The 113,517-nt window shown below is 42.6% G+C and overlaps 3 protein-coding genes across 6 annotated transcripts; 2 read left to right on the forward strand and 1 right to left on the reverse strand.

Moving 5' to 3' along the window:
* The first annotated feature begins 611 nt into the window (after positions 1-611).
* Positions 612-34,716, forward strand: SLTM (SAFB like transcription modulator). The gene is made up of 20 exons (XM_033167606.1): positions 612-860; positions 6,527-6,614; positions 11,789-11,853; positions 12,268-12,438; positions 13,374-13,398; positions 14,738-15,206; positions 15,777-15,826; positions 17,539-17,651; positions 21,363-21,512; positions 22,174-22,283; positions 22,982-23,139; positions 24,342-24,433; positions 24,996-25,159; positions 25,856-26,036; positions 26,921-27,045; positions 27,178-27,345; positions 28,606-28,920; positions 29,794-29,914; positions 32,556-32,713; positions 34,102-34,716. Exons 1-20 carry the CDS (start codon positions 627-629, stop codon positions 34,208-34,210), a joined length of 3,066 nt encoding a protein of 1,021 aa, XP_033023497.1. The 5' UTR covers positions 612-626; the 3' UTR covers positions 34,211-34,716.
* Positions 34,717-40,491: 5,775 nt separating this feature from the next.
* Positions 40,492-57,795, reverse strand: MINDY2 (MINDY lysine 48 deubiquitinase 2). Of its 4 annotated transcripts, XR_004427716.1 has the most exons (10): positions 56,823-57,794; positions 52,513-52,570; positions 49,171-49,262; positions 48,209-48,367; positions 47,526-47,628; positions 46,114-46,256; positions 45,076-45,249; positions 44,103-44,300; positions 42,972-43,087; positions 41,723-41,805 (listed from the first exon to the last, which is right to left on the reverse strand). XR_004427716.1 is itself a non-coding variant. In XM_033166393.1 (9 exons), the coding sequence occupies exons 1-9, from the start codon at positions 57,648-57,650 to the stop codon at positions 41,686-41,688; spliced, it is 1,875 nt and encodes a 624-aa protein (XP_033022284.1). In that variant the 5' UTR covers positions 57,651-57,794; the 3' UTR covers positions 40,492-41,685. The 4 variants fall into 4 exon arrangements, 3 of the variants coding, with proteins under 3 accessions (XP_033022284.1, XP_033022286.1, XP_033022287.1); XM_033166393.1 differs by lacking the exon at positions 42,972-43,087 and having other exon boundaries at positions 40,492-41,805; XM_033166395.1 differs by lacking the exon at positions 42,972-43,087 and having other exon boundaries at positions 40,492-41,805; positions 49,198-49,262; positions 56,823-57,793.
* A 6,957-nt stretch (positions 57,796-64,752) lies between these two features.
* ADAM10 (ADAM metallopeptidase domain 10) lies at positions 64,753-110,462 on the forward strand. The gene is made up of 16 exons (XM_033167457.1): positions 64,753-65,116; positions 77,270-77,420; positions 79,081-79,199; positions 81,139-81,297; positions 87,677-87,780; positions 88,939-89,088; positions 89,945-90,037; positions 91,400-91,583; positions 94,084-94,247; positions 95,828-96,011; positions 97,148-97,298; positions 100,733-100,916; positions 101,307-101,415; positions 102,415-102,635; positions 106,842-106,968; positions 108,116-110,462. Exons 1-16 carry the CDS (start codon positions 65,062-65,064, stop codon positions 108,208-108,210), a joined length of 2,250 nt encoding a protein of 749 aa, XP_033023348.1. The 5' UTR covers positions 64,753-65,061; the 3' UTR covers positions 108,211-110,462.
* Positions 110,463-113,517: the final 3,055 nt, after the last annotated feature.

Genomic DNA, 113,517 nt, shown 5'->3' on the forward strand with positions numbered 1-113,517 from the left:
TGAAAAGCCTTCTTAGGCGATCAGCCTTCTTTATGGTCCAGCTCTCACTTCCATACATTACTACTGGTAGGTAGCCGTGCAAAACAAAATAAAAAATAAATAAATTCCTTCCAGTAGCACCTTAGAGACCAACTAAGTTTGTTCTTGGTATGAGCTTTCGTGTGATACACGTTCTGAAGAAGTGTGAATGCACACGAAAGCTCATGCCAAGAACAAACTTAGTTGGTCTCTAAGGTGCTACTGGAAGGAATATATTTATTTTTTATTTGGTCTTCCAATAAAGTTCAAGTTCCTGCCTTCCGGCAATCCAACTAACTAATCCGCCTGCTTGGAAAACGAAAAAGAGGAGGATCCGAGCGCCACTCGCGGCGTGCGCAGCGGAAGACAATGCTCCATCCAGTTACACGCATGCGCTCAGACTCGTGCACGGCTCGCCCGCCCCGCATGTCCGCCCGCTACGCAGCCTCGGTGTCTCAGAGCCTCCTCTTGCATCCGGGTCCTTCCTGACCGCTACTCTCCAATCGGCGAGGAGGCGTGCGCGTGCGCGCTCGAGGGCCGGCCTGGCAGGTTCTTGAGGCTGAGGGGGAGGGGCGCTGCATTGTGCGAGCTGCAGAAGCGGCAGCAAAATGGCCGCTGCGCCGTCTGGGGCCGCCGCCGCCTCTTTTGCCTCCCCCTCCTCTACTGCTGCTGCTTCTTCCTCGTCCTCCTCTTCGGCCAGCAGCGCCCCGGGCGCCAACCAGACGCCGACAGAAAGCAAGAAAATAACGGAGCTGCGTGTTATCGACCTCAAGTCCGAGCTGAAGCGCCGCAACCTGGACGTGGCCGGCGTCAAGACCGTCCTCATCGCCCGCCTCAAGCAGGTGAGGAGGAGGAGCGGGGTAGGCCGCGGGCCCTGGAGCCAAGCGCCGACCCGGCCTCTGGAGGGAGCGGGAAGGACGCCGGGCCTCCGTGAGCTTCCCGGCTCGCCTTCCCTCCCCGGCCTCTCCCTCTCTTCGCCGCTCGGCGTCCTTCCGATCCCTCTTAACCGCCTTCCAACGAAGCAGGGCGGCGGGCGGCGGGCGGCGGGCTTTCCTGCGTCCGGTGAAGGCCTCTCTTCATTTGCCCTCGCATTTGCAGGCTGGTAGCGCATTTCTCGCTTTGGAGACGCCGTAGGGTTTGATAGGGCTTAAAAATATATATATTTCGAGAGCACTCTTTGTACGCGGTTCTGTGGCAATGGCTGTTCTGTACGCTTCTTTGAGATCTGTTATAGGGCAGCTGATAAAAAATGTACCTAATAAAACAAATAGGCGAGATTGAAAGTGAGGGAAGGAGGCGGGAAACCCTCAACAGTCAGCGAAGGAGGGCATGTGTGGAGTTGAGCTTGTGCTCAGCTAAGTCACGGTGTATCTTCGTTTTTATTCTTTCCTCCAAGGAGCTCCGCGTGGTCTGCATAGTGATTTTCTTTCTAACCACCCCCCCAAAAAATTGCTCCGCACAACAACCCTGTGAGGTGAATCAGACCAGCTCAAGCTCTTCCAGTGAACTTAATGGTTAAGTGAGGATTTGAACCTGGCTAGTCTGACTTGTCAAACCATTATTATATTTTGTCTCTTGAGAATAATTGCATATGGCTGTGCATTTATCATTCAGTAAATGTTTAGGCTTTGTGAAGTTGTCTTGGATCTCGGCTTCTAGAGGCCGGGGTTGTTCATACTACACTTATTTTGAAAGTTCTGCATTGGCTGCCTTATCACTTCTGGGTTTAGTTTAAGGTGTACATGGCATTTAACGTTTAAAACTTTAAAAGATCTGGGACGCAAATTCATGAAGCAGCACCTTTCCCCATACCAGCCTACCCATATCTTAAGATATTCTGAAGAGGCCTGCTCCAAGTTCCTGCTTTCATAGAGATACACTATATTTCTCTATGGCCAAACTGCGGGAGGCAGTGAAAGATAGGCGAGCGCAGTCCATGGGGTCACGAAGAGTGGGACACGACTGAACATGTTTCTACAAATGAGATTCACAAAGGAGAGTGACGTTTTCTCTGGTGGATTTGTAATGCTCAGATTTGTAATGCCCAGATTTGTAATACTTTTCCTATGGTGCCAACGTTACAAGTTTTAGACAGCATATGAAAACATTTCTGTATGCTCGGGCATTTTAGATTAGATTAGATTTTTTAAAAATCATGTACAGGTCTGTTTTGGGGTATTTTGTTTTGTTTTATTGGATATTATTAGGTTTGCTTTTGGTTTTAAAATGGATTTTTATATTGAATGAAATTTATTTACTTTTTCTACACCACTATGGAATCTTTGAACGAAGGGTTGTTAAATATTTGAAATAAAGTAAAATCTTGTTTGTTAGGTTTTCAAAGGTCTATTGTAGTTTAATGTTTCTACAGCACTTATAAATGTTGGGGGCTTCCTAAATAATCAGGTTATATCTGTAATCCTTGACATATTTTTTTTTAAAAAACACAGGTTTGTGCTGAGATCCATGAAAGTTATCCTGCTACAAGTTGTTTCTTGTACCTGGAGACATATGTAGTGAAAGTTCTGTTAATCACTAATTGCTGTTAATGTGTTCTTGACAGACTTTTAATTTGCAAACTGTTGAATCCTGTACTGCTGCACCCCCATTTCTTCATAGTTGTTACCCTATCTGCAGATGTCATAATTCCCAAGTCTCAGTTCTTTTGCCCAAAGCACAGAACAAGGGCAGCACTTCTAAATGTGGCCCGTGGACGGTCTGGGAATCAGCGTGTTTTTACATGAGTAGAATGTGTGCTTTTATTTAAAATGCATCTCTGGGTTATTTGTGGGGCATAGGAATTCGTTCATATATATTTTTTCAAAATATAGTCTGCCCCCCCCCTAAGGTCTGAGGGACAGTGGATTGGCCCCCTGCTGAAAAAGTTTGCTGACCCCTGGGCTTAGACTGTACCTGGGTCTCATATCCATGCATAACAAACTCTCAGAACAATTATATTAGGTAGTCGTCTGCTCTGTCTTCATGTTCATTCTTAAAGTCTCACTTCTAAGCAGTGATGTGGGTGGAACATTTTCTCAAAGGAGTAATTTCCAGAGCTATACTTTCCCACGGAATTTTTTTAAAATAAGTTTTTTGGTAACAATGAATGGTTGCCATTTGCAAATAAATTTTAGGCAACCTTGGCAATTCCAAAGTTTTTCGTTTGAGTACAAAATGCAAGTGAAATATCCAAATACAGGTATTACCTGGTGGGGGGGGAGACTGTGACCTTCGTTCTTGATGATTGGCGATGCAGAATGGGGCTTTAAGGGGAAACATACTGTGCTTGTATTATTTAATTACCATAATTATTGTCATTCTGTGCTACTTTTCCTCTCATATGAGGAAGCACGGTATAGGGTAGTTTACAGCATAATAAAATTTGATCTTAAGAAATCATGTTAAATATTAAAGCTACATATCTAAACAAAAAACCCTAACTCATCCCAGAGACATTTAAATTTCTTGTGATGATGCTGGTATGATCCTGTTTGATAAAATTTCTGTGGCAGTCAATCCATGAGGTCTCTCAATTATCCCTTTATATATTTTCATTGGAATGAAATCCAAGGATACTTTGCAGGAGAAACTGGAGAAGGAGAGAAACCTGCACATGGTTAGGCTACTTAAGTCACATTGAACTCAGTGACAAATGTGTACCTAGGGTCGTTTGCACCCTTGCCAAGGAGTAAAATCTGCACACACACCCCCCCCAAAAAATAATGTCTCCCGTGTTTGATCTCACCACTTATTGAACATACATTTAAGCTGTAATTATCACTGGCAGTTGAAGGGAATCCAAGGGTTGTTTAGTCCAACCCCCTGCAATGCAGGATTTTTTTATTTTTGTAGCTCATTGCCATTCAACTCCCATCTTAAAATTTCTCCTTTGTATGCCTGTTGGAGGGGTGTGAGATGATGGTGAATATTTCCACCAATACCGTCTGAAAATGTGATATTCAAAAGTAAGGACAACAGGGTTGAGGTTTTATACTCTTAATTTTAAAAAAGGTCACTCCACGTCAGTTCAACGCGGTCATGCCATCCACCATCTCAGATTTTGATGAAACTTGGTGTACACCCTTCCCTTATGGTTGAAAGAAACCCCCTTAATTTTCCCCCTCTATCTCAAACGGTTTTAATTTTATAGCGCTTCAAGTTTTCGTGAAATCTGTGTTTCTGTTCCTCTTGAGATCCTCAGCCCTGTGTGTATTTTATTTTTTCTGTCCATAACCAGTGATCAGATTTCTTTGAAATTTTACACAGAGGTCAATAACATGATGAGAATTTCAGGAAAAAATACACCAGCACTCAAAAGATTTTATAAATGCCTTTTGTTGTTCAGTCGTTCAGTCGTGTCCAACTCTTCGTGACCCCATGGACCAGAGCACGCCAGGCACGCCTATCCTCCACTGCCTTCCGCAGTTTGGCCAAACTCATGATAGTTGCTTCAAGAACACTGTACAACCATCTCATCCTCTGTCGTCCCCTTCTCCTTGTGCCCTCCATCTTTCCTAACATCAGGGTCTTTTCTAGGGAGTCTTCTCTTCTCATGAGGTGGCCAAAATACCTTAAAAATGTATAAATGTAGCTTTTTAGGTGGAAAAACTACCGGTAGGTTTAGAAAACCTACATTTTCAGCGTTGGGGCATGATGAAATCAAAAGTTTTTGATGGTGAAAATTATTGCAAAGACATGCTCTTTCTCAACAAAGAAAAAAATTATGGGTCTTATGTATAATCTTAATATTTACAGTAATGAAGGTTTCATTTTTTGAATAATAAATTTTCAGAGTAGTTTTCACAGTTTTATCAAAAATTACTGATTTGGTTATACTATTAGAAATACATACAGATAATTATGCAATTATGGTGAGGTTTAATAAGTTAATTGTTTACATTTGGACAACTGCTGTACTTTATTTGAAGGAGAAAAATAATAATTTCCTTAATAACCATTTAAACAATTTATTTAATTAAAACAAGAACATTATAGCATATGTATCCATGTTTGTTAACTGATGTGGTTAAAAATAAAAAACCCCACCTTAGACTGAGTTTTAGCACACATGAAAAACGTAAAGTGAATCCTTATTTTCTGATGAATAGTCTTTGGACTATAATGTAACTTAAATAGAAGACTATACAGTGGTACCTCGACTTACGACGATAATGCATTCCGAACGCGCCCTCGCAGGTCGAAATATTCGTAAGTCGAAAGGCGCTATCTCCGAAGGGGGAAAAAATCGTGAGTAGAGAAAACTGCATTAAAAACTCGTACATCGAGGTATCACACCACCGCTTTCCCTTCGTAAGTCGAAAAATTCGGAAGCGGCGGCCATTTTTTTCTTCCGGAACTCATTCGGAAGTCGAAAACATTGTAAGTCGAGGAGCTCGTAAGTTGAGGTACCACTGTATTTAGAAAGATTTTTCCTCCAAAAGCTTTTTTTTTTTTTAAATCCAATTTAAATAAAAAAAATCTGATAATAAAAAAAACTGTTTTAAAATAATAAAAAACCATTCATTTTTAACCACCCTGCTTTACTGTTAGATAGGGCTGGGCCATGTCAGCTTTTCAACATTGCGATGTATCACCAGCCAAACATCGCGATATGGCAATACATCACAGTGTTGAGATGGAGGGGATGCAACGCAACACACACACACACACCCCAAGTTAGGAGAGGGGAGGGATGAGACCACCTTCCTGCTTTGCGTTGCTTGCTAGCCTCCCCATCACCACAATCCCTTCCCTTAGGATAGCTGCTTTCCCAAGATTTGGGTTCCAATGTGCTCCTGCCTGATTTCACAGCACACCCAGTTCTCTGTGCTCTGTCACCCATCCACCCCCACCCTCTGATTTCAAGCACCCTTCACCACACTCCTGATTCTCCGTGCCCCACAGAGGCCTAGGAAGAGGATGCCCCCCAGCCTTAGTGGCCCATTGGAGACTGGCCAAACGTGAGGCCAGTACCTTACCTTAGGTATTGCTGGGCAAGAAAGGCCAGAGCAGTGCTTGCCTGTGTGTCCGGCTTCCTACTTGTCTGTTCATTCCCAACAGCAAGGGCCGGTGGACTGGCTGGCTAGGTAGGCTCCCTCACCCACTCGTTTGCTTACTCCGAGGCTGCCTCTGTTGCTGGCAGTCAGCACCCACTGGCCAGCCCCAGAGGCACCATTCGCCTGCGGAGCTTGTAGCCAGGAATGCTACAACAAACAGCTACACAAGCCTTTGGGAGGCAGAGAGATGAGAGGGCATCAGAGGGAAGGAAAGGGACTGAGGCTGGTGTTGTTCGCAGCACCCCTGACCATCATTCAAGGCACCCCAGGGGTGCCTTCTCATTATTATAACGTGTTATTAGGATCTTCCTCAAGCACCTCACCAGAACTATGCAATATGAATTACACTTTGTCCTTTGCAAAATGCCCTTAACTTGAAGTTTATTGTATCAGTGCAAAAACTTCATGAGTAAAATGTTTGTATAACCCAGTCCTGTGTTTCATTTTGTTAGGCTATTGAAGAAGAAGGAGGGGACCCAGATAATATTGAAATAGCTGTCTCATCTGATACTCCAAACAAGAAACCAACCAAAGGAAAAGGTCAGAACTTCTGTGAAAGTAAACTTTATGAAAATGGTTGTGTTAGTTAAAGAATCTGCTACTGAATTTTAAAATGCTTTTCTGCAAGTAGAAGGTATCCTGGTATTTATTGAGATACTAATTTACTGATATCCTTGTCTTGATCACACCAGTTTGTTTGAAGCCTGCGACTACACTGCCCTTTGTACCTTTATAGTCCAAATGGCTAATTTGCTAATCTCCAGAAGTTACCAGATTCCAACTCCAGTTTTTGCAATCCTGGCCGCAATTGGGGCTTCCGGGAGTTGTAGTCCAGCAACATATGGTAGCCACTCTTGCTTTCTTGGTTCAGTCAACATTTAAAATTTATGCCTTGTTTTTCTTAACTTAAAAAGCACAGCTATCAGTATAGTTTGTGGTTCAGCTGAAAATTTTGACTGAAATTATATTTCTAAATGCATTTGATTCATCATCATAAGTTTATTGTTCTAGCCAAAGGCCATGACAAACTTGTAAAATCATACAGAACATAAACCTATAACATAAGAGAGAAAAGATACCAGAGGCACCAACAAGCATAAATCTAACTTAATTTCAGATTACACCTCTGAATCACCAAAACAACTTACAGCAATTTTATCTAAAACACATTTCTCCTGAACTTTTTTGCTGCCAGTGTGTAGAGGGCCCCTCCATGATTGTCATTCGAAAGAAGCTCTGCCAGGGTGTAACTGCTTGCTAGTGAGAACAAAAGTTTCCGAAAGTGATCTCCTGGATCTCTATATAAAGAGCAGTCTAACAGATAATGAGTGATGTCTTCCACCACAAAGTATTTCTGCATACAGGACCTTGTTATAGTAGTGGCCATCCCAAGGTTGCAGTTGGCATCACTTGGAAACACAACTCAATAAAAGCATTTCTTAAGAAACTGGTGAGAGTTTGGTCAGATAACTAGCTCTGAAATGCTTTGTTGTCAGGAGTGCGTACTAAGGAGGAAATATGGTGTTCCTAATTAGCTACAAGTCCCTTCCGGATTCTAGCCAGAAGAGCCAATCTCTTAACTGACACCAGTGTTCGAAATTAAACAGTCACATGTCTGAAGACAACCCTCCCAATACCACAGATAGCAAAAAGAACCATTTTTTTTTACAAAAATAAACAGAAAGTGCTGTTGCATTGGGGGTTGGGAAATGGTGACTAACAATTCTGTTTTTGTGCCTACAACCCAGGTTCCAGGAGACATTTGGTGAATAGTTTTTGTATCTCCTTTTCTAACACTGACAGTTATTCAAGGTCAATGCAGAGCTCAGTTCTGGAAAATAATAATAGTCTAAAACATCTTGACAGAGTTGGTTATCACCCAGTTCCATATAGCACAGCACAGGAAAACACTCAATTGGCATAGTAGTGATTCTTTTAATAAATTTTAACTGGGTGCAGTCTGCTCTTGCCTCACAGATTGACCATCTGGATTCTATATATGGATATTGTGCACATTTCCAAAAACTTTAATGGAGTTCAAACAGACCCACAAATTTCAATGACATAGGGCATTTGAGTAAGCACTGCTATCAAATATCTTTAGGGCAGGTTCAGTCAGCTTCCCTCCCTTATTGTAATACAACATTTATCAATGCCCCTATGGTTTTCTAGGCTTGGACTTTTCACTAAAGAGTACACCCAAGTATCTAAATGAGGCAGTTTGTTCTATAGCTTACTTCTCTAAACACCATTTATACCAAGGTCTGTCTTTGCCAAAATCATAATCCTGGTCTTATAGTAATTAATAGATAGGCTTTCCTATTTACAGTATTTAGTGAGCACCTCCAGGAGATTTTTGAATTCCAGCCAGAAAAGTGAGAGGAGCACTAAATCATCTATTTACCTCAAGATTGAGATCATTCTGTTCCTAATTACCAGAAAGTTAAAAGGCATGGGAGCCAGTATGCAACCTTGCTTTCACTCCTCATGACATTTTAAAGGCATCAGTCATACTACCATTTAAACCTACTATGACCCTCATTTTTGTGTTTCTGCATAGTTCTTGAATCAATAGCAGAAGTCTATAGTCAATGTTTGCATTTTGAAATTTCTTGCAGTCTATTGCAGTTAATAGAATTGAATGTACAGTAGTAGTCAGATCAATAAAGGTTGCATAGATTATTCTTAATGTTCTTAGTATATTTCTTTATAATACGGTTCCGAGTAAAACATTGATCAATGGTACTGTGTCCTCTGAACCCTGCTTATTCTTCATGAATAATGTTGTTACTTTACAGCCAGATTGATAACAACCTAATTGGCTGGGCCCACCCATGCATAAGTGAAGTGCATGTATGTGGAGAACACCCTGGAGAGTCCTCATGGCTCCTGAAGAGACCTTTCTCAGAGCCCAAAGAGGACTTTCTCTTCACGAGTCATGAGGACTTTGGAGCCAGAACCCAAAGAGGAAGTCCTCTTTGGGCTCTATGGTTTCCTTGCGAACCAGAGGGGCAGCAGGGCTTTGTTGAGACTGCTCCGCCTCCCACCTAACAGCTGATGTGCAGGGTAGTACAGCAGCAGCTGCTTCCCTACACATCAGCAGAGCAGCTCAAGAAAGTTCCACTGGGCCTCCAGCTCATGAGGATACCCTCCCCAGAGCCCAAAGAGGGCATTGGGGAGTTGCCTGTATTTAAAGAGTGAAAAAAAAGTATGTTCCCTTATTTCCAGGAAGTTGTACCATAAATTATGCAAAATTTTAGCTTTTCCCATCACAGGTTCTGTAACAATGAAAGTTTAAATATAATTTAACATAAAGAGCATGCTGTCATACAAGTAGTTTATGTTGTGCAGTAAAGATAAAACTTTGCTCAGTAAATTTATTGAAGATTTTGTTTTGTAGTATTTGAGGGGGAAACTAAAAAGGTTTTGTTTTTTTAATGAACTTTGCTCAGTTGAAAAATTACAGGCCAATCTATGAAGTTGTGGAAGCACAACTGCTGAAAAATAAATCACCCATTGCTAAATCAAATTGAGTGATGTGATTCTCTGCTCAACTGAGCTAAATAAAGATATTCAACACTGTTTTTTGCACAAATTGAGTGCTTTTCGAGGTGGGCATCTTGAGTTCCAAGGAATAGTGTTCAACGAAGTGGCTTTTCTGGAAAAATCTGAAACTGCCACGTTTCCTTAATATTGTGCTGGCATGTAGGAGCCATCCATTCATTGTTACTAATTCACTTATGAAGTAAAAAAAATCCCATAGAAAAATTAAGCATTGGGATTTTTTCAGTTTTGGAAACATTTGTTCCAATCATCGTTAGTAGTATGGGTGCTCTAACCCCACAGGAACAGTGAACAGTGACTAGTGGGTCATGTGAATACTACCTGTTCTTAGTTTTTAGTGGTGTACATTAAATTTACAAACACCTTAGAATATTTGGCTGTGGTAGTAGTTTGGTTAGTAAAGAAATGAAAAGCATTAAGTTGGCTGAGATGCATTTATTTTAAAGGGTTATTCCATATCATGTCAACCAATTTTCTTAATATTTTGTACACTTGTTGAATGACCAGAACTAAGTTTAAATCTAAAATGTTTATTTTTATATCATCCTGTTTTTTACTTATGAAAGTTTGAAGTTTTTTTTTAAAGGCAATTTTGGCCTTGCCAGACTACACAAAAACATTAAAAGCTCAGCTCAGAATTGAGCTATTTCAAAACTCAAAATACCAACCTATTCAGAACTTCATGGGCTTTACTATGATGTGTCATATGATGGGCTTACTTTAAATTTTAAAGTACTTCATTTCATGAACATTACAACAAAACACATATCAAACAAAATTATGACACCTCTTTAACTGGTGCCAAAATTTGGATCACTTGATATGGAATGACCCAGTGTCAATTTATTATTATTACATTTATATTCCACCTTCCTTCCCAGGAACTCAGTGTCAGTACATGATTCCTCCACTCTCTACATAATCCTCTAGATTAGGCTGAGAGTTGGTGACTGGCCCAAGGTGAGATTCATGCCCAAGTGGGCATTTGGACCCTGGTTTCCTAGGTCCTAGTCCAGCTAACCCAGGCGTCAGCAAGGTTTACCGGCCATGGGCCGGATCAATCCAACGGAGATAATCCGTTGGCCAGACTGGTGCAGCGTGATGCCAGAAATCACGCCTGCGTATGTCTGTGGCACTGGAAATTGCGCCTGCGCAGAAGCGGTTTTCGATGTCTGGGCATGCGCGGATGCCATTTCCGGTATCTGCGTGTGTGCAGATGCCATTTCCAGCACCACTTGGCGATTCCCCGCCCCATGCACGGGGGACTTGCCGAGCGGGCGGCTCGTGGGCCAGTAAAACGGTCTTCGTGTGCCGCATCCGGCCCATGGGCCAGAGGTTGCCAACCTCTGAGCTAACTGCTGCACCATGCTGGCTCTCAGACAGATATGGTTATGTTGATGTTGATGATAAAATGATATTATTGTTAAACCCCATCCATCTGGCTGGGTTTCCCCAGCCACTCTGGGTGGCACTCACATGGCACTCAAATAACTATTGAGGGACATGAATGCTCTACTCATGTGGAAGCCTTAACCTGAGGCAGCAAATGTACCCCTCATCTGTTGTGAACTCTTAACTCCTTTGGAAGATTTATTTGGCTAACAAGGAGAATTGCATAGATACGCAAGTGACAATGTGATATGAGAATATAAGTTCAAGCCATGTGTTTCTTGCAAGAAGGAGGTATTCTGTAATTCCTGTGGAGCAGTGCCAAGTAGCACTGCGTGATCCTAGGGCCAGTAATGCAGCCACACTAGGCAATAGAATAACACAGGAAGGGGATTTTAATGATGAATTTCCATAACTGAGAGGCAGAGATGCTCACCAATTCAAATCTTTTACTTGATAGCAGGCAATTGCAGAAGACTATCCATCTAGATTGTCACGGTAAAGATTTAGATTAAGTTGATTAAGTTCTGTCTGCACCACAACCTCTCCCCCAAAATGTAATGTGAATAAGGCTTCCTACAGCATTCAGTGTGTTATGTTTCTACGTGGTGTAAAAGGCTAGGTGATTGGTTGTATGTTTTTTGGTTAGATTGTTTTTCTGGAATGCCTTATAAGTTGAGGGCTTTCCTGAGTCTTGTGATGAGAGAGACACTTGAAATGGAGCAGATACAAGCTTGTCATTGGCATATCATGTCTTTTAGGTAAAAAGCAGGAAACTGATGAATTAAGTGGTGATGCTTCAGTGGAAGATGATTCCATGGTCAAGGTAATTCTGCTATGAAAAATAAAACTGGGATCCAGTCCTAAGTTTTGCCAATTCATTCTCACTTCTAAACAATTTTGACTGTAAACCATCTTTGATACTGAATTTGCAGTTTATTGTTATTCAGACTAAGTTAGATGCTCTTGGTTCCCTTTGATTTCAGTGGGAGTTAAGTCATCACTAACACGTCCCATTGAGCTTGGCTTCCTTCATCTGTATACAGTTCTATGAGACCTTGCATATCAACTGTAATAAAGTATTGTTACGCAAGTTATCTGTCAAGGAAGCATGAACGGTTTGTAATTTGATGAAGAGACCTTATGTTTAGTTAGAATCCTAGGTTTTAAGGCTATTGAATTCAAGATACAAGAAATTTTCTTCAGATATATTAAGTTTAGGTGTTGTTCATATTGAAAGGAGAGTGAACTGGAAGCTCAAGATGCAAGTGACCAGGATGGAAATGATGATTTGAAGGAGTCGGAAGAATCCGCAGAAAACGGAGAGGAATCCTTGAATTCTAAAGCGGTGCCTCATGTAGACAAGAAGAAAACTCATTCAAAGCAGCCAGAGAAGGACTTGGAAACCCAGGTATACTGAAATATAAGCAAATTATTAGGATGGCGCCTACAACTTTCCTTTCAAAATTTGTCCCATTAATTTAAAAAAAAATTGTCCCATTAAGATCCCATAAATCCCCATGCTTCCTTGCCCATGGTGATTGCCTGTCCTGTCTTGGGTCAGTGCCCCTTCTTCCACAGCAACATCCATCTCCTTGCTGCCTCATACAAAAGTCAGGCCAAGAGATAGAAATTGTACCTCTTTTCCTCCATGAACAAAGCAAGAGAAGGAAAAGGGGTGCATATTCCCTCAGGAGGGAGTAATGATGGAAGCAACAGAAATAAGTGCTTTGTTTTCATTTGTGTATGTGCTAATCCGTTACCTCCTCTCATCCTCTTTGCAATGTGAATGTTTAAACCAACGGAGCTCTTATGCACCAGCCTGAACCCTCCTCTGCAGCTATGCTGGCCTGGTCCAAAACTGGGCATATAATTCTAGCTTGCAAAGTAGAGCCTTTGGAAGACAAGTATGAAGTGCAGTCTGGCAGTTGGTCTGTGATTGCTAGTTTTATTTTCAGTGAATTGGCAGATTTACAGGAGGTAGACAAGTGCTGGGAGGATTGCATCCAAGGATGGGTGGGTAAATTGGTTTAACCCTTGCCTTGCTTCTCCCTTCTACTATGCAGTCCTAATTATCCCCACCTTAGTCCCAAATGCACTCTTCAGAGAGAGAAAACAAAGGCAACATCCACTAGTACTAGCTTAGAATCTTACTGCAAGAGTAAAGAAAAATGAATAAATGTAAAGCTTAAAAGATTTCAACTGGGCAGATATCTGTTAATTGAGTCTTTGCATTATTAGAACAGACACCTCGATTTGTTCCTCTGGATTGCCATTAGTTTACTGGCTCTGTTTAAATTGAATCCCAATCTGGAATGCTTATTTGATTTTTATTTTATTTTACAGGATGGAGATGAAGAGAATGAGAGAGGTATGTTAGAAGTTCAGTAGAGTTTTGAGTGTTCTAATAGGCTTCAAGTTGACTTTTGTAAATGGCAGTTGCATCAGTTGGTTCTCTATCAGGCATTTCGGCTATATCTGTGCCTTTGCAATGAAGAGTGGTTGGATCCATGCTCTCTGTTGGCTTTTCTGCTTTTAAATTGCGCATGTGCCTATCAGTTACTTCCGTGGATGTTGTTACATGCATATGACCACCACATGCCTTTAATGGAACAAAGATTCCAGACTCCGTGGATCTGAATCTTTTTTTCTCCTTTTGGGGGAGTGGGGGGTACGGTAAGTCTTTATGTCTATACATTCTCTTGCACTGCAGTAACAGATATGTGCCAGTTGAATTCTGCAGTTTGTATTCTGCAGTTTGCAAGCCATTTGAACTACGGGCCACATTCTGCTTCCACACATTGGCAATTGCCACATCATGCTTTACAGCCTAACATGAAATTTTGGAACAAGTAACAATGGAACCATCCAATCAGCATTGCTTTTAAAAGCTACAGAGACCCACCCTGGCTTCACATTCTTGCTAAAGAAGACTTCTAGAGAGCATGCTAAGGACCTTGCATGTTGTGGACTAAACAACATGGAATCATTGTGACTCAAGCATAACAGTGGAAATCTTGAAAGGGCACTCATGGGTGTAAGCCACAGACTTGGTGTTTGGAAGGGATCCGAAGGCAGAAGCTTTTGTGGAAAGTAAGAATGCTGATGGAAACGCTATTAACAGAACTGAGAGTATTGACCCCATGGACACAGGATGAAGACTCCGCATCCTTTCTGAACTTTGGCCTAAGTTGGTGCATGAACAAGAACAGCTGACATCTACGACTTCACCATGGCTGACCGCAAGAGTTGGAACGCAGAGGACAGCGGTTATGCAGCTATGAAGGATTTGTCTATTGAACTATGAGCCATTAGAAGGATATTGGAAGTCAAAAAGACTTGTCAGTCGAAGTGTAGCTATACTGACATGTAGTCACTATTTGGTCATGAAGAAAAACTTCTTTGCACATTAATGCCAACATTGGAAGCCAGATACTTGTACTGAAGAACAGGTATCTGCTGGATGGAACCTTTGTCTAACTCCTGTTCTATTTTGGTATTTATGTCTAGAGAATTTGTTTGCCATGAAGAATGAGTGATCCTGGGTAAAGGATTGGTTTATATGTTAATGCCCCTTATGCTTCCCCCCCAACCTTCCATCAGTTCTAATAACTGGCTTTGTATTTTCTAGGTCCTCTCTTCTAGCTTATACATATGCAAATGTTTAAACTTCTTGTTTTGCCATATTTATTCCTGTTAAATCCTCTTAGATAAAGCAGGTTCTGGTGATGGTACACAAGAAGTATCTAAGCCTCTTCCTTCAGAAAAGAGCCTAGCTGAGGCTGATCACTCTGCTCAGGAAGAGATGGAAGCTAACGTGTCAGTGAAAGAAGCTGAGGATGATAACATATCGGTTACAGTCCAGGCCGAAGATGCCATCACTCTGGATTTTGATGGGGATGACCTTCTAGAAACAGGTAAAAATCTGAAAATTACAGATTCAGAAGCAAATAAGCCAAAAGACGGGCAAGATGCCAGTGCACCGAACCTGGAGAAGGAAAGCAAGGATTATGAGATGACAGAGAACCATAAAGATGGTAAGAAGGAAGACTGCGTGAAGGGGGATCCTGTCAAGAAGGAAGCCCGAGAAAGCTCGAAGAAAGCAGAATCTGGAGACAAAGACAAGGATACTTCGAAGAAAGGTCTCTCGTCTACTGGGGCCTCAGGTCAAGCAAAGAGGTTTGTCTTTCTATGTCAGTTCTTTAAGATACTGCCAGCATTCGATAAGATCACTCTGCATTAAGGGGGTAGCAGCAAGAAACTTATAATTAGTATCTTATGCTCCTGCCTGTAAAATGTTTTGAAGGCCATAAGTTACCTGTGTGTTCCTTAAAAAAAAAATCAGGATCTTCGTATATGCTTTGTCCTGCTGGCTGCATTGGCGAATTGACAGCATTTTATTTTTTATTTTTTCAAATAGTCAAGTTTTATGTATCCTTGTGATGATGGTAATGAACAACTCTCAGTTCTGAGAAACACCAGTATGAAGTCAAGTCCCAGTCCTGAAATGTGGAGAAGATTACCATATCCACTGAATAAAATTGTCAGAAAATCTAGATCTTCGGGCATCTTGGGGAAAATCAGTGCAAGAAAACCATGATGAGGGGAAATCACTTTTCCTCAAATAACAGTCCAGCCCTCCTTTTTTGTTTTTGTTTTGGTTTTTTGAAATGACTTGCTTAATAATGTAAGATTCTGGACAAGCAAATTCTGCATGTTCAATTTTCTTTGATTTGTTCCTCCTTTTAGCTCTACTAAGGAATCTAAAGAAAGCAAGGCTTCATCAAAGGATGAAAAAGGTAATGTGTCCTTTGTGATATGTTGCTATCTTGGATCTGGTAGCAAGGCCATGAGACTAGAAAGCTTCAGGGAAGTTTCTGCCTGTCCCGGAGTGGGCGATGCTTATGCCCTCCTCACCTTCAGGTTTTTCCTTTCCGCTATACAGCTTGGCTTCAATTAGCTGATTTGAAAGTCTGTTTTTTTACACAGCAGGCTACTTCTAAGTGGGGTGGTATGACTGTACTGTAGTTACTTTAGATGACCAGGTGTCAGTCATGTTCCACTGCTACTTTTTATGCTATTGAGTGAGTGGGGAAACTGTAGAAGCAAAAGTGTTCCTTCCATTACTATTAACTTGTGCTTGTGTCTTAACAAACGTTTTCCCAAACATCTTTGTCCATGGAGTAGGAGCATCCTACTGAATATCCCCTTAGTTGTATTCCAAATATTGTTTGTCACTCAAAAAATGTGTCATGCATCCAGTTGATGATTACATTGCTCTGTTGTATTCTCATCCTAGAGAGAATCTGTAGATTGTTCATGCTAGGTAGTAAAGTTAATTGTAAATGAAATTTTAAATAGAAGACATCTTCATTTGAGACTATGGTCTCCTTACAATATGGCATCTGAATGGGGTGAGAAATCCTAGGCTTGGGCGTTTGACTGGTCAGGTACAGTCAGCAAATAAGTTAACTTCTTTAAATTTAGTGGATTACTATAACTTAACAGTTTTTGGTAAGGTTTTTGTAACTGAACAATTTCACTGGGCAATGTCTTTAGTTTCCCCCCTGGAATGCTTAGGGCAGCCTATCATTATACTTTTAAAAAAATGAAATTCAAATAAGTAAAGCAAAATAACAGCACAATTTTTTTTTAAAAAAATCAGTTGTGCTAAGAGAGCCAATTCTTCAAGCATGAGCTTCATTATGAAGGAGATGCTGCCTGGTTTCTGGAGTAAGCAGAATTGAGACATGGGCCATCCTGGGCAGGGGCATATGCCACTAGCTGCTTACGGTATATTCCTCTCTGGAGGAGCCTGCAGTTACTGCAGCCGGTCCATAGAAACAGCTTTACACTGCTCCTGTGTTTGCCCCTGACTATTGCAAGGCTTGGCTGCAAGCTGCCTTTTCTGCCTCCCTTGCTAACAAATGGCACCATCATGAAATAAATGCAACATAGTGGCATTCTGAGTTGCATGGAATATTTGACACGTCTGCTGACTATCCCGCAAACCTAATAGATCTTTGCTTGAAATATGTCCTCAGCCAACATAACTTGATGCAACTAATGGGTATTAAAAAACAAACCATGAAGTTTGTAAGGTAATTAAAAAAAAAATGGAGCCACATACCTGTCATTGTCTTCTCAAAGGTAGAATAGTCTGCTTGTTGGGACCATAGAATAGTAGAGTGTTGACTACTCTGAGCTGTGGCAGTTCTCTAGGAGCTCTGAGAGAAGGGTCTTTCTAGTCACCTGCTATCTGAGTGGTTTCTGGATGTGCGTACTATAGAAAATCTTTAAAAGCCCATTGTAAGTGTCTTTGCTGCTGTAAAATTGGTGGCACAGATTGCATACCCTCCAAATCTCCCCTCTTGCTCTCTGATCTTGGTCTGTGCACTGTTTGCTTATTTTAAAAAATTGTTCATTGAAGTCATCTTCCAAAACTGCACTTTATCACTTGAATGCTAGTTTTTAATATTGACACTGAAACGTTCTGTGAAATTTGTTTTAGGAAGTGCAAGCAGTGGGAGCAGCAGCAGCTCTACTAAGAACTTATGGGTTAGTGGCTTGTCTTCTAACACAAAAGCTGCTGACTTGAAAAATCTCTTCGGCAAATATGGGAAGGTATGGTTCCACTTAACAGTATCAGTTAATACATATGATGTTGACTGGGGTTGCAAACAGTGTTCACACACTTGGGAGTGGTATGGCTTTACAAACAAACAAACAGTAGTTTCACTTAAAATAGCCTAGATTTGAATGTATCACTTAAAGTCTACACTCATCTCTCAGAACTGAATCCAGATCCTTGACTGTTGAGCTAAAGCCTGCTTTTCTATATAAAAGAACAAGCCAGAAGCAAAAAATTAAAGACATTAAGATCAGACTTCTTACAATAACCTATTATGTGCAAACTGTGAGTACTTGCACATTCAGCCAAAGGGTGTGCAGACCTAATTTTCCATCTTATGGATAGAAATGCTGTTTTGTCCAGCTACCAGTCTTTTCTTCTGGAATTTATTTGGCACTTACTGTTCAAGAAACTGATCTTATGTAGTGCCCTTGCATGTGAACAGGAAGCCAGGCCAAAATCTTTTAATTTAAAATTGTTCCCCAACGCAGTTATAAACTGTGTAGTAGGCACCAAAGGTTTGTGGGTTACACAGGGTGTAGCAGACTCATCCCACTAACTGCCCCCAATTAAATATAGCAGGCCCACTGCACAGTACGCCAATGAATTTCTACCATTTACCACAGGCTATCTTGTGGGGGTCTTGTGTGAGGGGAACTTTGTTTCAAGGAGTCTCAGGCAGGAGTTGATCAAACAAGGAAAGTTTTAGTTACAAAAAGAGATAGGTGAAACAAAGCTGGGTTAGGAAGAAGGTAACTTTTACTTAAACTAAATATAAAGATGCCACAGGCTGAAACACAGTAGTATATGCACATCTTTTCTTAAACTTCAGTTGCTAAAAATCGGTTGCTACACTTCAGGTAGATGTTTCAGTTTCTAGAACAGGTGGTTAACTCAGTTTCTCTTGTTCCTTTACTTAGTTATGACAGGTGTTAACAGTTAAATACTTTGAACACAGCACAGCTTCCTTCACAGCTTAATGCTCTGTTTTGTGAGCGAGGGGCCCTTTTCGTCATTTACCCCCTCTCTTAGCATTCCCACTCCTGAGGTATAAGACCTTGGAATCCCCTCCTAACTGACTTGGGAGTCTTCTTTTCCTAGAAGAGCTCTCCCTGCCTGATGGCAAGGAGACGCGGGGGGGGGGGTCTGTAGTCCCACAGCTTCTCCCTCCCCTGGCTCAGACTCAGCCCTCCAGGGGTCTCCTCCTGTCTCCTCACATGGTCCTCCTCTCTTCAGTACGAGGCTCCTTCCTCTAGCTATAGATATTCTCAGAGCGGATGCTAAACTCACATTTGAACCCACGCTCTCGGACAAACCCATTCCTAATCCCTTTCCATCTCAAACCAAACTAAACTCTTGTCTCGCTCCAGCTCTTTCCCTTCTCTATCTGTATCTCAAGGCTCCCTCAGAAGCTTCTCCTTTTATGCCCCCCATTCTGCTCCTCCCCCCTCTGTGGTCAGCTGACTTTGTAGCCAATCAGAGAGAGGCTCCAACCCTCTGGTGGAACTCTGAGGGACTGCATCACTAGGGCTCTGCTGTCCGTCACATAGGGGCCAACCAAAAGCCTATATGGGAAACCTGCAAGCAGAATCTGAGTGCAACTGTGTTCGCCTCAATTATGCTTGCCAGCAACTGATACAGTGGATTGCATCCAGTTAAATTCTACTCAGAGTAGACCTATTGAAATGGACATACCCAAGTTAGTTATGCCCCTTAATTTCATTTAGTCTACTTGGTGTATGACTAACATTGGATGCAACTTGCTGCCTCCAATATGCTCCCGGGGAGTAGTTGCAGGTGGATCTTTAATTTTGTAAGAGTAACAGGTAAGTGTGCATGCTTGTCTTGTTCAGGAAATACAGAAATCAGTTGGGAGTCCATCACTGTCTGGAGGCCCACCAGTTCCCCATCCTTACTTTAATACTACCTCGGGGAATGTTACTAGCTAAGAAGCATATTTTTTCCCTTCCTTGTAAAAAACTGTTGTCCCATGTTCTTCCATGTACACTCACCTTCAGTTGAAGAGACTGGCAGGCCAGGTTAGCAAAAACTTGAGTTCTAAGCCTGGCTCCTAATGGTTGAAAGTAAAGCAGATGCCACACTAAGTGATGGCAGCAATTGATGCTAAAGTAAATTTTTATAGCCAGCAAAAGGCTAACCTGTTGAAGTTTCAGGGAAGGAGACAGAGAGATGCCAGTGCCCTTTTCTTCTCTACCCACTTTCCAGTAAGGGGCATAAACAACTATTCATGCCCAGGCTTTTCAGGTTTTGACAGTCAAAAATAGCAAGCTATCATAACACTAGATACAGGAGGGAGAGGACATGGGTTTGTATGTTTGAACAAAGATGGTACATCTTGATGTAAACAAGCAGCAGTTAAGCAAAGGGATGAAAATAATGACCTCTTTAATATAGTAATGCAAGAGGATCTCACTGTTGTCAAAGTGTATCTCGCCATTTATCTAGAAGACAATTTATAAACTGCCAAGTCATCTAAAATATAATTGCATTGTACAATATTATAATTAATACAGAAGATCAATATTTACAGAGCAAATAGCCAATTCTGCATTCAATTAATTTCTAAAAATGCTTGGCAAAACAGACAGTTTCAGCAGACAACAGAATATCACAATCCTCAGGTTTCAGTAGAAAGTGTTCCAAAGTCCTGGAGCCACTTTGCTTTTTTTTTTTTTAATAGTATTGGTTCACAAAAATAAACAAGTGATAACTGTGAGACAGCCGGTAGGGCTTCTCCAGATGATGGCAGTGTATAAGGGACAATTTGGTCCTTCAAGTAACCTGGTGCTACACAAACAGTAGTATAGGCATCAACCAACTTAATGTGTGTCTAAAAAAGCTTGAGGTTGTGCACACGTGCACAGTGCTGAACCCAGAAGTGACCCAAAAAATCACTCAGCATGTCACAGAAAGGGCAGGGTGGGCTTATACATGCATAGGAGCTGGGAATGGAACCTCTGTGCAAAATGCTTGTCTACTGTACTTTGAATGTAGCTACTGGAAACCAGTGCAGAGCTTTCACCACTGGTGTAATGCAGCTGATGTGTAGCCAGAAGCCACACCCAACATTAGCTGCAATTTCTGAGCCAGCCTCAGGGGTAGCCCCACATAGGGCATATTACAGTAGTCCTATCTAGAGGTTACCAAAGCCCACATCACTGTGACCTTTGTATCCCTGTCTGGGAATGGTCATAACTTAGTCTGAGGAAAAGCACTTGCCCACCAAGGACATGGTTTTTGCTATACAAACTGCCTAAAATGGGCTCATAAGAAAGGTACATTTTAGCAGTGCTGTTCTCCTACCAGCATCATGCCCAAGCTTGCATGCACCATTCACACATTCTGATCACCTTAATAGATTTTGGTGCAACAGTAATGTTTGCTTGTGTTTCTTTGCAAGAAGACAGGTGTCATCCTCATCCCCCTCCCCCTACTAAAAAGCTTTCCCCCTGGCCAGCAAACCTGATGTTGAGGCATATGAATTGCCATGTCTAATGTGGTATCAGTTCATAATGACATAACTGTTGTCTGTGAATTTTTCTCTGGCTGTCTCAGTGCATGAGATGTATGCAAGCTAGTTGTTTACCGATATTTAGCTTGGTATTGCCTCTCTGGATGTAGAGCAGCAAATGATGAAGATGTCAGTTTAAAACCATGACTGTTTCCATTTCTGTTTCTTACAGGTTCTTGCTGCAAAAGTGGTCACCAGTGCCCGAAGCCCTGGAGCCAAGTGCTATGGCATTGTGACCATGTCATCAAGCACAGAAGTGGCAAGGTGTATAAGCCATCTTCACCGTACAGAGCTGCATGGGCAACAAATTTCTGTTGAGAAAGTAGGTGTGACATGTGCTTTCTTAACAGACAGGGGCAATATCTGTGGAGGGGAAGATGCGTCTCTTCAAGAAACTGGGAGGGAAGAACTTATCCCTTCAGAAGAGGGGTGCTGCCACCTCCTTGACTCTGCTCAGCAGGCCTTGCTGACCTGTTCCAACCTTGAGGAAATGGGCTGGGTTTAAAGTAGATGCTGTTGGAAGTGAACTGAGTCTGAAACTAAGCCAGGCTGCACATTTTGTATCTAGACCAACAAACAGTTGGTCTGGAGTTGATTTGGGAAGGGAAATGCTTTAGCAGTTAGGCCGGCCTCCTACTGAATTATAACAGTGTTAAATAATTTGGAGCAAGTTCTTAACGTGACTCTCCTCCTACAATGTATGTATGGGATGGGCTTCCAAAAATTAAAAAGGAGGAGCTGTATTGGAATTTGTTATCCGTGGTTTCTCCAGGGTGCTGTCCTGTGATCTTCTGTTTCCTCCTCCCCCTCTTACTCTTGAGTAGCAGTTGGCTGGATATATAACAGAAAGTGAGAGCAAGATGACTGATGGCAAAAAGGAATGCATCCCTTTTAAAGTTTAGTCCATTGAGAAATGGCTTATGCTACACATCCTGGTTGGTAGTCGATGTATAATGTACTTACTTTTAAAAAATGAATTGCAGGTAAAAGGTGATCCTTCCAAGAAAGAACTGAAGAAAGACAGTGATGAGAAATCCAGCTCTGGTAGGAATCCTGGAGAAAAGAAGATGACTTCAAGCGACAAAGCCAGCAAGTAAGAGCCTGATCCTGCAACTTTTGTGTAATCAGAATTTGTTTGAAAAAAACATGAGCCCAGGTGCTGCTTCCTAGCATGGCTGTGCGTTCCCTGTGATTCCTCTTTAAAACAAAAATAAAAATGGTTCATTAGCAAAACTGGATTCTGCAACCTATGTAAGTATGCAGACTGAGGAGATATGCATAATGCTGCTCTTGTTAGACAAGAAAAGGGGCAAGGAGCTGTGTAGCATGCCAAATACTCCCACCTACTAAAAAACTTGCTTAGTCACCTCTGGTTTGAGATTTCAACCTGTGTTACCCATGTGCATTCAAGCATATTCGATGACTATCAATAGTCCATCAGGACCAGAAACTTTTTTTCTTCAAATGATACTTATACAGGGAACCCCCAATTTGCTCAAGGGTTGTGTTCTTGGTCCCCACGCACATTAGCAGCACACATAATCCTGCCCTGTTCCACTTCCATTCTGCCCTCTTTGACCCACATGCCAGTCGGTCGCCTGTATCTAAAACATACAGTACCAAAGTTACTGTGAATTTTACATTGCTCAGTAACTCAGTCCATAACTCATAAATTCAGTCCATTTAATTTGGTAACACTAATGGCTATCCAAAGTCCTCCCCACTACTAAACAAAAATGTAGTTTCTCAGAAAGTGAATTCTATACCACCCCTGTTTTTTACCTTTTTAAGGACCCTCTCCAAAAAGGAAGATAAGAAATCTGACAAATCTGAGAAGAAAGAAAGCAAGGATGGGAAGAAACCTGAAGGCAAAGATGAGAAGAGTGACTATGGATCAGGTTGTCCTGCTCAAGAACCTATGAAAACGGCAGAAGAAAAAAAGCGAATTAGTATGCATTGCAGCTACTCTCCTTACAAACAAATATCGAACCATGTACTTGGGTTCCTCCTGTATTATGCTATTGCTTTTTATGCTAATGCTTTGAAAAGGATTAGGCTGTATAGTCATACTTTTTGAGGCAGTGAGCTGGCATTTTAACAGGTATCACCTAGAGTTTCTCTTAATGTTAACAATTCTGCTTTGAATATTTTAGAGTGGAGTGTAGTGTTAGGCTCACTTGACACAAAATGGTGGTGCAGGGGCAGCGCCAGTCAGAAAATGGCGGCATATGAAGGCAGAATTTGGCAGTCAGTTGAAAATTACTGATGTCACTTTCTACTGATATCTTATACACCTTTGGAAATTGCTAAATTCTTTGTTGCAGTGTTTTCCTTGTAGCAAGGAGTTCTGTGGTTCAGCTTTCCTCAAGCTAAGGACAGACATTTGCACTGGAGGTATTGTGATTTAGCCTCCCCCTTTTCAGAAGAATTTGCTGACCCAGAAGTTCTAAGTGGGGAAGGCCTTTTCTTTTACGCTCTTTCTTTTCCACCCTCACATGCTCTTCAAAGTGTTTTTACCCATCTCCTGTAATTTCTTCTCCCATTCCCCTTTCTCTTGTACTTTATCCATATGCATACTGTAGTGCCAGTTTCTTTCATCCCAAATTCCTGATTTTTTACTTTCACTTCTTCCTTCTATAGCAGCTTCCCTATCATGCCCTCTTCCTTTCTTATTCCCAGTTTGTTTGTTGTTATTTAATAGCAAACTTTTTTCTCACTTTCTAATTTCCTTCAACACTTCCTCTGGCTCTTCCCTCTTCTTCCTGCTCCTCTCCCCGCCCCAAACACTTCTGTCTCTTGGCCACTTTTGCTCAGCATGCAAAGAGTTGCTGGTACTGTCCTTGTTCCAGCCAAAAAGCTGTGGCAGGACTGGGAGGCAGGAGAGGCAAATGAAGAGGCTTTGGGCAGGCTGTGGCCCTTAGGGCCCACCTGAAGATATTCCAAGGCCCACTGTTTAAGAAACATAGATCTAGAACCATTAGCATGGCTTCTTGTAAAATTCAAATCCAAATTAGTTGGCCTTTACTTCGGAAAAATTATCTTTAAAATCTTTTCTTTTTTTACATGTTCCTGGAACATGTAAAGACAGCAAAATGGCTTTTGTGTTTTTTTCTTATGTGAATAATTAAGCATGTAATTTTATCTTCCAAAGGTGTAAAGAGTCCAAGTCACATGGTAGTTCTAGACCAAACAAAAGGAGACCAAGTTCACACCAGGACAATAAGAAGGGGACGGTTTGAAAAAGTAAGTATTGCTCAAAACATTAGTCTGTTTAGGCACTGATTTGGTTTATGCGAGAGTTGGTTTTAGCTGAGACAGAGGAGTGATGGGGTGCTGTGTCACAAAGGAGACTAGCTAACCACAATTTGACTTCTTTCTGAAGCCTAGGCAACTATAAGGCAGCTCTAATGGCAGAGTTTGGAAGTTCACTTGCAAACAGTGAATTTTTGCAAAAGTGTTGATTAAATGCTGCAGTCAAGATTGCTATGCAAGCATCACTCCTACCTCCTATGAGATTGGCTCTTCTGGAAAAAGATTTGATGGGGGTCTGGAGTAGCAGGCACTTCCCACTTTCCCTTAGAACCAGTCTTTCTCTTGCTGCCTCTGTAAGCAAACTTCCGTTTCACCTAAGACCCTGTGATAAACCGTTCTTAGTGGGAGTTTGTTCTTTATTTTACAGAGAAAGGGAGCTTTTGGGCATTGGGACCCTTCATAGTCCACAAGAAGCCAGATGACTCTTGGCATGCTGTAAACATGTAAAAGTGTCCCTAATTCTCATATTTATATAAAAAAAACTTGTCTCCAGCCACCTATGTTAAGGAACAAAGAGCGTTTTCTTCAAGACAAAATGAAGTTCAGAGACTACCGGGGCAGAAAGGACATACTGCCTTTTGAGAAGATGAAGGAGCAGAGAATGAGGGAGCACATTGTTCGGCTAGAGCGAATACGCCGTGCTGTAGAGTTGCGAAGGTAGGAGGGATGCTCGACACTCTGTTGCCATCAAGCTTCTCAGGTGCTTGGGAAAAACAACACCTTGAGGCCAAAACTAGACTCTGGCAGTTGGACTCCTGTTTCCAGGCATCTCATTGGCACTGAGAGGCAGGGATGATCCGCAGTATGGAAGGGGAGGAGGGGTGCTTAACCTTTTGGTCCTCCCAAGTTCTAGACAGGAGAATTCATGGCAAGCGTGTAGTTCTATGTAGCTCCACCCTGATATGATGGTTGCTAGTGGAAGAGGAGAAGAACAAAAGGTGACACCAATGAAGTGCAAGATGCTTCAGAAATCATTACTCACAATGATGTGGGAGAGAAGAGAGAAATTGCAGAGTGCTAAACTGTTTTCTGCACAAGTGCAGTTACTCCCGCCCCAAATTGCACACTCTGGAGGAACCCGATGCCCAGTTATAGCAAACCCCAGAACATCTCTCAGAGCAGGCTAATGTTATTGCCATTGTCTGTAGAGAGTTCTCCGCCCATCTTGCTCACCAAAGCACAGGAATCTGGCAAGTGTATTCTGCAGTAACTTTTTCAGCATTGCCGTAACCATCAGTCGTGTGACTAACGAAGGAAGTCGAGTCCCAAAGGAGCACCTTGTTCACTTGTTGACCTTGGGCCTAAAAAGGCTGCCTGCAGCTGCCCCACCTTTGAAGCTCCCGCTTTTTGCAGGCGAAGAGAAATTGCTGAGCGAGAGAGAAGAGAGAGGGAGCGCGTGAGACTCCTCCGTGAGCGTGAAGAGCGTGAGCGTTTGCAGAGGGAGAGGGAGAGGCTTGAAATTGAGCGGCAGAAGCTGGAAAGGGAACGGATGGAACGAGAGCGCTTGGAGAGGGAGCGTATCCGTATTGAGCAGGTGGGTTTCCCTCTCTTATTTTCCGTTGCTTGCAATCCGTCCAGCTTCTTTGAAGGGTGTTAGCACTAGTTTCCTGGTAACAGAGCCTCCCCTGTCATGTAGAACCCAGGAACTTGTGTGCTTCTTTACATAGTTGAACTTTCTGGGATACGTTTTGGTACTAAGGTCCAGTTTCTTTCATTGCAACAAAGTATGCAAATTGAGCCAACTCTGCCTAGTCTTAATTAGCACAATTTGGTCCATCAGTAATGGCATGATGGGAGGCAGCAGGGGACCATGAAGAAGGATATGAGTGCAGCTGGGTACTTTTTAGTCTTGGATTGTTAAGGTTATGTGGTTTCTGAGGAGGGCTGGTAACATCAGCATTGCACTTTTGTGTTGAAACCCTTTCAAAACACCAGGCACATCCACTTTGCTGCCTTTGGTTGTAACCGTGGTTGTATATGTGCTTAAATTAGTAGCTTCTGAGACTACCTGCATAGTCAAATGGTGCGTTTTGTACGTATGGCAGCCTCCTTTTTTGTAATTAGAGTTTTATTCTGTGAACAAGCCTCAAGTATTAGGCACTCGCATCTCGGCCCCCATCCAGCCAGGTGCCCCTTTGGAACACTTTGGGCTCTTGTACAGTGGTCAGTGCTAATTCTGCTACTTCCCCAATTGTAGCTGAAGCTCTGTGGCAGGGATGGGGCACCTGTGTTTCTCCAGATGCTGCTGTACTACAGCTCCCATCAGCCTCTGCCAGTATGGCCAATGGTCAAGGATGATGGGAGTTGCAGTCCAACTTCTGGAGGGCCACAGATGTTCCCCATCCGAGTCCTCTGGCCTTCCCAATGGGTTAACTTCTTCCAGTGCTCTTTAGAGATTCTTTCTCTTCTCCTGGCTAGGAGCGTCGCAAGGAAGCAGAGCGGATTGCTCGCGAAAGAGAAGAGCTTCGGCGCCAGCAGCAGCAGCTTCGTTACGAGCAGGAGAAGAGGAATTCCCTGAAACGGCCTCGGGATGTTGATCACAGGTAGTGCTTTTTTCCTTTTCAGGCTGGATGCCTGCTCCTCTGTCCCATCAGCCCTGACAAAGCACAAAACATATAAATGTGTGTGGCAGCTTAGAATCCTAACAGCAGTGTGTCTCTTCCCCACCCCATTAGGAGAGAGGAGCCCTACTGGAATGAAAGCAAAAAGATTTCCTTGGACACAGATGCACGTTTTAGCCATGGGTCTGATTACAGCCGGCAGCAGAACCGGTTTAGTGATTTTGACCACCGAGACAGAGGGCGATACCCAGAGGGTTCTGCAGTGCAGACTTCCTTTGACAGGTATGCTTGGGGATGATGGTCACAAAAGTATATTCTGATGTTGTCGTGATTCAGTAATGGAAGGGTGGCCTCAAGTGGAGCAGACTTCCTCAGGAAGTTGTGGACTTTCCTTCATTGGAGGTTTCTAAGCAGAGATTGGATAGCTATCTGCCATGGATGCTTTAGTTGCGATTCCTGCATTGCAGGGGGTTGGACTATATAACCCTTCTATCTCTATGATTTTAAGTGCCCCACAATCATTTTCATCCTGGGATACAGTTTTCACCATTCAAAGGTGTGTTCCTTTAGTAAGAGAGGACAGGGTATTCTGATTCTTGAAGTGTGATCTCAGAAATAAGTTACTATTACAGCTGAGAAGTTGCCGTTTGTTACACTAGTGTGTTCTTGGGTAATGGGAAGTGTAGTCCAACAATATCTATAGCAGAGATGGGGAATCTGGTGCCTCCCAGCATTGCTGGATACCAGTTCCCATCAGCCCCAGCTAGCCTGGCCAGTGCTCAAAGAGGATGGGAGGTGTGCTCCAACAGCATATGAAGGGCACCAGATTCCCCATCCCTGATGTTGGATGAGAAATAGAAATCAATATGCTCTGAATAAAACATAGTGACTGCCTTGGAATCTTTTCCCTGTATTTCTGCTGTCTTTTGCTTTCAAAACTGTTCTTGTGGGTCTTTCGACCATAATAAAGAATGTGAGTGTGATCTTGGGGGCACCATATTGGCTACCCATGCTAGGCTCTGATTTTCAAGTTGATAAGTTTGCAGTGTGATTTGAAGCATGTTTACTCAGGTGGCAGTGGGATTTACTCTGGGACAGATGAGAGCATCTGGTAGATTTCTGCATGGATTGGCGAAAGTGACTCTCAACACAAAAGCTCCCCCCTTCTAAATTGGCTTAGTTCTGCTAGTATCAATTCTATGATTCTGTGATACTGAAAACAAATTTCTGGGCTGAGCATCTGCTTACATTGCTCCTAAATACTAGCTCTTAAACACCCACCCCCCTGAGCCCTGGTTGGTGGATTTCCGCTTGCAGGATCAATTTTGTGCTTTACTAGACGCCCTAGAAGTCTGCCCACCCTCAGACTACTCAGGTTACTTGCAGCTGTATCCCTAATATCCTCATAATGCAGTCCTCATAATGATAAATTAACTTTAAGCAGCAAAGCACCTTGGGGTATGGCAGGCAGATGCTGTGCAGGACAGAGAACCAGTTTAGGGAGTGACCCTTAATCTGAAAAACCCTTGCCTTTCTGAACAGGCGGGAACGATTTGTCAACCAAAGTGATGGGAAAAAAGCTCGGCCAACCACAAGAAGGGAGGAGCCTGGGTTTGAAAGATACCCAAAAGGCTTCAGTGAATCCAGAAGAAATGAGCCCCCTCAGCCCCGAAACGAACTCCGTGACACTGACCGGCGTGAAGTGAGAGGAGACCGCGATGAGAGGAGGACTGTGATAATCCAAGACAGGCCTGAGATCCCTCATGGCCGTCACCCACGAGAGGCTGGGACCAATTCATCCCGGCAGAGTTCTTGGAAGGGTGAAGGAGGCATCAACCCTGACAAGCGAGATGCCAGGTGATTCTTCAGCCTGGGTTAATAGCTGGGATGTGCAGGTTCATTCCTGCCCAAAATTTGGGGTGGGGATACGTATATGTGGCTGTGATTCACCAGGACAGAACAGGTATGGCTCTGTTGCCCTTTCTTCAAGTGGAAATTCTTCAGAGTGTGGGATGTGCTGGGTAGAGAGGGAAGATCTTGCTACTTTGCCCTGGCCCATTTACAGCCTGTCACTTGTGCATCAACATGGCTGTGTAAGAATCGGAGTGCTTTTCCTCAATATGTTGGGTCTGTGCCTGTTCCGTAAGAGGCCTTCAGGCTCATTATATTTTGATCCTTGATATCCTCCAATACATTAATACTTAGATTTCTTTTAACACACTTCTTTGAGTGCCATTCTTGGCAGTGAACAGCATGACTTGCATGTGCCTAACCTGAGCAGATGCCATGTTAAATGACAGGGCTTCCATGCCATCTTCTATTTTGCATACTGGTGAGCAAATGGACAATACAGGCCCTTCAAGTCACAGTTAGAAAGAACCCTCTTCAGTGAGGTGATGCTTGCCAGGTCTTCAGATTTCCTTGCCAAGCAGGGGTGATTTTCTAAACCTAGTTGGGACATGCCAAGAGAGCTCTAGAGTTACTTCCATTCCCCAGTCAGCAGGAGGCAAACTAGATTGCTTTATATTTTTGGCACATTTAGACTGCAGCCAGTCAGGGATTGGCTGGAAGTGCAGATAGTAGAAGAGAATTGTTTGCACTTCCACAATTTGAGGAAGGCAACTTCAGCCCTTTATTCTAAGGTGTTAAGAGCGATGAGTAAAACGGAGCCCCCCAATTCAAGGTGTGAATTATTACTTCCTGTACAATGTCAACTCTTTCCTTCTGCAGAGAGAGGCCAGAAAGATCAGGCCGAGAAGTCTCTGGACATTCTGGGAGTCGTACTAGCACATCTGGCTACGGAAGCCGGGAAGCAGAGCGCAGTGTGATGGAGCGTGGAAGTGGGGGGCAGGTAAATGGAAGCTCACTTGGTGAAACGTGGCAGGGGGCCATAATCAACATGCATATTCTGATTAGGAATGTGGTGAGTCTTAAAGCAACGATTGGTGTTCGTTGCATTTTCTGTAAGGTCACATGCGCAGAGGGAAAGGCAAGGTAGTTTTTATCTGCTAATTTGGGTTCTATTTTCACTTCATTTGTATACCACATTCTGGACAAAATATTTGACCCTTTAGGCAACTGATACTATATTGTTACTACGTTCTTTAAAAACCCATCGAAATAATGAAAATGATGAATCACTAAGAGAAGCAGAAAACTGTTCACTTAGTAGCGTGACAAAAAACAGAAGTGTCAAAGCAAAGCAGTGAGGTAGCCAAGTGGGCTGATGATACCAAGTGGTTCAAGATAGCTGAAATAAAAAGGGATTGTGAGGCGTTCAGAAAGGCTCTCTCTAAACTGGCTGAATGGACAGTAAATGGTTAGCACAATTCAGCATAATCAAGTGTAAATTGACAGGCAGTGGGGCAAAAAAAAAAAAAAAAAACTTAACTCCATTAATTCAATGGAGACTCTTTACCGGTAGGAATGAATCTCTGGGATTGTAGTGGACAGCTTGATGAAAATGTCAACACTGTGTGGCAACTGGAAAAAGTGGATTTCCTGCTAGGAATCATTAGGGAAAGAATTAAAAATAAAACTGCCAATAACATATCTGGTGTGACCACATATGGAGTACTGTGTACGGTTCTGATCACCTCACTTCAAAAAGCATATTGTAGAGTTGCAAAAGTTTCAGAAAAGAGCAACCAAAATGATTGCGAGGATGGAGCAACTCCTTTATGAGTAAAGGTTACAACAGACAAAAGAAAGTACTTCATATAGTGCATGTTGTAGTGATGGACACCAATTTGGATGGCTTTAAAAAAGAGACGTAGACAAATTATTTTTGTGTTCTGCCTCCCCTGTCAAAGCAGTATGATTCTAAATGCCAGTTGCTGAGAATCGTAAGTTGTGAGAGCACTGCTGCACTGAGGTTCTGCTTGCTTAAGGCCGCTATGAGAACAGGGGGCTGGACTAGATGGCAGACTTCGTAGGGAAGGACATTGAGAGGATGGACCACCAGTGAGGGAGCCCTGCTTGGTGCAGCCACAAGGACAGCCTCTAAAAGCTGTTTTGACTCAGAGTCTCCTGGGGTGGCCCCCACAAATGGGGAAGTCATTTTATGGAAAAGGCTTTTCCAACTTGCTATGCCCCCAGATTCTTTAGGCCTGAAAAGGCAAGAAGCAGCATTGCAAAGTGTGTCTGGCAACCAGTACAGAACGCACCGTTTTTAGCAGCCAAGCTGCTGCCTTTTGACAGGCTGATGCATTGGGGTGGTCACTGAGCCCAAGTTGGTGACTACTGTATCGTATGATTGATCGATTGCATTTATATCCTACCTGCTTCTCCAAGGTTTGCTCCCACCTTAATCCCCCCACAAAAACCATGTGAGGTAGGTTACGGCTGAGAGGCAGGTCACCCAGGGAGCTTCATGGCCTAAGTGGGGATTTGAACCCTGGTCTCCAAGGTGCAGGTCTGACATTCTAACAGCTACATCACACTAGCTCTTATTTTATTGTGAGTAAAACCTTGCCTCGGTCCAGTATACATGAAGGAGTGTCTCCACCCCCATCGTTCTGCCCGGACACTGACGTCCAGTGCCAAGGGCCTTCTGGCGGTTCCCTCACTACGAGAAGCCAAGTTACAGGAAACCAGGCAGAGGGCCTTCTCAGTAGTGGCACCCGCCCCGTGGAACACCCTCCCACCAGATGTCAAAGAGAAAAACAACTATCAGATTATTAGAAGACATCTGAAGGCGACCCTGTTTAGCGAGGCTTTTATTGTTTAATAGATTATTGCATTTTAATGTTCTGTTGGAAGCCGCCCAAAGTGGCTGGGGAAACCGAGCCAGATGGGCAGGGTGTAAATAATAAATTTTATTTATGCATGCATGCATGGCAGGCTGATGTTCTCTGCTCTGTGCTTCCTGCCTTCACTTGATTTTGGGAAGAGTGATTATTGTACAGTAGAGTCAGAGCAGATGGAGTGGAATGCTTCACCTGTTCCCTAGAGAGCCACGTTAGGCATCACACTCTGAGGAGAAATCCTCAACATTAGCGGTTGCTTAATATGGAAGGATGGGTGTCCAGTTGAACAGAAGCCCTCTTTTCCCATCTCCCCACCCACCATAGTCCAAATGTGCATTCCTCCTAATGGGCTGTGCAAAGTATTTTGCATGCTAACTTCTCGTTATATCCAAATTTGAGATTTTCTCAGTGCAACATCCAAGACACAATGCATGCAAACTCTGAATATTGGTGCAAAAAGTACCTATGTGGGTGTTGTCCTTCATAGTCCAAGGGCTGAACTTGAGACAAATTGAAACTTCCTGATGTAGAACATGATTTCCTGATGTAGAACATTTCCTGCTTTTGTTGGCACTGCTCCTCTGAAGTTCTTCCGAAAAAGCTGCAAACCTTCCCAGGATGCACATCTAGAGAAGGCTGTCCTGGAGCCAAGTGTGTGCAGCTGTTCTTCCTTTGGGTCCGTTTAGGAAACACAAGTCAAAAGGTGTTGGCACTAGCAGAGTAACCTCCCGTGTCCCTTTCTAGCATTATAATGAAGATCGCCATGTGGTTGAGCGGCATAGCCGTGACGCTGGACCAAGGAAAGAATGGCATGGGCCCAGTTCACAGGGCAGCAGCTATCACGACACAAGGCGGATGGGAGATGGCCGAGCAGGAGGTGGCATGATGTCTCCCCACTCAAGGTACCTGTGATGCTTCTTGCTTCCCCACACCCTAAAATATTACACTTCTGAGGTTGCTTCTAAAACTCAGCTTTACATATAGGACTGGAAAAGGTCATATTCAGATTCAAGGAGCACCCACTTGGTGTGCTGGGGTGCCAAAGTTTCCATTAGGATTGTGTATGCCACCCCCTCCCCCACAACTGATTCAGAGCCCACTGAATTGGCCTTGAGCTCTGGATTTCAGTCTAAAAAAGCAAAGCTTCAGGAACCCCAGCAACTTGCATTGGGACACCAAAATCGCCATTTTCTTTACATGGGTGTGAGGAATTTGGAGACATGGTAGTCCCTATAAGAGGGGTTTAACTCTGCCACATTTCAGGCAGGTGGTTTACTTTTTTTACTCTGAATCACCTTGGATCTCTAAGGCAATGCAGGGTTGGGTCCTCTGCCCCCGCTGCTGGCACAAAGCTGAGTTGCCTTGATTGAGGATGGGATTCAGCACAGACTCTGGAACTCTGTTCCTAGAGAAGTAGAACTGGTTCCCTCCTTGTCCTTCTGTCAGTGGGTGAATACATTTTTATTCCAGCAGATCTTTAGGAACTGGCTGTGGAAGGAAGGGTTGGTGCTGTGATGTTTTTAATGTTGTTATCATTTGTGTTTTTAATAGTTTTTAATATAGGGTTTTTTCTATTTGTGTTCAATTACTGTTAAATGAATATCTTTCCTGTGTTTTTAGCTTTTTATATTTAAGCCACTTGAGTCCCAGTCTAGGAAAAAGATGGGAATAGAAATAAACATAATAATAGTAATTCCTATGACTCAGTGGAAGCTTGGCAGTACAGTTGAGTAAGCTTTGTAGAGAGTTTCATGACCGCATACAATATTGTCTGATCTAGTTAGGCTTTGGAAACACATGAAAAACTTAGCCACTCATATTGTTAGTTTGTAACCATGATGTGCTCTGGATAAGGAAAAATCCCCTTGGGCCTGAGCAGATTTCCAGTGAGGAAAATTGGACAGAGGCCCTGGGCCTGGGACCTTCTCCTGTGCGTGTGAGGCCGACTCAGACTTTTCTTGGGCAGCATCTGAATAGGTCACAGTATAAGATCCAGGAGTTCAGTTGGGCATCTTTTTAAAGCTCTCTCCACCGGAACATGATAATGCTGAATGTTGTCCAGAAAGTGCTGGTCCAGCATGGGTTGCTGGCTCCCTGATGCCTACTAGGGAGTGTTCTGTCCCCAGTCTCACAGCATGGTTTGAGTGGGAGCACCTCCATGTGTCGGCCTTTACACCTGTAACACAATCGGGTTGTGAGAACTTTGCCTTGCTCAGCACTCTGGATAGTGAGACTTTAATTCCCCTGAAACCTCTTTTTAAATTTGCTTCTTTTTCAACTTTTATTCCAGTAATTCTTCACCCATTAACAGAGTTGTACAGATTGCGGGCAATTCCATGCAGAGGGGAAGTGGTTCAGGATTTAAACCGTTTAAGAGTGGACCACCACGAAGATTCTAAGCTTGCTGACCTGCTTGCCCCCCTTGGTTTCAAGATAACTTATTGGAAATCTTTTATGAACGAAGAAGCCTTGGCTAAGAGAACTTGTCTTTTTTAATTTTACCATAATTACTTTTTCCTCTTTTTTGGAGGCATTTTAAATAAGTTAGGCTGTTTGGATTTTGGATAGTTCATTGTACTTTTTTGATGAGCATTTCCCCCTGTAACACTAGGAGCTCTGAAATTAATTGGAACCAAACATGTGAACCGCTGTACAAAGAGATCATTTGTTTTGCACCCAGTAGTTTAATTTACAATTTAGCTCTGTGATGTCAGGCTTGAAAATTAGGTACTTATCACAAAACACACAGATAACCCAATTGTACATTAGAATGGGTAGAGAATAAGGGTTGGGTTGGTTGTTTGATTTCTGGGTATTATGTAACCTATTTTTGGAGAGTTGTTAAACTGAGTGGATCTGTATCCTGGCCACTGTATCCTTTTGAAATAAAGCTTCATAATCTGTATTGCCACTTGTACAGTCTGGTTTGTTTGTTTGTTTGTTTGGGAAGCTGAAATAGGTTGCTCCTACGCAGTAAATCATTCTAGGAGTAACTCCTTTCTCTATTCCTGTCACTGAGGTAAGATCACAGTAAAAACAGACACATTTAATTAAGCAATGCTGTAATGACACCTGAAAACTTTGTGTGAAAAGTCTTCCTCTTACTTGGCCCCTGCCTCGTTTCCCTTCCAGCAGCCACCCACTCATGGCCTGCAGTAATGGAAATGGCCAGACGCAGATGACATGGCTAAAAAAATTAAGACTCCATTTGCAGCAGAGCATAGTGGCCTTAAGATTTGGCTGTGTTCTGCTCTTGGCCTTCAGCAGCCAAGCTGGGGAAGTGGCTGTTCACATATGCCCTCTTGAAATCTGCCTCATTCTTAAGCTACATCCCATTTTATCTGAAAGATTTACTTGGGTGAGATACAGAAAAGTACCCATAATCTACATTTTTCAGTATTCAGTGCTGCAGTGTCCATTGTCAAGGAAAGCTGGATTCTCTACCCTGTGTAAATTACGCATATTGGCACTTTTGTCCAATTTTCCATTTGTTTTTACTCTTTTGCATAAAAGCAGAGTGATTCTGGAGGAGGAGAACAAGGAACGCAACGAGACAATGAAGCACCATTGCTGACTTCTGGTCTAGAGTGTTCAGGCATTTATTTAATTTCAACATTTTATATACTGCCAATAACAAGAGCTCTTTGGGCAGCTTAGAATTAAAAAAAAAGTACAATCAAAGCATAAAAATAGAAATACAGCATCAAATTTAAGTTATATAGTATAACAGCAAAGGCATTGTTCAAACTTTTGAACAAATTTTAACCATGAACACTAGAAACTTGAGCTTAAAGTGAAATGAAAACTAGCTCTCAGGAATGTGAACTATCTAATCAGTATCCTGTTCTCTCATTTGTCTGTCCTTCTTTGATACCATGACATGTACAGCCTTACCCTGATTGCCATTTTTTCATAAATTAAAAAATATATATTGCGTGTTTCCATTGGATGACATTCAAGCAGGCTATCAACAATAAAACAACCTAAGCAACAGCAAAATAGTGCTAACAGAGTCAATACAAACAGCAATTTAATTTCACCGTCTCTCATTCCTTTAAAGTGCTGGGTTCTTGCTGTTTGTGTGTTTAAAACTAGTGAACACTAGTAGGCGCTATTGTAAAAATCAGAACCTGTCTTGTGTTCCACTTCTGCAGCCATCTGGATTTTATATGGGAAATGATGTAGGTGGGCCACTTTGTGTGGAAGGAGGTGGTTTTTAAAGAGCTCCTCCTTGCAAATGTTTAGGGCCTAATTATGTTACAGAAAAAGCAATCCACCTGTTTTCATTCAGGCCCAAGTTCTTGCATACCAGTATGCTGCTTGTAAACAGTGTAAAATACCTATGTAACATCTGGGGGGTTATTCTATACACTTGGCCATTTTCATTCTTAAATGCCAATAGGGTAGCCCTTAGACAGCTGCAATAAAAAGTGTCCTGTGATATAGACATCAGCCCACATCAGAGGTAGGTCAGGTTTGTGTCCATTTATTCTTAAAAATTATTCCATGAACCAAGTGTGTTCTAACTTTCAAATAACCCCACATTTGGCATGTTTAGCTGTGGCCTCTGCCCTGTACAAAAACCAGCAAACACTGTGTTAACCATATCTTCTTCAGTTGCACAATAAAGGGGCTATCAAACTTAAGGCAAGTAATATGATAGCTGTTGAAGTGCTTATGTATTTAAAATAAAATAAAATTCATCGACTCCAGCATCTTTCTCATAGTGGCAAACTCACAGGCAGGCAGTGGCCCTTTCCAGTAGCTGAAACATTGCCTCTGCCCCTGAACCTTTGTTGTTTCTCTCAACATGAAAGGTGGAATGTAAGTATTTGATAAAATATGTCCTTTATGAATTGGTTTGGATAAATTTTTAAACGCTTCTAAGATGACAGACATTACCACACACATCTTGTGGCAGCCAACACCATAAAGCGGCCTTCCCCAATAATTATAGACACCACCACCTACATTCTGATGGGAATTGTAGTCTGAAAGGAGAGCACCAGGTTGGTGGTCTCTGTAATTACGTTATTGAGGCATTAAGGGAAGGTTAAACTTTCTGCTAAGTGATCAAGTTTCAACATAATATATACTGTATGTATACACACATCCCTACTGCTTTCTGTACCTCATCCATAATTTTATAAACCTGTTAGGAGCCTTATTTACTCTTTTCTCAACCACGGTTTTGGTAAAGGTAAAGGAGCCCTAGGCAGTTAAGTCCAGTCAAAGGTGGCTATGGGGTGCGTCACTCATCTTGCTTTCAGGCCAAGGGAGCTGGCGTTTGTCCACAGACAGCTTTCCAGGTCATGTGACCAGCAGGACTAAACCGCTTCTGGCACAATGGAACACCATGGAATCACCGTTTACCTTTCCACTGCAGCAGTACCTATTTATCTTGCTTGTACTGGTGTGCTTTTGAACTGCTAGGTTGGCAGGAGCTGGGACAGAGCAACAGGAGCTCACTCCATCGCAGGGATTCGAACCACCGACCTTCCAATCAAGCAAACCCAAGAGGCTCAGTGGTTTAGACCACAGCGCCACCCGCATCCCACTAGTTAGTTTTTTTAAAAAACAACACACCATCTAGTGATGGAAAACACAGTGGCTCTGCAATTGTTGGATTCTCTTATCCACAGGAATCAATGCCAGTGGCCAGGGATGAGTAGAGGCATAGCTTGCTCAACCCTGCTCTAATAATTTTGGCTGGTATCTTTGCCTACTTCAGTTTTCTGTCTTTTGGCATGTCTCTGTCCTTTCAGTGGAATGTGTATCAAGGAAAGCCTACTGATAACTGAACACAGCATTCAGCACCCTGCAAATTACAGCTTTGCCTTTTCAGAAAAATATTAAGGCTCTTGCCAGACTTTGGGCCAGCAAGGGAAAGTGCTTTCAAGGAATGTTTATACATGCTGTAGATGTAGATTTCCAGCCCAAGATCCCTCCCTCTGCTCTGTAACACGTGGCTATAATTGGGAAATTAATCCTGGAGGCAGCCCTGTATCGGGATGTTTTTGATATTTGACTTTCCCCCCCTTTTTTGCTGGAAGCCTTCTGGAGTGGCTGGGGAAACCCAGCCACATGGGCGGGGTATAAACAATAAAATTATTATCCTGCACCTGCTGGCAGCTACCTAAAACTAGAGCTGGATTGCATGATGGGCAAGTTGTTTATGGCTGCAAAGTGCTCGTTACAAATTGCCTGTAAGGGAAGCTTGATTGCTTTTGAAGCTACAGCACCTACCCCTTGAAGCTACCTTTTAGATCATAGGATTGACAGGTTTCTCTGACCTTGTTTGTGTAGGTTCTCTTTGGTTTTTAACAGTTCCATTGAGGAGGATGTAGGCTGAAGCAATAAAGCACACAATTAGCAGGATGCTACAGAACAAGTTCAGTGAGGGCAAACCAGACTGTCCCTCTGGGTTTTGTTCTTTGCTTAAATACTCCATGAGTCATTTCAGCACTTGAATCAATTTTTATTACATGAGGAAGTCACTTTTAAGACTATTAAAATTATAAATATATATATTTAAAAATTAGAAAGAAAACAGTGAGAATGCCAACAGTTGTCAGCTCAATACATCAAAGTAAGTTGACAAGATCCAACAGAAAACAGCTAGCTGCTGATCACAGTGTAAATCCATGCAAAGTATCTGATCAACTAGAAGCCAGCCTGTGGCTGAGATATGTGGCCTGGAATCTAAAGATGGACAGAAGCCAGGAAGTGCTGCAGTATTTGCTGCCTGAAGGTTGCAAATGTGTATTTGTGTGTTTGCGGAGTAAGACAGGTACCGCCCCCCGCAACACACTAACTGAGCAAGCCATATGGGAAACCAGCTTTCAGTGGTTCTGCCCCACGCAGTGGGAGCTTGTGTTTCTGAATACTGCCATTGCAGGCAGAGCTGAACTTGTGTGTTATTTCCCAGCCAGTAATAAAGAGAAAAATCCATACGATTGGCCCCAGCCACAATGGTTGCACAACATTCACTCCCGCTCTACAGCCATAAGCCAAAAACTAAAAGAAACAGCTGCAGTGAAAGAGAACTAAGACATTCTAATTGCCATTTAGGACAACTGTCATGATTTTTTTTTCAAAAGCAACATCTTACACATAAGTGCCTTTTACAAAATTATAAAAGTATTTGGCAGTGCTTTAAGTGGTGACATTATTGATGAATCTCTGCATTTATAACATCAATTACATAGCCACAGCAAAAAAGAAAAGATCCTACACTCCTGCTCTACATTATTAAGCTTTGATAAGGCAAAAGCCTGTCTTCATTAAGGGCCTTAAGTCTTTCCACACCCTTCACTCTACATAATAAAGTCTTCTGGAAGTGATGTGATGTTTTGTTTTTAAGAGACAGCAGAAGGGAAATGCATGAAAAGCATGTGTTTTTGTGTTAAACTTGATTTTGCTTGCAAGTTAAAAGCCTAGGCTAAGTCTCTGCAAGAATGATCAGGAATCCCATCAATGGCAGCAACCTTATGGAGAGGTATGCAGCCTTGAGCACCAACAACACAGACCTGGGGCTAAAAATTGAGCTGTTATGGCTGGGAGACATAAATACTCCATCTTTCCTCTCACCAGTATCAAAGAGGCTACTATGAGGCTCTGAGAACATCACCACCAACCACACAAGTCTGCCAAAAACCTAAATGGTAAGGTCATGCTGTTAGGGCAAATCCACATCTTTAAAAGGTTTTGCATGCTGCACCAAAGTATGAGATTGTCAACATAAGGCAAGGCATGACCTCAGAGCTAGCCCTCCTCAAAACTACCTCTTGCCTAATGGGATGAAGTCATAGCTCATTGCACACAGCAGGCCCTCCATCTGCTGGAGCTTTCTGACTCCACAACACCAGCCACATCATAGAAATCTAACTTCCTTGATATTCAGATAAAAGCAAGAGAGCCACACCCTACTGTAAACGAAGAGAGAACAATGAATAGGAGCATCAGGCATTTCTTTCACTATGACTGACTATTGCAATTGCCAATGTAAAAACAGACTGGAAATGGTACAAACGTACACTTAATGTAAACACCTTAGCATTTTTTCTGCAAAAAGAAAAGCCTTGATACAGCTTTGTGCTAACATATGTGTTAAAATTTCAACAATAATGTAAGATGGCACTATTGTCTAACAGAGGGTCAGGGTAATGTGCATATGTGAAATAAGATACTTTGAAGTAGTACAAGAAGAGATACTCTTTACATTTAAAATGTTATGCAATACAAGGGTAAATTCAGTTCTGAATAAAGCCATTCTGTTTGTTCCATGTTTGTTCACAAATTTGCCAGAAATGTTTACCTTTCAGACCAATGGTTGAAGGCCAATATTTTAGACTTAATTTAAAGGGGACAAATACACACACCCTGTCAAGCAGTAGGCATCTCTCATAGAAATGGCTTTGGCTAGAACCAACTTCAGGGCATGGCCTCCTCCTCTGAGACTTAAGGTATTTTGGTGCTGCTGCAAAATGGAAGTTAGAAACAGGGTATCTAACTATTAGACTGGACTCTCTGCTCCTAGAGGAACTTCAGGGGGGAAAGCATCCAACCCTCCCATTTCAATGGTACCTTGTTACCAACCACCTCAGTAGAAAAGATTGCCACACTGAATGTTAGGCAGGGATGAGGTTTGTCTACAGATGCAATTATCCAGGCTTTGTGATTGTAGCAAGTAGCCTCTATGGAATGAAATATAAAGTTATCAAAAGGATGAAGGCCAATGCCTTCCTGGTGAGGATGGCCTGGAATTTCCTCCCTCTGACAGTAACATTCAATACCCCTATCAGCAACTTATCAGTACTATGAGAAGTAGCATGTTCATTTGTATGCTGTCCTCTATAAAATGTGATTCCCCAAAGTTCTACTTTAAGTGTTTACAGCCAAGTATCTTTTCCAAATATTCAAAGCTCCTTCCCTCCATAACTGCCTTGTAAGTCCCACCAAAATCCAGGAGATTTGTTCTCATATGCAGTTAGGACCACAGCCCCAGGGCGCAGTGGAACAATTTTCATACTCTGTGGAAGTGTGCTTTAGAGCTGCATGGACATGATACAGATTATCTACCTACAGTACACTTGATAAGGCATATAATCACACGCATCCTCATATTACTCATCCCAGGTACTTTGGGTGAGGGGGGTGAGGCAAGTATCAAGCAATTTTAATTCCACAGATCACAGCACATCAGGTTTTCCTTCCAGTCACCTACTCCTGCATAGAGGAGATCAATAAATAATAGAACAGCTCTGGTCTCACTCATCTGTATTGAAAAGGGCCAAGTACAATGGTGAGCTTGACTCAAATATGGGACAAGCCTCCATTTCTCTTGCCATTTCTGAGTAATCTTAACCAATACTATTCAGACCCAAGTCTCACCTAGGTAGAAGACAGCTCAGGGGACACCTGCCCATAAGCCAATAAAACAGGTGAGCTACAGGCTGCAAGATGCCCAGAAGCCTGAAAGATTGCTTTCACACCATAAATAGTCCTCTTGTGGCAATTGATGTACAGACCTCTGGCAGAAGCCCAATATGAGAACCACTTAACTCCTTTCATCACAGAGACAAGCAGATTTACTAACAAATATTTTGAGTTAGTTATGTTCCAACAGGACAAAACCTGTGGCAGTGTGGACTCCCCCTCCACAAAGGTGGTTATTTTCTCACAATGCATTGAAAGCAGAGGCAGCCTCATTCAAATCCCTCTGAAAGAGAGCATGCATGACTTCAATGGTCTTGGGGGCACCATCCTCTGTGGGGCTATCAGGCACAGGCGGCATGTGGAGCTTGGAGTCCTTAGAATTCCTTGTTTGTGTTTCAAGGATATGTGCTTGGGTCCAGGTAGAGTCCCCCTCCTGTTATAGAATGGCACAACTGTTCTTCTCTTTCTCTCGCTCTTTCTCCCGAGGTTCTTTTCTTTTCCGCTCACTACTCCCAGATTGTCTTCCAGTTGATGGAGATGCAGCTCCTTGCACTTGCTATCAATAGGAAAGGGGAGGGGGAAAGGCAGCTTATTTATTTGAAGTATTTTCATCCACTGCTCAGGCAAAGAAAGGCTCAGAGCAGATCAGCCAGGCATCATTTATGCTTAGAAACACTCATTAAAGCCAACTAAGAGATACTGTCCACATTGGGCCAAGCACTGCTAAACATCAAATGGTGACCAGCCAGCCAAGTTCATCATTGGAGAGGGGCCAAGGGAGTGTAGTATACTGTCCCCAACTACTCACCACCCCATTAGGTATTTTCACATTTCCTTTTCTGGAAGATGGAGGCCCACCACTCACTTCAGAATTCACTCCGTGTGAACTTGTTGCAAAGAAAGTGATTCTTGTGCCACCATAAAGACAAAGAAAGACAGCCTAACAACTTTGTGTTCCATTCCTAGGAAAGGTGGCTTGTCAGCTTCAGGCAGGCCTTCATGAAGCAGATTATCTAGATCCATTTCATTAAGTTGCCTGTACTCTTTTGCCTGTTGCCTTACATCTTTGTTCGCAGCACCAATGCCACACCTGTGAGCTATTTGCCAAGTTTCTGTGGGGTACCGGTAAATGGCCCGTAGTAGTTTGTATGGAGCTGGACAAGTGAGCTTTGTTGTTTTTGTGCTGCTTTGTAATTCACAAATGTAATCTTAACTGTATTTTCTAATTGTATTTTCACAGTATGCAGGTTTGATTTTATGCTATTATTTTTAATTACTTTAATAAATCTACCTTTTCAACCCTGATGTAGCTTTTTTGGAAGCCTTATTACTGAATCCAGTTTTCATAGCTACTGAACCATTTTTGTGGACCAGAGGTACAAGAACAGACAGTCTGGTTTTTTGCTCTTGTCCCAGTGTATTTCATGCGATATCTGGTAATGTTCTGGGAGTTTCCTGGTCCAGCCTAGTTGGACCAGTGTCATGGTGGCAGCTGTACTACCTTGCAGGGTTGGTTTTTCAACTGTGGTTGCTTGGCACCTGCTAAACCAACAAGGGCTGGTCCCAGGGTTTTAGGAGTCCAGTGCTTGACACCAACTATAAAAAATAGTACCTTAATCCCTCAAGATGGTAGCAAAAACCCCATGTTAAAGTCCATGTCATTGAAAGAAAATACGCCAATATATGAAAAGGGAGGGGAAGCATTAGTTTACATCAGGTTACCTCAATAGATATGTGATCAGTGTCAGCAGGCTAAATTAGGAATATATTGGTGTATAACATGCAGAAGACAGACCAATCCTCAGCCTCTAAGAAACAATTTCATCCATAAGTGAAATCTAAAAAATAAAAATTTCCCTCGCATTATTTACAGATTTAGCACTGTGTGTTCTGCATTTGTTCAGTAATCATGTATGTTTTCCAGGGTGTGAAAGCTATAGCTACCAACTGAATTTTACATATTGTCAATTATTTTTGATGTAATTAAGGATTTATTTATTTTTATTAAAAACTACTCATTGCCAGCAGCAAACATGGCTGATTATTTTACCAGGGTCACAGGCTATTCACCATAGCTACCACCCCTTCAGGCCTATGCAGGCATGCCAGGCTCCCCCAACATTGTGGAAGCCCGGAACGTGTGATGTCACACCGTGGGAGGAGGCCTGACGTGCCCAACAGGGCTTGCCGTGGCTGCAATGCACTCTGTTGGGCCTTCCCACCACTGCAATGGGCTCCAGTGGAGCCTGCCGCTGCAGTGAGAGGGCCCAACAGAGACTGTCGCAGCTGCGGCACATCCCATTGGGCCTTTCGGAGGGCGCAACAGGCCCCATTTACTCCTAAGGGAGAAAACAACCCCTGAGTGTCCACTAATTTGTGATGTGTGCATTTGCTGGAGAAAATTGCAAATGGGCCTTGGGGATACAGGCTCTAGCAACTCACTTTTATGCCAAACAATGGCAGGCAGGCCTGGTCCCTGAAGTCCTCAGGAAGGCCTCTCAAAGGCCTCCTATGTTCTAAGGACTTCTGCCCCAGATGGAGCCATACCTCACATCAGCTGTCCAGCTACAGAATTCTTTGGATAAATTTATACCTCGCCTTTCAGCATTACACAGTTAACAGTTAAAGTCAGATCACTGGTCCAGTGAACTCAGTATTGTCTACAACAACTGGCAGGGGCTCTCCAGGGTTTCAGACAGAAGTCTTTCCCAGCACTACTTTCCCAGCTCTGATGCTGAGCTACAGCCCCAACCAACTCAACAGGAAATGCTTCCATGCAAGCATGCAGAAGACAGGACTATGAGAAAAGTTGCTGGCAGAATACAAGGGCTACCAGGAGCCAAATTTCCATACCTGAACCTGAGCAGCAGTGGCAGCAGCAGTGGCAGCGGCAGCTTGCTCCTGCTCCTGATAGTACTGAGAAGCCCGTCTGTCCTCCTCTTCCTGAAGTTTCTTGGCAAGTTCAAGGTCACTGATTCCTTCTGGTATCTGTTCCCAATTAATGTCTTGGCTTTGCTGCTCTTGTTGCAAGGACAATGCCATCAGATAATCCTATTATGTAAATCCATGGTGAACACTGCTTTAGTTGGCACAATACAATCAACCAGTGAGATTGTATCCACCATCCAAATTTTCAGCTTTCTTCCATACACAAAAGAAATATCACTTTCAGCAGCTGCATGAAAGCTGATGTGTGAAGCCTCCTTCCACAATGAACTGGGTAAGAAATTGCTGGGCACCATGCAGCCCTGACTTGGTTACAAGTTGTAATTGCTGGATCACTGCAGCACCTTTTAGCGTACAAAATCTAGCAGGCTTTTTGTCCATCCTAAACTCATGCTTCCAGATATCATGGACAAAAGGCTGCCCTCAATATCTCAAGGATGGAGAATGATATTTCGAATAATCCAATGTCCTTATAGATGTCTTTAAAAGGGCATTAGACAAAGTCATGGATAGGACTATCAATGGCTAAATGTTACTGCATGCCTCTGAGTACCACCAAATGTTGGAAGACAGCAGTGCAGAGGGCTGTTGCACTCTTCATGGGCTTCCCAGGGGCATCGGGTTCGCTGTTGTGGGGAACAGGATACTGCAATAGGCAGGGCTTTCTGTCTGATTCAGCATGACTCTACTGAGGTTCTTAAGAAACGTAATGTTATGCTACCTGACTACATAATTGAAGCAGACATTAAGTTCTGCCTAGTTTATTCTGCTTTCAGAGAATCAGGAGGGAAAAGGAGGCTGACACAAGGCACGATTTACATACAGCGCTAGTGGGGAAATTGCATCCATTCCAAGTACTGAAAAGGCAAAGCAAATCTACCTGGTCTATCTGATCTTGCTGTCCTCTGTATACTGTTTCTGGATCAGATGGAGGTCGTAGATGGAATTCAGAATCACAGAAGTTTCCATCCCCATCTACATTGTGTAAGCTTTCCCAAACAACTTTGTCTTCTGTAAGGAAACCCTGATCTGTCACCAGGAGATAAAGCTGGCCCTAAATGAAAAGGAAATTCTTTTACACGTGTTGTTGGAAACTAATTTGGATGGGGGAGGGAGCACTGATTCCTGCTAATACCATGTCCATTGTTTGGTATGAAGTTAGTGACCATCTCCTGAGTATTTTTAGCTTTAGGAGCCATACGTGTGGAGTATGCAACCTTGCTGCACAGTTATGCAACTTTCCATAGTCAATCATCAGTTTATAGCTATCAGCTAAAATTTCACATCTGCGACTATTTCATGCATTATTATACCTCCTCCAGAAGCACAGCTTGCCATAAGTTGTTGGATTCCAACTCCCATCAGCATGGCCAATGGCCAGGGGTGATGGGAGTTGTATAGTCTAACAACTGGAGGGCTGCAGGTTCCCCACACTATAGTTTCTGAATGCACCCAGCAGATGTTCAAGGAGACATGACACTATCTAATGGCATAACAGTGTGCAGATGTGGGAATCAACTTAATTCATTGGCTGTACATTTTGATACGTAAGATTCTAGCAAAAGAAGGCTGATCATCCTGTCACAGCTACAACCCTAGAGAGAAGCATTAAAACTGAACTACTTGAGCATACATGTATGTGGAGTTTGAAAATATGCCAAAGGAAACACATTTAGAAGCCAACAGGCATTCCTCAATAGGAAAATATCTGGGATGCCAGCATAGTCAATGACATGGGAAAATAGGACTAGTAGTTAACATCTTGAAGGCCACAGGTTCCTTATCCCTGTTCTCGGGCAAAGCAGCTACATGACACTTTAGAGGCAAATGGACATCAACTAGGAGCAGGCCACACACTCATGAGCTTCATTAGTTAACAAGCTCAGATAAAATACAGAAAATGTTCACAGCCATATACCTTATGTTTGGTCATGGTGCTAAAGTGGTTGTTTCTAAAGAACACACATAGTTCTCCTTCTTGAACAGTGGAAGTCAACTCACATAACCCATGGTAGGTCAACTGAGTGGCTGTGTTGTTTAGGAACTGTTCTGCTATGGAACCTGCGAAGAAAGGTGGGTTACTGCAATTTAAAAATACAATATTAAAATCAGTTTAAAACAATGACAGTCCAGAAAATAGGGTAGGTCCACACACACACACACACACACACACATTGTCAAAAGGCCTGTGTAAAAAAGGTGCTTCTTCAGCATATGGCTAAAACTATACAATGCCAGAGACACCTCTTATAAACTGCCACAGAAAAGACCCTCTCCCAGGACACACACACCCAAAAATTATGAAGAGTAGTGGAAATACCAAGAGGAACCCCTCTGTTTATCTTCAGTACAGACTATTGGGTATTAAAGAAGCATATTTCAGATATTTGGGGCCTAAACCTGCTGTACTGTAGTACCCAGCTAAGCATGACATTTATCTGAAAATTGGGAGTGTGTCAGCTTAGAACTGCATGGAGGACAAGACAATTCCAGTGTAAGACAGCTCAGTTAAGGATGGTTTGCTGATAAAAGAAAAAGGAATTAAATCACTACAAAGCCTGTTAGACTCAAATGAGATGAAGAGGTTGATTGTGAAGCAGAGTTAGAGGCTTGCTTCTAGGTTAAGTGGCCACTGGATTGCGGTCACAGACTATTCAATGCTAGTCCGACTCAGAGCACACCCATTTAAGTTACTGGACATTACTAACTTAGGTTCATTAATCTCAGTGGGTCTACTCTGAGCAGGATTTAGTTGAATTCTACTCAATAGGTCTATCCCAGGCATAGGGAACCTTCGGCTCTCCAGATGTTTTGGCCTACAACTCCCATGATCCCTAGCTAACAGGACCAGTGGTCAGGGATGATGGGAATTGTAGTCCAAAACATCTGGAGAGCCGAAGGTTGCCTATGCCTGGTCTATCCTTAAAATCAGTGATTTCCCCCCAATACTCCTCATTCATGCATGTGACCAAGACGGCATTATAATTGTGGAAGCTGCAAAACAACCGGGTGGGGCCATTGCCTTCATGCTCTGCTTGTGGGCCTCCCAGAGACATTCAGTTAGTTACTATGGGAAACAGGATGCTTGGTTGGGTGGGCCTTTAGTCTGCCCCAGCAGGGTCCTTAAGTTCTTATGGATTCTATTCATGTCAGCTACATGGAATTTCCTTATTCAGAGGAGGTAAATGCCTCCAAGTACCAGTTGCTGAAGAATGACAGCATTGTCTTAATGCTTCTGACTGATCAGTGTTTGAAAAAGGATGTTGGATTAGTTGGACATTTGATATGATCAAATAGTGTTTTTCTGACATTCTTAAGCAATTCACCCACCTTCATCAACTAGCTTAGTGTTGTCTGACTGCTTACAACAAATTATTTTCTCCACCAGCTGATTGTAGCTGCAGTTACCAACTGCTTTCACAATTTCAGCAGTCTGTGGGGGAGAGAAAAGGTACACCAAGCTTGACTGATATTTTGTGTCTATTATGAGAAAGACAAGTTAATGCTACTACTAGTTTAAACTACAAGTGAACACTACCTTTTTAAAAAGACCTATACACAACTCTAAGCACAGACACTACTGTGGTGGCACACACAGGTGGAATGATATAACATTGTATTTTCCAGTACACAATGATGACTAAAACAAAATGCAACTGCCCATCCACCAATATCATTCTTTGCATAATTCTTTCTTAGGAAAGGAGCTGGGTGACTACTGGAAAGGTTTTTGCTGTGGTGGCACCCACACTCTGCAATTCCTCAAAGCCACATTTTGGACCTTCCATGCTATTTCTTAGGTACAAGAAGGCAGCTGTACTGATGCACTTTTAGTGGTGTTTAGGATCTGTAATAAATTTAGTTACTATATTTATCTTTGTGTTTATCTGTTGTAGCTTTTAAATGTTTACTTAAGTTTTTATATGGACTTGTTTTGCAGGCCACCTTCTGAGCTGGGGACAAATTCCATAAACCACACCCACAGGATTAACACATCCCCTCTACTTGCTTACCTGGGGATCTACTAGCCATCCATGGTATAACGGAATATCAAGAAGGTCAAACACTATGCATTCAGGTGTGTACTCAAACACTCGTACACCAGTGAACCTCACATTCACATCAAGACCTGTCTGAAGCTTATGCAAGATTGCCATTGCATCACTCATATTCTGCCAAAAAAAGGAAAACTTAACTGTTTGCATCAGTCAACACACAGTACCAGTATTAGTAACAGTATTTTAAAAGCAGATTACAGAAAAAATCTGAAGCTGTTGTGTTCTTAATGCTGTATGAAGACAGTGGAAAGTATAAAAATATCATTTACAGTAGGATGAGACTTGACCAATAATAAGATTATAACTTCATTTACCAATATGTTAAAACATTACCAAAGGACATTAAGTGTCCAATTCTTATAACCATGTTTCTGAGAGCAACAATATTCAGGAGCTTTTAACAAATAAATAACATTTAACCCAATTTGCTGATTCATAATGAAATCTACCAAGGGTTAGCAAATGCCCATCATTAAGAATTAACTGCTTCAGGTTTTTCAGGAGAATCAGGAATTTCTCAACTCACTGCAAAATTCTTATTGGCAATTTACTCCCTTCAAGTTTTTTATTACTTAAAAACTCTATGAAAGTAATGGAAAACAAGCTTACTACAGAGAAAAATTAAGCCATCCTATCATTTGTTAAACTAGACTTCAGCAGAAAGAGGAACTGTAGGTTAATTCACTAAAGAATTTCATCTCACAAACAAGATAAGAGTTACAGGTGGGTAAAGATAAAGATAAAGAGTGTAGCTCATGTTGCTACTTGTAATGCATAATTCTTTTTTTAATGTAGCAGTCTGTCTTCCACTGATTTACTCTTGCTTCTAATATGATTAAACAGAAGCTTTAACTTTACAATATGAATGGGGGGGGGAGATTAAGTGGTTTAATTCACTACTAGAAAATGCCACTTACTCTTAAGAAGAGCTTGTTATTTATTACCTGCTCATAGTTTAAGCGCTGAATTTCAGATATTTCTTTTGGTTTTGCATCAAGGATATAGTCCCCTATAAGAAAACAAAAGATTCTAATTTGAAAGCTGGAACTTTATAATCAAAAGCAGTCCAATCTTGTTAAAGCTTTATTGGTTATTTCACAGGGGGGAAACTATCAATTAGAGGAGGAGGAGGAGGAGGAGGAGGAGGAGGAGGAGGAGGAGGAGAGTTGTGAGAGACTGTAAAGATGCAAGCAAATACCCAAAATTAGAGAGCTGCTACATACAAGCATGAGTCAGTTTCCTTTCAGGTATGCCCTGAAAGACAAAGCTGGAATTTATGACACAAATCAAGGAGTGTATTTATATGCTGAGTAATCAGTTGCAATAAAATTAGTTTTTCTAAAAACCTGTACTTTGACCTGCCAATTTCAACTTTTGTTTCATTCTGGTAACTGGAATGTTCAGCCTTTTGTTATTAAATGGTGTGGTTAGATACAAGAAGAGTTTCCAATACTAGTCCTCCAAAGGTGTGCAAAAGTGATTATTTCTGCCTTGATCAGATCACACCTGGAGTACTGTGTCCAGTTCTGGGCAACACAATTTAAGAAGGATATTGACAAGCTGGAATGAATGCAGAGGAGGGTGACCAATATGATAAAGGGTCTGGAAACCAAACCTTCTGAGGAATACTGCAGGGAACTGCGTAAGAGGAGACTGAGGGGAGCGAATTTAGCCACCTTCAAATATCTTAAAGGCGGCCAGAACCAATGGCTTCAAGTTACAAGAAAAGAGATTCCAATTAAACATCAGGAATACCTTTCTGACAATTAGAGCTGTTATGACAGTGGAACAGACTCCCTCAGAAGGTGGCACTCTCATTCAGTGGAGACTTTTAAAGCAAAGGTTGGGTGGCCATCTGTCATGGATTCTCTAATTCAGGCATCCCCAACCTGCGGCCCTCCAGATGTTTTGGCCTACAATTCCCATGATCCCTAGCTAACAGGACCAGTGGTCAGGGATGATGGGAATTGTAGTCCAAAACATCTGGAGGACTGAAGGTTGGGGGTGCCTGCTCTAGTTGATATTCCTGCATTCCAGGGGGTTGGACTAGGTGATCCTCAGGGCACCTTCCAACTCTACAGTTCTATGGTTCTGTGATTAACTTAAACAGAGAGAGAGAAATGAACTGGGGGGAAACATTAAGATTTAAGCTAACCTTCATTAGCCTGGGGCCCTCTAGATGTTTTGCACTGTAAGTCCCATCAGCCCCACCCAACCTCAACATGGCTACTATGCTGGCTGCAGCTGATGAGAGTTGCCCTCCAGATGTTTGGGACTACACCAGGTTGGTGAAGCCTGGATTAAGCTTTGGCAAGAGAGTCATTCTCCGTTAATCATGCTTGCCTGAGCTTTACATTCCCCACTCAACTTTGAGTGGCTTCTTCTTGTTTATATCAGCTTTAACATCTATTTTAACACTTCAACTGTTGTATTCTTCAGTAACATAAAATGTTTAAAATTGTGCATTCAAGATTTTGCTTCCCGCGTATCAACCTTTTATCACCAATTAGCAACCACAAAAACAAATACTACCTAAAGAGCAACCAATAGATTACTTCTTCTGTAACAAGTGTGGAGAGCTGCCAAAATATCTGGCCCATGGTGCATTCCCTTCCAGCTTTTAGTCTCTCCTCCTCAGACCCGACCCCCCCCCCCAAAAAAAAACCCTGCTGTGCTGCCTTGCAGGACAGCAAAGAAGACACCTCTCTTCCTCCTCCAATACAGAAATAAGTGAGCTACTTGAAAGAAGTGGCTGATCTTCCCCTTTTCTGGCAGCTCACTTCTTCCTTCCACTTCTTTTCCTCCACATTCACCACATAAGCCAGGAGAGAATGGGTGGCCTCGCTTTCTTTTGGCTCTGGACCAGCCCATGGCTAGTATGCAACCCAAAAGGAATTCCCACCCCCATCCCATTAGAGAGCAGAAAAGGTTCCCTGCCCCTTGCTATAATATTCCTATAGCATATATCAATCAGTGTATCCTATATTACTGAGTAAAGGTAAAGGGACCCCTGACCGTTAGGTCCAGTCGCGGATGACTCTGGGGTTGCGGCACTCATCTCGCATTATTGGCCGAGGGAGCCATCGTACAGCTTCTGGGTCATGTGGCCAGCATGACTAAGCCGCTTCTGGCGAACCAGAGCAGCACACGGAAACGCCGTTTACCTTCCCTCCGGAGTGGTACCTATATATCAACTTGCACTTTGACGTGCATTCGAACTGCTAGGTTGGCAGGAGATATTACTGAGTAGCATCCCTCAATTTTTAGCTGTTAAATTATTCCCTGGAGAGACGACCAAACAAGTCTATAGTATTCTGAAGTAACATACTAATCTTATTTAAAGGCAGAATGAGTCATGGCCCCTGCAAATCCATTCTATGAAATTAAAGAGGAGCCGCTGAACTCCCTCTGCAGAATGAACCAATACATTTCAATACTGCTGGACTGTGGATGCTGCTTCCAGCCTACCCAGTGCCATTTTAACTGAAGAAAAATCTGATTTCCCATAGAAATCATGCCAATTGTAGCAAGTGTTGGAGATATTTCCCTTTTCAAATTTAAAGAGACAAAACACCTGCAATAACAGAAATAACATTTGCAGCCAGTGTGGTGTAGTAGTTAAGAGCGGTAGACTTGTAATCTGGTGAACCAGGTTCGCATCTCCGCTCCTCCACATGCAGCTGCTGGGTGACCTTGGGCTAGTCACCCTTTTTTGAAGTCTCTCAGCCCCACTCACCTCACAGAGTGAGTGTTGTGGGGGAGGAAGGGAAAGAAAAATGTTAGCCGCTTTGAGACTCCTTAGGGTAGTGATAAAGTGGGGTATCTTCTTCTTCTACATCACCCAAACTAACCAAATCAGTGAGAAGGGTAGGGTACAAATTCCCAGGCCCTTGTTCCCCAACCATGTGCCAAGATCTAAAGTGAAGGGCCAGTGGGAGGGGAGAGAAATAATAGTCCTTAGTAGGCAAAGGTGAGCTACTTAGGGCCCAAGTAATTAGAAGCTATGCATAGTTTCTAGAGGAGTCCCTCAGTGTCCAAGGATCATCTCACTCTAGCATGGCCAGGCTTCTCCAACCCACAAGCAGACTACACCCATGATATTTTAAAGTTAACAACAGGCTCAAGGCTAATTTAAATGTTCAACTACTGCCAAGCAGGCTATCCTGCCAGATTCTAAGCAATCCTTGCTTAGGAAGCTGACCCACAATTAACCATTTTTTCTCAATACAAATCACACATGCAGTGTTATTAGTACTAACCTAAGTATTCCATCAACTGCTCAGCAGTTATGATTTCCATCATTGGTGGTAGTTTCACCTGTGAGAGAAGAGAATTTAAGCTCAATTGTTTTTCTACAGTAATTAAATACAATAAAAGTTTGAAAGAGTTAAATATCCAAATTTGCCCTGTAGATGTACAAGAGCCACAGATATTTTTGGAACATGTAAAATAAGCCTGCCTATCAACTATTAAGAACCATATTAAAAATCACCAAGAGGTATAAAGGTCAACTTCCCAAGTAATAGAGACACATTTCTCTGCTGCTTCCAAATTCCTACATCTAGGAAAAGCTGCAGAAGAGATTATTCTTCTTTTGGTGACTTCTCTTTCGATGGATTGTGTTTTTACTACCACAACTTAAGAGTTCTATATACCTCAGAAAAGCAGTATTAGTATTTAGTTGTCCTTTATATTGAAACACCTCACAAGTTTAGGCTCCAAAATAAGTCCCTTGATGTTTATGTTTCAGTCAACAAAGGTTACTCATTTATATATAACTATATAAGCATACTGCAGGTGGTGAGCAGCATTAGCAATGCATACCTGTTGGGTTTTTTATGTGATTGCAAAGAAACATAAATGTCTCCTCAAATGCAGAAGCTACCAAAATCATTCTGATGTGCAACTTTCAGCAATTTATATAAAGTCTGCATCAACACCTGGTATACAATGAAACCTAAAGAGCCTTACCAGACTAGAATAGTGTGTGTGGCTAGGTCACTGTGCAAGTGATATTATGGCACCATATGCATAGGACTGCCTTTCAGGAAGACTTGAATTTCAGTGGGTCTCTTGGTGGAAACAAATCCCTGGGTCACTTAAGATTCTGAATGCTGGGCTACAGATGAAAATTATCTGAGCTGCTGAACTGCTATGCTTCTCAGAGCTGTTAATGTAGCTTTGAACTACTGCACTGTTCAAAGCTACATTAACAACACTGAGAAGCATAGCGAGGACAGAGATTACAAATGGAATGTTTTAGGCAGCAGTAAGGTTAAAGAAGATGCGTTAGTTGACAAAGTAATTCTCTATTCCATGGAAACTTTCAAAATGGAGAAGTTAATGTTCAACATAAAAGGATGCCATATGTTTACATTCATTTATATAGAGACCATAATTATTTCCATTTCTGTAAGATGCTGCATGCATTTCCAGAATGAGATTTGTTTGGCAAATAACTTGGTTTCCAAGATGGAACATATCACATTTTGCACTAGCCAGGGAACTAAGTCAGTAGGTTCCGTGGGTTTGGTATGTGTTTTCCTACTATACTACATCTGCAACATTTTGTGCAACACTACCCCTAACTTGGCAGGTAATAATAATAGTAATAGTAATAATAATAATAATTTATTATTTCTACCCCGCCCATCTGGCTGGGCTTCCCCAGCCACCCTGGGCAGCTTCCAACAAATGTTAAAATACATTAACATACATTAAAATGCATTATTCTTGGAAGCAATATCCCAAAAAGAAGCCAATGTTCAATAGTTCATGTTTTACTTAATGAGAAAGTGTAGATGCAAAGAAACTATTTGCGTGAGGCTTGTAACAGCACAAAAATTTAATTTCTCCCTGCTGGAATTCTACTGCCAAATCCCCAGCAAAACATGTGATTTTTACCACTAGGAAAATAAACCCTTTTCAGATCAACACAAGTTAATCTAATAGTAGTTGATCAAATTGGAGATAACATGAAAAAAATCCTTCCCAAATGAAGAGCTTATCATTTGCTCCCTGTTTACCACTCCTTTCAGCATCTTTGACTAAAGGCAATCACAGTCCTTCTCAAAATTAGCTTCTCTCTTGTCCTCAAAATAGTCATACTAGATTACTTTATTTTGAGAACACTTTGTAAGCTACTGTACTTGTAAAGCCTCTTGGGACTAAAAAGCAGGATATAAAATAAATGTTAGCTTCCTTCTGTACCTAGTCAGCCACCTAGCAAGAATAATACTGTTAGCGTATTCTAACTGGTTATCAGTGTCTTGGGTATTAAGGAAACAGACAAAATTATTTTAATGGGAGGTCAACCTGGAACCTTCTGTAATCACAGCATGGAATCAAAAGCTGAGCTATGGCTTCTGAAACAGAAGGAGAGGTGAGAAAACAGTAATGGTGTCACTTCACACCTCCCAGCACCAGATTTAGGGTGATGCAAGTGGTTCCCCGCCAAAGAGCACCAAGCCAAGGGAACACAAAAATGAGGAAATCCATAATTGAGATCCATTTGGGGTGCCAAATGTTGGCCTTGCATAGGGTGCCACATTATGAAAGATTACCAAAATCCATCCCTGTGACTCCACAGACCTTAGAGCACATTGCTTGCCTTAGATCGAGTCAACCTGTTGGACCACTACCTGCTATTAGCTCCTCCAAATGGCAGCAACATTCAGAGTCATCGTGTGAGGGGCTGGCTACAATTCTGTTTCAGAACATATACATACATGCTCTTCTGCTTTTAGCTGCAGGGGCCATAGTTTATAGATCTCTATCAGATGAAATTGCCTAGGACTATAGATGGATAACGGGTCTGACTGAGCCTAAGGCTACTTGCTTCATATGTTCTTTTTATGGCTTTTTGTCAGTCAGGACTCACAGAAACTCAGTTCTGGCACCTCAGGAACTCAGGTATCTCTCAGGTGGGTGCCATTGCTATTATTAGAGAAGGGAGGTGTTCATGGTGAGTTCCGGCACCTCTTTTTCTAGAAAAATAGCACTGGTTCTTTTCAACATACTGTATGGGGGGGGGACACCTCACCTCAACAGCAAATACAGCTTTGCAAACAAAAGGCCCCACTTTCAGCTTCCTACACCACAGGTTTAAAAGGATCGGATAGTGGAAATAAACCTTCTTCCATGTCTGAGAAGCTGGAGCAGGCATAGGCAAACTCTGGCCCTCCAGATGTTTGGGACTACAATTCCCATCATCCCTAGCTAACAGGACCAGTGGTCATTGATGATGGAAATTGTAGTCCCAAACATTTGAAGGGCCGGAGTTTGCCTATGCCTGGGCTCGAGGGTAGCTACCAGTCACTGCAAACCATACTGGGCTAGATGCTATAGAATGCATTCACGTGTAATGCTATGGCTTAGGATGAATGTGTGGGCTCCCATGGAGATCACAGCTGCCTTGCTCCCCCTTCCAGTCTTCAGCTCAGTGAGGTGCATGTCACACCTAAGCTAATGTTTGGCCTAACACATTGTCCAAACCCAGACTCAGGGTGATGTTTTCTTGCTACAACTTTGAGGTTAAGAAGACAGCTTAACTGTGAGCCTGGGTTTAGATGACACGACAAGCCAAACCTTGGCTTAGCAGCCCACTGCACTGAACTAAGAGAACCAGGGAGAAGCAAAGTGGGCCTGAGCTCCTTTCTGACAGCACACTTGTGCAGTCTCAGTAAACCATAGCTTGGTTAACCATGTGCAAACTAGATCCTATTTAGTATGAGACTGAACCTAGGACTCTCTACCTTCCCAAGACGAACTGTGGAGCTGTAGAAAACTTCCAAAGGAGAGGCACCCTGCCAGGGCTTGCTGCCTGAGGCAAAGGGAAAGACCCCTTCTATGTACGGAAACAACTAACAAGACTGAAGTAAGTTGCACCTTACTTCAATTCTGGCAATGAGGCAGTGTTATTCCAGGAGCTGCATCGCAGGGCAGGTCCCAGGTTGTGCATCCAACCTCACAGCATCAGCCTCCTGTGGCTATCTCACTTGCATTCTGTCCATACCCAGAGAGAAATTCACCTAGGCAGTTGTGCAAAATCCAGGAGGCCCACTCAGTATTTGTGGGCAGGGTGCCCTGCCCATTGAATGTTGAGGGGGCATTCGCACTAGCCCATCTCTTTAATGATTGCTGACAATTTCAAAGGAACATGCCAAAGTGATGTCACGCATGCACAACCCCCACCCTCCAAAAAATGTTGGGTGCAACTGCACATCTGCACCTAAGGTGATCAGTCCCTGGGCATGGCACACAAGGGAAGACATCCACACATGTAACAGAGGAAGCAGCCTTACAAGAGGGATCACACACATCCTCTAGCCCAATAGTTCTCCCAGGATGCCACTGCGAAAGTGCTACCTGGAGGTACCTGGGATTGAATCAACGATCTTATTGAATGCAAAATGCAGGTGCTCTGCTCCTGCCAGTGGGCCCTTCCCCTGAAAGGGTAAGGAAAGATTACAGCCTTCCTGGCCAATTTATCTAGGAAGCTGCCTGTCCCTCGGGAGGATAGCAAGGCGTGCAGTGGGCCTCGTCCTTCTCCCCCAGCCCCGCCACGCACCTTCCAGGCCAGGAGCAGTACGTTCATGATGGCCAGGAGCGGGCAGGGCCCGTTCTCGTTCTGGGTGATAATGGGCGTGTTCTCCTCCTTCCAGCGCACCCACTTGATGTGGTACACCGACTGACCCGGGAAGCGCTCCTTGGCGCCCGGCGGGAGGAGCAGGAGCGGCGATGGCGAGGCGGAGGATGACGACGAAGAAGCGGCGGCGGCAGTAGTTCCTGCCGCAGCCCCCTTGCTAGGGCTGACTCCATCCTCGTCGTCTTCACCGCCGGCGACGGGGGCACTCCTGGGCGCAGCCGCCGCCGCCTCCTCGGAGTCGTCGTCGTCCTCGCCGCCGTTGAGGTCGGAGATGCTGGCCCCGTCGCAGGACGGCAGGTTGGAGAAGGAGCCGAGCGAGTCGACCAGGCTCGCGGACTCCTCGCCGCCCGCCGGGCTCAGCGAGCCGGCCCCCGAGACCACGCTGCCGCCGCCGCTGCCTGGGAACGGAGCCACGGTCGCCTCAGCCCGGGAGGGGCTTTCAGGCGTCGTCGCATCTCGGTCGCTCTCGGCCACCGGCGGCGGCTCTTCCAGGCGGGAAGCGAGAGACGCGGCCGCCTCTGAGAGGACCGTCGAAGAGCTTCCCGCCCCTCGTTTCTCCTCCTCTTCCCGCGTCTCCTCAGATGCCGCCGCTGCCGCCGCCTCGTCAGGCTCTGAGGCGATTCCCGCCTCTTCCTGAGGGGAGACGCGACTCGCCTCAGGGGCGCCGCCGCCCCGCTCGAGCGCGCCCAGGGGGGCGGGAGGAAGCAAAGCTGGCGGCGGCGGGGGCGGAAGCTCCGCCAAACCCTCCATTGCCCTCGGCGGACAGCTCCCCTCCCTCTGTCAGCGAGGCGTTTCCGCTACAGGCGGCGGCAGCATGAGCAGCGCCGCCGCCGCCGCGATCGAGACGGCTGCTTCTGGCCCAAGCGGCCTTCGGACGCCATGACAGGCAGAGGCCACGCCCCTTCCCGCCCTGCCCGGGGGAGGGGCTAATTGTGCGGGGCGCATGCGCGTGACGCGTGCGAAAAAGGGCGCGGTTTGTTGAGGAGTCTTCTGTCAAGTGGGCTGACTGTTAGACACGGGGGGCCGTTTTTTGGGGGGGGGAACAGACAGACACCCCCACATATATATACACACACACAAGGCCGCAGCTTCAGCCCCCTCTGTTAGAGAGTTCCCTGATCTGGACCTTGTGCAGAGCAGAATAGTAATTAATTTGCTCTCCGCCTCAATAATGCTTGTCACCTACTCTTAAGGTAGTTACAAATAAAAATTGCAAAAACACAGAGCAACGCATTGGTTTTTAAGCAAACTAGCGATCCTGTCCAAGTCTTCTTTGTACAGTAATCCTTAATGCAGTTCAAAAAGCTTTCCTCTCTCTGGTCCCAGATCCTAAGCAACTTGCTTGTTAAAATTGTTAACTTCTACTCCTGCTGTTGGCTCCATCCACTGCTTGAGACGCTGAGTTCTTAGGGTCCATCTTCGTTCTGTGAGAGATCTCTGCTAGACTTTCCAGTAATGAGTCATCAATTAGCATAAATCCTCAAATGGAAACATCTACCCCCTTGTGCTGCATTAGCTAGAGACAAACATGCCTAATGCAAACTTCTCTTTTCATAGAATCATAGAGTTGGGACCATGGGTATTTGGGGGTCATCTAGTCCAACCCCTGCAATGCAGGAATCTTTTCTCCCATGCAGGGTTTGAAACCAAGACCCTGAAGTTAAGAGTCTGATGCAAACACAACACATACAAGCATAGCATTCTATGCACAATAAGTTTATACGCCCCATGCCTGCCCCACATTATAACTGCTTCCTCCCATTCTGCTCGCTCCATCTGCACTCTTACATAGATTATAATTCCCTGTTATCCACTGGGTTTCTTATACAAGCAATACTAACTACCTAAAGTAAAGTAAGTATCTGAAGAAGTGTGCATGCACACGAAAGCTCATACCAAGAACAAACTTGGTTGGTCTCTAAGCTGCTACTGGAAGGAATTTCTTTATTTTTTATTTTGTTTTACCTAAAGTAATGTACTGCATACAGAGGACCAGGACACCTATCTGCACTGGATGTATCCAGGGCTTTTTTCAGCCAGAACTTAGTTCCAGCTCCTTTCAGGTGGGTGCCATTGCCATTATAAGAGAACAAGGGAGGAGTTCATGGTGAATTCTGTCACCTCTTTATCTAGACAAAAAGCACTGGGTGTAACAATGCCTCTTGGGAAAGCCTGGTGGCATCTCACAGAGAAAGCTCAGACACCTTGCCATGTCCAAGGCGAGCCAAGTTATTTTGGCACTTGAGGCAAATTCCCAAAGGTGCCTCTTCCTGGGAGAAAATATGCACAAATAACTGAAATAGCACAATTTTCAGCCTTTCAATGACACCCAAAGCCAGGTGCTGTAGACAGTGCTGTAGACAGCCCCCTCACTCAAGGCCATATAAAATCTCTGTAACAGTATGGGCTAGTGTGGTGCTGTTAGTGTACCAGGCTAGGACCTGGGAGAACCAGGTTCAAATTCCCCCACTTGGCCCTGAAACCCATCACTCCCAGCCTAACCTTCCTCACAGTATTGTCCTGAAGATGAAAAGGGGCTCCTTGGAGGGAAGGTGGAATATAAATGAAATATGGTACATACATAAAACCTTGAGTAGGATTCCTTTCAGGGAGGAAGAATCCAAATATCATCCCTGGATAAATACCTTTTTTCCCCTTCCCCTCCTCTCTCATTGTCCTCCCTCATGGTAAAACTGTTGATGTAAGCTCCTTGGGGCAGGGACTTCTACTTGGATTAATCTGCACCAAGACCTACCGGTAAAAGGCAGTGGTGGGGTGGTAAATTCTGAAGTGCAGGTGTCCGCATAACAGCCGCCACAAGCCTTCTAATTGTCAGCTTGGCTTTTTACAATGCATGCTAACGTCATTTATCACCCCCTCTGCTTAGCTTATTTTGTGGGTTTCTCTATGGGGGAATTAAACTTTATATTTTACATACAGAATATTTGCAAAAAGTGCCTCAGGGGGTGACAGGCATGCCCCTCTTGTGAAATATAAGGCAGGGTTTCCTGCTCCACCCCACACCTCTTTGTAAAAGAATAAAAATACATCAAGGGAATATACTCATCACAGAGGGCTAGATGAGACAAACCACAGATGCATGGCACTATGGGGCAGCAAAGCCAGAAACTGCCTTTTGTTTTCAACTTCATCTGTGTTCTCTGGAAACAGCTGTTTCCTGTGTGCAGTCAAAAAGGACGCAATTGTGGAGAGGAGGCCTTCTGTGTCAACAATGCAGTGCTTCTCACATCACTCTGTTCAAAATAAAGCCTTTTAAGCAGTGTAATTTGCTTTCAATAACACCCATTAGTTATTCCCCCCCCAAGTGCCAATCATATTCCAACAAACATGCCTACACACAGCAAAGCATTTCCAACTTTTAAAATGTTATGCAGCCCTTGAGTGAACTCCAAAGTCACATACACCATTGGTTTGGTCTGTTGTCCATCCAGCACTGATAGCAACTGAATAAAACCCATGCAGCTGCAACAGATCAAAGGCCCATCAAGCCAAACATCCTGTTTTTACCAGTGGCCAACCAATATCTAGCTCTGACACTCCGACTCTTGGACAGGAGACAACTGTACATTATTGCTAGTGCCAGAGGAACCTGACTCATATGGTACAAATATTTTCATACCACAGTGTTCTAAGACACACATTCTATTGACATTTATGGTTGTATTTATATTCCACCTTTCCTCTAAGGAGGTCAGGTGGTTGCCCGATTTTCCTTGCTCCCCTTTTTACCTCTATGAGGTAGGCTGAATGAGAGCAACTGGCTCCAGCTCACCCAGTGGGCTTCATGGGTAAGTGGGGATTTGAACCCAGGTCTCCCAGACCCTAGTCCAACAGATGTGTGCAGTGCAGTGCTTGGGGTTGTAATCTTCCACCCCCAAAAGAAGAATTCCATTGTCTACTATATGCTGCATGAAGCAATACTTCCTGAAGTCTGCCCTGAACGGAGGTGTACCTAAGCTCCCTTGTGCTCTTGACAAGGAGCTGTATTGGTGCCCCCATCTCTTGGGCCTTTAGCAAGGAGATGTATTGGAGACCAGGCCAGCAACCGAATTCCTCTGCCGAGATGCCCAGAGGAGCCTGTGCACCTCACCCAGTTGCCCAGAACAGTGGAGGAGTGGCCTTGGGAGTGTGTGAATGGGGGCAGGCAGGCTCCTAGCCACTCCAAGTCAGTGTGGAGAGGCACAATACCTGACTGAGCCCTATACATGCCCCTGGTCCTGAATCTTCCAGCATTCAGCTTCATTGGGTGCTCCAAATTCTAATGTTTGGGAATCCACTTTCTTTATACCATGCACATAACATTATAACTGTCTACCATGACACCTCTGACTTGCTTTTTCTCTCAACTAAAAAGTCCCAAATGTTGGAACTTTTCCACATAGCTTACTAGATCCATGCTTGGGTGGCCTCAAGGTCAGACTGTTACATTGTGCTCCACATGGGGACTGAAGACAGTATGGAAGCTGCATCTAGTGCAGAATGCAGTGATCAGAGTGCGGATGAACTTCACCAGTTGCCAATCCACATCTGAGCCCAATTTAAGATGACATGGAAAGCCCTACAATGACTGGAGACCCAAATATCTGAAGAAGGGCATCTTTCCATATCAACCTCCCCATTGATATGTGGATCAGTGGTGGAGGAAGAGGAGCGCGGAGGGAACGCACCACCCCCGGCAGCACATTGCGGCTGCCCCCCACCTGTGCTGGACGCCATGCCCCCACAGGTGGCGTGCCACGCCCCCAAGCAGTGTGCCACGCTCCTGCAGGCGGCATGCCACACCCCTAGGACACACGCCGGCCCTGCCCCCGCCTGCTCTCCGCCCCTCGATGTCGGAGCATGAAGATCTGCCATTGATGTGGATGGGTCTTCTCTGTGGTGGCTCCCTGCCTCTTGAGTGACCTCCCACCCACATTAATATGAGTGAACCATGGCTGGGAACCATTTGCACTTTCTGCAGCCTGGGAGGCTGTTAACATACCTACAGCTGGGGCTTCATACTTTGTTCCTGTTTGGATGAAGCAGCACACAAGGTTTTGGTTTATGTGCACTGCCACATATATTGCAGGAGTGGCCCACAGCTGAGGAGCTGTCCTTAGGAACTGCAGACCGCACATAACTCTTTGCCTCCTGGAGCACTGTGTGCCTTTGCTTGTTATTTTGAGTGTATACAGCAGGGGTCAGCAAACTTTTTCAGCAGGGGGCCAGTCCACAGTCCCTCAGACCTTGTGTGGGCCTGGACTATATTTTGAAAAAATAATAATAATAAATGAATGAATTCCTATGCCTCACAAATAACCCAGATATGCATTTTAAATAAAAGCACACATTCTACTCATGTAAAAACACCAGGCAGGCCCCACAAATAACCCAGAGATGCATTTTAAATAAAAGGACACATTCTACTCATGTAAAAACATGCTGATTCCTGGACCATCTGTGGGCCGCATTTAGAAGGCGATTGGGCCTTAGTTTGGGTGCCCCTGGTATACAGGCATTGTAAGTTGTAAGGGCTTGAGATCTGCAAATGTTTATTGCTTGAAAAGGTGTGAGACCAGAATGCTCAGTAGGTTTATTTTTTAAGTTGAAAGCAATTTTGTCTCTTATCATCACATCCTCTAAGGCTCCAAACTCACAGCCCTGAGCTTTGTGATAGAGTAGCAATGCCTTCTGTTTCATTTAATTTTAGCTATCCAAACCGATAGCATTCAAACTCTCTAGTGTCACAATGTTATTTAAAGGCTGGTGATACCTTCTTGATGGTGATTGGGAAGACTCCTCTATATAAACCAGGGGTCGGCAAAGTTTTTTTGTGTGGCTTGGGCCGGTTCATGGAGCTTCCTGCAGCCAATGGGAAGCTGGCCAGTGTCGCGGAAGGCAGTGCATGGGAGCCGACCGAGCAGGCGGCGGGGGTCCATGGGCCGGTTAAACGACCCCCATGGGCCAGCCTTAGGTTGCCGACCCCTGATATAAACCCCTAACTTTACAGTAATGGTATTGAAAAACACTTCTGCCAAGGTTTTCTTGGTTGGATCTGTATGTTACATGTTATTGTGTAGTCCTATGGTGCCTTGTTACCAATGTAATACAAAAGAACTGCAATTTTATGATATTCGGTTATCCCTCAGAGCAATAGAACTAGATATAAAAAGTTTGTTTCTGGTCATCAAGCACAAGGGTCACATTGATCGAGAAATATATATATAATATTTTTATGTAATTGTATTTTGTATAAATTATAAAAATTATAATTTTGTTTGTTCTGTTTACAAACAAAACATTTAGATAGCTACCTTTCTACCGGTAGGACAGGGTGCCACAGGAAGGAAACAAGGTTGGAAGGGGGCCACAATTGGGAAACGGTTGAGAAACATTGGACTATATGATTCTCAGGGTCCCTTCTAATTCTACAGTTCTGGTTCTATGAAAAGCTCTTATGGTTTATTGAAGGTGAAGGCCTACTTTGACCCCCTGTGGTTTGGGAAGCGTACTTTGTGACTAAAACTTGCAACGGATTGCCCTAATATCAAGAAGCTGGAGTCAGGAAAGCTTCAATACTAGTACATTATTTCTTCATAAACAACAGATTTAGTTGGTCTCTAAGGTGCTACAGGAGAGGGACATGGGTGGTGCTGTGGGTTTAAAAACCACTGAGCCTAGGGCTTGCTGATCAGAAGGTCGGCGGTTTGAATCCCCGCCATGGGGTATGCTCCCGTTGCTCAGTCCCAGGTCCTGCCACCTAGCAGTTCGAAAGCACGTCAAAAGTGCAAGTAGATAAATAGGTACCGCTCCGGTGGGAAGGTAAACGGTGTTTCCGTGCGCTGCTGTGGTTCGCCAGAAGTGGCTTTGTCATGCTGGCCACATGACCCGGAAGCTGTACACCGGCTCCTTCAGCCAGTAACTCAAGATGAGCACCGCAACCCCAGAGTCGGACACGACTGGACCTAATAGTCAGGGGTCCCTTGATCTTTTTTTAAGGTGCTCTGGAAGGATTTTTAAAATTTTGTTGCAACAGACTAACAATTCAACATAGCAGCTAAGGTTTGCTACATGGGCAAGACTAAGGTTCCAACACCTTTTCAGTTGGGTTACTATTGCATGCCTAAACAAAAACAGGCCACACACATTATAGTGGGGGAAATGCCTCTGAAAGCTTAGAGGTGATCCACTTGCAAAACCTTTGTGAGTTTCTGTAGAAAAGATAACGGAATAGACAAGATCCTCCCATGCAGTTTTTCGGTCTGGTTCAGTTTTTATTTTATTTTTGTGTGTGTGTAGATGCTAGAAAGTTTTTCTCCCCAAAAGGCCAAATAGCAAGAAAAAAAATGCACTGCGAAAGGATTTGCAAATACTGTACAGCGGGTTAGATTCGCTGCACGCCGTTGCCCCAGCCATGACCCAGCCGCCACCTTCCCCTTTAAGGAAACAATGATGGCAGGAAAAAACAACGCCCCTCACTCCTGCCCCAGGGGAGGGGCTCACTGCGCACGCGCCAGCCGGCTCCGGCCAAGGCCTTTAAGTTAACAATAACAACCCGGGACCACGTGATAGACAGAAGGCGGGCTTTTGGCTTGTGCCGGGCGGGAAAGAAAGGAAGAAAACACGAGACTAGAAGGGGCGTGGCCCCAAGCAACGACCGCCGGAGGGCGAATAGGCGGGCCTAACACAGCCACGCCTCCTTTCACCTCCCCGGCGATCTCCCAGCGCTTGCGTGCTCGGCGCCGCTAACCTCCGTCGCCCCTGAGTGGCTGAGCGGAGGCGGCCGGGCGCGCGCGCGCACGGAGAGGAAGAAAGAGGGTAGCAGCGGCGGCGGCGGCAGGGAGGGGGAAGAAAGAAAGACTGAGGGAGGGTGGGGGGGAAGTGCGCGGGTGCGCGCGCCGGGCGCTGACTGGACTCTGAGGCGACCGAGGGATCTTGTTCCGAGGCACTTTCGGTGGGCGCCTGAGGCGAGGCCGACGGGAAGCGGAGAAGGGGAAGGAGAACAGCCCCAGCAGCGGCGCCGCTCGGCTCCTCCTCCCCCTCCTCCCCCTCCGGCCGGGGCGGATGCTTTGTGGGTAGGAGGAAGAGGAGGAGAGGCGGCCGCCTGGCTGGCTGGCTGGCAGGCGGCGGGCGGCGGCGGCGGCGGGGCCTTGCGGAGAAGATGGTGCTGCTGAGGGTGCTCGTCGTGCTTTGCTCCTGGGCGGCCGGAGCCGGAGGTGAGGCGAGGCGAGGCTAGGCCGCGTCGGAGGAGGGCGAGTGGTTTCCCCGCTTCTTCCTTCCTTTCCCCCCCCCTCCTTCCCTCGCCCCGGGAAGCAGCCAGTTAATCAGGCGAGGTTCCTTCCTGCCCCCCGGGGCAGTTTCCCTCACGGCTCTTGCTCCACTCCGGTTCTGGTTGCCCCGTCGCTCTTTCCTTTCCCTGCCCCGATAGCGGCTTCATTTCTTTTTCGGTGTGTTTTAATTGTTGGATTGGGCCCATTTTGAAAAGGGAGGGTGGCGGGGAGTCTCCTCCACACTCTCTTTTCTCTTCCTTTCACTCATACTCCTATCTGCCGCCGCTACACTATTTATTTCGACCCCTCTCCTGCTTTTCTATTTAAAAGGACAGCTCCGGTCTCTACGTAAAAGAAGAAACTGTAATTATGAAAAGTATAACTACACACACACGCAAAGGTGGCAGTTTGACTCATAAAGGGAAAACCAACAAATAAAACTCCCCGGTGGGGTAATCATTTTACTAGAACCAGCCAAAAATGTCACTACTGTGTAGCAGTCGTTTGAGTTCTCTAGAACTCTTTATTAGACAACATGTTCTACAAAGCCCAGGTGAAACGAGGCAAAATACTGTAATAAAAATAATGGGGGAAAGTGCAAAGCTTGCAGCCATGAGGTCAGCTTAGAGACTCCAAGATGGAGCTTGCAGGCTGGTTTGTTTGTTTTGTTTGTTTGTTTATTATTTTCATAAAATTTATATACCACTTAATTGAAAAAACGCACTCCCTAAAAGCAGTTTACAAGTAAGGCGCTTTTACAGTGACACTTGGAGGGGACTATTTCTCCACTTAGTCTTATGTGCATACAGTAATTGCTTTGGGGTAGCACACTCCCCCCAGTAACTGAAACATTAGAAAAATATTGCAGTCTATACATGCCTTCATGTCTTTCCTGCCTTTTCTCTACACCCCCCCCAATTATCTGACTCCACCCCCCCCCCGAGATTTCCTCTCCTCTCTGCTGCCTCAAATGAATGGAGGGGGGGTTGTGTGAAAAAGGGGAACAAGGCAGGTAGGTAGTAAATATGCCGTTTGCACTCACACCTAGTATGGGGTAGTTTCCAGGGAGTTTTCTGACTTCCTGTTGTGCCATCCCTCTTTCTCACCAATGTCATAGGCCTGGAGCCGAATCTGATCAAGTTGGGCATCAAGTTAAGAGCTAGAAGACTTTCAGGAGGGAGTGGGCCTTCTGAAAGTTGTGTATTGTATCTGATACCTGGAAGGAATGATACATTAAATGACTTTCTAATGCAGGGTGAGGTATTTCTGAAAAGAGGAAGTGCTATACTATTGAGATTTGCTAAAAGGTTAGTTGTAATTTATGACAGATCTGCTTCTTCTACGTTATCTTTTGCTAGCATTCTGTATGGTTCACTTCATATTTTGAGTAAGTTGAATAATTTTGCTTAGTTAAATCAGAAAGCAGTTATTGGGGTGAGAACTTCCAATTTTGATCCACACCATTGCAACTTACTGTGAGTGCTCAAGAAGCGGTTTGGGATTGTGGCTGTGTCTTTATGCATAACATCGCTAAAGTGTCACAAAGCTCCTAGCACATTTTTTGTGTCATTTTTTGTGGAACTGTACCTGATGAAGACATACAGTGCAGTCCTAACAATGAATACTCAGCAGTAAATCCTATTAAATTCAATAGCTTATATGACCAGCTAAACAAGATTAGGATTGCAGCCTAATCTATTAGTTCAGTGGTTCCCAATTAGCTAACTACTGTGGCTTTTCAAAGCCCAAGTCATAAACTCACTACTTTTGAAAATTTTGATGATAGTTTTAGTTATGCGGGTGGGTTGCGCAGACCACCAACTGGGAACCACTGTATTAGTCTTTAAGATACTTGGGGACTTTTTTTTGCTCTGTGCTGTAGTGGCAGCTACTCTAAATTTTGATATTATGGAAAGCAGAATAAATACATTTATCTTATAGTTTGCTGCCACTGAGGGATGTTTTGGTTTTACTTGCTCTTTGATGCAGGTTGGAATCAGAATAATTTTGTCTGAATGGTGACAAATTCCTCAGTTGGTTACCAATTCCAGACATGCAGCTCTGCTAGCAAACCCCCCCAAAAAATAAGTCTTTTAAAATACATTTATTGTGGTGCAAACTTTTGTTGACAAGAGCTGTGAGGTGGGCTCTAATTCACCAAAGGTATGTCACAAATGAGGCACCACTCTCTCTCTCTCTCTCTCTCTCTCTCTCTCTCTCTCCCTCTCCCTCTCCCTCTCTCTCCCCCCCTCCCCACATAAGTGGCAAAACATGTCTTTTTTGGAAGGGCACAAGGTGTGGTCCTGATGATGTCATGGAACTTGGTTATGAGCAACTCTTATCAGGAAGCGCAGTAGGGCGTGTTAGTTAATAAGATTAACTAACATTTCAGCATAACCTGTGTAGTATGGTTTCAGTTAAGATCCTGACTCTTGGAAAGGCTCTGTTTAAAAGTAAACCACTTTTACATTTCACTAACTAAGTTCATGGAGAAGCTTTTGTGAGTTAAATAGGTAGGTGTTTTTTTTCTACTTAAGGCAGTGGTTCTCAAAGGGTGTGGCATGCCACACTAGTCTAGTGGGAAAGGATGGCAAGTCTCTCTTTTTTTCCTCTATGCCTGAGAAAGAGTGGCAGCTTTTTTATGCTGGAACTAACTACAGTTTCATATTACATTACATCTGAATTGGGAAGCTGAGAATTAAACAAAGTTAGTTTAAACAAACACCGGATCAAAACACCTCAGTTCAGATTTCAGCTCTGCCATAAATTTGCTATGTGGCCTTTGACAAGCTGCTCTTTCAGACACAGCTTCTGTATCTGCAATATGTGTGATGATAATAATGCTCAGTTACTTTATAGGGTTGTTGTAAGTATTACAACTAGATAATGCATGTGAAGTGTATTTGTATGGTGCTTTAAAATATTCAAAGTGATGTGAAAGGGCTATACAAAAAGTATTACAGTATTGTCAAACTGGTTTCAGATGTTGGTTTAACTAACTTTAATTTGAACACACTGAGCTCTCCCAAGTTTAGATGTTATGGAAGTGTAGGGACACGGGTGGCACTGTGGGTTAAACCACAGAACCTAGGGCTTGCTGATCAGAAGGCCAGCGGTGCGAATCCCTGCGGTGGGGTGAGCTCCCGTTGCTCGGTCCCAGCTCCTGCCCACCTAGCAGTTCAAAAGCACGTCAAAAGTGCAAGTAGATAAATAGGTACCGCTCCGGCAGGAAGGTAAACGGTGTTTCCATGCGCTGCTCTGGTTCGCCAGAAGCGGCTTTGCCATGCTGGCCACATGACCCAGAAGCTGTACGCCGGCTCCCTTGGCCAGTAACGCAAAATGAGCACCGCAACCACAGAGTCGGACACGACTGGACCTAATGGTCAGGGGTCACTTTACCTTTACCTTTAACATGGAACTCTAACTGTTCCAAAGTGAAAGCAGAAGCATTAATTCTCTTCCTCTTGCACATACCGGTAAATTAGTACTAAATAAGGTGAAGAGGCAGCATAAGTCTGAGGCTTGTTGCCCCTTATTTCCAGTCACTGAAACAATAGATGATAATCTCAACACGGCTCCTATTTCATACACTGTATCTGTATTGACTGATTGTAGTGTCAAGCTTCGTGTTTACTGCTATAAGAAAGTAAGGTTTAATGCCTGGAATCTAAAACTTTCAAGATAAGGTCATTCTTTGGCGCATTTCCTCAGTTTGAGCTGAGAATGGAAACCCATTAACTTTCATCCAAGCAGTCAGCAAAATGATCCAACAGTTTGCATATTCTTTCAACTACTCAAATAATTGCTGATAGTTGCAGGCTGGGAGGTAAGCTGTGCTCCTGGTCCTAAATTCTAGTGTTTATTAACATGGTATGTTGATGAAAGTGAAATGTGTACAGTAGGTGCTCTTGCAGATTACATGAATCTAGGAGTACTTATGTACTTGAGGCTAGTATTTGCAAGGCATTTAAATGTTCCTGTTCATTTTGGCTAGTCTGGTTTTCTTTGGCTATTCTCATTTATGTTAAAAGGAAAGGCAAGTGTTTTGCTTGTATGGTGGAGTTGCCAGGCACCATTTTGATATCTTGGAAAATTTCAGCTTCACAGTATTCTTTATTTTTGTTTCCTATCATATGCAACTTACTGTTGGCCAAAGTTATGAAGTTTATGACAGTTTTCTTACCTTAATTGTTTCTGAATTAAAACAGATTTTGTATTTATTTGCTTGTTGGACTTACAGGGCTATCTAAAAAATACTTGCAAAAATATTATTCTGCACCCAAAAATACAGAACTATTGCCAGTTTATATGAAGCGTTTTAACTTGTTCTTTCTGAAAATCCCTATTTAACAACTTTTGTGGAACCTGGTATATAAAGAATAAGCTATTTTGGAGCTGCTTAATGAAAATTCAGATTTTTGTGGAAAAATGGAAGTCTTTTTCAAAACATTTAAAGAAATATTGTCATATGATGAATTCGTGAGCAGGATTTGAACTATGAGCAATAGAAGGAATTAGAGATTGTTGTATGATGGTTATGATATAAGGGAGAAAAGATAAGGTGCAGCAAGGGAAGAAATTAAAAACACCATGGAAGACAGGAGGGGAAGTTCAAAAAAACATTTTTTGAATGCTTTGTATATGTGAATTTTTTTTAGTTTTGAATTTTAATAAAATATAATTTATATATTATTATGCTGCTCATTTATTCCTCTGAATACTGGTTGCTGGGAATCATGAGTGGAAGAGTGCACTCTTGTCCTTGTTGTGGGATTCTCATACCCATCTACCGGTAATTAGGAGTCTTAGAAACTGGGATAGAAAAGGTATTTGCCACATGGCTCCCTGGAACCTGGGTTATGAATGCAAAAACCGAATGGCTACTTAACACCCCCCCCCCCCATGTAGCAGCACTTTGTTTATTTTTCCCTAGAGAATTTATTTGGTATATTTTGGAATTTGTGGTATTGGGAGGGTTTTACCAGCCATAGCAAAGCAGGTCATACAGAGAGCACAGTGGGGCTTAAAATTAGGCGTGTATAGGTCAGTAACACCCAGTGAACTTCATAGGGATTAGCAGGGGTCAGCAAACTTTCAGCAGGGGGCTGGTCCACTGTCCCTCAGACCTTGTGGGGGGGTGGACTATATTTTTGGGGGGGAAATAATGAACGAATTCCTATGCCCCACAAATAACCCAGAAATGCATTTTAAATAAAAGGACGCATTCTACTCATGTAAAAACACGCTGATTCCTGGACCATCTGCGGGCCGGATTTAGAAGGCAATTGGGCCGGATCCGGACCCCAGGCCTTAGTTTGCCTACCCATGATTTAGAGTGTCTAGCCATACAGTCAGTCCTACACCACACTGCTTCTCAATAGGGAGAACCTTTTTCTTTCAGTTTGCGAAGTCACAGCTTCTGTGATAGGTAGAGCTGCCAGTGAGGGACCTTGTCTCATTCTGTACAGTCATGCCCACATAACGTGATTTTCAAAGTTCTAATGTTTTTATTTCTGAAAAGGAAAGCACTTCCCTGTAAATGGTACAGGAATACTCATGCAAATATTTAAAAAGTAGGATGATACTCCACCAGTTATTTTAAAAATAATAATCCAGCATTATGATATTCTTTAAGAGACATGGTGATGAGAATTGCACACAGTATTCCAAGTGCAGGTGCACCACAGACTTGTATGCCATTATGATATCAGGACACCGGTGGCACTGTGGTCTAAACCACAGAGCTTTTTGTGCTTGCAGATCAGAAGGTTGGAGGTTCAAATCTCTGCGACAGGGTGAGCTCCCATTGCTCTGTCCCAGCGCCTGCCAACCAGCAGTTCGAAAGCATGCCAGTGCAAGTAGATAAATAGGTACTTATGTGGCAGGAGGGTAAACGGCGTTTCCGTGCACTCTAGTTTCCGTCATGGTGTTCCGTTGCAACAGAAGCTATTTAGTCATGCTGACCACATGACCAGGAAAGCTGTCTGTGGACAAACACTGTCTCCCTTGGCCTGAAAGCAAGATGAGTGCCACGACTCCATAGTCACCTTTGGCTGGACCTACCAGTAACCGTCCAGGGGTCCTTTACCTTTTTTTTACCTATTATGATATTTCCAGTTTGTTTTCAATCCTTCTGCTAATGATCCCTAAAATATATTTCCCCTTTTTACTGCTGCCAAAACCCGGGTCAGCTTCGTAATTGAGCTATCCACTATGACCCTAAGTTATTGGTCAATCACCAACTCAGACCTCACTAGCATATATGTAATATTAGGATTCCCCCCCCCCCCAGCGTGCATCACTTTGCACTTATTAACACTCAATCAGATTTATCATGTTAATGCTCCTTCAGCCAGTTTGGAGAGATCCTTTTGGAGTGCCTCACAGCCTCTTTTAGTTAAAAGCTACTCCAAACAACTTTGTATCATCAGCAGACTTTGCTAACTCATCTCCAGGATAGGTTAGAAATGCTGCAGACTTGGGTTCACAAAGCAGAAAACCCACATCCAGTAAATTCACTCACTGTCACAAATGGGCAAGACTGGAACAAGGAACTAGACCTGAATGTGTTTCTTATCTATTTCAAGTGATAAGAATGCTCACTCGACTTACACACCTCCCTCCATACCAAATACACCATCAGTTACACAAAATCAAATTTCAAAATGGGATACACAGGAAGGAAACCGCCCCCCACAAAACCCTCCTTTTTGTCATAATTTCTCAACTTGGCCACTAGGTGATGCTCCTGAGTACCAAAACTGGCGATAGAGGAATTTCAAACGCTGTGCCTGGACCAGCGGCATAGCATTGTTTGCTGGTGCCCGGGGTGGGAGTGTGCGTGCTGGGCAGGGGCTAGGTGTGGAGGGTGAACGAAACCTGCCACACCAGCCTAGCGGACGCCACCAGGCAGATGCAGAGTGTGAACGGAACCCGCCATGCCAGCTCAGCTCTTGCCACCACTACGCCCCTGACATGTCCACCCCCTGAGGATCATTAGATTTTGACTGTTTTTACACACTAATACCACATCCTGTAGAATTCTATCAGTTACATTTTATCTGTACAATCAAAATGGATTTAAAGATTCCTAATGCTTTTTTGTGCAGCTTGAGCAGGAGCAGTGATCAACGTTATAGTTAATTGTTGTAGCTTGTCTTTGCTTACCCTACCCTTCTGCCCTCCTCACAGTTGTGAAGAGTATTATTACGTTATGAATGGTCTGTGTCACCATTAAGAAAAAGAGGTAGGATATAGGCCAATAAATATGAGGATATCTTGACAGGATATTGTTCAATTCTCAAAGTTTTTAACCTAGCTCAAGGTTGTTATCAGAACTAGCCAGATGTTTAAATCACAGTCAAAACAAAAAAACAAAAAAATCCTTCCAGTAGCACCTTAGAGACCAACTAAGTTTGTTCTTGGTATGAGCTTTCGTGTGAAGAAGTGTGCATGCACACGAAAGCTCATACCAAGAACAAACTTGGTTGGTCTCTAAGGTGCTACTGGAAGGAATTTTTTTATTTTTTATTTTGTTTTGACTATGGCAGACCAACATGGCTACCTACCTGCGACTCAAACACAGTCAGTTCATCATTTGAAAAATCAGACTTTAGAGCTGCCTTGCCCCAAAATGGCAACTAGACATTCTGTTTTGGTGACTCTAACCTTGGTTTTAGGAGCCATTTGGTGTATAGCTTATATACCTGAGTTTCTAACACTGCTTTAAAGCCCTACAGCCTTGGCCCTGTGTAGCTGAAGGAGGGTAGAAAGGAAATTTCACTTTCATCTGTTTGCACTTCCGGGCTCTGTGATCTCCAGGTTACAACAACTGCAAGGAGGGACAAGCACTGCTGCCACCTTCGTATCCTGCATGTGGCCACCCCATAATGGGCATCTGATTGCCCACTGTGAGAACATGATGCTGAACTAGATGGGTCCCCTTTGGGCAGATCCAGCTGCAGCCGGGCTCTTTTGATGTTCTTATGTCCCCAGGGGGAGGGGGATATGCCCCCCCATGATAAGCTCAAGGGGCCTGAATTTCAGTAGGCTCGGTTCAGCCGAGACACTGAGTTCCAGCTCCGAGGGCCTTCTGACAGTTTCCTCACTGCGAGAAATGGAGTTATAGAGAACCAGGCGGAGGGACTTCTCCATAGTGGCGTGCACCCTATGGAATGCCCTCTTGTCAGATGCCAAACAGTTAAAAAACTATGTGACTTTTAGAAGACACCAGAAGGAATCCCTGTTTAGAGAAGTTTTCAATGTTTGATGTTTTATTGTGTTTTTAATATCCTGTTGGAAGTTGCCCAGAGTGTCTGGGGAGGCTAATAATAATTAATAATTATTTATTATTTTATTGACCACCTTTGGCACATTACGGAAAGGTAGGGTAAAATGCTTTCTTTAATTTTATTGAAACTATTACAAAAATATCCAGATTTAGATGGAGCTGCCTGCAGCTTGAGCTGGTAACCGGGGGGAGGGGGGTTTAAAAATAAAACAAAAGCGAAAATCTGACAACATTTTGGTAGACAAAAGTGATGGTTACATAATTTGGGCATAACAAAAATAGCATGTACAGCCCAAATTTTATGTAGAAACAAAAACCACAATTTTCAGAGAAAAAAGTTGAGAAGAGAAAAGAATAACCATAGGATTAGTTCTTTATTTTTAATGCTGGTCAGTGATAATTTATTAGGTGCCCCATAAACCTTCTGTTCATATCAGTTGGAATATTATTTTCCCCACCCCACCCATAGGTTTAGCATCACTAGTTCAACAAATGGTTTGGTTAACTTGAAAAATGCTAGAGTGATTTTGCAGCTCTGTCTGTATTTAAGAGCCAAGAGATACAAAAGTGATCATTTTTCTAGATTGGAAGAAAGTGAGGAAGAGATCAGGAAAGAGGGTTGCTAAACCTTTTTAAAAAGCTTGTTAGCCATGTCCACTTATTACTATTTAGATCAGTTCCATATCAGTGTGTGCTTGAAGCTCACTATTAGACCAGGTCTTGGATGACTATGCTGTTGCTGTTGGTGGGTGGGTTGGGGGATGGAGGAGAGTTGCAATTCCACAAAGCAAAATGGTGTATCATGATAAAGCCATTGTTGGTAAGAGTGCTGTCTGAAATGCTGTTCACCCTAAAAACTGGTGCTGGCTTAACCATTGAATTGCCTCCTTTAAAAAAACAAAACAACAAAACTAAAAAAGTGTATAAAACTAAAATGTACAGTGGTACCTTGATTTTCAAATGTCTTGGAAGTCGAACGTTTCGGTTTTCAAACTCTGCAAACCCAGAAGTAAATGCTTCCATTTTCAAACGCGCCTCAGATGTTAAACGGCTTCTGCTGAGGTCCCCCCCCCCCATTTTCTCTATTGAATTTGCAGGCCGCCCTTTGCACCTTGGTTTTCGAACGTTTTGGAACTCGAATGGTCTTCCGGAACAGATTACATTCGAACACCGAGGTACCACTATATTTGCTAAATACAGTGGAACCCTGGGTTACGCATGTGATCTGTTCCGGGTCGCCGTGCGTAACACGGGCGTGCGTATCCCGGACGCACGAAAAACCCCTGAAAACCCGGAAGTGCGTGATTTGAGCGCTTCTGCACATGCGTGAAGTGCGCCAGTGAAGCGTACAACTGCCACCAAAGCAGAGACTGTTAACAACCGAAAAGGCTCCCAGAGCAGTTTCCCAAAATCAGTAAGTCAGGTTTGCAAATTAAGAGACACAAAACAAAAAGAAAAGGGCTTGGGAGACAGGCAGGGGAAATGCAAACTTGGGCATTTGTTCTTAGTCATGAAGTTCTTACTACAATCACTTGGATTGGAAGCAGTTCAAGGAGAAGAGGTGCCAAACATTGCTGGTCTCTCAGATAAGCTGATAAATTGGCTGTACTGTACTTATCATCTCTCCCTTGGATGCTGCCTAACGGAATGGCTGCTTCTGGATGACAGTTTTGGGGAGACAAATGTCCAGTGGGGTTGGCTTCATTTGGGCAGGAGAAAAATAGTGTTCTAGCACCTTGACCACCAGTATATGAACATAGGAAGCTGCCTTTGGTCCATCTAGCTCAGTACTTCTAGGATTTCAAGCTGGGGACCTGGAGGTGCTGAGGATAGAACCTGAAACTTGTGTATGCAAAACAGATGCTCAACTACTGATCTACAGCCCTTTGTTATATGGCTGCACAAATACTTGGACAAGTTTTGTTTCTTTTATAAAACTCCCTGTGTTTGGTTCAAAACTTGTTAGATGGAAAATGCACACTTGAATTTGAACTTTGTTTCAATTCCATATGATGCCTACTCATTTCACAATTGGTGTTCTCCTTAAGCTCAATTCTCCCATGAAAAATATCCTCAGTTCTTTTGACTCTTTAACGGTCTCTCTTGTTTTCTGTCATAATCCTTCTTACTATATTGGCTCCATTTTCTTCTGTCATCTATCCCTGGTTAGATTTTTCATTTTTTTCAGTTTTATTGTGCAGTTGTTTTTAATTAGCGGGTTAACTCTTTTAGTAGATACAGTAGTCTATTCAAACTGAGAAGTACAAGCATAATCTAGTTCTCAATATTTTTAGGAAAAAATAATCTTAGAAAGCTGTTTTATAGCAGGCGAGATTATAATTTATCTGTACCAATATCTACTACTGTTAAGTGGTAGTGGCCTTCCAGACTCCGAAGCAAATATATTTCCCATCACTTGATACTGATTTATTTATTTTTAATGGATATGCCAGGTAAGGCTGGTGATACCTGGTTTTCAAAAGTTTGATATATCACTAGCTAATCATCGCAATATACTGATAGATCACAATGTCTGGATTAAGGATGGAGCTCTGTAGAGGCAATGGCTGGCATCATGGTTTTCCCCACATTGTGATTTTTCAATAGCACAAACCATGATTCATGATATATTGCCAGGACAAAAATTATGAAACCAATATAACATTATGGACTTCAAACCAGTTTTGGGTGATATATTGCTTAGCCCCAAGACTAGGAATTTAATTTAGTAATTTCTACATGCAAAGCATGTCTTCTGGGTCACTGAGCTGTTGCCCCTCCCCACTTAGAAATATAATTTCATTAAAGTGTCTAGCCCCTCAGAGGTTAGGCTGATGGAAAGAGATTTGTCCGTGACTCTCCTACAGTCATACCTCAGGTTGTGAACGCTGTGGGTTACGCGTTTCTGGGTTTCTGCGCTGAACCTGGAAGTACTGGAACGGGTTACTTCCGGGTTTTGGCGTTTGCGCATGCGCAGAAATGCTAAATCACACTTTGGGCATGCACAGAAGCACCGAATCGCGACCTACGTGTGTGCAGATGCGGCGCTGCGGGTTGCGGACGCGCCTCCCGCACGGATCGCGTTTGCAACCCGAGCGTCCACTGTATTAGCTTCAGGTATGGGTGAGTATCTGTACCTTTGTCTTCTGCATCCACTTCTAAAACCTGCTCACTCTCCAAAGAAAGTCTGTTGGCTTTGTTCTGCCAAAAACAGAGCACAGCTCAAAATGCTAATATTTATCAGTGTAATAATAAATTTACTAGTTCTTCACCAGCAGATCCAGGGAAGGTTACAACAATTCAAAATTCAGAATTAAAAACATTTAAAATAGTACAGTCTCAGGCCAGGGTAAAGAGGTAGCCCAATGTGTTTCAGTCTAAAGGCTTTCTTCAGAAAGAGAAGTTAGTGTCCCTGTTTCTTTTTCTCTTTCTTTTGGTGATTGGCTTGATGGGTGCTTCCTAGTGTGTATTTTTATAGTTCTGAGAAGGACAAGTTATCCTGACCGTCTGTTGAAAATATTTGATATTTCCTAATCTGAAGTAATAGTGTTTGGAATAAAAAATATAAGTTATAAGCAACATCTCAAATGTATTTCAACATGCTTTGGAATTACAACTGGTACATGCAAGAATATCGCTACCATTTGACGTTGAGTTTGTATTAACAAATCTCAATTTACTTTTCTAAGCAAAAGGTTTAGAAAATTAAAGGAGAATGAAAATAGAAATAGTTTGGGAAAAGAGCTTTTCCCTTATTTCTGAAATGTGCCTGGACTGACTGACTTATCAATCCACTGTTTTGTTCACAGGTCAATACGGAAATCCTCTAAATAAACACATAAGACATTATGAAGGCCTGTCATATGATGTGGATTCATTACACCAAAAACACCAGCGTGCCAAAAGAGCAGTATCGCATGAAGACCAATTTTTACGCTTAGATTTCCATGCTCATGGAAGGTAATTATTACATCAAGCTTATTACTTTATATCCCTTAAATTTCATCAAATATAAAAGAATGATAAAGAATTATCTTAATATTAACATTGCATTGTGCTTAAAGTTGTGGTTCTTGGCTATTGAATTCCTTCAAGGTTTTCATTCAACGTGTAAAGGCACTTAGCACTTTGCAACTTTTTCCTGCAACCTGTTGGCTTCAAGACTTACATTTTCAGGAACTGGACAGACTTTGACTAATCTGGTTTACAGTCTGAGGCACAATGAAATCTCCTTCTTTGTATATACATAGCTGGTTTTTCATCTGTTAATGTTCAAGGCTGAGGTGCTGAAGGAATGAAAAAGAAATTGCTCCTTGCTGCATACATTTATAAGCCGATGTAGGTACACTGTTTTTTTTAAAAAAACAGACAGCTGAAAAAATAACACATGTTTGTTCTCTTTTCCTTTACTCTTGCTTTGCACACCACTAGCTCTGTTCTACTCGCATTTACCAAAACTAAATTACAGATGTGTATCTTATAAAATTCAAGTGAATGTAATTTTAGTGGATAGTTGTCTGGGTAGAAACAGGGTGTATTTCCATCTATCTCTTAAAAAAACCAGTCAGTTGTGTATTTATAGTGTTTAGAAATTGGTAGTTTATTCCCATAGTACTAAACCAGGGATAGGGGACATCTGACCTACAGAACAAACTTGATCCACAAGGCAGTCTTCCTGTGACAGGTGGACTGGACAATCTGACATCAATATTAAAATGAAAAGTGAAATTCATTCTGGGAAAGCCTTTACTCTCTTACGTGGTTCCAACTGTGAATTTCCTCTCCATGTTATGGTCTGGGCCTGCTTGTCTGTTAGCTTAGTTTCTTTTAGTTGGAATTACTAACGAGCAGAAGTAGATGTAGGCCCAGCTGGTTAATAGAACAGATTACTGCAAAAGAGCTTTATCCTGTACTTGGCTTCTTGCCGGAAATGAAAGAGCAAAGAGAAATTGCCCCGCTTTAACTGACTAATAAAAATTTATGGGTTTCTCCAAGATTTCTGGGTTTTGGAGTGAGAGAAAACTCACTGCAAATTGTCTTGCTTAGACTTGACTCCCCACCCCCAGAATTTTGTCCCCTGCTTATAAGATTTTGCCAAGTGGTACTGTCTCTTCCAGCTTTAATCAGAGCAGTATTCCTAATATATACTTCTAGGCAGGTGTCAGATGTTTTCCTATAAGTGGTTGAAATAGGAAACCTAAAGATTATAATAAAGGAAACTGGAAATGCATGGCTGCAGTACCTGATGGTATTTTGGGATATTTGGGCTACATTGATGGCCTATGAATATCAAAGAAGGAAAGTATTTAACAAGATTCAGGATGTTCATTCTCACTCACACTCTTAACAGCTCATGTTCTTGAGGTATTTTTGTAATTGAAGAGCTATATAGCCTGTAGCTTAGTGGTAGAGTACCTTGTTTGTATGCAGAAGGTCCCAGATTCAACACCTGGCATCTTCAGGTAGGGCTAGAAGAGAATGCCATCTGCAACTTTGGGAGAACCCCTGCTGCCCAGTGTAGTCAATATTGAGCTGGATGGACCCAGTTGTCTGACTTTGTAGAAGTCAGCTTTGTATGTTCCTTTGTTTACATTTAAGTTCTGTTGTCTTCCCTTTACAGACAATTTAACCTTCGAATGAAGAGAGATATGTCTCTCTTTAGTGATGACTTCAAGCTAGAGATATCAGATAAAGTACTTGATTACGATACCTCCCACATATATACTGGGCACATTTATGGTAAGTTCACTCATTTTGTATTTAAATAGTTGTTGTTTTCTTAAGTTAGTGATAAATCTGTTTTAAGTCTAATAGTGAACAATAGATCAGTTCTCAATAATTGAAATATTTTTGGAAAGTCCACCTAAAAACTAAAAAGTTGCAAGTTATGTGGATTTAAGCTGAAGTGCTTTCTTTCCATTGGTTTTGTCAAATCGCATAAGCTACAGCTACTTACCTCAGGCAAGCCTCACATCTGGCCTACTGCCGTTAACTGAACATGCACTATGTGTGCATCCTGCCTGCATGTAGCAACCCCCCTCACTGTTTTGACTGCACCCACTACTGGAGGACAACCTTCAGAAGATTGGCTCTGAAGGAAGGTGGGCCTTGGGCTCAAAAATATTCCCAACTTCTGCATGAGACCTTTGCACCAATGGAGAAAAGGTGTAAGTCAGAGGTGTAAGTCATCTTTCAAATTAAAGCCACTTCAGCAATATTTAGATGGCCAAGGGTTTCTAAACTACAGCTGTCATTATCCCTGGCAATTGGCCATGCTTGCTGGGGTTGATGGGAGTTGTAGTTCAGCAACAAAAGGAGGGCCAAATGTTTCTCAAATCTGGATTAAATAATTTATTTGTATGAATTTATATGAATTACCTTTGTTACATGTGTTAAAATCCAAGCATGGATCCCTGTTATGCCTTTGAATTGAATAAAGCCACACAAATAAATGCATATAGCACATGCTGCACTCACACACATGCACATACTTTGCATGTGTTTTTCAACCCTAGTTGTCGAAGGGGAAATGATCTTCATGGAGATACACCTAGGGAGGATTAAGTGATCAATTGTTATCATGCATAGATGGAATCAGGGCAAAGGTGTTATTTTATATAAAAAAATATTAGGATCACACTACATGTATTAATTGACCTACCAATGCTAGGATGTTTTCTTTTACAAAAAAAAAGTTTATTGGCCATTGTCTATGTAGCTGTCACCTTCTGTACTTTTCGGCATTTTATTTATTTCTGATTTCACTGCTTACAATTCTACCATCACTACCAGCCATGTGTTTATTTTCCTATAACACTTGGAGGCATCTGAAAGCTTATGTCATAGTAAATATGTCAGTCCTTAAGATGTCCCACGATTTGTTGTTTAGCTATAGCAGACTAACATGACCTATTGGCCTAACCTTTTGGAAATTATTAGAAAGGAAGACTTTGCCATTCCTTCATAGCACAAAAAGCCAGCAAATCAGTAAGTGGCTTGGTGGTATCAGAAATATTGCAGGACATCTTGTTTGCTAAAACTCATTTTTTGTGTATTGACAAATAATGTTCACAAAGGTAATGTTAGGAGTCTTTTTTATGGATAGTTGAGACATGTGGTTTTTAAAAAAACTTTTGGAATAAGTTTAGTCAACATCTATCAAAAAAGACATCCTTTTCATTTTTCTGTGACTTTAAGGAAAAGGCTTGTTAAAAGAGTGGGAATTTAAACATTAAAGAACTGACCATGCTAATGATGTTTTCACTGTTTATTAAAACAGTTATATGCAGAATGGTGTATTACTTTTTTGACTGTTTGCCACCTGCTGAAAAGTGGTAAACAATTTCAGCAAGATTGGCCAAATGAACTATTATTTTCAGAGGTTAAATTTGTGACAAAACCTCATGGTAGAGGTTTTATAATAAACTGGTTACGCATTCATATAAGGGTCACATGGTATTTAACACAATAATTTTGAAGCAACTGGGATAGCTCTGCAACTTTCCTGCTTTGAACAGAGCATGTTAATGGTGGTTAAAGGAGAAGGCGACTGGCAGGGGAGGGAATCGGTTGTTTGCAAGCATAGTTTAAGAAGCTTAATTATTGGTGGTTGATGCCTGAGTATGAAAACTGCCAGTGCATTTTTTTCCTTTAATCTTTTATTTCCCCCCCCCCAAAGGTGAGCAGGGAAGCTTTAGCCATGGATCTGTTGTTGATGGAAGATTTGAAGGATTCATTAAGACTCACACTGGGACCTTCTATATTGAACCAGCAGAAAGATATATTAAGGACAGAGCCCTGCCTTTTCATTCAGTCATGTATCACGAAGATGATATTAGTAAGTATTTCAGTTTATCATGTACAATGAAAATACTTAGTACAGCACAAATATCCTAAAATGGTGTGACACTTGATTTTTTATTAAAGCAAGCCGAGTGAAAGGTGTTCTCATACTCATGTAGGCATTCACTGTTGTGCTACTGTGTAAATATATGGTAAAAACCATAAATCTCTTTGATTGTGAGTGCGGGGATGACAGATGCTTAAGGGCTAACTTACGGTGGGGTACCAACAACAACAACAACAACACATGGGAAGTGATACTTAACATGTATCCTTGGTCTGGGATACCAAAGTATTAGGAAATGCATGTAACTGAAGAGTGACATCACAGCTATAAATTGCCATAGGTATGTTGCCTTGGAATGTTATATCAAATGTATTTCTTAAGCAATAACTATTAGTATTATACAAGGTAAAGGGTGGGCAAGACCTGCACATACTTTGTAGGTTTGTCCTGGTAGAAGCAATGTGAGGAGTTAATTTCCCTTAGTATTTTAATTTATTAGTTATGTTGCACTGGCTGTCAGTCTCTGAAATTAAATGTGTAGCTTAGCAGTTCTAGTGATTGTCCATGTCTTGAGGATAGCATTGGGGAATCCTGGAAGGACTTCTGCCAGCAATAAAGCTTTCCTTTGTTGTGTTCTGTTCTCTGTTCCTTTCCATGACCCCTTTGTTTTAAAAAAGGACCAGCCTAGTCTCTTCCTTAGGGAGGACAAATTGGTGCTAGTGTATACTGGGGCCATTGCTCTGGCTCCTGCTAACTTTGGTTAAAAAGCTATCTTGTTCAGGAAATGTGTCAAGAACTTCTGTGTTCAAATGAAAGGAATGGCTAGTACATTTCTTGAGATCATATTATGGAAAATCAGTAGCCCAAGTTGATAAGGATAATTAAGAAGATATAGCCAAACATCATTCAAATCAGCTCCTATCTCCCACCTTCATCAACTTCTTTGTTGCCTCTGCTTTTTTTTTTTAAAGCTTCCTTGAGCTTCCTGTTTATCTTCAGTTATCTCTTCTTCTGGGATCCCTACCCATTCACCTCCTTACCTCAAATTCCTTCCCAGTTCACAGCCTTCTTTGCAAGGCTACTGCCCTTAAAGTCTGTATTAGGTTCTAATCTCAGGCATTTTCACCTCTCCTGGAAAGTGCATGACCAACATTCCATCAGCTTTGAGCTTTAAAATGTTTATGAACAGCCCTTGCCATCACAGCAGCTTAGTTAATGCTGTTAGTCTTCACTCATGAGCTCAGATACATAATCCAACCAATGCCCAAAATTCTCATTGCACTGTTCTTATTTTGCAGCTGGCAACGGACCTTTTGAGACTGGTTGGAGATTTCCAGCAGCCACCTTTGTGCCCATCATCTCCAGCTGCCTGTCTGGTGGGCACCACGGCAGCAAAAGACCTGGCTCTTTTGCTGCCACTCTGCCCCGCAAAACACCTGATTCACTGAGCAGAGCAGCAGCAAAAGTCTCTCGCCTCCCAAAAGGGCTGGGTGGGCTCTTCGCAGCTGCTGAGCTGGCCGGTTCCATAAGTTTGAGCTGGGAGGAAATAGGGCACTATCCCCGCTGGTTTACTTCAGCAGCGTGGAAGGATAAAGGAAAGGTGTCCAAGAGGAGCTTTATTTCTCTCTCTGTTGGAGATTTTCTTCTCAGCATGCTGTGGGATAAACCTTGGCATAGGCCAGGTTTCCTCAACCTCGGCCCTCCAGATGTTTTGAGACTACAACTCCCGTCATCCCTGCCCACTGGTCCTGCTAGCTAGGGATCATGGGAGTTGTAGGCCAAAAACATCTGGAGGGCCGAGGTTGAGGAATCCTGGCATAGGCATTGGGCCCAAAGCAAAATGCGAGTTTATGCAGCTGGACCCTCTCCAATTTGCTGAAGGGAGCTTTTGACACTTGGACAGACTCTCCTCATGACCCCTCTTACCCTGTTACCGCCACCTCCCTTCCTTGCCTTTTCCCTTCCTGATCACAGCAGCACATTGGAGATGTGGGGGGCTTTGGACAGGGAAGTGAGCACTCATTTTCTCTCTGAAGAGCTCAGCAGCTACTCTTGGGACAGCAGTGCCTTGAAAAGCCGGAGCCTTTGAGGGGAGAGAGAGCCAGGAGCAGCCACTTTGCCTTGAGATCTCTCTTCAGTACAGGCAAAGAGGGTGATTTTTTCTCAGCTGCAGAACCTCCCCCACCTTTACATCTAACCCAACTACACCTATTCTGCTATTAGTTTAGCAGCTGGATTGGAAGCAAAGTATGGAATTGGCAAGGCTTCAAAGGATGCGGGTGACGCTGTGGTCTAAACCACAGAGCCTAGGGCTTGCCGATCAGAAAGTCGGCGGTTCAAATCCCCATGATGGGGTGAGCTCCCATTGCTCAGTCCCAGCTCCTGCCCACCTAGCAGTTCGAAAGCACGTCAAAGTGCAAGTAGATAAATAGGTACTGCTCCGGCAGGAAGGTAAACGGTGTTTCCGTGCACTGCTCTGGCTCGCCAGAAGCGTCTTAGTCATGCTGGCTTAGTCATGCTGTCTGCGGAAAAACGCTGACTCTCTCTGCCTATAGAGCGAGATGAGCGCCGCAACCCCAGAGTCGTCCGAGGCTGGGCCTAACAGTCAGGGGTACATTTACCTCTACCTTTACCTTTACAAAGGAGAGGTAGAGATAGAAGATACTACTGCAGACCCAAATATATGGGAGCAAAACAGTTTGATGTTCCTGTTTGTCGGTGTCCATCATTTTGTGTGAGGTTTATAAGATCAAAATCAAATTCAGCTGACAGAGAATAAAGTGAATTTAGTGAGTGTTGACTGTGAGAAGTCTTGTCTCCTGTGCTTTGAGGCACTCTACACTATGGGAAGGTAACAAGACCGGCATCAGCTGAGAAGAATGCTTGAGCTAGACAGAATCTGGTTGCGGATCTTTCAGTTTTTGGCAGGAATATCCTTTTAGCAGCTTTTCAGGCACAACAATGCAACATATGTTTAGCATCACAATGAAGTCTTATTCAGAGTTTAAACAAAAGCCTATTCTGCAAGTGAGGATCTTCTTGTTCACTTTCTACAAAGCCCTTTGTTCATGTTGCAGTGAAATTGGTGGCCAGCAAAAGGCGACCTTTCTATTCTAATTTCAAAATATGGTGAACTATTTTAGATTCTCACTCTTGATCTTGATTCATACTTTTTATGTGAGTGATGTTAAATATGTAAGTGATAAGGGTTTTTGCTTTTTAAAAAATCCTTTCTATTCTATTTTGAAACGAATTGTCTTCATTAACTAGTACTCTTTCTTTGCCACTGGGGTGCATTGAATGATGCTCAGGGGTGCCAAGCGCAGTTTTCCTTATCTCCCTCCTCTAATGCCCTCTCGCATGTCTGCCACCCAAGATAAGGTACTGTGCTTGTGTTCACCTTTGGCCATTCTCTCTTGGGCCACTAAAGCTGGGGGCATCCTCCGCCTAAGCCTCTGTGGGGTAGCAGGAGCAGGCACCTCTTTGGGGGGGCAGCTCAGAGACCGGGGTGGCAGCAGCGGCTGCCCAGAGGACTCCCGTGGAGAGAGGAGAGGAAAGGAGGCTGAGGGAGGTTGTTCAAAAAAGGGTAAGAGGCTGTCAACTCTGCAGGCAAGGGGTGGTATAACTGGGCTCCTGAGCACCACAGGGGTACTGCAAAAAAAAAAAAAAAAGATAGTTGGTCAAGGGAGTTGTGGACTCAAAAAGGTTGAAAACTGCTGTAAAGCTATGTTACAAAATGCAGAAATCACTGAAAATTTGCTCGTAGAGCAAGATTTGCGGTTTAATCATGGCTTTTTAATATACTATTGGTACTAAATAAATGGGTGGTAGGAAATGGGACTGCTATGGGGCTTGTTGGCACATTTGATTATACCCCCTTTTCTTTCATATGTTCAGATCAGAATTAAAAGCTGATATTAGAATCAGAATTGTAGAGTTGGAAGGGACCCTGCGGATCATCTACTCCAACCCCCTGCAATGCAGAAATATACAGCTGTCCCTTAAGGGAATCGAACCTGCAACCTTGGCACTATCAGCACCATGCTGTAACTGAGCTATCCAGCTGAAGAAAGTTTAAAGAGAAAAGAAACTATCTAGCAGTAGATCTAGATCAGCGCCCATTTGAAGCTGTGATATTATGAAGAAAATATTGATTAATTGGCCAAATTGCAAATGCAAAAGCTGGTATATATCTAATTTTAGCATTAAGTAGTACTTTGTTAAATATTTTCTAAAAATAGCTTGACTGAATCCTTCCCCCACCAAGTGCCTTGGATTTGCTTTATATAGGAATGCTTGTTTTGTTTGTTATGTCATAGTGTTAATACATACTAGGAAAATGAAATGATAGTCATAATACAGTGAACAGCATTCTTGTGAAATGATATTTTTCATGAGAGAATATTTGAATACTGGAGCTTTCAAATTCTATTTTTACTACTTTAACTGTATTTCACCTTATTGTAGAGGATTGCAGTTGGGAAAATAGCCACCCGGAAGATTGTGCTAGTTGAGACTAGATTTGGTCTCGTGACATTAAATCATGGCTGAGATCTACAACCATGTTTCAAGACAGAAAAGCTCCCACTGAAATATGGGCATTTTGCATAAAAATTCAATTTCCGCTGAGCTTCAGGATCCAAGGTTAGGGGCAGGAATGCATTGAATAAGGTGAAGTGTGTCCTGCTGAACTCTGTGCAAGTGTGACCAAACTGTTTCTTGCATCATCGTATAGAGTAGTAATTGTGACACAAGTAACATCCAGCCCTAGAAGTCATAGATGACGTGTATATTTTGTATTATAGCATCATTTATTTGATTGGGATGAAAAAAATAAACCCCAAATTAATATTTAATGCTTCTCCTTCTTTGACCGCAAATTAATATTTAATGCTTCTCCTTCTTTGACCGAGTTCAAGTCCAAACAAACAATGAGTAATGCCAGTGTTCTTCTAGAGCATGAGTTATGCATCTGACTGAAGGGCTGGCTAACCTTGCAGGCGTTGCTGGACTACAACTCCTATAATGCCTGGCTGTATTTTTTAAATTTATTATTAAATTATTATTTTTATTGGCCATGCTGCTTCTTTTCCTCAGGAATGCTACCAAATTACCTGAGAGCCAGTCAGGGTATATCACCTGGTCATTGGACTCCATGCTCTGGTAACCTCCCAGTCAGACTGTTGCAATGTCCACTATGTGGGGCTGGCCTTGAACATAATTTTTCAACTTCATCTTGTCTAAAATACTGCAGCCAGGTGACCACCTGGGGTTTCATGTAAAATGTACATTACCTCTGTTTTGAAACAGCTGTATTGGTTGCCGGTTAGTTTCTGAGCCCAGTTGAAGACGCTGCCATAAAGTGCAGGCCCCAAATATCTGAAGAATTACCTCTTTCCTTACAGATCCTGTCAGATGTTAATATGTGGAGAGAGGGCCTACTCGGCAGTTTCATTGCCCTCAAGAATCATGGGGAGGGGGTGGCAGCCCAGGAGGGGGCATAATGGGTGGCTGCTCCTAGTGTCAAGCAATTTTTGTTGTTTGCTGAAGACCACCCCCTTTACCTTCGCCTTTGACAGATGAGATTTTCGTGAGGCCACCTGTATCGCCTGATACATATCCTTTGGTTTGCTTAAATTCCTTTATTGTCTTCCTCTGGATGACCCATGAGTTTGTAACCACTGTCTGCTTTAGGGTTTACAGCTCATGGTCTTGTCCATAGTGAGACAAACCACAAGCCAAAAAATGGATAACATTTTAAAGCGAAACCATGGCTTAACCTCACAGGAGATCTGGAGGAGGAGCACAGTATCCACACACTCTCACATTTATAGTAAGCCATGTTAGTGTTACATGTGAATGAGTCCTCTGCTTGGTAGCAGTGGCATTTGGGCCTAATTCTTACTCATATCAGTAATAACTAAGTTGCAGCTGGAGGCACTATTTAACATTAGAAAACAATTTGTAAATAATTGCAGCATTGTTGTGAGCATGCAGTATCAAAACATGAACATCTCTTTGTTGGCTCCTCTTTGTACATACCTACTACCTGATTCCTCTGTGCCTCTCCAGTATGCAAGCTCTTAAATGCTGCATAGTCAAAACTGACATAGTCCTTATTAAACTGTTCATTGACATTAGTTAACTCTTTTTCTTTTTAGTTACTTTGAAATCACTGTAATCTTAAAATAGGATGTGTTTGTTTTAAACATGGAGGGAAATGGATATCTTAAGTTCAAAATGGCCTATGCGGGAAGCATGCAGATTGTCTTCACTAAAAAGATTTGGCAGTAACTTACAAGTATTAGGCAGATCTGTCAATAGTTTCATAATTAAGATCCAACCAGTCACTTGGTTTGTGTTCTAGGATACCCACATAAATATGGACCACAAGGTGGCTGTGCAGATCATTCCGTATTTGAAAGAATGAGAAAGTACCAAATGACTGGTGTAGAAGAGCCCATGAACCAGGTATGTAAATATAATCATTTACTCCTGACCCCCACTACTTCATATTAGGATGCTCATAGCTTTGTAAAGGAACTTACACTCTTTAGCCAGAAGCCAAAGAGCTATTTACTGTAGCCATGACCAAAGACTTGATCATGCCTTGTGATAACTATTGTCATTATTGCACACTCTCCCTCTTCAGTTTCAAAAAGGAATTGATATATGTCCTAGGAGGACTGTATGAAAAACACAAGCTTCAAGAACCCTTGATGGTACAAAACTAGTTAAACTGTTACTTGGATCTGAATCATATTACCTGATAATGCAGTTTACATTAAATTTCCTGAAGCTTTACAGTCAAGAACATGGATACCATTAAGCTAAGTTGATTTATTAGGTTTTCTGATTTTGATTAAAAGTTAATTGCAGGTTTTAAGAACATTTTAAATACCTGTCAGTAGCAGACCTAAAAACTTGGCTGAAAATTTCCTCAGGCTGCAGAAATGTGTCTTTATTCATTGAAACTTCATTCATGCATTCAGCTGGCTCATGAGCTATTTTATTTCCTCTTAGTCCTTAGATAAACTTTGTATGTGCCAGATTAATTGGAGGCAAACATTTTTAAGAGCCAAGTCACTGTACCAGTACGTATGGTAATAGGGAAATGTGGCTGGATTCAAGCAACTGTAATTGTGGACAGTGCAGAGATGTGTCAAACCATTCACTAAAGAGGACAGCCAAGTCCTGCATGATGGAGGATAGAAGCTTCAGTGTTGATCACATCTTTGCATATTACTGCATCAAAATTTACCAGCCATTACAAATTGTTAGTCACCACTTGCCCAGAGTTGCCTTCTACTTGTTGGAGCCCTGCTTGATTTGAAGGTTCTTAAGAGGCCTTATTTTCTCTCATCCTTCTTCTCTCCCCCCCCCCCCCCCGGTTTTAATGCATATTGTTACTATTGTGTTACAGTGCATAACATTTTTCATTGTGTGTAACTGAGGCTGCAATCCTAATCCTATTTACCTAGAGGTAAGCCCCACTTAATTCAACAGGATTTACTCCCGAGTAGTCATGGTTAGGATTGTGCTGTTGGGCTCTGTGTTCTTTGAACTGGAAGGCTGTATGGAAGTGTTATTTATCTATATTGCTAAGCTCCTTGGCTTTGTATGCTGCAGCAAACTTCAGAAGAATCTACCAATCATGGCCCAGAGATTTTAAGAAGAAAACGAGCTGCACAAGCTGAAAAAAACACTTGTCAACTCTATATTCAGACAGACCATCTATTCTTTAGATATTATGGAACAAGAGAAGCTGTGATTGCGCAGGTAAGTGTTTAGCTATTGCTTCAAGTGATAGATTTCTTTTAAAGGAGGTGAAAGGAGGATGTCCTTTATGTAAAAAGTCATCTTAATGTACAACTGCCTACATTGTTCTTTTCTGGGAAATTGTCATGTATACAACTTATTGCACAGCACAACACAAAAAAGCACATTGTCAGCAACAGAATCTATAGTTACTTGTGGATGTGCACTATGGGTATTTACAGGTGAAACTTGAAAAATTAGAATATCGTGGAAAAGTTCATTTATTTCAGTAATTCAACTTAAAAGGTGAAACTAATATATGAGATAAACTCACAATTTTCTGAGATTGTGAATTTGTTGTTTTCATCAGCTGTACGCCATAATCATCACAATTATAACAAATAAAGGCTTGACATCTTGCTTTGCATGTCATGAGTCTATCTCATATATTAGTTTTACCTTTTATGTTGAATTACTGAAATAAATGAACTTTCCCACAATATTCAAATTTTTCGAGTTTTACCTGTATGTATCTCTAGAACATATGATAAATGCCCATGCAGGGGGTGGACCCTGAAATTTCCCTGGGATGTGGTAGAGCACATGTTTATTATTATACGAAAGGTTCCAGGTTCATCTCCAGGTAGGATTAGAATCCTAGAGCAACAGACTGTTATTTTGTACTGCTTTTAATGGTTTTTAAACTGCTTTTATATTGCTGTACACTGCCCTGATATATTTCTGAGGGTGGTACATAAATACTTCTTTAAATAAAGAAGTAAATGAACTAAACGAATCAGTGGTTTAAGGCAGCTCCCTTGACACTTTGTGTCTCAGAGAACTACATGCACAGAACTTTAACCTTCTTCTGTTTTAGATATCCAGCCATGTTAAAGCAATTGACACAATTTACCAGTCAACAGATTTCTCAGGAATCCGAAATATCAGTTTTATGGTGAAACGAATAAGAGTAAGTACTCTGTAATTTAATTTTTAGAATTTCTGTTCCTTGCACGCTCTAGCTAATTTAGCCATTCCTGCTAAATAAAGTGTTTTCAGTTGCATATTATTTATTCCAGTAGTCCAGTGCTGGTGAACATACTGTTCTTACCCTATTTACGCTAATGGAATAAAAGATGTGGAGGCAACAAATGAAACCAGCAACAAAATGTTGCATTGAGAAATGTTCTTGGTCAGGGTGCCAGCCAGCCATACCTATTCCAGGTTACCGATTTCGTTCCTCCTCCTGCAGCTTGCCATCGTCCCCCAAGCGCATTCAGTCTTCCATGGCTGCAGAGCAGCATGAAGTTCTTCCCTCTTGTGTGTGGTACCATTTTGACTAACATAAGCATTGAGATTCTCGTCCAAATTCCACTAATAGAGGGATGACTTGAGTTTCTGAAAATCTCAAGGAAAATCAGTTGGTGAAATTAGATTATTTACTCACTGCCTAGTATAATGGAGAAGTTTTGGACTTTGCATTTGGGTCTGAATACCTACTCAGCTTTGGAACCCGCTGGTGGGCTTAGACCTAGTCACTTTGTCTCAGAGAGATTATATAATGGAATATTAATACTATAGCACTCAGACTTGATGACATGAAAAGCAAACTTTATGGGTTTGAGAGCAGTAAAAGGCAAATGTTATTTCTTTCCACCCTTTCTTAAAGTGTTGGTTGACCTCCATCCCTCTGACACTCAGATTCTGGGTGTGATATTTTATCTCCATATTCTGGCCAATATAAATTTTTATGCCACTCCATCTGTACTATTGGGTGATGGTATTGAGGCCCTGAAGCTTTCCTATAACTGCAAATGTTCTTTGATTCCAATTACATTTCCCCTTAAAATTCAAGGGATTTCTCCTGTGCATTTGCTTCCTCTTTGTTTAAATTTACTAACTAGCCCCTAGGAATTGGAGTACATTTGTTGAACTTGTTACATTGCTAACATTTACTTGTTGTCCTTGGGTGGTGATTAAAGCAGTTCTTTGGCTCTTGGCAAATAATCTTTCTTTGGTCCTGTGTCACTTCATACCATGCCTCTTAATGACTGCAACATCAAGCCACAAATTGCATGTGTTGAACTGCTTTTGCAGATCAAGCACCACAGAGTTTTCCTTCCTCCTCTGAATGCTTTTCAGTGGGTACTGTTCATATAATTCATCTGACTCACTGAATGTTAAACTGGTGAGATTGAGTAATGTATATTATTATATCTGTGAATCAGTCTTTTTGCAGTGTGGATTCTTACAGTGAGCATAGGTTACATCTTTGAAAAGCTGCTACTTGGCTAGCAAGAGTTATTTGACACCACATAACCTTTTCTTTTAGATCAACACTACTCAAGATGAAAAAGACCCTACCAATCCCTTCAGGTTTCCAAATATTGGTGTGGAGAAATTTTTGGAACTCAATTCTGAGCAGAATCATGATGACTATTGTTTAGCCTATGTGTTCACTGATCGTGATTTTGATGATGGTGTCCTTGGATTGGCTTGGGTTGGAGCACCTTCAGGTAAAAAAAATAGTTTGTGTTGCTTGAGTGGCATGTAGAGGGCATCTTGTGTGTTAAATATCTTAAGATCAAGACCAATCTGGCATCTCCTGTTAAAAGGATATCTATTAGTAAGGTTGGGAAAGACTTTTACCTGTATCCTGGAGATCTGCTGCCTGTCAGTGTTGTGTCAATGGTCTGGCTCTATACACAAGAGTTCCATCATGTCCATCATTCTTAAATGGTTGTGTTGCCTAGTGAAAATGGTTAAACTAGTGTTACTGAAAGGCAGCATACCTTGCTACCATTGAAGTGTCTTGCAGGCTTGCCTGACTGAGGTGATACTTCTTTTCACTTGTACTGCGTATTTGTCGTATGTTCTTTACTCCCACAAAAGTATATGTGGCACAGGAGATTAACTTCCATCCTGCAGCTGAAGTGTTGAAATAAATCTTAACCAGCCAGAAAAAAGTTACAACTTTTCCTAATCTGATGCCCTCCAGACGTTGTAGACTACAACTCCTATCAGCCTCAGCATCATATGGCAGTGCTGGCTGCAGCTGATAAAAGTTGTAGTCCAAAATACCAGGAAAGCACTATGTTGGGAAATTCTATGCTAGACAATACCAGAACAACTGCCATTTGGTATCATCAGTGCCCATTTAAACTGTACAGTGGAACCTCTGGTTACGTACCATCCTCCTTACGAACGCTTCGGGTAATGAGTTCCGCTAACCCGGAAGTAGGTGTTTCGGGTAACAAACTTTGCCCCAGGATGGGAGCGTAAGTCACGTGGCGGTGGCGGCACTGGCAGGTCCCATTAGCGAAAGCACGCCTCAGGTTAAGAACGGTTTGGGGTTAAGAATGGACCTCCGGAACGAATTAAGTTCGTAAACACAGGTACCACTGTAGTATAAAGGGAAGAGTCTTGCTTTTCAATCAAGTGTCTAAAACTGCCCTCATTGCAGGGCATGGCAAAAATAACTTCTTTTTTAAGCTGCTTTGGGAGTCAATATAACATAAAAACAAACAAACGAAACGAAACCTTCAAGAGACTACTGTTAACCTCTGCATAGCACAATTTATGTTATTTTTCAGGTCACAACCTATCCCACCATCATATTAAAATTCCTGTTGATCAGTAGTTTCATCTTCAGGAAGACAATTTTGGATAACTGTGGTAACTCAGAAGTGGGTGTGACTTGTCTAACTGATATTTTTGTCTTTGTGGTTTCAACCCAGACTTCCCGAAGAACAGTTGGTCTGTAAATATACTCTTAAGAATGAGTCATACTGCTTGCTGAGATAAGCAGATATTCTTAGGCTAAGTACTTTGCAACAGCAAAGTGTGCTATTTAAGCACTTGGACTGTAGCACTTGGAAGAATCACAGTTTAAGAAGCACATATTTGAGGACCTCAAGAATTTATAGTCTACCCCCTGCAAGTGTATGTTGACCTCCATATAGAATAGATAGACTGTTGGCCATTGGGGGTTGCAGCTGAGGGTGGGAAGAGTTTGTGGCAGTGCAGGATTGTAAAGCTTTGTCTCTGCCCCGCTCCATCTCTCTCTGAAAGCCATATGAAATTAGGCTAAGGGTCACATAAGGGCTGCAGGTTCTCCTCTCCAGTATAAGATAATACTTTTTTCCAGCCCAAAATTAGATATTTTACTGAGACAGTTTGCTGGTCCGTTCCCCCCAAATTACTTGTCCTGCTAAAATCCCAAGATCATAGAATCATAGAGTTGGAAGGGACCACAAGGGTCAGCTAGTCCAACCTCCTGCAATGCAGGAATGGGGGGCTCAAACCCACAACCCTGAGATTTAAGATTCTCATCCTCTACTGATTGAACTATCCCAGCTGTGAGACCCTTTCCAAACTTGGCAACAGAATGGAAGGTCAGTGATACATGTTGGAGCAAAGAATCAAAACTTATGGAGCCTGAATGGAATGATATGATTATGGAGAGTGGTCATAGGATCATGAAAAGCTGCCTTGCACTGAATGAGACCATTGGTCCATCTAGCTTGGCCTTGCCTACACTGACCAGCAACCGCTCTCGTAAGGTATCAGCCAATTTGTAGGAAAAACTCACAGTGTCAGTTTGTTCTGTGGCAGAAGTTCTGTGTTGGAGATTATTCCAAATGAGGCTAGAGGTGGGTAGTAATGTTACATAAACTTAAACAGTTCCTCACTTAACCCCAAGCAATACAATGTCCACTTAAGTAAAGTGTGGAATATGCCAGAAATTTGAACTTCCGATGGAAGGGAATGCTTTGCAGGGGATTAAACATGGCCAATAAATCTGCCTGTCATTCACTATTTGTCTGCACAAAGAGCTTTGTTATAGTTGCTCCTTGCTAATTGTGCCAGAATATAGGGCGAGATGTTTTGATAACAAAAGTAATGGCGAGAAAAGCTCTATTGTGGCATTTTCTTAGCTGGAATATTTATTCATAGCTTTCTAGTGAATCTAGAACAATCCCCTTTTAAAATGTTTTTGCTTAATTTTAACTGCAGGGAGCTCTGGTGGTATATGTGAAAAGAGCAAGCTTTATTCTGATGGCAAAAAGAAATCCTTAAATACTGGCATCATCACAGTACAGAACTATGGTTCCCACGTCCCTCCTAAGGTCTCTCATATCACCTTTGCACATGAAGTTGGACATAACTTTGGTTCTCCAGTAAGTATGAGTGTTACAGCTGCATTCCTGCATTCCTTTGTTATTATTTAATTTTTATTAATTCATTTTGTTTAACAAACAAAGAAAAAAAGGTAACAAATATTACAACTGCTCCTATATAATATTACTGAATAAAATTTAACGTCCCACATAGTCGTATCTGGCCCTGCTTCTACAGCAGATTCAGGGGTACTCAAGAGTTGTGTTGAAATCCTCCCCTCCCGTTTTGTGTAAATAGAACTGATGTGAGTTGTGCTTCTCCCAAGTTAACAGTTTGTAGCATCCAAGCATTGACTCTTGAACTTGGGCAATCAGGAATTGTCATACTTTCACAGTGCACTTATGACCTTGTGCAACAGAGCAAATGCCTCTCTCTCTCTCTCTCTCTCTCTCTCTCTCTCTCTCTCTCTCAAATGGCATTTTAGAGCCTTTGCTATGGCATAATTGAAAGAATACTGGCTTGTTCATATACAGTTTGGCCTTGTTTTTCACAGCCTGCAGGGTCACATGTGCTAGCAAGCTTCTGCAAGATAGATGTTAACAAGGACTGAACTCTGCTTTCCAAGAACATGTCCTTTGTAAGCTTCAGTGAAATTACTAGGACTTGTGTGAGATGTGGCAGGAGTAGTTTGCAATAGCCATGTGGAATGTGCTGTTTGTATAAATACAAAGGCGGACACACTCCCTTGTGTGCACACAGTTATTGCAACTTGCCTTGCTAAAATGTTAAGCAATGATAGATAGTCTGGTTAACATAATCTGGAAAATCCATTTCTTTGTCCTGGCTTTTGATAGTGTTAAATATATCACTTATGCCAATGTTTAAGAAAAAAATTCCACGTCCCTTATGGTTTATGTGACTATCTTGTATTGATACTGAACACCTTCCACTGGGATATAAAACATGTTGGGATTAGTAGTGCCAGTTTATGCTGAACTTTCAGTTTGGATGCTCAGAGCACTTTGAGATATTAAAATGTTTCTTGTTTTCATTGAATGGTAGAGTTGGAAGGTGCCCAAGGGTCATCTAGTCCAATCCCCTGCAATGCAGGAATCTCAGCTAAAGCATCCATGACAGATGACCATTCAACCTCTGCTTAAAAACCTCCAAGGAAGGAGAGTTCACAACCTCCCAAGGGAGAATGTTCCACTGTCAAATAGCTCTTACTGCCAGAAAGTTTTTCCAAATGTTTAGTCGGAATCTCTTTTTTTGTAACTTGAAGCCATTGGTTTTATCTATTGCTAGAGTCGTTTATTGCAGTTTTAAGTCTAAATTTTACTTCAGTTGGTGCTCAGACTGTTCATATTGTGCAGATAAGGGGGATAACATATTAGTTATTAAAGGATAGAAACAATCTATTCAGTTTAACAAACAATATAATATTACTTATCAGTGCTGGTTGGTGAATGTTCTATGAAAAGTTTTCAAGTTAATTCCAGGAAAACTGGCTGCAAATATAATTTCTCCCTACCTCTGCCTGCCTCTTATCCTGGGGACATTCACTCCTCCACTAACACTGTTACTGTAAAGCTGCCTTTAAGACAACAGAAAATTAAACCGAGAATTATCTCTCTTGCAGCATGATTCTGGAACAGAATGCACTCCAGGAGAGTCTAAAAACTTGGGGCAGAAAGAAAATGGCAATTACATTATGTATGCAAGAGCAACATCTGGGGACAAACTTAACAACAACAAATTCTCTATCTGTAGCGTTCGGAATATCAGTCAAGTTCTTGAAAAAAAGAGGAATAATTGTTTTGTTGGTAGGTATCTCTTCTCGATAATTCATCCATTTTTGGGGGGGGGGGTTGATATGGGAATAGGGTATCGGTATGAAATCTATACAGTCTCAAGACTCTTCAATTTGTCATTTTTGAAATTTTCACTGGCCAATTGTCCCTCCAACAGATAAAAAAGAAAGCCAGGCAACACCAAGCAAGAACCTTGCTTGTCACTGATAAACCACAGCCCTGCTTGTTCACAAGTGTGTCCCACCCCCTAGCTCACACAGATGTTATTTTTTCTGGGCCCTGTTCAAGGTGCTGGCATTCACCTTTAAAGACTCAAATGCTGGCAGGCGTGCCTCTCCCTGACCCAGCCTACCCATGTTTTGAGATCTTCTTGAAGCTCTTCTTCAAGGGCCCTTCTTAACAGATGTGCACTGTGTCACAACAAAGGAGGGTTTTTTGTGTTGGTGGTGTCCTGATTGCAAAGCATCCTCTCACAAAGATTAAGTGGCAGCCTTTTTGCTCCTGGTTACGTTTCTGTATTCACAGGCATATAAATGCATGCAGTGCCTTGGCCTATGGTTTAGCTGTTGCCAAATATTATTGCTAAAGTTACAATTTAAAGTTCCAGCAGAGATTCAGCAAGCATCCCTTTGACTTGCAGGCATCACTTAAATATTTTTTTTCATGCCACAGGCCTATGTGGCTGTTCAAAGGGTGTTTTTTTAATTGACTAGTCATTTTAATGGTTTTTTTTTTACAGTTTTTAATTTTACATAGCCATATATGGTTGTGATATTGCAGCATAAAAATACTTTTATCAATAAAATCATTATATTTGTTCGCTATCTTGGAATCTACTGGATGGAGGGCAATATTCACATATTTTGAGTAAATAGATCATTTTAACCAACAAAAAAACGCAACTTGGTACTCTCTCCCCCTCCCCCCTCCGGCTCTCTGTGAAAGTCAGACCAAGCTGATACCTGCTTCTAGCAACGCACTCATTAGAAGCATGCTGGGAAATGTTCCCCATACCTCCTCTGGTTATTTAAAAGAAATTTCCCTTTTGTTTTGGTTCAGTTAATCACTGTGTCCTCCAGTATTTCTCCAAATATCTCCCAATATATGCTTAAGGGACAAAGTGTTCTGAAGATCTTCCTGCTTTTCAGAGTCTGGTCAACCTATCTGTGGGAATGGATTGGTGGAGCAAGGAGAGCAGTGTGATTGTGGCTACAGTGACCAGTGTAAAGATGACTGTTGCTATGATGCAAACCAACCGGAAGACAAGAAGTGCAAACTAAAACCAGGCGAGCAGTGCAGGTATTGATGTCCAACTTGGTTTTCACTATCTGACTGCTTGACTGTTGTTGCCCCTGAACATCTTGCCAATAAGTTAACCTCAATTTACAGTGGCCGTTGAAATTATTCAACCCCCATTTCAAATTGGGTTTATTATCAAAATTTACAGACTTTCAGCTGTTTGTAGTGAGCAGATCAAACAAAAGCTATTGAAATAACCCAACACAGTAGATGCTCCCCCAAATTCAGCTGGCATACTGGCTTCTCCAGTCTCACTATTATTCAACTCCCTCAGTAGAATCTCTCACAACAGCACAAATACAACAGGTGTTGTCTCAAGCACACTTGATGCAACTAATAAAGGGTTTCATTAGTTGCACCAGGTGCGCTTGAGCTGGAATGCATGAAATACGTAAACTGGCTAGGGCAGTTGTTTTCAACCAGTGTGCAGTGGCATCCTGGGGTGCCTTGAATGGTGGTCAGGGGTGAAGTGGGCAACACTGGCCTCAGTCCCTCTTTCCTTCCTTCCCTTTTCTAATGCCCTCTCTCATCTCGGCCTCCCAAAGGCTTCTGCAGCTGTTTGTTGCAGCAGCCCTGGCTACAAGCTCCCCATGCGAATTGTGCCTCTGGGGCTTGCCAGAGGGTGCTGGTTGCCAGAAGCTGAGGTGGCCTCGGAGTAAGCAAACAAGTGGGTGAGGGTGCCCAGCCAGCCAGTCCACCAGCCCTTGCTGTTGGGAATGGACAGACAAGTGGGAGGCCGGGCACGCAGGCAAGCACTGCTCTGGCCTTTCTTGTGCTTGCTGTGTGCAAGGCCTGCCTGGGAGCTGAGTGCCTAGCACTGATGGGGAGCCTTTCTGCTGTGCAGGCTCAGTGGCACCCATTGCTGCCTCCCAAGGTGAGTAAGGTGCTGGCCTCATGTTAATCTTTGGCCAGTCTCTGTCGGGCCACTAGGACTGGGGGCATCTTTCCAGGTCCCTGTGGGTGGAGTGTGGAGGCACTTCTCTTTGGGGTGGAGTGGGCTCAGAGACCAGGGGTGGTGGCAGCTGCCGTCTGGAGGACTCCCAAGGAGAGGAGAGTAGACTGAGGGAACACTCCACAAGGGAGGGTGTTCAAAAAGGGGTGAGGGACTGCTGGCTCTGCAGGCAAGGGGTGACATAACTGGGCTCCTGAGCCCCACAGGGGTGCTGCAGAAAGAATGTAGTTGGTCAAGAGAGCCATGGACTCCAAAAGGTTGAAAACGCCTGGGCCTAGGCTGAGCATCAAATTTGGCTGCATGTTAGAAATATGACTAAGTCAAGAGAATGGTCCAAGAAGGTAAGCGAAGAGACCATCGGACTTCACAAACAAGGAGCAGGATACAAAAAGATAGTAGAAGAGTTTGGATTTGAATTTGATATCCCGCTTTATCACTACCCGAAGGAGTCTCAAAGCGGCCAGCATTCTCCTTTCCCTTCCTCCCCTACAACAAACACTCTGTGAGGTGAGTGGGGCGGAGAGACTTCAAAGAAGTGTGACTAGCCCAAGGTCACCCAGCAGCTGCATGTGGAGGAGCGGAGACGCGAACCCGGTTCACCAGATTACGAGTCTACCACTCTTAACCACTACACCACACTGGCTCACAGTGAAGGCACTGAATGTTCCTAGAGGCACCATTGGGAACATAGTTTGTCAAAAGTTAAAGGAACAATGGTTACATTACCTGGATGGGGCAGAAAAAGAAAGCTATCTGTGTCACCAACCAGATTTCTGAGAAGGCAGGCTGGGAAAAATCCTTGAGTGACTGCAAAAGAGCTGCAGCAAGACTTGGTGTCAGCAGCCACTGAGGTTTCAGTGAGCACAGTAAGGCACATACTAAATGCAGAAGGTTTCCATCCCAGAACTCACAAGATGTACACCAATACAAAACCAAAAGCACAAGAAAAGTCGGCTCCAGTATGCTCAAAATCCTATAAATAAGCCACAGATGATTTGGGATTCTGTTCTGTAGAGCAATGAAACAAAATTGGAACTTTTTGGCCCCATGGATCAGCACTATATCTGGAGGAGAAAGAATGAAGCATACGCTGAGAAGAACACTGCCTGCAGTGAAGGATGGTGGTGGCTCGGTGATGCTCTGGGGCTGCTTTGCATCCTCTGGCACTGGAAACTTGCAGCGTGTGGAAGGCAGGATAGATTCATTGAAGTATCAGGAAATCCTAGGAGGAAACATCATGCCATCTGTGAGGAAGCTGAAGCTTGGATGTCACTGGACAATGATCCCAAGCATACCTCAGATTCCACCAACGCTTGATTGCAGAAGTCCTGGAAAGTTCTATAGTGGCCGTCACAGTTACCAGACTTGAATCCCATAGAAAATCTCTGGTGGGATTTGAAGAAGGCAGTTGCAGAATGCAAACCCAAAAATATTACTGAACCGGAGGCCATTGCTCCTAAGGAATGGGCTAAGATTCCTCAGGAATGCTGCCGGAAACTGCTGTTTGGCTATGCATCTCTTTTGCAGGAGGTCATAGCAGCAAAATGCTGTTCCACCAAGTACTGAAGATGCTTGCCCTGAAGGGGTTGAATAATAGTGATACTGAAGAAGCCAATATAAATTGCAATTTCAGCTGAATTTGGGGAAACCACTTGAAGCATTTGTTGTGTTGAGCTATTTCAATTGCTTTTGTTTGATTTGCTCATTGCAAACAGCTGAAAGTCTGTAAATTTTGATAATAAACCTGATTTGCATTGGGGGTTGAATAATTTTGATTGCCCTGATACACGTGAATCGGGTCACTATTTGAGGCTTTTGAGAGTAGTATGAGTTTTTTTAAAGGACACTGGTGGTGACAAAGTCCATGTCTTTTTGTATTGTCAAGCATGCTAGCGTTAGGCATCTTTTCTGGCTCTGCTTTTGAGTTCCAAATTCCAACTTTTTATTTTCCTTCTGCTGATGGTATAAAACACATCCCTTCTGTTTGGCCTTTGATTCAGCTGACTAGGCTGCTTGCTCCTATTGATGTTGTTACCTCCGTTTTGCTTTTGTTGAATATGTTTTATTTTTTGTTGCCTTGAACACTTGTAAGGCAGCTAATAAATTATTTGAAACTGAAGGAAGTTCCATAAGTAGGGCTGAGTGTGTTACAGGTGGAAGGGGGACCCACATGTTGATTTCAGTGACTTGTTCTTCTTAATAATGATTTAAGCTTTTGAATTCAGCTAAAAACTATCAATGAGACTTTAAACAACCCTGTTATACCCACAGTCATAGGGATTAAAGAGTAATAGGAGGGACCTTTTTAAGAGCAAGCTTATCGGTTAAAGTTTTGATCTATATTGGCGATGGGCTGCAGAACAAGGGCTAAAGTTAATCCTTCCAGCTAAATAACGAAAGGATATGTATGGGCTGAATAAGGTGACAGGAGGTACCTGTTAAGAAGTGGCAACTGAGTATTCCCCCCCCCCTTCTTTTACAGCCCCAGTCAAGGTCCCTGTTGCACATCGTCTTGTACATTCAGGGTATTTGGAGCAAAGTGCCGAAATGATTCTGAGTGTGCGGAAGAAGGGAGGTGCAATGGCAACACTTCTTTCTGTCCAACATCTGCGCCGAAGCCTAACTTAACGGACTGCAACAGAAATACACAAGTTTGCATAAATGGAGTAAGTCTTCTAGAGATGTTACAGAAAAGCTAAGGAATCATTATCAGCTCACATGCTACTGGCCCAGAATGATTGTATATTTCCCCCTGCTGGAATAAAGCATTTCCTTTATTAGGTAGCAAGTGGAGAACCCGTGAATTTTCTTAGTGTTTAGGAAATGGCATTCTGAAGTTTTGCATTGTCAGGCCTGGTATTCTGCCCAGTCTATATCAGAAATGGGCACATGCCACCAGCTGATGCATCCAGTTTCATTATTTCCAGAGTGGGAAAGGTATTACTCTCTAGTTCACAATCTATGGTGGTGGTGGTTCTTCCTGTACAAATGATGAACCTTAAGTTTTCTGGAATGTAAAGCATGTATGGAAAATAATTGTATCTTTTCTTCTCTAGCAATGTGCTGGTTCTATCTGTGAGAAGTATGGCTTAGAAGAATGTACATGTGCCAGTACTGATGCAAAGGATGATAAAGAATTATGCCATGTGTGTTGCATGGAGAAAAGTAAGTTCTCTTCACGTTAAAACATAAATAGTGTAAGCTTTGATTTTGATACTAGAATTTCAGATAATTTTATTCAATAAAACTGAAGCTGAGGAAAGGTTTGCAGAACACTTGAGTTATTCAGAGAACCTTACCATGAAGAAAGACGATTGCCTCAAGAGGTGGATCTTGTGTGCCATTAAGGACAGCCAAGTGTGAGGACACAATCCATTTCTCATGTGAGAAACCATCCCAGTGCATTGTGTGCTATTCTACTAGTCCAAATGGTGTTCCTCCCTTTTCTCTTTCAACCACCAAAATGCCTTGGCTCAGTCCTGATTGTAACACTTCAATCTCATGAAGACTATGAATTTAACCTGAGGGCAAGAGGAACCTCCAGCCCACCTGCCTAATTAGGCTCACCAGACCTCTGAATTTGACCCATAAGGCCTTTTGGGCAAACTGTATCCATCTATCAGTTACCCAGTGACCTGTGATGTCAGGTGTAGAGATGTGTTATCTGATCTTGACAGTAAGCAATGACAAGAGATCTCAGATCTTAGTGCTAAGTGCATCAGTACTTGTACCGAGATAAGCTCATATCTGGTCTTTAATGCTGTGGTGCTTAGCACTGCGATAACAAATAAGCCTCTGCCTGTTCTTTCTAAAAGGCAGCAAGGTCTTAACCCATGATATGAGAAATGGCAACCCACTCTTGGAGCGTTTCCATTCACCCACAGATTTCTTGCTTTGCAATCCTGGCTTGAATTTGAAGTGGGGCGGCAAAGGAAGAATCATGACACAACAAGTGATTGGCAGTTGTGTGGCCCCACCCACCTGTCAAAATGGCCCATGGATCAATTTCCTACCCCTGATTTAAGTAATGATTGCTGTCCTTTACCTCTTTTGTTCTTTCAATATACATGTATTTGTGGGCGGGCTGTTGCTTGTGATGCATTTTGTTGTATTGCTCTTCCTAAAAATAACATCTGTTCTTAAAATGTTTTTTGCTTTATCCAGTGCTTCCAGACTCCTGTGCAAGTACGGGATCTGCTAAATGGAAGAACTTCTTCGATCACAAAACTATTACCCTGCAGCCTGGGTCACCCTGCAATGATTTTAAAGGTTACTGTGATGTGTTCATGAGGTGTCGATTGGTAGATGCTGACGGCCCCTTAGCCAGGTTAAAGAAGGCCATTTTTAATCCAGAGCTATATGAAAACATTGCAGAATGGATCGTTGTAAGTTTTTTAAAAATAAGAAATCTCTAATACTATGTTGTGAACTATGGTAAAGCTTGCCATTGCCAGTTGTTTTGAATTTGAATTAATTCTTACCTCCAGAAAAAAACCCTTTGATTGCCACAATTCTACAATGCTACCTTGATGAGTGGTGCTTTTACAAGAGCAGTAGTTCATTTTCTTCAGAGCCATTGTAGCATCTGCTTTGCTAATATGTAAATATTTACTCAAAGGGTAGCATGCTAGCAGTTTTATCGCTGCACCACTAAGAGTCCGGTCTCCCCCATATGGATAATGGTAAAATTCTTTTGCAGTCATACAGATTCTGCTTTAAGAATGTTGTATGCTTTTTCTAATGAAGCATAGTGGTAGTATACTGTTGAATAAAGTGGGATGGGAGGATGACAAAAAGCCATTAAGAATTGCTAGAAGCTCTACTCGTGAGCACTTGTATTTTCCAGTTTTCAGAATTTGAGTATGTGTAACATTGGCCATGGTCGCTGGGGCTGATGGGACATATAGTTCAGCTACACCTGGAGGACCAAAGGTTCCCTATATCAGTGTTTTTCAACCACTGTTCCGTGGCACACTAGTGTGCCGCGAGATGTTGCCTGGTGTGCCGTGGGAAAAATTGAAAAATTCAAGATAATTACTTTATATATAGTCAATATAGGCACAGAGTTAAATTTTTTAACATTTTCTAATGGTGGTGTGCCTCGTGATTTTTTTCATGAAACAAGTGTGCCTTTGCCCAAAAAAGGTTGGAAAACACTGCCCTATATCATATACAATACAATACAATACAATACAATACAATACAATACAATACAATACAATACAATACATATAATAATGACACAAATAGATAGAGATAAAGCTTGTTGCCAGCTTTGGGTATGACAAGAGGTGAGAAAGGCTGTTGTGCACTTTCCAGGCTTTAGAAGACAGTGTGCTATGTGGCTAGAACATTGGACTTGGTCCAGGAAGAGCTGGCTTAGATTCTTGCTTGGCCATGAAGCTTACTAGGTGACCTTAGGCAAGGCATGATTAGTCTTAGTACAGTGGGGGTTGTTATGAGGGAAACTGCATAACCCCGTGCTCCTTAGAGGAAGGGTGAGATAAATATCCGATAGGCAGGCACTGGTGCAGCTTCACTGATTTGTGTGCATCTGTATTGGCTGAGTGCCAGGAAAAATAGATTTTTGATTTTTATATTGCTATGCTGCTTTTCATTCAAATGAATCCCAAAGCAGCTTGCAAACAATAAATAATAACATGGTAGAGCATAATAGAACATCACAGATACAGCATGAATCAAATGAAATAACTAAAAAAATCATCAATATAACAATTACAATCTATAAAACACTATTAACAAAACAGCAACTAAAAAACAAGCTGCACCGTAATTAAAGCAAAAGTCATATGATTATCAAATCAATACAGCATTTATAATCTATAAAACAGTATTAACAACATTAACAAAATAGCAGTCGAAAATACACTATGTTCTGTTCAATTCATACTGCACCCCCATGGCTCATATTCTTTAAATCTGTTCAGCGCATTGAAATACACATGTGCATAACAAGTCCCTTCCGAAGGTTCTTCAGGCCAGACATGGGGCAACACTGGTGAAACCAGCCACCCTCTGATGGAAGCAGTCTCTCCTATAAAATCTCCTAGGGCTGGAGCGTGGGGCAAGGCAGGTGGGAAAAGCCATTAGCTGCTGGCCAACTCAGAGTCTCTCTCACAGTTCTTCCTCTGGATATTACTGTGTTTCATTTCACATTTCCCCCTTATTCACCAGGAGAACAGGAAATGTTATGTTATAATGAAACATTTTCAGGGTTGTTTAGGAATGGAAAAGAATGGGAATTGCCAGATAAGAAATTTTCATGTATGTAACACACACTCAGTAACTAGGTTTATTGCAGTAATGTGTTTTTGACCTAGCACATTTTCCAAACAGTGACCATTGCCCGTGTCCATGGGTGTAGCCAGGATTTTTGTTAAGGGGGGCAGGCTTTTGCTGGAGGAGGCAGAACCTCAGTTAAGTATTTTTATTGATTTTTATTGATATGTGTGGCGGCTGCACCACCACCCCGGCTATGCCCCATGCCCTTTAAATTTGGTCTCTTGAGGGGCTGATTCTCACCTCATGACATTAGAGAAGCTCTGCCATTGTCTTACCATGGTTGGTGGCTTCTTCAGGCCTGGATGCCACTGCATTCCTTTATTTCTGCTGAATTGTGATTGTCAGACACGTTCTGTTTCGTCTGGTGACCAGTCAGCATACATATCTGTACTACTTCTAATGAGACCTCATGGGAGACAGGTCGTGCAGTCAGCTCTTCCTTAGCAGCTCTCAGTTTTGTGTGCAGTAAGTGGTGGTTGGTAGAATTCTTTGGTGCCCTCTGATTTCAGAATCTATAGCTGCTGTATATGTCTCAGTTGTAAATGGTTCTTTATACACTGCCAAAAGTGCAGCCATTTCAGATTCCTTTTGCCACCTTACTCTGAATCTGGCCATGCTAACTGGTGCAGTATCCATCTTTTCTTAACAATTTTTTTGTTTGGTCACTGTTTTTAAAAGTTTCAATAAAGTGTTGTCCTGTTCCAGTTTTATCTTCAGCATTTTCAGATACAGGGCACATTGTTAGCTCTAACGTGCAACTTTGGGGCTAAGGTTTAAAAATTTGGCATCCAAATATGTACTGTCTACCTGGGCATGGAAAGAAGGATTCTGCCTCCTTTCATCACTGATGTATCACTTAGCCAAAATGATTAACATAGTTCCCAAATGCCAGGTCAGAATAGCACCTGTGCCCAGCCCTCTGCTCCCAGGAAGATTTGCATATGATGATTGCCCTTTGTGACACAGATTACAGGACAAAGAACGGACCTGTTTCCCCACCTCAATTCCCATCATGTCTGCCCACAGGAGACTCACTTCAACTGGTCTCTTTATTTCTTTTTCCTGCTCTTGTCCTGTGCTCTGTCTTTTTCTCTCTCAAATGCTCCCCCCCCCCAGCAAAATGCAGCTGCTATTGTCACAACCCACCAGTGTCCTGTTCCAATCTCTCCTCCTTTAGTAATTCTATTAGTGCGGTATTGTCTGGTTTTTCCTATGGAGTTTGGGCAGTTTCCAAGATGGAGCGTAACCTTTTATTCTCTACATCTGTCCTGGGAAAATTCACTTTTCTAGACTCGAGTCAGCTTACATTTTTGGAAAATGATTGCATTAATATATGGATGACTGCTCTTGATTTTAACCTGCAAATTCAAATTGAATTAAAGCCAGAGAATGCAGTGGAGAAACTTTTAACACAACAATTAGATTGCTAATGGTTAAATGGCTTTTGCATTGCAATTTGTGAATCGTCCAACTTCAGCCTTGTTTCTAGTGCTGGGGCGGGGGGGGGGTATGAGGAGGGCAAGTGCCTGTCCTGAGAAAGTAGATGACCTGTCCAGGTTTGGGTAGTTGAACTGGTTTCTGCATTCATTTGCCACCCTCCTGAGAACTTTGCCCATTTGATTTTCCCTTTAGTGCTGTAACTGCTTTTATAACCATCTAAACCACTCCCAGGTATGCTTTTATAAAAGGTTTAATCCAGTGTTTTTCAACCACTGTTCCGCGGCACACTAGTGTGCCGCGAGATGTTGCCTGGTGTGCCATGGGAAAAATTGAAAAATTACTTTATATATAGTCAATATAGGAACAGAGTTGAATTTTTTAACATTTTCTAATGGTGGTGTGCCTCGTGATTTTTTTCATGAAACAAGTGTGCCTTTGCCCAAAAAAGGTTGAAAAACACTGGTTTAATCAAACAGTAGATGGTTGACAGGCCCTCAATGAGGCTGCTTCATTCAGCTTTACTTGTTATAGTCAAAACAAGCCACCTACCCTGCTTGCATTGCTGGGGTCTGCATGCCGTCTGCTGCCACCACCAGCACCCCGTTCTGGTGGACCATAGAGTAAGGCAGGTGGGCTGTAGCTGAGGAGCCAGCAGCTAAGGCTGGGATCCATGTGCCTCTGCCCAGCTCCATGGGGGCTCTCAGGGGTCCTAGAACCTCATTCATAGAGACCTCTGGTGGCATTTGAGGAATAACGCTATGGCTTTGCACTGATTTTAAGATGTAGTAGGGTTGTACATGCACATCTATCTTAAAAATAGTCTCTTGTGTTCTTTCACAAAATTTCAGATATACTGGTGGGCTGTACTGCTTATGGGGATTGCGCTGATCATGTTTATGGCCGGTTTCATTAAGATATGCAGTGTTCATACCCCAAGCAGCAACCCAAAGCTGCCACCACCTAAACCTCTCCCAGGTAAGCACCTTCATGTTGTGACTTCTGTAAATGCTTTTTTTAACCTCTTCTGTATAATGGAAAATGTAGCTGGCACCTTGTAGTAGTTGCGCTATGAAAGGGCAGTGCTGTGTTTGCTGCAAAATGCTCTTGTATATAGAAGAGGAAAACCTATGAGAAGGTGCTACCCTCTTGGACACTCAGAGGCTTAAAAGTCAGTTGTCCCTTCAGCTGTCAAAATCTTTGTGGACTTAGTATAATGGGTGGTATCTTTAACTCCTTCACACTGATGGGCTTGTACTGCCTCTAAAGGAGTAGGTATGTAGCTTATGTTTGTTGCTGGAGGCCCAAATGACCTGTTTAGTCTGGTGCAACAGCTGTATCTGATAGCCCATGTGTTGGTAACACTGAGAACGGATTACTGCAATGTGCTCTATGTGGGTCTTGTTCACATAGGACAAGCTAGGACAGAATGCAGCAGCTAGAGTCTACTGATGAGGGCAGAAAGATGGCAGCATGTGACACCTCTGCTAAAACTTCTGTACTGGTTGCCCATGTGCTACAGGGCCAGGTTCAAGGTTCTTGTGTTGATATACAAAACACTGAACAAAACTCAGGATGCTTTAAGGACCTCCTGAGCTGTTGTATTTGAGCCCAATCACTGAGACCATCCAGAGGAGAGCTGTTGTCCTCTGTGTTTCAGGGGCCTGTCTGGCCTCAACCTAGAGATCAGACTTTTTGTGTCACCACCAGTCCCATGCTGTGGAGCACTACACCAGCAGAAACTGAGCAGGCATTTTGACTTTCAGGCTTCTCCTGACAACTTACTTAGGCAGACAGGCCTTTGCAGTTGCATAAAATGGTCGTCTCAACCATTGTTTTGTATTGCTTTTCCTTTGTTTAATGTACCACCCATAGCTGTCAACTTTTCCCCTTTTTTAAGGGAAATTCCCTTATTCCGAATAGGATTTCTCGCAAGAAAAGGGAAAAGTTGACAGCTATGGTACCATCATCCTGATGTTTTGCAGGAAGAGGGAGAACTGACCTTGAGTGCTCTGTGCTTGGCAAAGCCTTGCACATTTGCATACAGCACATTGAGCCTTAGGTTTTGACTCGTCTCTAAACAGGCAATATGCTTTTTAAAACTACTGTATGCTTTTTTCTGTAGGCACTTTGAAGCGAAGGAGACCGCCCCAAACTGCTCAGCCTCCTCCACGCCAGAGGCCCCGAGAGAGTTATCAGATGGGACACATGAGACGTTAAGTGCTGTTTTTTGCCTTGGTTCTTCCTAGTGCCTACAGTGGGAAAATTTCACTCCAAAGAAAACCTATATTAAGTCATTGTCCCTGGTCTAACTTTCAACTAAAAAGCAGAAGAAAGAAAAAAGGCAAGATGTGGAGATGTTCAATGCTTGCATTTCCCTGCCCCAAAAGAGAAGCGGCTGATCTTGAAGCAGATTTTTAACCGTCTTCAGCCCCATGATTTCGTCTTTCTCCTCCCTGTGCTCTTCGTTGTTGCCTTTTCTTCACTTGGAGGCAAAACATGGCTCTTGTGAAACTCCTCTTCACATGAATTAAAGCATATATTTTTCAACTGTTGAGGCTAGGAAGCTAGACATTGGAGACATTACTTTGCCAATGTACATAAAATGTTATATGCAGACATTGTATTTCTAATGTACACCTGTACTTCTGTGTGCAATTGTAAAACAAGAGAATTGCAATATGGATGTTTCTTTGTATTATAAACCTTTTACGCTCTTAATGAAGAAATTACTGTTTAATTGACATACTCAGGATAACAGAGGTTGAAGGTGTATAAAAGTCTGGATTCTGTAATGCTTTATGCAGGAATTGTGAATCGGATCGAATCCTTTTTTAAATGTATCTATATTATGGTCAGAATTACTGCTAACATTCACTCTGGATACAAAACCCAGATTGCTCGTCCTGCACAAGCCCCACTAAAATGAACGAAGCTCTGCTCTGATCCATAGGGGGCTTTTGTAGGAGAAGTTCCCTCTGGATTGTGCTTTCTCGCATTGTGCCGCTGCTGTCCTGGGGATAGCACACGCCAGAATGTTCCCATCATTAATTTTTATGTAAAATATATATGATTTCTGAGAGCTCAGCATAATTATTTTCCCAAAAAGGGAAAAAAAAACCTTTGCCTGTTAAATGATCGACTTCTTTTTTCATGCTTTGGTAGAAAGACAAGTGTGTTATATTTTTCCTCAGAAGATTGCAACTGACTTTCTTTGATATGCTCTGATAGTCTTAATATGTGGTAATTAGGTTCCCAGTTCTGACAGATATGGGAGAGATGAAAAGTTGTTTAATTTTTTTGTTTAAGTATTTTGGTAATTCTTCAGCATGATACTGTTCTTAAGGATAACCACTAAAACAAAAGTAACTGCTGCAGAGTCTGCTGTAGTTGTGTTTTAATTGTGTAGGCTGGGGAATGTCCACAAAAGGCGCTTAAAGGAGTCCAGAAGCTCAACAGCACAATGGCCCAAAGTTTTTATTATGAGTGTAAATAATTGGCATTTTAAAACAAAGTAGAAACAAAAGCAATGTCATAATATGCTTAACTGCTATGCAGGAAATGGAAGAGGGCATTATTCAAGCTTGTGATACACTGCTTCTGTTTTTCCAAAAGCACCAAGCTAATTAGGGAACAAATGGCTGTAAAAATATTTCTGGCTTTGCTTGGGAAGCAAATTTTATTAAGGGGTTGGCCAGGGTTTTGTTTTGTTTTCCAAGAGTATACAGTTTACACACACATTCTCATAATGTGAAGCAAGCCAGCAAGGCCAAAAATGTTAAAAGAATATAATGAAATCTCTTCCTTGTAAAACTTGTACAGTATGTGGTGACTTTTTTCAAAATACAGCTTTTTTGTACATGGTTTAGAGACAAATTTTGTACATGAAACCCCCAGACCAATAGACTATAAATAATTCTGAAGGATCTTAACTAGTTAGAAATCTGTAGTTGCTTTTAAACCATTTTACAATACATTTTGGGGTGGTTCTGTTCTTGTTCTGTTCTTCAGACTGTGCAAAGGCTGGAAGCTAGGTTTGCATTTCTAAAATGGTGACTTTTGTTCTGCAAGAGTTCATAGTAACTTCTTGAGTGTGGTAGATCTTGGAACATGTAAATTCTTTGCTTGTAATGTTCTCCTGTGGCTAGGGTGCCTGGCAGAGAGCTGGCTACCCTATTTTATTTTGGGTCTAAGTTTAATGTTTTCTGCGAAGAGAAAAGTGCACTGAACTCTCCACTACAAGTTAAGATGTGGTAAATTAAAACAAGATTATCAAGGCAAATTGCAATCTAATACTACTGTCAGTTTAATGTCCACTGTGTTTTATACAGTATCCTTTTTTTTTTTTTTTGGTTCACTTTGGAAATTTTTACTAAAAAGTTGCAAAAATAAAATAAAGTATTGTGCAAACAAATGTAAGGTGTTTTTTTTAAAAACTTGAAATGCATTAATAAATAGACCTGATGAAATCACCCTGGAGGTTGAGCTCTTTCTCAGAATTGAAGGGCAGTCAATTCCGATGTGCCTTCCTACATTTCACTGCCAGAAGCAGGCTGTGCTTCTATCTCATTTTATTGGTGTGGCTCAAAAAGGGGGGTCTCAGTTAAACATGCCCCAAATCATACTGCTGCTGTATGTGCAACTTTATCTCAGTACAGTGCTATGGTGTGATTATCAAACTATTTGTGCTTTATTGAAGTATGTTTGTGGGTTAGAGGCTTGTGTGTGTGTGTGTGTGTGTGTGTGTGTGGTGGTGGTGGTGGTGGTTTAGGGATGGATTGGCCTATTTCTGATCAGTGTCAATTCCACATGGGTTCTTAAGTACATTCTGTCTCATTTCTGCATCATTCTGTGAATTTTATAAAGCCCACAAGCAAATTTTGTTTTAAAATGTGTATTTAAATGCTTTATTTCAGTGTTATTTCCAAATGTATTGTATCTTAAATAAGCATTTGTTAACATGTTTTGGAACACTTTTAAGCAGAGAACTATATTACAAAGTTCAGAATTGCAAAATCTGAAGGAGAGTTACGTTCCAATCTGTTTACCAAAATCCATGCACCGCTAGTTCCACTTTTTTGTCAGTGTGTTTTTCAGTTACCATATTTTTTATTAGTGCAACACTATGCATTGGTGACGACAGAGGATGAGATGGTTGGACAGTGTTCTCGAAGCTACTAACATGAGTTTGGCCAAACTGCGAGAGGCAGTGAAGGATAGGCGTGCCTGGCGTGCTCTGGTCCATGGGGTCACGAAGAGTTGGACACGACTGAACGACTGAACAACAACAACATGCATTGGTGGGTGAACTGCACAAGTAAACTGATAATGATCAGAGCAATCAGTTCTGGGCACTTGAGTGGTGTGAGGCTTTGACCTCTGTCTTAAATATTGACCCCTTCATTTTATATGGCAAACAGATACTGAATTGGAGTTGTACTTTCAGATATGACAGAGGGTAACATGATATGACAAAGGCCAAGAGAAACAGTCAAAAATACTACTTGGAGCACCTAAAGTAGCACTTTAAAAAGGTAAAGTAAAGGACCCCTGACAGTTAAGTCCAGTCCCAGACGACTCTGGAGTTGCGGTGCTCATCTCGCTTTACAGACCGAGGTGGACTTCTTTTGTGGAAAACTTTCCCCATTATGTGGGAAACAAAGGATTGTATCCCAGGAAGTTCTGCTTAAAGTAGACCCATTGAAACAAATGGACTTAAGTTACTCATGCCCATTGACGGGCCCAATTCTCAGCAGAACTTAACTCTGGATACAAGCCATAAGAACAATTTCACTTTGGCAGTGGAATTGGAAAATGTCCAGCTTGTTTTCAAAAGACGTTTGCAAAGATATGGATGACAAATGGCAACTTAAGACATGGAAACAGTTGCTTAATTTACTTGAGCTTAAAAAATGCATTCCACTCCCACTCCTGAATCTTAGGGGAAAAGAGGCAGGGATGAAAAAGTCCATAAAGGCTAGATTAGGGACTCATGCACCCTTCCTCTTGTCTCGCTGCTTTGCCCTGGAGAAAACTCTTCCTTAGCATTCAATCAGAGCAAACAGCAATTCAGGTTTTCTCCTCATTGACGCTTGGTCTAATTTAGAGCTAAAGAGCAGATTTTCTCTGAGAAAGGAGTGGGGTGAGGGGAAAACTGTTCGAACCCATGCTTTATAGGCATGGGATAAGGAGAAGTGTGGATGAGCCCCTGCTGCTTCAGTAACCTGCACTAAGGGTTGTAGCTTGGTGTAGAGCAACTGCTCTGCTGTCAAAACAGTCCCTGGTTCAGTCTTTAGTATCTCCAGGAGCCCTACACAGAAACATATTGCTCAGCTGTAGCACCTTTTCCAAGTTGTTGTGAAAATCCTTAAACTAAAGTCTTAAACACACGTTTACCTGAAAGTCTGCAGAGCATGTGTTCAGGATTCTAGGGCTGGATCCAGGCATACAGTAGCTGTGGCTAACCTGCCCCATTAATTTCAGGAAGTATGGCTAAGTCAGGATCAAGCCCATAGTTTGCAGAACTTGATTTTCTGGTTCACGTGGTTTAAAAGCAAGGTTTCAGTAAGTATAGCCAATATGTTCAGACCAGTGTTTCATCTGGGGACCCTAACAAATTTGAAAATGGCTTCAGATGACCATGCTAGCCAGGGCTGGCCCTACTATAACACAGAGTGAGGCAGCAGATGCTGAAGGGAGGAGAGCAGGCAAAACTGTTGTGTCTTGTCCTGCCCAGAGCCCCCTAAGCAAGCCTGTTGCTGTCAGATGCAGTGGAGGGTTCTGTCCCATCAATGGTGTTTGGCTTTTGTACGTGGAATGGGGAGGCTGCTATCTCTGTTGCCTCGGAGAACAAAACGTCTTGGGCTGGCCTTTATACTAGGCACATGCTCATGGGGTGGTTGTAATCATCACTTTAGCTTGGTCATTTGAAGCTTCCATAGCCTTGCAGAAGATTGCCCTTAGCTCTTAATGTTGATGGGGTTGAGATCGTGGTTTGTTCTACTGCAGATGCTGGTCAGATATATGTTCATGCCATACTAAGCGTGCATCCAAACATGTGATTCCAATGAATGCTTGCTTTTAATTTAGCTGGTATGAAATTTAACCTTGATCTTGTGCTCATAAAGTGTGTCAGAATTATAGGCTATAATCCCAAAACGCATTATGGGCACAAAATCAAGACTCCACTTTCACGCCAGTGTTAAGCTTGAGCCATAAGCCTTAATTTTACTAATGCTTGTATGGCAAACAGGACTGGCATTCCCTCTTAAGGGAAGCAAATGGGCAGTATTTTCCCCGCAGAGCTGTCTAGCTGGGCTTGACCCATTTGGCATGAGGCCGAAGGCAGCAGCAAGATGAAGAGGAAGGGGTGTGTGTGCATGGCATGTGGCCTTCTTGCTGCCCTTGGGTGGAGTGGAAGATGCTCTCCTATGGCCAGTGTTGGTAGAAGATTCAGCTACCAATCCAGTCAGATAATGCCCTTCGCTAGAAGCACTGAACAGTCTTGGGCCAATCCTCCTAGATATA

The sequence above is a fragment of the Lacerta agilis genome, chromosome 13 (genome assembly GCF_009819535.1).
Source record: "Lacerta agilis isolate rLacAgi1 chromosome 13, rLacAgi1.pri, whole genome shotgun sequence".
Lineage (NCBI taxonomy): Eukaryota > Metazoa > Chordata > Lepidosauria > Squamata > Lacertidae > Lacerta > Lacerta agilis.

Coding starts and splice junctions, on each gene's coding strand:
- SLTM (XM_033167606.1), top strand. CDS start 627: ATGGCCGCTGCGCCGTCTGGGGCCGCCGCCGCCTCTTTTGCCTCCCCC. Junction 17,652..21,362: donor TCTTCGGCAAATATGGGAAG/GTATGGTTCCAC, acceptor TGTTTCTTACAG/GTTCTTGCTGCAAAAGTGGT. Junction 22,284..22,981: donor TCAAGCGACAAAGCCAGCAA/GTAAGAGCCTGA, acceptor TACCTTTTTAAG/GACCCTCTCCAAAAAGGAAG.
- MINDY2 (XM_033166393.1), bottom strand. CDS start 57,650: ATGGAGGGTTTGGCGGAGCTTCCGCCCCCGCCGCCGCCAGCTTTGCTT. Junction 49,263..52,512: donor GCAGTTGATGGAATACTTAG/GTTAGTACTAAT, acceptor GTTTTCTTATAG/GGGACTATATCCTTGATGCA. Junction 46,257..47,525: donor CACTAAGCTAGTTGATGAAG/GTGGGTGAATTG, acceptor CTTTCTTCGCAG/GTTCCATAGCAGAACAGTTC.
- ADAM10 (XM_033167457.1), top strand. CDS start 65,062: ATGGTGCTGCTGAGGGTGCTCGTCGTGCTTTGCTCCTGGGCGGCCGGA. Junction 94,248..95,827: donor GACATAACTTTGGTTCTCCA/GTAAGTATGAGT, acceptor TCTCTCTTGCAG/CATGATTCTGGAACAGAATG. Junction 97,299..100,732: donor AAACCAGGCGAGCAGTGCAG/GTATTGATGTCC, acceptor CTTCTTTTACAG/CCCCAGTCAAGGTCCCTGTT.